The following is a 102,894-nucleotide window of genomic DNA, read 5'->3' on the forward strand; positions in this document are numbered from 1 at the left end:
AAAAATATCCTCACAACATCAGGATCAATTATTTAGAAATGCACTATACATTGACACCTCACAGGCACATGACATTTCAAACTGTCTAGGTTATATTTGTTGAAAAGATTCCCATACGATACCTGTAATTTATATTTAAGCAATTAAAAGCAATAATTTTTATCTGTGAAAACTGGTACATTAATGTTAAATTTATATACTGTAAATGAAAAAATACTTTATAAGATCTCTTTTTATTAAAATTTTTTTATAAACAAGTAAAATCCATTGCAATCCATTTGTATACAATCAATGTGCATCTATAGGATTCGGATATATAAACAAGATTTTATTATGTTCAACTATATCTAATGAAAATGATTTAAATGATTACTAATATACACATAACTTATAATTTTACGTTTGACGAGAGAAGAAACATTGTTTTTAACAATAGTTCTGACTTATGTGATAATACATTTAAAGAAATTTTATTTAATACAACAATCTGATTGACTTAAATATTAAGTTGTAGAAAAGTGTAAAGTGCATGAAGTGTTTATCAAAATTTTTATTATATATGCTGCACAAATTCTGGATTCAAAAATGAAAATCCCATAAATTCTGTTTGATCTAGATTCATCATGAAGAGCTTATCAGTAGGCGTGAGATCTGTTTTTTCTGATGTGAACTGCTTGTCAAAGTTACTAACATCTTTTCGGTGTTTCTGTAAAATAAAATGTGAAATTTAGAGTAGATTATTATTAAAATTAAAAAAAACACCTGTGCTTAAATAAATATATCAGTTTGTTAACAGAAAGGGTTAACAAAAAAGAATTAAAACTTTGTTTTTAATATATTAGTAAATTTGCATTAGAAAAGTAATAGTAAATATTTTTATTTTAATTTATGATGAACTGTTAACTAATGTTTACTAAAAAATTCAATTTTGTCCACCAATTTTTTTAATTAATTTTTATATGATGTAGTTGTTAAAATTTTCTATGAACAAGTACAGAATCATAAATAACTCAAGAAATGTACATGAACTTGATCAAAATCCTTATGCAGCACATATACAATTTCTTATACAGGAGCTGATCAGAACTGACAGTAGTTCTGCTACTGAACTTGTTCATGAAAATTTTGAAGATTTTATACAGGGATTTTCTATAGAGTTACTAGTAAAGTTTAACTCAGCTTATTAAATATATACATTTCAATTGCACTTTCACTTAAGATTATATTGTGATTGTTGTGATTGAAGAACTTGTTATGAAGAACTTATAAATTACAATAGCTGTTATATGCCAGAGTATTAATATTTTGTCAAAAATTTTTTATTGTTAAATTATTTCATATTTGAGGGAAATTTAATGTGGCGGCAATACGATTGGTCACTTCTCCTAATATTCAATTTTTTAACATAATATTAATATACCCTGGTACATGACAACGAATCATTGTACTATTTTTCAGTTCTTCATAAAATTGTAGCTCAATCTGTCAAGTATGTTGCGAGAAAACCTGCGGAAAATATTTACATATAAAATCATATAACCTCTTTATACTTACAATTTTTGGCTTAAAAGGGGGTTGAACTTCTCGATATTCAATTTTTTCCCAATCAATGCGACGGAAAAATGCATGACTGCGAACATCATCTTCACCTCGCAATCCACAGCCCAATCTCTTGTTTGGATTTTTCGTAAGAAACTGAAATTAGTGTAAGAAAATTTAGGTATTTTTTTAAGCAGACATTTAAAGATTATCATCTGAAAAGTTGTGGTCTAAGTTAAGAAGTTTTATAATTCTCGATAAATATTCCTTATTTTTCTTTTCATATTTTCTATTATTCCTTGTCCTGTTAGGGTGTGAATGTTAGTTAAAAAAGAAAAAAATTAATGAATATTTCAAATTTTGTTTCTTACTCCTTTGCAGACTTCCTTTGCTTCTTTCGTCAAATTTTTTGGATAGCTAACATTATGATCAGTAATAGCTGCAAATAGTTCTTCCTCATCTTCTCCATCAAAAGGTGGTTGACCAACAAGCATTTCATACAAAAGAACTCCATAAGCCCACCAGTCAACAGATTTTCCATAAGGTTGATATAAGATAATCTGAAAAAATTTTTTTTGAATAATTCAATTTTTTACTCTCAACTTTTAATTGTTGCTAATTAAATTCGATAGTTCTCACACGTTCTCATACAAAAAGTTCACAGAAAAATGACTCTTCTTTTATCAAATTGATTAAAACATGACTCTTTTATACTCTAAACTCTTTTATTATATAAATATCAAAAAGATTATATTATTTTTAATTATATAAAATTTTTATAGACAATTAAAACAATATATTTATTAATTTTTTACCTCTGGAGCTATGTAGTCTGGAGTACCACAAAAAGTTTTTGTAGTTTTATCACCTGTTATGCCTTCTTTGCACATTCCAAAATCAGCTATTTTAATATGTCCATCTTGATCCAAGAGCACATTATCTAATTTTAAATCACGGTAAACGATTCCTCGAGAGTGTAAATAAAATAATCCAATTGCAGTTTCGGCAGCGTAAAATCTGTACAAAAAAACAGATAATTAAATTTAATGATTAGAGTATACATATTTTTCAATTTTAGAGGAAAAATTTTTTTTTTTAATTCTGGAATTAATGGAGGAACACAGTCATTGGCACGAGAAACGAACTTGTATTTTGAATACACATGTTAATGACGAATTTTGAAAATGGAAAATGAGTTTTTAACTGTATCAATCAAAGATTGATATTTTCCAATAAACTCTAAAAGATCTTAATTCTTTACCTCACGTTACCCTTCGGACAATTAAATTGTATAGGTAGTGGATCCCCTCCTTACCTTACTATTATTCAGTGAGTTGGTTGAGATTCTATATTTAAAGAACAATTGGTTTTAGGAGTATTTGAAAGAAAAGGTGAAACAAATATTTAAATAGTTGTACATAAATATATATTGTGTAAGAAACCCAAATGATACATACAATAGTAAATTATGTGTTCAAACAACTTCAATTTGATTTAAATACAATTTTATGTGTGAAATGTAATATGTGTGTAAGAATATTGTGTTGTGAAATTTATTAGAGTTTCTTGACTCTTATGATAATTATCTCTAGAATTCCTTAGAATTGTATCTTCAAAACACTCGATTCCCTTTTTTTCTCAAACAATTATGTCAAATAATTTCAAACTCAATATAAAACATAAACCTTTTTTTCAATTACTATTTATTTTTCAATCTCAAATCGAAACTAATTGATCTTAAAAACTCAATTATATACTTTTTGTTCAAACTCAAAAATAAATTCTCTTTTATCAAATCTCAAACCCAAAAAAATCACAACTCCAATTTAAAAGCTCAAAATAAAAACTCCAAATGGAAACAACCTCGAACTAGAGGTTTGTTTCAAAGAGTCTCTCACTCAGAGACTCAAACTCTCAAAACTCCAAGCTCCCAAACTGAGCTCTCTCTCTCGACACTCCTACACTGACTCCAAACAACCCTAATCTAAGGGGTTCTTCCACCTGTCTCACTCGAAAACCATACTTGAAAGACCTCGATCTTCGTGTGTCAACTGATTTTATTAAGTTGACTTTTGGTGGGGAAAAGTATATTTTATTTAACAACTTTATTGTTGTCAATGATTTTATTGCAACCTTGCAATATTGGGGTAGTGTTCCAATTCAGTTTGAATGGTCATACCTCGGATGTAGCAGTCTATTGCATCATCCTTTGTTTCTTGTATTAAATTAAGTCACTTAGTTTCTCAATTTCATCATGAGAATTAAATAAGTCTTCTTTAAAATTTAGTTTATTAATTGAATATTAACATTTAATATATAATCATTTGGACAGCTCCAAGAAATTCTAAAGGCATTTCATATAATGTGTTATTTGTTTTCTGTATTTCATAATGTGTTCTCTTTTCTAAGTATTGTATTAAGGAGTTATTAATAATGTATTAAGAAGACGTTACGAACTTCATACGTAACACGGCAGATGAGGCAATTCATTAGGGACGAGTTGTCTCAGCACTTGGGATTTCAGATTTACGTCTGATTGTGAGATGCAGAAATTTTTTCCATAACTATACACTTAATTTTAAAATTTAATTATGGCTATTTATAATTAAACAAATGTTCCCTGTGGGGTCATCGGGTGATGTATGGTTCCCATCAGGCGCCTCCCAGATGGTGGATAGGGGTACGATTCCTAGATGTAGGATGTATCAGGTTTATTCAGGGAGCAAAACAAAACCAGTTAATCAAAATAATGATTATTACAGAAAAAATATTAGGCAACTGACTATTCTAAGAAGCCTCTAGTGGTGCGCCTCTGGCTCGGTAAAGAAGCAACACACCTTTGGTGACGCTGAATTCCTTTTTGGATGTCGCTGAATACTCAAGTTTTAGGCAACAGCCTTTGGGACAGCGACAACCGCAAATCGGGCTTTTGTATAATTTCTTATTATTATTAAATATAATAAATACTGTTAATTGAAACTTTGTTTAATGCGTGATTTGCAGTGAGGAGTTGCAGCTTAGCACCATGGTAAGCAAGTGTAAGATAATCCGGCCTGCCTCAACGTCGAAGCATCAACGTTTTGTCCTAATGAATCCCCTTTTAAGATTTCATAAATTTGTGTGTAAAAAGTGTTAATTGTCGGGTCAGATGCTAGGTTTATTTAATTATAATCGCAAGAGGTAAGACATGCGGACGTAGAGGTTACCAAGGCGATTGGAGGCATGGGTAAGGTATAGTCTACAAATCGAAAAGTCACACTTGTAATCCGGCTCCTGAAATTTTAGTGGGTCGAACAGAAAAAGAACGGTCAGTTCCACATAACTTAGAAGCACTGGCTACAAGTAACTGACTTGGATACTAAGGGTTATACAGACTTTACACTTTCCTCGTAAAAAAAATTGAAAAAATATTCAGTTTTTTAAAAATATGTGACAATATTTTTCGCAAATTAAAAAAAAATTTGTTATACTTACACTGCAACAGGTTCTTTAAATTTTCCACATTGCTGTATTTGAAACATTAAATCACCGCCATTAACATATTCCATCACAAAATAGAGTCGATCCTGCAATAAAGAATTCATAAGCTTCATAATTATTTTTTAATATCTATATTATAAAGCGTTTTTATAAAATGGTGCTTTTTACAAATTGAAAACTTTTTTGTGAAATTATATATTACAATCATTATATTCAGACCTATCAACTTGTAGTCGAGTCAATTATTAACGTGCAGGAGACCACTGAAACTCATAACGGGGAATACTACTGCCAGAAAACAATTGCTGACTAACAAGGAGACCTATCTGAATAATAATGGCTAGAAAGCATAATATTTGTTATATTTTTATATGTCCATTTTATCTAAATCTCTTATAACTATTTTTCCTTTATTTAAGTTAATGAGTATCTTTTTTATGAAACGTTGAAAAAATTAATGAAAGAACAAAAGGAGGGAAAGGAGTTGATTTTGTGTTTTCTAGTTTAAAAGTTTGTCAGAATCCTTTATTGATATTAATGGAATATAATGGAAATGAGAAAATTTTTTTATCCTGGTATTTGGAAATTGTATTAATCTTTTTCCTTTGCTGTCTTCGACGTAATAATCTTCTTTCTCTGGTGGCTGAAAAAGGTTGCAGTGGATCTAGGTGTCCTTGACAGTAGTTTGTCTTCAAAATCGTAATTATTTTTAGTAATAAATACATAAAATATGAAAAATATTTATGAAATCAACAACTTTTGACTAAATCATTTTTTGAAACTTTTAATATTTACCGAGATAAATCCATAAAACATGATTGCTAAGAATTTTTCTATATATATGTGCATATCTCTGAAACCTTTAACTTTTATGTTAACATTTAACAATGTCTACTTGTTCTTTACCAAACTTTTTCACGCTTTAAATGATTAAACTTTGTAAAGAATGAATATTGTTCATTCTAAGATACATTAATTTAAAGTTTATTAAACGGAGAACACATTTATGTATAAAAAATTAATATTTTGTTAATTTTTAAAAAAGTTATAAGCTTTTAAAAGTTGCTCCTCACCTTTAACCTTTTCGATCGTATCCTGATGTTTACCGTTTTTTTTTAATAAGACAATTGGTACACCAAAATAACTTATGACTAAGTCAACTAATTTCAATTATTTTTTAACGTAACAAGCAACCACTTGTTGGATTTTTGTTGTTACAGGTTAGAAATAATTTATATTTTTGAATGATTAATAACTTTTTGAAGATAGTACGCTTTATTTGTCCACTTGTAAAATTTTAAAGTTTGGTACTTGAAGTTTATATATAGACAAAGTATCAATACTGTACTGCGAAAAGTTTTTTTATTTTCTTTATTGAAAAGTTAAAAGTTTCAGAGATACACCCATATATTACTATATTATATTACCTAACATGAATTATTTTTGCCAGTTTTTTCCATAATCTATTTTAATTTCGTCTTTAGAACAATAAAATATGTGAAAATAATTTATATTATTTATATATAGCCCTTACCATTGTTTGAAAACATGAATGCAGCTGTACAAGAAATGGTGGTTTACTTGAAAGAGCTAATACTCGCTTTTCGACCATTGTGCATTCTACGTCATCATCTTGAATTATAATGTCCTTTTTAAGAATTTTGATTGCATATAGTTCATCTGTTCCTTTCCTCTCTGCCAGTAATACCTTGAAGATGAAAAAATGAACTCGAAAATGAGGTCCCAGCAAAAACGCTCTGTAAGTGTTACATAACGAAAAGGTCAAATTGTTATATCACACTGTTGGAATAATGTTAGGTGACCATTAACTAACAAAAAATAACGCTTTACGATAGCATTATAGTATGACATAAAAGTTTTATTGCCATACTTTTAGAAATCGGATTACAATTTCATACTAGAAATATTAAAACTATACAGTTTCAATTTCTAAAAGCATTCACACTTTACGAGATTGAAACTATATATATTTGAATTTTTTTAGTGTAAAATTGGAGTCTGATTTCTAATAGTGCAAGTAATATATTAGTTACATAACAAAAGTGCTATGATTTGTTACGTAACTATTTCGAAACAATGTGATATAACAATTGCATAACCTTGTGATGTATCAGTTACATTATAAGACATCAAGATCTCTCACGTAACAATAAAATTGTTTCATAATTGTTATGTAATCGCTCAAAAATACAGTGACAATACACAAAGCATTTTATACAGAAATTTATTCGTTTCTTTCTGATCTCAATCGTTCCGAATTTTTCTTGTAATCCTAGATAACATCCCTTAGCATAAAATTAAGTCCCTTAGCATCAATCTAACTCCCTTTTTTACAGTGTATTCTGTTGAAAAGCACTGTACAAGATGTTGAAAATTTTTCTGTGCAAGTTCAGTATCTGAACTCCTACAAATTCTGCTCAGTCCCTGTATAGGAAATTGGAAAAAATTCATGTACATTTTATTGAATTACATACATTGTGAAAAATTTAAGGAGTTAAGGCCGAATCCGAATGAATTAACGGATACAGGAATTCTGCTTTGCCCTGGTTAAAATTCCAGACTGATTTCAGATTAAATACAGTATTAGTATACAGTATTAGTTCAAAAATTGTACGAAAACAATCCGAAAATGATACGTATTAGTCAGCAATTAGTTCGGAAGAAACAGTAAGCGGATTAAGTACTGTCAAAAAATGAATCCGACATAAGTCCGTAATAATCTAAAATCTGTATGTGAAAAACCAGGTATTAGTCCAAAATAATTCTGATTTAATGTGGTAAAAAATCTTACTCTGAAATGATTCCGGAAAAAGTCGTAATTAATATGTACAAAATCAGAAGTCGCACTCTGAACAAAAATCTTAATTAGAAAGGAGTCCGAATTAGTAGGCAATGTGCGTGTAACGAATCCGGATTAAGTCAGGTCTAAAATCATAATTAAAAATCTGGTATTAGTCCACAACAATGTGCATATAAATTCTGGATTTTTACGAACTCATTTTACGTTAAGTTTTTTGATCGACCTAGAATCGAATTGTTACGGACTGATATCATATAAGTTTTGGATTACTTCGGACTTATCTCATATTTGTCTTTTGTCCGCACTCATTTCAGAATATTTCATATCATTTTCGGACTGTTTTCATACAATCTACATAGATTGAGTCCGTTAAAAAATCTGAATCCGATTGAGTCTGGTGTAATCAAAGATTTTGTATGTATTAAATCCGTGTGTGGAATTAATTCTAAACATTTCGGTTTAGAGTCGGGTTTCTATTATCTCGGATTAGTTTGAATGTCCAAAATTAGTATTGTTTGTGTGACTAGTAAATCCGATCTAATACGAAATTAATCGGGTCATACACAATTAATAAATGTAAAATTACTTTTATTGAATCCTTAATTAAACTGGCCTGCGTAATCAGTAAATCTAGAATTTTCTTTCAATAATTACGTTTGATCGGACTGACTTCGAATTAGGCCTAATTAATTCCAAATTCACTAGTTACACAAATCGGGAAAATTTTCGATTTAGCAGGATTAATTCTGGATGACAAAAACCTGACAAAAAACCTGACTGTTTCAGACTACTTCCAAATTAGTCTGGAATTTTTACCAAGGTGGCCTTTAATTTCGCCCAGTTAAGAGTAAAATTTTTGAAGATAAAAATCAATTTCAAAATTGAGTTAACATTAGATTAACTCCCTAGGCATTAATTTATCTGAACAGAACCGGTAGGAGTTCGGCTACTGAACTTGTACAGGTGTTTTTCAAAAGAATACTTAAGCCTTAGTAACTATTTCTTAATTAACTCAACTGCTTGTAAAACAAATATTAAATTATGAGAAAAGTGATAAACACTTTTGCATTTCGTAACGTCAATTTATTGTTAAAAAAGCAATACTAATTTTAATATTTCCATACCTTTCCAAAACTTCCTTTTCCAAGAACCATCAAAAAATTAAAATCACTTGCTCGTATTAAGTCACTTTTACCCATATTGTGAGGTACATCTTTGTCTTGAGTCATTGTTGATTTCTTTGTGACTGAAGTCTTCTGCTTAAAACATATACAAATTTGTTTTAATTTTCAAATTAAAAAGGCATAATTGTGTTATTGTAGTTTTAAATATTTATTTCATCCACCTAGTTTTGAAGTACTTCTTTTCAGGGTTAAAGTTTATATTTACATAAAATGTATAAGAAGTATATAGGAAGTTTTCATAAATGTATCCCTGTTAAAAATTTCTATAATGGATGACTTACGGAATCGTATATCGAGTTAGTATATAATTTCCTTCGCAGGTTTCTATGTGACCCAATTTTGAAATACGTTATAATTTTTCTTAATTTTTTTTAATAAAAACTCTTTCAGTGCAGGATGTTAAAAAAATTAATTAATTTAAGAAACCATGCAAGATTACACACAAGTTCCTTACGGATCCTTCACAAAAATATATGTAAAACCCACACAAGAACATTCCAAGGAATTTACAGAGGAATTTGATTCCACGATTGACAATCTGAAGACACTCTTCTCATAACCTACACTGATTCAAAGTTAAATTTAAGTGTTTATTCTAATAGGCTAAGTCCAAGAAAATAAAGGATTCGAGAGAATTAATAATCATTGTCCGAGTCGCTTCAGGTAAGACGTATGCTGATGTGTTGGGAGAGCTCCGCAAGGAAGTTAATCCTGACATCAAGGCTGTTGGCAGCATGGGTAAGGTGCAGACGGTGGATCGGAAGGTTACACTCGAGAGCCGCGACCTGGATTTCCTTACTCATGAAGCAGAAGTCCAGGAAGCGCTGGAAGGAGAACTCGGAAAGCCATGAAGTAGGAAGGTGACGGTCTTAGGACCCAACAAGCGAGAGATGAAGCTCGCAGTTGTTTTCACCGACAAAGAAGAGGCTGCCAGACTGGAGGAATTGGTGCCCATAAGATTGGCTTTATGTGCTGCCAAATAAGAAACAGGCTCATGGTAATCTGTAAGGAAGCAGACTGATCGGTTGCGTGCTTTAAGTGTTGGGAAGCCAATCATAAGTTTGCAGATTGCAAGAGCAGTCCCAGTTGCTTCTTGTGCAAAGCGAAGTCCGGCGACAAGGTTTCTCTCAACCACGGCGCTAGAAGAGTCTTTAGGTCAGCCCTCGAAGAAGCCATGGAGACTCTCGCAAGAACCTTTACCTACGAAGTTTAAATCTTGATAAGCAGTTCCGTAGCGTGAGGATTAGTTCAGCCAAAGGGTGTGGTTTTTAGTGGGTCGTCCAGAACAAGAACGGTCATCCCCACATAACCTCGGAGTACCGGGCTCCAGGTATCTGCCTTGGATACTATGGGTTATACAGATTTTCCACTTCGCTCTTAAAAAAATAGGCTAAGTATCATTAGACTAGTAGCTACCGGCCTGATATTTCTAAGTAAATAGACGTTCAGAGAATATATAAATTAGATTTCTTCTACTGACCAGCCACTAGCAAATTGACTAGGCTTTTAACTAATGGCCAGAATTATCTATCGGCCTACGACATATATAAATATCGGCCACATGTGCCTGGAACTTACTAATTAACTGTAACAAACAGTATTATAAAAGTTTATATTAAAAAAATTAACATCAATAATAAACACAATTATTTTATCCCGATTAGAGTATACATTTTTCAATTTATAATTTATCTTATCATTTCTGAGGCACTAAAAATATGCATAATTAACAAGACTGTTTCTTTAATATTAGAAATTATGCCAAACATAATACTTAGTATTTGAAAGTATTAATACTGTAAAATGTATTAATATTGGACTTTGCACTAACCCGCATTTTTGATTTTAGCTCCATAAGATCCACCCCTTCTTCAGGTACTGGAACATTGTAAAATTCCCCTTCTTCTTGTGTCAGTAGTTTAAACCATCCTGTAGCAGGAGCTTTTATGAGTTCTGAAATGCCGAATGACAAGCAACCCATAAAATCATTACGTGATGTTCTATCCCAATCCCATACTTCAATCAATAGTCTTCTGTCTTTATCTTCAGATCTGAGCTCACTAAAATTAAGAAATTGTATATTAATTTACTAAACCAAAACTTTAAGGAATTAGAACTGACGTATATGAGTCGTGTAATGTGGATTCTAAACCAAATATACGAATATCATGACGAAAATTTGAATTAATTTTACAACTTCGCCTATGTCAATATTGAATCAATATTGCCTACAATATTCGCATGGTAATCGATTAGTACTGCGAATGTTGCTACGAGTTCGATTTTAAGGGTGATTTATTCGTGTGGTGTTAACTCCTGGGATTCTTATAAAAAATGCTTCAGAGCTTGTCATTGACTATTCTTCTTTATGCTATTCAAGTGTGGGCCATAATTTTTTGGACCGTTTAGAAGGTGTTCAACTTTCGTTTTATAAAAGACTCTTATCCCTACCTATATGTATACCAAACTACACTGTAAGACTAGAAACAGGTTCAATACATATCTCGTTTTCAATTTTTAAGTTGGTACTTTTTTGGCTCAAACAGGATGGCGGGGATGGACCCTTCTCTCCCGGTTGAAAAAACTTGTACAGGATTGTATACACGATCTTGTGCATGATCATGTACTGATCGTGTACTGATCTTGCACATGTTCATTCACCAGGTCATGTAGAAGAGCAGCAAGTGAACATGTAAAAAGAATCGGAACAACGATCTTATAAAAGAACATGTACAAAAACATGCATATATTTATTCATAATGACTAAAGAAATCAGGCTCACTCGTGTACCTACTTGTATAAGATCGTGCGTTAAAGATTTTGATTCTAAACTGTAAGGGAAAACTTAATATCTTGTACATGAACTTACACCCCAGACAACATCGAAACTTTACTAAATATTTATTATAGGTCTAAGTGCAAACTACGGAAAATTTAGTAGCAGTATTTAGTAAAGATTGAATAAATATTAAAATGTCCGCCATGATTAAATGTTTGGATCGAAAGTTGACTAAGCATGTAAATTAAATGTTCGTTAAATGTTGGGCTTGAAAGTTGACTGAACATTTAAATATAATGTTCGTTAAATGTTCGGTAAACAAATAACTTAACACGATGCGCAGTACTAAAGTAAAGCATCTACGGCTAAGCTATGCATTTGTTAGCCTCTCAAATATGGTACTCAATGTATATTTGAATTTTAATCGTTTTCCATAAAAAATATCAAGAATCATTATTTTAATTTCACAAATATTTTCGCTAAAAACATTTAAAAAAGCATTTATTTTAAATGTTCAGTTGAACTTAGCGCTAAACATTTAATTTAAATGTTCATTCAACTTTTGCTCAGAACATTTAATCATGGCGGACATTTTAATATTCATTCAATCTTTACCAAAAATTGCAACTAAAAATTCCGTAGTTTGGACTTAAACCTTTTATAAATGTTCAGCAAAGTTTCAGTGCTGTGTGGGACACGAACTTGTTCGAGTATACGAGCACGGTCTCGTGAACTTGATTTCTTTAGTAACCATGAATAAACATATATGCATGTTCTTGTACAAGATCGTTGTTCCAATTCTTTTTACATGTTCACTTGTTGCTCTTGTACATGATCTCGTGAATGTGTAGTGGTGTTTGAGTCTCAAAATGGATTCTCTTAATCATTTTTTGAAGACTATGTAGTTTGATAGACGTGTAGTGGTGTTTAAGTCTCGAAGTGGATTCTCTTAATCATGAGTTACTTCTTGATAAATACGAGTCTTTTTTGAGGGAAAAGGATAAGTATTTTTTCTTGCGTTCCAGGAGTTTGCAAATATACCCGAGTCTTTCGCTTGTTCCTGGCCCGCAATCGTATTTGCGTGTAAAATTGCCTCTGTCTTTTAAAAAGTTAATTTCTCAAATCAGGTTGATTAATATCCACGTTTGCAGAATGAATCCTTCTCTGGGGAGTAAGTCAGTTACGAACCAGTAGACTGCAGACAAGTCGGACGACGAAACAAATTGATATCATGATGAGTAAGAATTAATGAATATGTTGAATTTAAATGAAATATAATTATTTTTTGTAGAAGTTCTATTCGTTAAGTAAATAATTAATATTTTGTAGATACTTACAAACTAAGTGTCTCATTCCATTCTGGATTTAATGACGCCTTTACAGTTTTTGTTTTCTTTTTAACACTGTCTGAATCAGGAATAAGTTTCAATTTCACGTATGGATCAGAAAGCCCGTTTGGATCCATGGGAATAAGATTTCTTCCTTGAATAACTGCAAATTAATGTTAATCACACTTAAGTACAACTCATGTTAAATTAAAATGGCGCTTGCAGCCTAAAAATAATTCTTTATTTTTTTTACATCGCATACTTAAATTCAGTATATGAATTATGAAGTTTAAAAGAAGAATCTACTAAACCGACAGTATAGCTCGGGCGGTGAAGCGCCTTGGCTTGGGTCGCCGAGGTTAAGCACATCCAAGCACGGTTGGTACTTGGATGGGTGACCGCCATAGCCCTGGTGTTTTCGCTGCAATCGAGATATACTAAGCGGGAGGTTTGACGTTAAGGATATGTGTGTGCTTTTGGATGACTATTTAAATGTACATTCATGACTCGACAGTCAATAAACCGGCTGTATTCAGTAGAGGTTTTCCGTAGTTTCCCTCTACTCTGATCAAGAAAGGGTCAGGCAAATGCGAATACTTCTAATAAAAAGTCGGCTACGGACCGCAACTTTGGGGACTTCGGAGTTTTACAGAAGTGGGGTTAAAACGTGGGGAATAGAATACGTAAAAACCTTTAAAAAAGGTGTACGCGAGAAATCTGAAAAAACAACTTTGACTAATGTCTATGTTATTTTACATAGTCTCATGATATCTTCACACGTGCGAGAACTCACTCGCATTAGTGAAATCAAAATGCTACTCACTGTGCATGCACTAGTGCAGCCATCACTTCGTGAATACGATATGCGTACGTTATGCCATCCATCGACTGACTCGCACGCCGAGTGCGTAACGTGCACCGCACGATTGTTATCTGGTTTCTTACTTGTGCACCTAAATCTTAGAATGAGAAAAAGCTTGTAAAAGAGTTTGCAACTTCTAGAGGGCAGGAAAAAAATGTGAAGAAATTGGTTGAAAAATATGGCATTTTATCATCACTACCTCTTCTAAATGAACGACTGTTACCAGATGAAAATGAAAATTTGGTAAAACCATTTTATTTCAGAGAAGATAACAGTAGAATAATGCATGGAAAAAAATATTTTGTATCAGTAAAACTAAATGACGGTAAGAGAATTCAATATAGATAAACTCTATAAGCTCTTTAAGCAAGAGTATCCAAAAATAAAAATAGGATTAGCAAAATTTTTTTGTTGAGTCCAAAGCAATGGATAGCTGCTGGTGATCCAGGTTCACATTTAGCAGAGCAGAAATGCATTGTCATCTTATGAATAATGTCTGCAAACAATTATGTGTGGCAATCCTTTAAAAATTTGCCATTTAATGACTCGAAAATCGCCTTCAAATGAACGATGTGATTCTTGCCCTAGAATTGATTCTCTTAAAGAGAATTCATAATCATAATGATGCAGTTCGTAATAGATTAATTAAAATAAAAATGTAGATATATTGTTAAATAAAGAAATATTAATGACACGCAGTAAAATAGATACAAAATCTTTCTGTGTGAAGTCTGAAGTAATTCAAACAGACTTATTTTGCAAGAAAACATAATTAATAGATTCCATTTATAATTATTTTATATTAAAAAAATTTTCTGACAAGATTGGTTCAATTTTCAGCGAAGTAATTCAATGACTGCATTTTTCAATATAAATGTAAAAAAAACTGACTGACTTTTTTTTCATTATTTTCAATAAATCTTAAAAGATATAAAAATAGTTTAGTAATTCAGATCATAATGTTGTACCTAGTATTTTATTAAATATACTTACCATTAATGAAAACTTTAACTACAAGAAAAATTTAATTTTTGGTGAACTTATAGGGGAGAGCGGGGCAAAGCCGCTATGCGGGGCAAAGGCGTTTTTTGAAATATCTTCTTTCTTTCTAATCTATTACAATTTTCGTTAACAGTTTATTATTAATACGATTAAAGCAATAGATTGGAAAAGAAACAGCTAAAAAATATTAAATATATTAGGAAATATAACATAAAAATAGTTTTTGCAAGGAAGAGATGAAAATTTCGTTGATCGAAGATTCAAATTTAAAAAATTGTTTTAAGCACTTAGGTCTTAAAAACTTTTTGCTTGAATAAATCAAACATTTATCTACACGATCTGCATGAAATTTAGGTTTTATTTTTTATTTAAATAAATTAAATTTTAAAAATAAAAAATGTATGTCATTGGGGGCAAAGCCGTTTAAAAACTGTTTCGTAAAAACAGTTGAAAATGAAAATCTGCATTACCTTCATATTTGAAGTTTTTCTAACTTCACATGAATCAAATGTCAACAAATATTAACCTGATTTTTTAACCAAAACATAAATTAAAATTAATAAATTAATATTAAATAAAATAATATTAAATAATTGTTTTTATTTATTTTCAAAAATTACATATTTCAATTTAATTATTTTTTATTACTATTGTTATTATCTTAAATTTCCTATATTATCATGTTACATTATTTCACAAAATCAAATAAAATAAAGGAAATTAGTTATTTTTATGTAAAAAATCTGTGTTTATTATATAATATATTAAAATAGTATAATTTTAAAATAATATTTCATTTAGAACATAAATTATTTTTTTCGCCATTGACATGAAAAAGTGTCTTTTTTGTGCCTGTTTTGGGCATAATATTTTTTTTGCGCCGTTATTTAAATTATTTTTGAATTTGAACAGTCGCTAAAGTAGACTTTTCAACGAAAAAGTGAAGAGTTAAATTCAAAATGTGAGGTTAAAAATACAAGTATTGATATTTTTTATAAAATAACTTAAAACTCTTTAAAAAATGTATAAAATACTTATGTTTCAAAGATATTAGGTCATTTACTGCAACTTCGTACAGTTTTAACGGCTATAATTTTCTACTTTCAAAAAATATAAGCAAAAACGTCGCTGCCCCGCCATACGGGGCAAAGCCGTTTTTTTGCATCTCTTTGAAAATAATTAAATTAATTAATCAAGCTTATAATAAATTAAATAATTACTATTGAAATTTGTTATTAATTAGTTTTAGATGAAATAGAAAAAAAAATCACGTCAATTGAAGGTGTAATAACAAAAATATTTATAAATAAATGTTACATCAGCGGCTTTGCCCCGCTCTCCCCTACCACTTTAAAACGTTTTCAAAGATGCTATAAAAGTTCAGAAAACAAAATTTTACAACGGTATCTAAATCTACTTAAACGTTGTTAAATTTATATAAATGAGAACTCGAAAAAATTTATTTGAATCAAAAACTCGATTCCTTGAGTATTCTACCGTGTTAAACAAAAACTTACGTAAGTGACATTGTTGTTTTGGTCGGTATTTCAGAAGTAAAATGCACCAAAATCAACCTAAGCGACAATGTCACGTAAGTTTTTGTTTAACACGGCAGTATTATTAGATAAACAGTTAATTCAACCAAATACTTTTTATTTTAATTAAATAAATCGTATTTGAACCAATAATTTCTGTATTTGAATCAAAGACTATTTAATTGACTCAATAATTATTTTATACAAATAAATAATTATTTGATAATAGTCAAGTCAACGATTATTTGAATCAAATAAATTTTTTTTTCAGTACAGATATAATATTGGCTTGTCTCTTGATTGTACTCTTTTTTTTAAGATCTGATCATTAAATTATATTTTCCAATTGGTGCCTTTACCCTATTATAAAGAAAAACTTCATGGACTTAAGTATCATATAACATCGAAAACCATTAAAAAATTAAATTTCCAGCTTCAAGTATAAAAATCTAAGCACAAAGAGTTATTTTATATATTATTTTTGTTACCTTCTATTGTGAGTTTGTTTCCAACACAAGTGATATGTAACTGTATTCTGCCTCGACGTTCAGTATGATCGCAGCCGCAAAGATTTGGTACACTCTCTTGGCATTTTTTGTGAACATTCATATCACATGCTATTTAAACAAATTATTAATAAGCTTTTAGAATAAGAACGATTTTTTGATTATTTTAAGTCTATTTTTTTGATATGAAAAATCGTGGCACTAAAATCACACTTGTGGTGTCACTGTGATAAAAAATAGTATGTGATGTTAAAGTGATACTACTGTCCTTGTGTTACAAATAACTGAACAAATAACTGATTTCATAGAAATAAGATGAGGTTTTTCTTTTGTAAAAATATGGTTATTGAATGATTATTTTATTACCTGAACATTTTAAACCTTGATGTGCAATGCCATGAAGCATCGATCCGCAGTGATCACAAAACGTTGGCGTAAGGTAAGTAATGACATCCCATTTGTGAGGAGCACTTACAGCCTATAAGAAATGCCATCACATGTTAAAAATGACATAATCTGCAACTAAGACGATTTGAAAATATTTATTTCTACTAAAGTTATAGTCAGAATATCAATTAAATTTATACTTTTTTTATTTTACTAAGATGTTGTCCATAAATAATTCACTAAAATCTGTTTTTGTAAATTATAAAGTATACGAAAACATGTGTATATACTTTACTTACATCAGAATCAGCACCTTTGTCAACTCCAGGACAAGTAAACGTGACATATTCGTGACAACGTTTGTGAACAACAAAGCTGCATACTGCAACAAACAATATATCAAGATTCCTCTCAAATAATCTTAATAGGAGAGAATAATAAATTAAAATATAACATATTCCATTTTAGTATCTTTAGATATTCTAATGTTGTATATTGAATACCCTGGCGACTAATTAATGTGTATAGTAATTACTTATTTTGCTTAATTCAGCGGTTTTTACAAACGTTGGCCAGGTTTTGCAGATTCTTTTAAATCCATCCTTTCGCAATACTCAAAAGCTTAAATATTTACGATCCTGTCATACTTAGAAACATATTATGATGATCTGATATAAGTTATAAACAATCGTATTAAAGCCCTTTTTCAAATAAAACAAGTCACTAAAGGAATATCAAAATCTATATAGGATGAATCTAGACGAAAGGAATAAACACTATTGTGCTCTTTGAGCATTAAATAAACCTTTTTTAAAAATTCTTGAAGTTATCCGACCTGAAAAAGAAAAAATTCCTCAATAGTTAAATCTCGACCTAATCCTCGACAATCGACAGATACAACCTAAACATTCACGTATTCAACACAGACGAGAAAACTATATTGTTATTTATGCAAGAACGAGCATTATACTCAAAATTGTGAAAAACTTTTAAATGTTATACAGTAAAAGAAAGAGCTAAGATTATTAAAAGGGCTAGTCTTGGTTTCAATTGTTTAAAATCTAATCATCAAATTAAAGATTGTACAGGACATAAATGTAAAAAATGTAATGGTAAGCATCATACCCTTTTGCATAGAGAAAAATTAACAAATGAGCAATTGATTCAATATAAGCAGTCAATAACCACTTCAGCAAATGATAACTTATGCGCGAATGTTGACAAAATGAATGGTTAAGAAATTAGTTTTGAAACTCGATAAAATTGCAATTGCAATTAGTGGTGTAAACAAAACTGAATCATGTATCAATAATTCAGTGAATGCTTTTATCAAATCTTGCATAAATGATTTTACATTAAATTTTTAATTCTTATTAGTTGATGAAATCGCTATCATTCTACGAACTAGATACATAAACAAAAACGAATTTCAAATTCCTTATATAATATTCGTCTCGTAGACCCAGATAAAACGTCAAATGATATCTAATTAAATGACATTCTTATGGTAGGTCCTACTGTACAAGAAGATCTTATTTCGATACTTATTCGGTTTCCCTCACACATATACGCGTTCATAGATGATATATCAAAAATGTATCGGTGTAAATAGCATTACATTCCTCAGATAGAAAATTTCACCAAATTTTGTTGCTTGATGACAAACAACATTAAAACTTATAATTTAAACACAGTAACGTGCGGAATATCTTCTCCTTCATATCTGTCAATTCGAATTTTAAAACAATTAGTTGAAGACGAGGCAAAATCTTACCTCGAAGCGAGTATTATATGCTGTAACGCGGCATTTTGTCGCGTACAAATAACTCAAAAATAATAAATTATAATGAATTTTGTAAATAAATTACACCAGGGTAGGAATCCAGCCATGATGGCTATATAATGTTATAAATTAAAAAATTGTTGTCTTATAATACTCACATAATTTTCTTTAAAGAATCAAATTCACGTTTTAATAAACCAACTTGCCAAAGTCGTTAGATTAATAGTCGACCTATAATAAATAAATTCGATTTTGATTTGTTCTTTCGCTCTGTTATGAATACTCTTGCGAGGCATTAAGGTCAGGTCCAAGTCGAGTCAGCTGTTCCTTTGAAGTTTCAATGGAACAGCTGACACGACTTGGACCTGGCCTTAAGGATTCTCGCCGGATCACAAAGACGTTTAGGACATCACTATCTATCATTGAAGTCATCAAGGGAAGAACTTCCTGGTGTATATATTTGGATGAGAGTCTCGAATATTTAAGAGCATCAGGAAGACGAAATTGCTGTTCTGTTGCCGATCTATCAAATTAATACTGGCAGACAATTTCCTATGGACTTCTCGCCATCAATCAATTTAACAACAAATAGTACAGGGATCTGCGTTACCAACGACCGAGTATCAATTATTGAAAGCGGATATTATATTATAAAATATTAATTAATCTGATTGACACCGAGAAGAGAGGCCGTTGTTTAACGACGCTTTCGAATTTGTCTCGTCAACCATTTTCTCTCATTCTCATTCTGGTGTTCGTACAGCATAGTTGTGTGCAATGTATAGTATTATGAGTCGCTTTTCTTCTGAATCGATCTCATTATTATTTAAAAAGTATATTAAATAAATAAATAAATTTAAATCTTGTTATTCGGCCTTCTGACATTTTCTTAATTTCTTTAAAATTTGAAGTCATTATTAAAAAATAGTGTTAATGTTATAAATTTTGTTTAATTAATGGTGTTTATCCTTATCCCCCCTCACCGTGGTCTATTGTTGCTGTAAAGTAACAATAGAATTCCTGAGTTGGTTTTAGTTTTTCCTAAGTAGAATTATAAAATTTACTTTTCGGGTTATTTAACTATTTTTCTTGGTTTAGTTATTTTCCATAATATAACTTGGCGTCTTGGCAAATTAATAATTAAAAAGTGTAGATGACGTAGATTGAATTGAAAAGATAATAATAAAATAATTAAATTAAAATTCGTTAATCTCGCCCATAAAAATGAACGTTATAAATAAAAATTAAATAAAATAAAGTCAATAATAAATTAAAATCTAACGTTATAATGCATACCATTACATATTCTATTCAAAAAGTTAAAATTCCGGATAAAATCCCAAAAAAAATGTGCTTTCTGAAATCGCATAATTATTTGATCCGCCTAGGCCCATTGGGTCCCGTAATCGTGAGAACAAAAATAATTATGCAACAATTGTATCAATTACAATTAGAATGGGATCAATATCTACCCACAACATTCGATACGACAAGAAAAAATTATCGTAACGAATTACCTTTATTAAACGTGAAAATTGATCGAAAAATTGCCATTCAAGACTATGAGAACTTGCAATTGTATTCCCAGTAAAAAAGGAATTATTGAGCAAGCCGTTTGGACAATCGAGGAAGCCAATTGTCCAAACGACATCTGGACAATTCGACTGCTTGCTCAATCCATCCAATGCATTAGGCCCAACCAACCTACACGTATTTAAAGGCTAAAAAAATGAAAAATTGACTTAACTTTATATAAAACTTAAAAAAATTAATAAAAATAAATAAATATAAATATTGTCGGTAAAGAAATATCCCTTTACCTGCAGAATCAAACGCACAGTAACCAAAAAAAATATTTCATAAAATTTGTCGTTTTTGACAATTACAGATTCTTTTACAGTTTATTTTTCAATATTTATCTATTTTTATTAATTTTTTTTAAATTTTATATAAAGGTAAGTCAATTTTTCTTTTGCGTAGCCTCTAAATATGTGTAGATTGATTGGGCCTAATGCATTTCGTGCAGAAATTTTGCCAGGGCATAGATTGGGGCCGGATCAGGCTGCCCTATTAAGGAATGAAACGCCGTGCCTGATGTGGCCCTGATTAGGAAATCCACATTTTTTGTCTAGATGTCGTTTGGACAATTGAACAAACGGCTTGCTCAATAATTTCTTTTTTACTGGGATGTTTTTGTAATGTATGTGAAAAAGCATACGGTGCGTGTATATACTTGCGATCTGTTAATAAGTATGGCCATTGTTTATCTCAGCTTATATGTTCTAATCACAAGTTGCTCCCTTAAAATTGATTTTTCTTCCTTGATTATAACTTTGTGGAGCACTTTTATTAACAAAATTATTTGAGACAACGACAATGCATTGCGTCGTCTAAAGTTCAACGAAGTGATATTTTGGTCAAATCAAGGGTCAAATTCAACGATCATATTGTATTGGATAAACACTCCGTCTCATGCATTAAAGACATTTGTCGCAAATTGTGTGTCAGCGATACAGAAAATTACATCTAATTTCGCTTGGCACTATATTCGAACCGAACAAAATCCTGTCGACTTTGTATTTCGTGGTTTGTCGCCATTCGAAATAATTGAAAACAAACTTTGAAAAAACGGGCCAAATTGGTTATGTGAAAACGAAGAAAACTGTCCATTTACAGGATTAAAAATATTCAAAATAGCAGAACGTCGTGCTTCTCTCGTTACGCTCATCGCTGCAGATAATGAAATATATTCTCTCTTGCAAAATTTCGAATCGTTTACTAAATTAAAACCCGTGTTAGCGTATTTCATTCGTTTCATAAAGATTAAAATAAACAAAAATGTTATTAAAGGTCCTCTTATAACTGACGAAATAAATTCCTGTTATAATCGTACAATACTTGTGCAAATTGATTCAAAAAAAAAATTAAAAGCATTCAATTCAAATTAAGCCTAGGTAAACTTGTTAATTTGAATCTATTTTATCGATTTTAAACGATTAAAGAATTTTTCCTGTAACGTATAAACATCAAGTGATTTTGTCAATATTAAATATCCAAAGAAACCAAATATACCCAGATTTTCCTGTATGTTTTAGTATGTCTGCAGAATTGCGTCCAAGCACTATATACTTATGGAAGTTGCGGAACACATGCAGTTTGTCTTTGCACCCACAATAAAAATTGTAATTTTATGATTGATGCCATTGCCATTAAAAGTATGACAAATGAGTAACAATATTCATCAAGTGAAATTCAGTTAATGAACAGGAACTGACTGATGGACTTTAAACACTAAATTACTTTTTTCTGAAGACTTTATTGAAAAATCATGTTAAATTCTTGCAAATTTAAAATCGCATTTATTTATTGCAGAACAGCAAGCCCTGTAATTTGAAGACCTGAAAAATAATCTTCGTGAGAATCAAGTATTTTAGTGACTTTATATTTCTCCGAAAATCACAATTATATAGTACAGGAAGCACTCAGGCTTTTTACTTCAAGAACGAACAGTGTACTGTTTTCACTGTGGTTTTTCTATCAGACAGCACTTAGTAAGACACTTCTGCAATCTACATCATTCAACGTTTTTTAATTCCAGAAATAAAGATAATCTTGGATATAAAAGATATAATTTATTATAGTGACGGTGCTTAGCTGCTATTCGAGTGCACGCCGTCCCAGCGAAAATATTTAAGTTTATTGCATCTGCCAATAAAGGACTAGGATCTTCACCTTTGGGCGTCAGTACTCTTTCTTACGTTACTTTTTTTAGATGAAGACAGCATCAGGTTCTAATTGCTTCTTAAAAAGATATTTAACTAAACAGTTTTGGCTGGGACACAAATGAACCACGTTTACAGACGAAGGGTTAAAACTTGATAAAATTTGTCAACAATTTTCGCAACAATGTAAAACATTGGTTTCACTTTTTTTCTGCTGGTAATGGGTTTCTCAAGTGCATGAAAAAATTTAATTTTTATGAACTTATTGTAATAAATAATTAAGACTCACCTTGACATTGATAACCTTGCTTTCCAAATCCCCTGAAACAATGAAGAAGATATCAAAAAACCGTTGCTAAGTTAAAGTATGAATTTTTTGTGCTTATTTTATAAACACTTTGCTTTCTCATTGAAATTTTTGTGATCAAGTTATGATAACTTATATTTAGTATTATAATAATTTAGATTTTTAAGAATCCAGAAAAAAGTCAAGCCACCTTTATGAGTTTGGACATATATGTCCACCTTAGAAAAAACAATACTAAACATAATTTGATCTGAGTGTCAATGAGTATACTAAGGTGTTTGGGGTCGCTGAATCAGAATTTGATGTCAAATTTACAAAATTCAAAATGGCGGACCCAGTATGGCGGAAAAATTTAAAATTGATTCTATTCATTCAAAATTCGGTACTCGGGGGTTTTTGGGGTCTCTGAATCCAAATTTGAGGTCAAATTTAAGAAATTCAAATTTGTCGACCTAATGTGAACATCCAACATTGCAGAAAACTTTAAAATTGATTCGATTCGTTCAAAATTCGGTACTCGGGGGTTTTCGGGGTCGCTGAATCCACATTTGAAATCAGATTTAAAAAATTAAAAATGGCAGACCCAATATGGCGCAAAATTTCTAAATTGATTCGATTTGTTCAAATTTTTGTACTCGGGGATTTTTGGGGTCACTGAATCTAAATTTGTAGTTTTAAATCTGACCTCAAGTTTGTATTCAGCGACCCCAAAAACTCTTAATGCGATGATATAATATTTTTTTGGAAACTTTTTGTTTGGACCGTTTCGGGCCCACAAATGATTTTTCTACTAATTTTAGAAAATTTTATTTTTCAAGTAATATGTAAAAAAATTATTTTTTTAATAGTATATATAACGTAAATTACTTATTACATTCATTAAGATAAAATATGCAAAATGAAATAGAACATTAGTTATCTCTTAGTTACGGCTCCTAGATTCTCATCAAGTTGCTTATCACTTCATATCCATCCTCTTTTTTAATGGCTACTCAACTGCATCATCTGTCGAATAACAGTACATATTGCTAAACATTGCAAGTGCCAATGAAACTGTTATGAGGTGTATATCATCTCTTAAAGTAACCATATAATAAGATTCTCTTCTCTTTACTTTTACGACTAATAGCTTAATTAATTTCATTTGATAAGCATAATTATCATAATTTAAAAATTTTATTTATTTATTTAATTTTATTTATTTTATCATAATTTTATCATAATTTATCATTACCAATATTAAAAAAAATAAAATTATTGCTAAAATTTATCTTCTTTTGATTTGATTTCTTTTTAATTTTTCTGCTGTTTCTAAAAAACTAAATAATATTATGGTGCTATATGTCGTTGTGAAAATATAGTGGTTTAAAAGGAACCACAGTGAATTTGGCTGCCCAATGGGCACACGTCTTTTTGAGTTATGACAAAAGACGTCTTTGAGGCGTCTTAAAGACGTCCTAAGAATATGACTGAATATGTAAATTACATTTTCGTTAAAGGTTCCCATGTGAATATCTATATGAATAACCCACAAGAATTTATGTATATTCCAGCGTAGGATCCTTTAAGGAGGGTGGCGGGTCAACATAACCTCAAAAACCTGTCAAACTTAAAAAATTGTTTTTTAACGTAAACAAAAATATAATAAATATTAATTTCTGTTAAAGATGAATTTTGAAAATTAGACAATTAGTTTTTATCAATATTAATCAAAGATTGATATTTTCAAAAACTCTAAAAGATCTTGGTACTTTAACATACGGTGCCCTTCGGACAAATTATATTGTATAGATAGTGGATCCCTTCCTTACCTCACTATTATTCAGTGAGTTGGTTGAGATTCCATATTAATAGAACAGTTGGTTTAGGAATATTAGAAAGAAAATATGTAATGAAAGTGTAAGGGTGTTGTGTGTGTAATTTGTTAAGAGTACCTTGACTCTTTCGTATATTTACCTTTGGAATTCCTCGTAACTCAATTCAAACGTTATTTCAATTCTCCAATTTATTATAGTTATTTAATATTCTCTTTATCTCAATCAATTATGGCAAACAAATCTCAAAATTCAATAGAAAACATAAACATAATTACTATTATTATTTTCAAAAATAATTACTTTAAATAATCTCAACTCAAAAATCACAACTCAGATAAAACTCAGAATAAAACTTCAAATGGAAACAACCTCAAAACTAGAGGTGTGTTTCAAAGAGTCTCTTAACTCAGAGACTCAAACTCAAACTCGAAAGTCTCAAAAACTCCAAGCTCCACACTGAGCTCTCTCTTCTCTCCCAAACAACAACTGACAATAAACAACCCTGGTCTAAGGGGTTGTTCCACCTGTCTCACTCGGAGACCACACTTGGAAGACCTCGATCTTTGTGTGTCAACTGATTTTATTAAGTTGACTTTTAGTGGGGAAAAGTATATTTTATTTAACAAATTTATTGTTGTCAATGTTATTTGTTTTCTGTGTTGCATAATGTGTCCTCTTTTTCAAGTATTGTTTTAATGAATTATTAATAATGTTAATAATTTATTAATAATACGTTACGAAATTTATACGTAACAATTTCAAACAATAATTTTAGAAGATCTAGATTTACTCCTTTCGACAAAAATTATTTTTTTCCAAAATATTTTGTCAATAATTATTTTTTTAATATTTAGTTTTTTTTCTTTTAAATCAGACAAAAATTGCAATTTTTAACCAATTTTTATAAACAATACAATTGTTACCTTTTTTATATTATAATAAGTATGTTCTTAAAAAGTTATAAACAATTAAAATTTTATTTATTAAATAACATTTTAAGAACATACGTATTACAATATAAAAAAGGTAACAATTGGAGAGAATGTTTCATTTAGTAAAATCAGCTTTTGTTTATAAAAATTGGTTAAAAATTGCAATTTTTGTCTGATTTAAAAGAAAAAAAAACTAAATGTTAAAAAAATAATTATTAACAAAATATTTTGGATAAAAATAATTTTTTTCGAAAGGAGTAAATCTAGATCTTCTAAAATTGTTTCAAATTAATATTTATTATATTTTTGTTTGCGTTAAAAACAATTTTTTAGTTTTGACAGGTTTTTGAGGTTATGTTGACCCGCCACCCTCCTTAAAGATTCTTCTATATGGTTGGCCTTCATCGATCATCCCAAATATAAGTGCGTTGTTTTTAAGAAAGCGTAAAAAAATTTTTGTTAAAAAACACGTACAATTTTATAGTTGGCGAAATATATTTTTATATTAAATTGTTTTTAGTTTTGTGAGAACCATAATTACGTGGTAAACGTGAGATTTGGAAATCTTCTATTTAAATGTTTTTATATGTGATATATCCGTGCCAATAAATGAAAGATAATAATTAAATGTTTACTTATTTAATTTTTTCTCCTTATAATTATATTATTTTATCCTTTTTTATATGTGACAACTATTATTTAAACAGTAATTAAATTTATTTAAAAAAACATTTTTGCCCAGTATAAAAACGAAACTTCAATTCATATATTTATTAAGTCAACTTTCGCATTTAACCTTTAACGAAACTGTAAATTACATATTCAGTCAACTTTCGTTTTGAACCTTTAACAAAAATGTAATTTTCATATTCAGTCAACTTTCGCGTTAAACATTTACTCACAAGCGGACATTTCAATATTTAAACAATCTTTTCTGAACCCGGCGATTCAATACTCCCAAATTAACGTTTAAACAAAAAACATGAAGATAGTGATCACTCCGAGTTAAGGTTGACTCGGATCACACCTTGATTTGGAGTGATCGCTATCTTCATGTTTTTTTATTTCATATCGACCGAGTGATAAAATCATTTTACTTATTAACTTTTAAATCTTTAATGATTCTTCGGGAAATTTTCGGTGCTGTGTGGGCAGACCTAACAGTCACATGACCTTAAGAATTCTATCAGATAACAATACGTGTAAATAAAAATTCAAACAAATAGAGATTCGATAAATAAAAAATTCGGACATTAAACATTTCGAATAACGAAAATTCTGTTGAATGAGAATCCTGATAAATTAAAAATTTGGTTAAATTATAATTCTTTTAAACAAAAGGTAAATAAAAAAAATTCGTTAAAATAAAAATTCCGTACCTAAAAATTATGTTAAATAAAATTTCTTTTACAAAGAGAGTAACTCAAATGCTAATTCGAAAAATGAAAATTCATCTGAAAATAAATTCTGTCAAATAAAATTCCTATACAAATGAAAATTCTAGGTAATGATTTTTATGGGATATTCATGCGCCCCTGTGGATTCATATTAGACCTTGGATTTCATAAGGGTTCTTACAGAGGAACTTATATGGAATTTCATTTAGTATCCCACACAGGAATTCATATGGTTTTATACATAGACCAACGTTTTAAATTTCTAATGTCTATTCCTTCTTAAAATCCTTTATGGAAGTGGGCATTTACATGGTTTTTGACATAGGGTCCCATCTAGATTCCTATATGTGCTTTCCCATGTGGGGATTTTCAATAGGGATGATGCGAACCTCTGAGTTGGCCCTCATGCAGTTGCTCACATGAATCATCTCACGTGAGCACCTGTCGTGGACCCCAATGCCGTAGAGGCTCAAGCAGAGTTTTTTTCACACGACATAATATAAATAAAATATATGTATTTCACTTTTTAAAAAAATCTCATATTTCCTGAGACTTTAGAAACGTAAAAAAATGTCACAAAAATTTATAAAATAAATACGTAGTCATTGTTAAGACATTAAAAACGAATAGAATTATTTCGAATTTACAATTTATGAATTACTTATACGGGTTCATTTGGACTAGGGTAGGTTCTCTTGTATGGTTTCGGAAAAAACGCGATTAATGTTACAAATCTAAGAATGGCTAAGCCATGGGTATATTACTTTGTAATAGTAAACATTTATTTTTAAGAGTACGATCATTATTCTATCGCAAACATACAGAAACAATTCGCCGTTCACACTTCAATGAAATCTGGAAAATATTTAGTTACTTTTCAATAACTTTCTAGACTAGGTGATTATGTTAATATCATTAACATGTTTTGCTTCTTCATACAGGATTAATTATTTTTTGATACAAAATACTTCATTTCCTTATAAATCAATGCGTTTCTAATTATTTAATATGACAAGTTAAAGCAAAGAAAAATTAAAATTTCTTAACCCTTTGAAGACAAGTGTTACTTTCAGGCAACATGAACATTTTTTTGTTATCTTAAGCATAAGTTCCTTGATTTTTAAAACTAAATGTTAGACAAATATTTTTCATTTAGTCTAGTAAATTTCCAATTCTAAACTCTGGTTTTGAGACAAAAAACTTTAATTAGTTTTGCTGAAAAACTTGTTTAAAAATCAAAAATCGTGATTTTTTAAGAAATCGCGATTACTTGTAAAAAATTTTATTAAAATATGTTCTTTATATACCGTAAGAGAGTAAATTCGCTCACCGATTTATCTACTTCAAATTAGCTTTGAATTAAAGTTGGATACTTTTATTACCAAGTACAAATGTTGAATATGTTAATAGAAGTATCAAATTTTAGTTCAAAGATAATTTGATGCAAATAAATCGTTGAACAAATTTACTTGCTCTGAGCGAAATAACGCCGACTTTCAGTACATCAAAGGTTTTCTTTTTCAAACATGAAAATTTTCGAAGTAATTATAAATTTTTTCAAAAACAAAAAATCGCGATTAAGGTTATGTGACTGTTAGGTCTGTAATGTTAATTTGTCCGTAACTTTTCTCGTAAAATACTGAATGGATTGAATTGAAATTTTATGGAGGAGTTCCAAATATGATAAGGAATTGTTGTAAAATGCGAAAATATTCATATATTGTTAAATAATTATTATAAAACACTTGAAAATTGTTAGAAAATGTGGGGTTAGGAGAATCGGATTTTCTAACAATTTTTATGCCTTTTATTATATTTATTTAACAATATATCAACATTTTCGCACTTTACAACCATTCTTCATCATATTTTAAATTCCTCCACAAAATTTCATCTCAATCCATTTAGCATTTTACGAGAAAAGTTACGGACGAATTAACATTACAGACCTAACATAGTCACATGACCTTAATATTCTACAATTTTTAATTAAATATACACGGAAAGAAATTTAGTAGCAATATTTGATAAATCTGATAGGAAATTTTAGTATTCTCTTTTTCAAACGCGGAACATTTGGGTTTGATAACGAAAATCGGTATATTTTTACCAATAGTCTTTTTAGTAAATATATTCCAGAAATTGAAATTATTATTTCGTAAATTGATAAATTTATACGAAAAACCAGAATTAAGTTAAACCGACGCGCACTTCGTTATTTACTAAATTTATATGAAAATTTGGAAAGATTATTTCGAAATTTATTAAAACTATACTAAAAATTCGAAGTGGTTCAGTCCTGACAGATGACGACAGAAACACCAATAGATTCTACGCCAAAGTTTTATCTCTTTTTCATCTCGAGGATAGACGAGGATATGAACTTTTAAATGCACACACACACACATACACCGCATTGTTTTACATCGATTGGCTTATTTTTATTCCTAACCTATACTAACGATAATACGTATAACATTCGCAGGATAACGCTTCATATACAAATTTACGCTCATGTGAAAAACTGATGTGACCATTCTTATATACTAACCAGACATATTTTTCACCGCTTATGAGAAAGGTGAAATTATATCAAAACATGTTTAAAAATATAAATAAAAATCATTATTTATTGGGAAATAATTAAATATTTTATTATTTTTTGAAGAACAATTTTTTTACTGATTTATTGTAAAATCTTCGAAATTAATTATATAAAAGAAATTCAGGTCTGTATCAAGATAATGGTAAAAAGGGGATTGTCTAAAGAGCTTCGTCAGTCTTCGTTACCACTCGGTGAGGATCGGGCAATTCCGAACGTTCAACTTCGGCAAATTTCGTCGAATCTCGTTAACTTTGATATTTCTTTTTCAATTTTCATATCAAATATATCAAAATCTGAAATAATTATATCATTTTATACAATTCTAATTACGAAATTTGAAATATTTGGTTAGAAAAATTTGATAAAGAGGTTATTAAAATTTGACATTTTTGTGTTTCAATAAAAAGATTTCAGATTTCGTAAATATTATACCAATTTTTTTTCCAACTATATTAAATATTCTTATTTTAATCTCAATCATTCTTAAAAATAGTATCGAAAATCGTTATCATGCCAAAATGTTCCGCAATTGTAACCAAATATACTAAAAAGTAACACCATAATATCAAATATTGCTACAAACTTTCTTTCCGTGTATACTTTATGTTAGTCAATCAATTCGTTTCTATTCAAGCCCTACTACAAATCTCTGTACAAGATTTTGTACAAGAAAATGTATAAGTTCATCAGTAGATGAAATTGAACAAGTTCTGATACAAGAATTTGGAATTTGTTGTACCATAACTTGTACATATTCTTGTGCAGGTTCATGTCCTTATACAAGTACATTTGTAAAAAAATTTGGAGATTTTAATAAGTTATAATCATTAAGACTCTTCACTTATGCCTGCTAAAATTATTGTGCAGCTGTAAAGGCTTAAGAAAATTACTGTGCCTCACGTGGGATCATATACATGATTGATTTGAACATAAGAAATCATATAGGATTTCATGTAGATTCTGAAATATCTATATCTAAGATTTCACATAGAATTATATAAAGGAAACAATATAGGATTTCATATAGGAATTTTCAGTTGGCAGACGGCAATTTATAAAAATTAAAAATTATTTAATTAAAAATCAAATAATATTACTGGGTCATTCTCACAAAAAGGACAAATGACACGTTCATGACATTATTTTTAATAAATAATTATAATAATTGAAAATGTTGCGGGCCTTATTATAGAAGTCAACAGAATTTAATAAGATTTTATAAAAAAAAATTGACAATTTTAAATAATTGAATATAATCATGTTTATATAGTGTAAAAACTCCCCTCCGTTACCGTTCGCGAAGTAAGTTTTATTTAAAGAAGAATTATTGCATTCATACTGCAATAGGAAAACATCTTTTGTCTAGTAACATCTACTAATTACATTATTTATAATTGATTTATAAAGTGTAAAACAGAATATTTGTAAAATATTTTTTCCTAGAATTAAATAAGTTTTGTTCGCAAAGTAAACTCCCCTCCGTGACCAATTACAAATATAATGAGTAAATGAAAAAAAAAATGATAATTGAGAAATGAAGAATTCAAAAGTGTTTACAGTGACGATGTTGTTTTGGTCAGTACACAACATCATGAAAGAAATGAAAACAATAAGTGTCAAAAAGATTTTCAGTTTCGCAATGTTCGTCGACACAAAGAAACTCCCCTCCGTGACCACTTTAAATTTAGTTTTTTGATAAATAAATAATAAATATTATTAATAATTTTTAGAATATTCTTTTAAATATCGCGAATACTATTATTACTTTTTTTTATAAAATTTATTATTTTTATATTAGAATCAATAAATTTTGGCTACGCCTAAAGGAAGAAAACTCCCCTCCGTGATCGCTAGTCACATCCATCGATTATAAAGCCTCATGCAAAAAAATGCACCTTTTTCGTACCTCGAATTTTGAAACTTTCTTTATGCCAAATGGTAACATATGATGACCCAATAATCCCTGCAAAATTTCAAGATGAGCATATGCCCCCTTTCGGAATTACAGGGGGTCAAAGGGGGCCATGTCAAAAAAAAGAACATGTAATATTATCGAATTATAATGTTAAAAAAATCAAACGAAATCGTTCCTTCAAGATTTTCGTCTGCTGATTACGAATTTGAAGTCCGTTTTCAAAAATTCAAAATGGCGGAACCTATATGGTGGACAACAATTTAAAAAATCGATCCGATTGACCTGAAAATGGTTACTCGGAGGTTTTTGGGGTCGCTGATTACGAATCTGAGGTCCGTTTTTCAAAATTCAAAATGGCGGATCCAATATGGCGGACTACAATTTCAAAAATCAATCCAATTTACTTGAAAATGGTTACTTGGGTTACCTTCAGATTTGTGTTCACCGTTATTGAAACCCCCTAATTAACGATATTGAAGCCAATTAAATAGATTTAAAAGATAATTGTCCGACATTTTGAATTTTTTAAAACTGATTCCAGATTCGTAATCAGCGACCCCAAAAACCCCTGAGTAACTATTTTCAAGTAAATTGGATGGATGTTTAAATCTGTCGTCCGCCATTTTGAATTTTTAAAAACGGACCTTAAATTCGTAATCAGCGACCCCGAAAACCCCCGAATAACCATTTTCAAGTAAATTGGACTGATTTTTGAAATTGTCGTCCGCCATATTGGATCTGTCATTTTGAATTTTGAAAAACTAACACCGGATTCGTGTTTAGCGACCCCAAAAACCCTCGAGTAACAAGATTTAAACGGATTCGATCATTGTATCGGTGACAAAATATTAAACAATTATTTTATATTAAACAATTATTTTTTAAACAATAATGTTCATAAAGATCGTAACAACGTATTTTAGAGACTTATTTAGGTCCTTCTCTTCACATAGCAATAGTCATAACAGTGGTTTTGAACTTTTTTTTTTTTTTTTTCTTAATTCAGCATTTGTCCTTTTCGAGAGATTCACCCTACTGCAATTCATCTGAAAAGAAAAGAAATTGTAATTTGCAATACACCTTCTGAGTTAGAGTCTCAGCTTTTATATAGTATTCAAGACTGATCTCAACTGCGAGAAAAAAAATTATCACCATCTGGCGGCGTAAGAGTGGAAATATGCTGATCTACATCTATATTGTAATTTCCCATATAATTTCCTACATAATTTCTCATATAATTTCCGACTTGGTATCTTAGATGGACAAATAAAACAGTGAACTCCACACATCACATCCCACATAAATTCCTATATCATTAATTCTTACATGAGATCCTATGTAGGATTTTATGTAGGATCCTATATATAGAACAATTTTTTTTCTTTTCAGATGAATTGCAGTAATATTATTTGATTTTTAATTTAATAATTTTTAATTTTTATAAATTGCCGTCTGCCAACTGAAAATTCCTATATGAAATCCTATATTGTTTCCTTTATACAGGGTGTTCCAAAAGTATGGAAACTTGCAAATATCTCGAAAAGTACGAATTTTTGTAAAAAATGTTCAAGATAAAAGTTGTTCCAAACAAAAAGATGTACATCTTTGAAATCAAAAAATTGGGTCTGGAGCCCAATGTTGGGCCCTACAATGAAAAAAGTAGTTTCCTTAAATGAGACTACTAATTTTCAGTATCGAATTCGTAATCCCCATGAAATTCTGCGTTCAGACATGTGGTATAAGTGCCCAAAATATTGGGCCCAATCCAAGATATTGAGTCCAAAATTTATCAACAGATAAATAAATTTTAAAAAATCGCATCTTGGAGGGATTTTGAGATCACAGGATTAGAATTTGGAAGCTTATTTTCAAATTGAGCATAGAGCCCAATGTAAGATTCCGCCGCCCAATGTGAGGGCCAAATATTTTTGGAATTTGTACCACAAGTCTAAGCCCAGAATTTCAGAACGATTACGAAATGGAAGGAAACTAATTTTTTTACTGTAGGCCTCACATTGGGCTGCGGAATCTTACATTGGGCTCTGTGCCCAAATTGAAAAGTAGCTTTGAATTTTTAATCCTGTGACCTCAAAAACTCCAAAAGATGCGATTTAATAAATTTATTTATTTGTCAAAAAATGTCGAGCTCAATCCCAGACATTGGGCCCAATATTTTTTGGCTTTTGTACTACAAGTTTAAACCCAGAATTTCATAACGATTCTGAAATGGATACTGAAAATTAGTGGGTTTTATTTAAACAACTAATTTTTTTTAATGTGGGCCTCACATTGGGCAGCGGAATCTTACATTGGGCTCTATGCTCAATTTGAAAATAAGCTTCCAAATTCTAATCCTGTGATCTCAAAATCCCTCCAAGATGCGATTTTTTAAAATTTATTTATCTGTTGATAAATTTTGGATCCAATATCTTAGATTGGGCTCAATATTTTGGGCACTTATATCACATGTCTGAACGCAGAATTTCATGGGGATTACGAATTTGATACTGAAAATTAGTAGTCTCATTTAAGAAAACCACTTTTTTCATTATAGGGCCCAACATTGGGCTCTGGGCCCAATTTTTTGGTTTCAAAAATGTACATCTTTTTGTTTGGAACAACTTTTATCTTGAACATTTTTTACAAAAATTCGTACTTTTCGAGATATTTGCAAGTTTCCATACTTTTGGAACACCCTGTATAATTCTATGTGAAATCTTAGATATAGATATTTTAGAATCTACATGAAATCCTATATGATTTCTTATGTTCAAATCAATCATATATATGACCCAACGTGAGGATTTTTAATATGATTTCATGGCAGATTTTTTGTAATAATTTTTTATTCAAGAATCGAAAAAAGTTTTGATGTATGATTTGATATAGGAAAATTTCTGGTTAAGGATTGAGCAATAAATTTTAGTATGTTTTTAATGAGAAAACACGAAGGAAATTGACATAAGAAATTGAAGGAAAAAATGGGACCAGAAAAAATTGTAGGATTTCACATAGGAATTTACATAATTTATTACTTAAGGTATCACATCGGTAAAACCGTTTTCTATAGATTTTCTTGAAAATTTTACCATATGTTCTTATTATCATTCTTGACAAATTTGCAAAATATGAAGAATTTTCGCCGTACGAAACCAGAGATATTAGCAATCAAAGTTGCTTATTTTGCATGGGAGACGGGACTAATGTATGGGGGAGAAGTACATTTTCATAAATATCATCAGAAGTTTTCTATAAATATAAACATAAATAAACATAAATAAATATAAACATTAGTTAGAGAGAGACAGTAGTCCACAGTAGTCAAAGCGAGACTTATAGCGACGTTGTCAAACCTCCTACTCCTTCCAATCGCTGCTAGTGTTGGGTATACGTGTACGAGTGTATTTGTAGAAGTAGGTACAGTATGGGCTGAGAGTATAGGGAGTTGAGGGCGAAAGTATAGTGCGGGAAGTAGTAATGCGAGCTACAAACTTTTGACTCCGATTAGTGCCGATGTGATACCTTAAGAATACGTTTATAAAAATTTACATCGAATCCCACTTCAAATCATGTTTCAATTTTCTATATGATTTTTCATAAGATCCTATATAGTTTATTACATGACAGTAGGAAAGAACATGAACGTATTCATGTAGAAGTACTTGTACATGAACCTGCTCAAAAACATGTACGTTTTCTTTTACAAGTATATTTTCTTCTGCAAGATCTTGTACAAGTTCTAATACAAGAACTTGTTCCAAATTCTTGAGCTAAAATTGTACATTTTCTTGACCAGAACTAATACAAGTTCACTAGTTGAGCTGTCAAACTTGTTTATTAAAATGCATTTTAAAGAGGAACAAAATTTTATGTTATTATATTAATAAATATAATAGGTAATTCTATCACATTTTTATTTATTTATTTTTTTTATATTTTATTCGAGATATCATGGTGAAAAAACGGGATATATCTACACACACATTTACAAGTATATATTTTTTAAATGGAAATAATAACCAATTTGTGGTAATTGACATTTTAATTTTACACAAAAAATGAAAAAAATATCTGCAATAAATATATAAAACTTTTAACAACGTTTATAAGCTTGTCTAATCCGCATGATATTATGTCACTATTTGTATATTGATATGTGAAGAATATATGTGACTTTGAATGACACAAGCGACCTTACTAACAAAATGCTGCTTTTAAAAAAATATATTTAAAAGAACAAAACATTTTAAAAAGTTAAAAGGTAAATGTATTTTTGCAATGTTTAAAAAAAATATATTTGCCCTACAATGCGAAAGGTAAATTTGTATATGTTTAGTATTCTAAATTGGAACTTACCGTCAACCGGGGCTATTATACTCAACCAGGGGCTAATATACTCAGCGCCAGTTTTTAATTAATAAAATATTTATATTGAAATGTTTAAACTTTTTTCTTAATGTAAATATTGTTTGATATTTTTATTACAGAGGGCGCTAAATGTTATCACTTAAGTTTTTGACAGGAAGCAGATGAAAATTAATAAAGTCATCAAAGTAGGAATTTCTTTTTTTGCAAATTCGCAAACTATATACTGGATTTTGAAGATTTTCAAGCGAATCCAAAAAAATTGAAAAAATTCGTCTTTCATACTTGATTCATTATTTTGTATTTTGAAAAATATTCGCCGTAAAGACGTTATACTTTATTTAGCACAGCAGCGAGGCTAAATATTTTTTTTCAATGTACCTGAAGAGAAAATCATTACCTAATCTTTATCTTAAAGAGAAAATCATGAATATACATACGAACATGATTGTAATATAAAAGAAAAAATTTGTTGACTTTTTTAAAAGTTATTTTGATCAATTTCACTTTACATCTTCTTCCATTATAATTTTTTTTCTCTACACATGTAATGAAAATATTTTATCGAATATTTATCTGATAGATTTTTTAGTACTGTTTTCATTGGTGAATTATGTTTTTCAATATTTTTGAAATTAGATCTTGATTCACTATGATGAAAATTCGAGGGGAATTTACTACTCTCTAAATCTGAATAAGTAAAAATGTTTACCAATTTGAATTAGTGACTCACTTTTTGCTTCTGAATTAGTTAAATTTTACTAATTGTTAGTAAAAGTTACTAATAATTAGTAAAATTTTACTAATTCTGAAGCAAAAAGTGAGTCACTAATTCAAATTAGTAAACATTTTTACTAATTCAGGTTTAGAGAGTAGTTAAAAACGTGTATGGACTACCTGAGTAAATTTCCCCTCGTGGAAATTAAATTTACTTTGTTACCAAAATCGAGAGGTACTTTTAATTTCAAAATAAATTACTGCAAATGTAAGCTAATGTTTTTATTTCTATTTGTATAGAAACTTCTAGAATAAATTTAAAAATTAAAAGTATCGATTTTGGTAATAATAGTAAACCTAATTTTAATTATAGAAAATCAAGGTTAAATTTAAAAAATATTGAAATTTTTTTTTTTTAAATTATCCCTCTCTCTATCACCGACAAATTTTCAAAAAATTCAAAAAATATTTTTTAAGCTTATTATATTACCATCATATAGAACAATAACTATCTCAAGTTTCACTTTTTATGAGAAAATGACTGTTCAAGTTTGGACATTACACATAAAATGCCTCCGATTTAGAAAAATTAGCACCAGTAAATCATTTAAAAAATCATAAAATTTTTAATTTATAGTCCATTTATTTAATTTCTAAAAACAGTTAAAAATAAGAAAGAGTAATATTAATTAAAGTACTTACAACTGTTTAACTACACTCTAAATCTGAATCAGTGACAATTTCACTGAATTCAAATCAGTGGCTCAGTTTTCTTTAATTCACCAGTGGAATTTCACTGAGAATCAGTGGTTTTTACTGATTCCCAGTGAAATTTCACTGATGAATTAAAGAAAACTGAGCCACTAATTTGAATTCAGTGAAATTTTCACTGATTCAGATTTAGAGTGTAACATATTCTTTTTCATTTTTTTACTTGGCTAAAAAAACTTGTTCAAGAAAATGTAGAAGTTCTTGTACATGTTCATGAATGAACTTGTACATTTTTTGTACATGTTCAAATAATGTTCTTGAACAAGTTCAGCATCCGGAATTGAGACATGTTCTTGTACCAGAACTTGTACAATACCCTGGATAAGAAAATGTACTTGTACAAGAAAATGGACATGTTCTTGTACATATTTTTGTGCAGGTTTCATGTACAAGTACTTTTACATGAACAGGTTTATGTTCTTGTACAAGAACAATTGAATAAAAAATGTTTTTGAAAAAAATTTAAAATAAGTTAGAATTATTAATGACTCTTCACTTATGCATACTAAAAATTATTGCGCAGCTCTAAAGGCTTAAGAAAACTACTGCGCACCCTTTAAAGTTTTTAATTTGTACAAGTTCTGATACAAGAACATGTCACAATTTTGGATGCTGAACTTGTTCAAGAACATTACTTGAACATGTACAAGAAAATGTACAAGTTCATTATGAACATGTATAAGAACTTGGACAGTTTCTCGTACAAGTTTTTTCAGCCGGGTACATCATTAATGTAAAGAAAAAAATCAAAATGTTTCTCGTTATTATTAATTAATTATATTATATTAAATTTCGAAAAACTGAAAACAAAGTTGTTATCAGCGACAATAAGAAAATCTTGAGTAACTAGTTTTAAGCGCATCCCAATTATTCAAAAAAAAAAAATCGTTCGCCATATTAAATCCGCCATTTTGAGTTTTGAAAAACTATCATCGAATTTGTGATTAGTGCCAATAAAAACCTCCGAATAACAAATTTTATAAAAATCTATCAGTCATTGTCAACATCAATCTTTGTTAACATGGACTAAACGTGATCGTAGAAATACAAAAAAGGGAGATCGAAATTGAAGAAATAATTTCTATTTCATGTACCTTGACGGAAATTTTGAATTAAATTTCAATCAGTTTTAATAAGTCTTATTAAGAGACATTCTGCAATTTGTTTCCGAGCCAATCAGTTGCTATCTGAATCTAAATTTTAATGTAACTTAACAAAATATTCTTTCCGAATCAATCTCTTTCATTCCTAAACTGAGTTTCAATTCTTTTAAATTCTGATTTTCCTTTCCAAAAAAACACGTACTGATTGGCTCGAAATAAATTTTGAAATGCCTCAGAATAATACCTATTAAAAATAATTGAACAACAATCCGAAACATTTATCTGGGTATATTAATTTAATTTTTTATGATAGTTACTTTTTTATTATATTATATAAAAAAATTTAAATTATTAGTTTTATATAAATAAAGTCCAAATGTAACTTTTTATTCCATTCTACTCTACTAATTCTATTCTAAATTTTAAATTAAAATTTTTATTCATTTTTGTTAAGGTTATTCGTGTGCACTTAATATTTACAACCGTGTTTTATTATTACTTTTTTATCATAAATTTACTTGGTATATTTATTTAAAAAGTATAAAAAGTATGTGTGCACATTGTAATTCATATTTAATTATGATAACAATGTAGAATAATATTTTTTGTCACCTACATATCATTCTTTACTATATCTTGTATGATTAGAAGATATTTCCACTAACTAATTTACGTCAAATGAATTATAAATTCATTTTACTTTATCCACATTCTTAATTAATATTTATAACATTTACTTATATATATATACGTCAATTAAAATACTGACATGATACTTACCATATAAAATCTTTACAGTGACTGCAAAATGTTGGCTGCTTGAAAAATCGGGGCATAAAACTGTGATTTTTGACGACGTAAACATTCTTTTTCTTCAGAGCACCTTTCCGTCCCCTTAATTTTTTTGCAAAAGCAGTACTTGTATCTGTGGGTCCCAAAGAATCTTCGCACGTGTTGCTGCTTTCTTCGTCCGCCATTATTGTTGCTACAAAGGATAATTTTTTAGAGAAAAAAAATCTTTCTTTTCTCTAATTATAAGAGCTCAATACTTCTTCTACATCAGTGTGTTTCTTCTTCACAAGGTTTCACTTATTTAATACTTCATTTTTCACATATTAATACTATATATTTGTCATTGTGATTGAAAGTTTGTAATGGAAAGACATCACTTCGCCACATGATTTACGTAACAAGATTTTCATTTACTGTCTGTAATTTTTTCATGCTTTTACCCACTATTTTTCCCGTGTCACTGACTACTGCATAACCCCTACACCAAATTAGCTGTCACTTTACCACTCCATGCTGTCTCACAGAACGCGACCGATAAAATTAGATTCAAAGCGCAGTAGCTCAGTAGCGCCATTGCTCATCTCTTACCGCGCACTCGGGTATCGACATTTAAAAGGAACGTTCATTCCTTCACAGTATAAAAACTTTTCTACATGATGAAATTTTCTTTTCAAAATTATTATAAATAATCAAATGAGATAAAAGTATATATTTGAAATAATTATTTTTTAACTATTATTGCGAGTAATATTCTTCTGGTATTTTTTAAAAGAAAAATCTTTCTTTTTAGAATTTCCGCGGGGTAGTTTTTAAGTATATACTATTAACTGAATAGCTGCCAAATAATTTTACATAAATTTGGCAAACTATATTTTATTTCATTCATTTTAGGTTGTCTGAAAATTAACCTCTCATGCAATAAATCGTTTATTAAATGTCTAATTAATTTCGTAACGCTTTATACTAAAATAAGTAAGTAGGATATCTTTTGCGTTAAATCATTTTATTACAAAATCACGTTTAATGTTTTTATGATATAAATTATATGCAGTCTTCTCAAAAATCGAAAATTCTGAAAGTTCTTACTAAAATATATATTTGCCCTATAAATAATGAAAAATACATCGGTCGCTATAAAATTTTTCCCGCCATTTTAAAATAATATCACGTGTCACTTTAGTAGTTTTATGTTATGAAAACAGTTTTACTATACAAAAACTAGTTCCTTTACATTTCTTATAACTTAAAGTATTTTATGTAATAGTCTCAAGGCTTTAAACTACGTTTAAAATTTGTTTATGTTAATATAATCAAGCATAAAATTTTTCTCTTGACTAAACTTTTTCAATAAATTACTGCACAATACGTTATATATTGCGTCAACTTTCTGTCAATATTTCAGTAGTTTGTTGCAATATTGCCATTAAATTTCATTTTAAACTTAAAGGAATATTGCATTAAATTGTCATAAAATAATAAAAACCTTTTCATACCAATTTTTCTGCAATACCTACTAAAATAAAATATTAATTTAAAAAATTAAGTTAATTAATTCAATATATAATTAATAGAAAACCGTTACCATTAATTAATTTATTATTCAATTTGAAACAATAATTATATTAAAAAAACCAAAAAATAAGTATACTTTTACTTTATTTTTTAATTTGTTCTAATTTCAAGCTCTATTTAAACACATATTAAATATATTTTATTTCAAATATTTATTTAATTAACTACATATTTTGTATACAGAGAAAGATGACGGGGCGGAGCGACATACATTTTGTTATTTTAAAATATTTTCTGATCGTATTCTGATACAATAGGTCAAGGTATATCGTAACTTTTGATAATGTATACATTTATGATATACGTTTTAATCACAGAAAAGTTATGGACAATTTTCTGAGCATTAAAATCTTGAAACGAAGCGACGCACTCACCTATTTACTGTATTTCAAGTCAATATTATCTCAAAATATGTATTAGAAATAAAGATAAAAATGTTGTTTTAACTTTGTTTTTATTTTATATATAAAAAAAATTTAATAAAAATTGAAAATTTACGTTACACGAGAGACATCGCGAACAAACACGAGTTAAAAATAAAATTGAATTGTCTATTAGGGAAAGAAGTTGATAACTTTTCTATAGATATTGCTTCCTCATGGAGGAAGCATTGTAGAAAGAGATCGGGCTTACTTGGCGCACTTTTCACTCTTTGTTGTTTAATTCTCATTTATTTTTGATTTTTTTTTAAAGTTATTGTACAGAAAACTTGTTGTAACATCTCAGCTTTAATTTAATCCCTAACTGGTACAATTCCGCGTTGGAATGTAAATGGCGGTATTAAATATTTTTGCATAAAAATTTAACCTGAGATACTTTATGATGTGTTTTTTAAAATATAATTAGTTTTACTAATATATATTAAAATATAAAAATATTCAAAAGCTATACCTACCCAAGTAACACGTAATATTAAAATATCTACCTCCTAGTAATATTACCGCTTAATATTACAGTAATATTAACCGGCAATATTACAAAAAATTTCAAAAAACACTTAAAAATATTTGATTGATTAATTCTTATCTTTTTATGTATTTCAAATAAACGTGTAATATTACTGTAATATTACGTGCTACTTGGGTAAATACAATTAATTTGAGCTCAAAAAAATACTCGGGTCTACTGGACCCATGGTGCCAGTTAAGGGTTAAGGCACTCTCACACCTTTTTTGCTGCCTGCCTGCCTGCAGGTTACCATAGCAACGCACGAGTGTGAGTGAGACAGAAAATTTGAATATTCAAAATTTTAAATCTTCTGTCGCACTCACTCTCATGCAATGCCATGGTAACCTGCAGGCAGCCAAAAAGGTGTGAGAGTGCCTTTAAACTTGGCAGCGGTTTTTTATTATTAAATATTCTAAATTATACGAAATTCAAAAATTATCTGTATCAGTCAATACGAAAAGACAATTTTAATACCGGAATTTATAAGAAATTAATCCATTCAGTAGATTTAATACGGTCTAAAATCTTAACCCGAAAATTATCCGGAATAGTCCGAAATATTTATGTGAAAAATCCGATATTAGTCTAATTAATATTCAGTTTTGTCAAAAATCCTAATCTGAAATGAGTCTGAGAAAATTCGATATTTGTATGTAAAATAAAATAATTCCCTATTGAAAATTCCTGTACAAGAAAATGTACATGTTCAGCAGCTCAACTTGTACTTGTTCTGGTGAGAACATGTACAAGAAAATGTTCAATTTCGGCACCAGAATTTGGAACTAGTTCTTGTATCAGAACTTGTCAAGATCTTACAAAAGATCTTGTACAAGAAAATATATATTTAATATTTGTATACATAGCCTAGTAGTTTTACGTGCGAGTAGAAATTAAAAACTTTAAAGTCTGCGCAGTAGTTTTTATAGGACTTTACAGCTGTGCCATAATTTTCTACATTAAAGGCTAATTATCTCCAAAATTAATTAATACTAGCAACTTTGTCGTCCGCAAGCGGCCGACTACGTTGCAGGACAGGGGGCCAGGCAGCATGGAACGCCACCCAGGTGCGAATTTTCCGTCGGCCCATGGTTGGGCCAACTTTGAAAAAGTTGGGACAACTTCACCTGCCAAAGGGTGGGCCAACTAGCGAAATGATAACGGTTTACCACCCATTGGCATCGATGGTCGGCCCAACAACTCGTCCCAAGGTTGGTCCAACTCTAAAAGTGTATGTTGTACCAACTATAATTCTCATTGGTTGACCCGACAATTTGTCCCAAAGTTGGTCCGACAACTTGTCCCAGAGTCGAACCAACTTTAAATGAGTATGTACCAAAAATATAAATAATTAAAAACATGAATTAATTATACAATTAGCACACTGGTAAGTTCTGAAGAATTTTACATATGTCCTTACTTATTAATATTAAACGCAATCTCCTAATACATTTATGAAAATATCTAACGCTCGCTAGGATCGAACCCCTAACCTAACGCATCGCAGTCTTATACGCTAACCATTACGCTACGCTTACATGGGATTTTTTTTCAGAAATGTATTTGAAAGCTGACTGAAGAAAATAATAGCTTAGGCAGCATTAGAAGAATAAAGAAACAATAATGATGCGGCACGACATACATATTTTAATAAAAAATATATTTAACAAAATTGATAAACGTTATTAAAAAATGAAATATTTTAAAACTAATGAAATGAGGATTATTCTGAATTTATTAATTAAAAGCTTATCAAATTCTGCATTTAACATGCCTATTATATGAAGTACTTTGAATTAACGAATTGTTAACAAATAATTAATAAAAACAATTTGGCCAACCATAGCGTTTAAGTCTTTTAAACTACGTTTGCCGAAGTTTTGACGACGGTCGGGCCAACCTTCACCCAGAGTTTGGCCAACCGAAGCATTTAAGTCTTTTAAACCATGTTTACCGAAGTTTTGCCGACGGTTGGCCCAACTCTGGTTTAAGTTGGGCTTAAATTAAACGGTTGGCTTTAATCAGCATGCCATAGTTGGCATGCAAAGTTGGCCCGACCTTGGTTACTTGTAAATACCCAGGTTGGACCAACTTTGGTTACCAAACTTCGCTTGCCAAAGTTAGGCCAACCTAGGCCCAACCATCCAACTCTGGCAGCCAGCCTGAATTCGCACCTGGGCAATTGGAACGCCCTGCAGTGAAGTGGTCAATAAATATGTCGATTACCGACTTTCTTCATCAGGACGGCAGCACAGGTCTACGAGGTTTTCTTTTGAGATGTTATAGTGGTTTCCAATGTATTTTTGTATGCTGAACACGATCTTGGCTTCTAAAGTGTGGGTAAAATATCCAAAAACCGTCTTTTTGAGGGTTTTCAGTATTTATTTTCTCCTTAACATGACGTGCTAGATACTTCCATATATATGACCGGGTCTGAGAAAACGGTGCTATCAACCAAAATCAAATTTTCGAAAAAACGCGTTTCAAGTTTTACTACCAATTAAAATAGATTTTTTGAAAAATTTTATATTTCAAAGGAACTGTACAAGTGTTCATTATGTATTTTTTATGCTGAACACGATTTTTATGGTTAAATAATTTTTTAAAAATCAGTGTTATTTTTATAAACAATTTGTTTTTAAAAGTTAAAATATTAAATTTAAAATTTTAATTTAATCAACTTACTGATGTCCTATAGATATGAAATTTTTTATGCATTCAGAACTAACAACCGCACTTGGACAACCAGGTCGACGATAACGGATATACCATATGGATCTTAAAGTGTACGATTTAAGCCTATACAGAAGTCTCTAACATGTCAGGTTAAGGAGAAAAGAATACTAAAAACCCTTAAACGCACGTTTTTCGGGGTCTTTACTCCAATTTTTTTGCAAGGCAAAACATTTAAAATTTCATCCCTACTGGAAAATTCTACATAGATCCCTAAAAGGAATCCTACAAGGATTTCATGTAAATTCTTGTCGGATTCTTTATAGGAACCTATGAAAATTCCCACAAGGAAAAATCCTATAGGAGTTTTTCTATAGGATTCACTATGTCGTCCTCTGGCCTCCTATAGGAATTTATATAGTTTCTTACGTAGGATCCTACAAAGGATGTGACAAAAAATGAAAATTAAAAAAAAATTTATTTTTTGTCATTGTTGTCTTGCTAGCGTGTCGAATTCGGGTTCAATCCCCACTCCCTCAAAATTTATATTTAAATATTTCTCCAAAATGCTAGAAATTGAAAAATAAGGAAGGCAAAAATGACAAAAATAAATAAAATTAAATTTTTTTTTTTAATTTTCATTTTTTGAGACGCATGAATTTTCTCCAAATTTCAAATGGTCTAAAACTTAATTGACCAAAATTCAATTGGCCTAACAGTCGTATGAACTAATTGTTACTTGGCCTAATCTGTATATGACTTAATTATTATTTATCCTAATCTTTATTCAATCTAATCCTCATTTGTACTAATCGTCATTTGGCATAATCTTAATTTAACCTAATTCTTACTTAACATTTATCTGACCCAAATCTCACTTGGCCTAAATTTTCTGTAACCAAATACGTTTTTAGCTTCATTTTTATTTGATATAATTACTTGGCCTAAACACCATTTTTTATAATTATTATTTGAAATAATTATCATTTAGACTAAACGTCGCTTAAATTAATCTTCATTTGATCTAATCTTTATAAAACCTAATTCTCATTTGGCCTAATCATTCTATAACCTAATTGTTATTTGTTCTAATATTTATCTGACCTAATTCTCAATGGGCCTAATTTTACATTATCCTAATTGTTACTTGTTCTAATATTAATCTAACATAATTCTTAATTGACCTAATCTTAATGTAACCTAATTCTCTTTTGGCCTAATCCACATTTGATCTAATTCTCACTAGGCCTTAACTTCATTGTCACTCGCTTATGAGTCACGTTTATAAGCGGGTGACAAATTAATTTTAGGCCAAGTGAGAATTAGATCAAATGAGGATTAGGCCAAAAGACTCGCTTATGAGTCACGTTCATAAGCGGGTGACAAATGCAGTTTAGGCTAAGTGAGAATTAGATCAAATGAAGATTAGGCCAAAAGAGAAGTAGGTTACATTACCCTACCGAAAATGGTCATGTAGGATCTTATATAGGATCTCATATTTCCCATAATAAAAAAACCTATCAAAATTCATTGCTCAATCCTTAACCAGAAATCGTTTACTAGAATTTACATCGAATACCACTTCAAATCATGTCTCAATTTCCTATATGATTTTTCATAAGATCCTATATAGTTTCTTACATGACACATAAGAATGTATGTAGATTTTAATATATGAATTTATGTGAGATCCTATATAAGATCCTACATAAGATTTTTCAGTAGGGTTTAGATTGGGCCAATTAAGAATTATGTTAGATTAATATTAGAACGAGTACCCAATGGGAAACTGCCACGAGTAACCATTGGCGTATTAATTGGCCCAATGATGGGAGCCAGTGAAAAAACCATTGGCACCCAATAATGGACCATTATTGGTAAAGTCATGGGCTGTCCACGCCGATGCCAATGATTGGCAACCATCATTGGCAAATTATTGGCAACCAATAATTAGCCAATATTAAAAATTTTAATAATAATTTAAAAAATCAATAATTTAAAAATAAAATTTTTATTTTTATTATTTTTTAATAGTTATTATTATTATTATTTTATTTTTAATAATTAAATTAAAATAAAAAAATGGTCATAAAAGTATTAGTGAAACCATTTCTTCCAAAAAAGAGTTTGTCTCAAATCCAATTCATAGGAGAGACATCGGGCAGAAAAAAATTTCGACAAGAAAAAAATTTTCGATCACTGCTTATATACCAATCTAATGGCACCTCAACTGCGAGAAACAGTTATGATGTTCGCCCTCCCTGTGGCGTTGAGCGAACTAAAGTCTTGAGCTGAGCCATCAGCGCAGCGCGGGAACATTTAAAAAATTTGATTTTATTAGATATTTTATTTTATAATAATTTACGAATTATTAAGTATGACATTATGTTATTAATAATTATTAATGACATTAATTATTTATTAAGTTAATTATTTGTCATATTTAAAATAAAATAAAATATCTAATAAAATCAAATTTTTCAAATGTTCCCGCGCTGGGCTGATGGCTCAGCTCTGGACTTTAGTTTGCTCAACGCCACAGGGAGGGCGAACATCATAAATGTTTCTCGCAGTTGAGGTGCCATTAGATTGGTATATAAGCAGTGATCGAAAATTTTTTTCTTGTCGAAATTTTTTTCTGCCCGATGTCTCTCCTATGAATTGGATTTGAGACAAACTCTTTTTTGGAAGAAATGGTTTCACTAATACTTTGATGACCATTTTTTTATTTTAATTTAATTATTAAAAATAAAATAATAATAACTATTAAAAAATAATAAAAATAAAAATTTTATTTTTAAATTATTGATTTTTTAAATTATTATTAAAATTTTTAATATTGGCTAATTATTGGTTGCCAATAATTTGCCAATGATGGTTGCCAATCATTGGCATCGGCGTGGACAGCCCATGACTTTACCAATAATGGTCCATTATTGGGTGCCATTATTGAAATTATATTGGCATCTCTGGCTCCCATTATTGGGCCATTAATACGCCAATGGTATTTTTCCCATTGGGTAACAATTAGAATAATGTAAAATCAGACCCAATGAGAATTAGGTCCCACATAGCACGACTACTTGCTGTGAGGTTACTGTAAGGATATCTGTAGGGTTTGTAAGGTTACTGTGTAAGCCTGCAGTAAACTTGAGGTCATCTTAAAACTTCCGCCTTACAGTAAGATTACACAGTAAAGCTAAGGTAAGCTTACACAGTAAGGTCATGGTAAGTTTACATGGTAAGGTTGTGGTAAGCTTACACAGTAAAGTTGCTGTAAGCTTAGTTTAAGATTACTGTAAGGTTACTGTTAGGTTGATGTAAGGTTACTGTAAACATAGAATGTTGTTAATAAATAAAATTTATTAATATTTATGCGCAGTAGTTTTCTATGGCACATACGGCAGCGCAGTAACTTTTATTTGACAAACCCTATAGGGGTTCATAAAGTACTTTACCAAATATATAATTTTTTATACAAAAAAATTTATAATATAATATATATTATAATATAATTATTATTCATATATTTTCATATTACTTTATATTAACAGTAACCTTACATCAACCTTACAGTAACCTTAAAGGAAGCTTACAACTACCTTACCGTGTAAGCTTACCACAACCTTACCATGTAAACTTACCATGACCTTACTGTGTAAGCTTACCTTAGCTTTACTGTGTAAGCTTACTGTAAGGCGGAAGTTTCAAGATGACCTCAAATTTACTGCAGGCTTACACAGTAACCTTACAAACCCTACAGATATCCTTATAGTAACCTCACAGCAAGAAGTCGTGCTATGTGGGGTCAGATAAATATTAGAACAAATAACAATTAGGTTATAGAATGATTAGGCCAAATGAGAATTAGGTTTTATAAAGATTAGAACAAATGAAGATTAGTTTAAAGGGCGCTTAGTCCAAATGAAAATTATTTCAAATGATAATTATGGAGGGTGTCAGGTCAACATAACCTCAAAAACCTGTCAATACTAAAAAATTGTTTTCAACGCAAACAAAAATATAATAAATATTAATTTGAAACACTTTTAGAAGATCCAGATTTACTCCTTTCGAAAAAAATTATTTTTTTCCATAATATTTTGTCAATAATTATTTTTTTAACATTTAGTTTTTTTTCTTTTAAATCAGACAAAAATTGCAATTTTTAACCAATTTTTATAAACAATACAATTGTTACCTTTTTTATATTATAATAAGTATGTTCTTAAAAAGTTATAAACAATTAAAATTTTATTTATTAAATAACTTTTTAAGAACATACTTATTACAATATAAAAAAGGTAACAATTGTAGAGAATGTTTCATTTAGTAAAATGAGCTTTTGTTTATAAAAATTGGTTAAAAATTGCAATTTTTGTCTGATTTAAAAGAAAAAAAAATAAATGTTAAAAAAATAATTATTGACAAAATATTTTGGATAAAAATAATTTATTTCGAAAGGAGTAAATCTAGATCTTCTAAAATTGTTTCAAATTAATATTTATTATATTTTTGTTAGCGTTAAAAACAATTTTTTAGTTTTGACAGGTTTTTGAGGTTATGTTGACCCGACAACCTCCTAAAAAGGATTTTTTGAGATAGCAGTTTGGACATTTGAGCAAGCCGTTTGCTCAATTGTCTAAAATGCATTCGGACAATTAGAGTGTTTGTTCAATTGTCCAATGCATTATGCCCAATCATCCGCAATATTTCTCGTGTCTAAAAAGCTGCTAAAATAATATGAAAAACTATTCAAACATTGAAAAAACGGTAGAAAATGCATATAATTCTTGATATATACAGAAAAAGAAAGTATAAAAATACCTCGATCGAGGAAAAGGAAAGAGTTTTCCGAAAAATCACTTTTTAACTGACAGTATACTGCTGTACTTGACATTTTATGGGTAAAGAAGAAAAGATTATGATAATGAGTGACACTTCATTATCGACTCTCAATATTTGTCGAATGGTAAAATATAATGATATTTCTATTCATTCTTAAATTATATATAATTATATATATTTTATTTCTAACAATTTTTAAAATTTTATCTATTTGATGTATAATTATAATATATATTATAGTACATAATTAATAATAATATATAATTATAATTATACTTATGTACTAAATAATTTCAAATAATTAAATTAATTTTAAATAATTAAACTAATTTTTAATTTAATTAATTAAATTAAAATTTAAATAAAAATATTTAAAGTAGTAGGGCGTTGTCCGCAGTGGCGAGACAGCCTGTGTGGCGAGACATTAGGATATTTCAGACAGCTGAACTGACTGTGCTGGCACTTCTGGCCTGAAAGGGGATACGCATGAAAGTGAAAGTCCCCGCGTACAGCGATTCTGCGGCTGCGCGAGGGGCTAACGAAAACACTGCGCATCCCCTTATTGTATGTGAACCCTCAATTTTTACTGTCATCAGTCTACGTCAATAAGACCCTATCCTAAAGCGCCGCAACGTAAAATTAAAGGCAGTAAAGCTCAAAAATCACCTGTTTTGACAAGCGATGAGTTTCTTAACAATGTTATCAAGAGATTGCCCAGTATACAAGTACGAATTTGAGATAATGAAGGAGAGATATATTTACAACTTATCGAGAGAGACAGTGCGTGGAAAGTTGAATGAGCTGGGTTGGTTTAATCGGAGAAACTTTGCTGATAGAGCTTCGTCCAATTCCAACAACCCATCATATGAACAGCGAAGGTCTCCTGAAGAACAAGAGACAACAGCCTTTAAGGGCACAGATCAATCTGGTCACCAATTTGAAAGTCTAACGGACATAATGTCAGGTTTGGACAATGCAATGGGTATGGACATTGTATGGACATAACAAGGGGAACTCTCCTACTATGTTATTGGGTAGTGAAGGAAGAGATGGCAGAATATAGGGCAATTGACAAATTAATTTGTCCTATTGGTAGTGCCTTAAAAATTAAAAAAGGTAGGGGAAAAGGAGAAGAAAAGAAAAACATTTATTTAAAAAAATTTTTTTTTTATTTTTTAGTTCACATTAAATACTCTCGTTCTTATGAGTATAGCTAATTATTTATAAATAAATTTATTTAAAAAAAATAAATTTATGAAATTTACATCTATAACTCATATACATAGATTAAGATTTGTTTTAGGTTGAGTTCAGTTTAATTTTGTTTTACGAACTCTAGCCCACTTAAACCTAATTAGGGCCTATACTAAGCTGAACTAGATCTAAATAAATAAATTGTTATATAGTGAAGTGTACTGATAAACCCAATTTTGCTGGTTTAACAGTTCTGTTGACAATGAATGGTGATATAAATTTTAGATGTGTCACTTGGAATGAACGCAGTGTAGCAAACAAAATAACAGAGGTCGAAACTCTGGACTATCAATTTAATCTGGACATCATCTCAATTACAGAGTCATAGTTTAATAATAACAAAATGGATTGGCACCTTAGAGGCTATAGGACATTTAGATACGATAGACAAGGACTTGGAACTGGAGGCGGAGTGCTGGCATTAGTAAAGAAAGCCTATATTATTGAGAGAATACAGCTCAAAGAGTCGTGGATCGGTTTCATGGATGCGGTAGGAACCAAGGTCAAAACGGAGGACGGATCAATCTATATTGTCACCATTTTTTTATGGTTAAATGGCCTCTTGCAAAGCAGGCAGCCAAACACTATGTCACTGATATTCACTATGTATAGTTTATTTCTCTTGTAACTTCCTTGACATCCAATAGGATGATAGTATAAGAACATCGGATAGGGTATTTTATGATAGAGAGGAGGGACGCACAGTGCCCTAATAGGAACCATCTAACTTTCGCCCAACAATATGAGACTATACACGATTAAAAACAGAAATAACATGCGTATTAATTATATATATATATTTTTCGGAAATTTAAATATCTTGGATTTATTTTTAATAGCGAATGCAACTATAAGGACCACATTTGGTTAAGGGGGTTATATCATATAGATGTGAAATTTGGGGTTGGGAAGAAAAGAAAGAATAGGAAAAGATACTTATCGACTACATCAGATGGATTTTAAGGTTGGACATTAATACTCCAAGATATATAATATATAAAGAAACAAATATGAGAAAAATGAATATTGATTGGGCTCTAAGAGCAATAAAATATGAGGAACATGTGGCGAATCAGGATGATGAACGACTTATTAAATTATGCTGGTTAGAAAAAAGGAAATTGGAAAATAGGGAAAAATATTCAGAAGAAAGGGAAAAATTTTATAATAGTTTGGGGTATAGCACGATGGAAATTGAAAGATATATAGGATTAAAAGGAGAAAAATAGATGAGATAATCAAAAAAAGAGGTATAGATATAGAAAATCAGGTTAGAATAGGAAATATAAGTGAATCTAAATATAACCCTAGGTACAAGGAAATATTGACTGAAGGATTACCATATTATTTGAAAAAACTAAGGATAGGTTGGGAACAGGAAACTATAGCGAGAATTAGATGTGGAAATATAGAAAGAACCAATAAATATTGGGCAAATGAAAGTTTATGGATTTGTAGAATATGTGAAAAAGGCTGGTGTTCTTTTAATCATTTGTTCAAAGAATGTTTAGGTAATAATAATTTAACTACGGATGTAAATATTGACAAGGTTAATTTATATATGATTAGATATAATGATAAATGTGATAAAAAAATAGTAAAAGCTATATATAATATAGATAAAATACTTAAAAGTAAAGAGGTTTGGCGTTAAGTTTATTGTAAATTTATGTAAAGATATGAATATGTTTAAGGATGGATGTGAATAGAGATGCACAGTGATTATATGTAAACCAAGTCCATTTCTGGGCCATTAGGCTGAAAATAAATAATAAAATATTTATATATATTTTTTTTTCTTTATTCTTTACTCTCTTTCATCTCCCTTCATTCTTCATCATTTTACATGAATCCTAAAAAAAGGAAGAAAGAGTCTATTTGTTTAAAACTTAAATGAACAAGAATGAAAGGATTTGCAGTATGTCAAATTCAAATAATTATATCTCCGCCATGGAAAAATTTACCAATTTCAATTACTAATTCAGTGCCTGGATTAAAGGCACACTCAGTTATATAAAAAGTTTCCGGATTGAATTTTTTTATCTTTGTTGAGAGCAAACTGGAAAGGAGATAACAATTCAATGTCATAAAAAGGTGCCTTAAAGTTTTTAGAGAATTTCTACATTTACATTCAGAATCAATCCCTATTGAAAATTCTCATATAGGATCTCACATAAATTCATATATTAAAATACACATAAAATCCTATGTATCATGTAAGAAACTATATAGGATCCTATGAAAAATCATATAGGAAATTGAGACATGATTTGAAGTAGGATTTGATATAAATTCTTACAAACGTATTCTTAGGTAATAAGTTATGAAAATTCCTATATGAAATCCCACAATTTTTTCTGGTCACATTTTTTCCTTCAATTTCTTATGTCAATTTCTTCCGTGTTTTCTCACTAAAAAACATACCAAAATTCATTGCTCAATCCTTAACCAGAAATTTTCCTATATCAAATCATACATCAAATCTTTTTTCGATTCTTGAATAAAAAATTATTACAAATAATCTGACATGAAATCATATTGAAAATCCTCACGTGAGATCATATATATGATTGATTTGAACATAAGAAATCATAAAGGATTTCATGTAGATTCTGAAATATTTATATTTAAGATTTTACATAGAATTATATAAAGGAAACAATATAGGATTTTATATAGGAATTTTCAGTTGGCAGACGGCAGTTTATAAAAATTAAAAATTATTTAATTAAAAATCAAATAATATTACTGTAATTCATCTGAAAAGAAAAGAAATTGTGCTTTGCAATACACCTTCTGAGTTAGAGTCTCAGCTTTTATAGTATTCAAGACTGATCTCAACTGTGAGAAAAAAATTAGCACCATCTGGCGGCGTAAGAGTGAAACTATGGTGATATACATCTATATTTGAATTTCCCATATAATTTCCGACATAATTTGTCATATAATTTCGGACTTGGTATCTTAGCAATTCTGTCTGCTTCTTCATTTTGTTTAATGCCACAGTGACTCGGAACCCAAAGGAATGCCACATGGCAATTGCCACTTTCCATGGAGAGTACCATTTGTTTTATTTTCATTATAAGAGGGTGAATTGTTTTTTTTTGCATAAGAGTATATTGAATTTGTTGTAAAGCGGAGCGACAGTCAGAAATGATAATAGTTTTTTTAGTTTGAGAAAAATTTAATGTTTTTAAGTGCATTCACTATTGGGATCGGCTAAACTGCAATACGCCATCTGGTGGGGACCCATTCTCTCCCTCCATTTTCTTTCTTTGTCTCTCTTCAATTAATAGGTTAGAAAGAGTAGAAGAAACAAAATGGAGGGAGAGATGGGTCAAAGTTACTAGATTGTTACTAGACCACCGTTCCCAATGGCCGTAAGTTCACCAGAAAGAGGAGTAGTTAAACCATTTAGTCTCACCCCAGATCTCAAGTTTAGCTCAGGTACATAGTAAGCAGCACTGGAGGATTGATTGTTTAAATTATGGGCACTATCTGTAAAATATTGTATATAATTTATATAATTTTCATTTAAAAATTTATTTAATTCAAAATCAGGTGAGGAATGTTCTTTTAACAAAAAGCCTGTGTGTAAATCTACATTAATTTTTATAGAAAATTTGTTCCATGTATAATCAAAATATGATACTCTTTTAGTTCTATTACCATTTCCTACAATGTTTTTAATTCTACAATATGATTCAAATAGAAGAATTCTATTAAAGTTGACTTTTTTATGTTTTTTTATTTCGACTTCTCATAAAGCAATTGCAGTCTCGGGATGACTGGGTTGTTCTTCCATTAGTAGCAGCCTAGTAAAAATCTATCCGATAGCATCCTTCTACGCAAATCTAATGTAGGTTTATCGCATTCAGCTAAGAGTATACTTCTGGGTGTTGAAAACATACAACCCAGAACCACCCATAGTGCTTCATTTTGAATTCGATCTAGAATTTTTAAGTTAGAGTTATTTGCTGTCAAAAAAAATTGGGAGCCCCATTTAAGATGAGCTCTTATTAGACCAGTATAGGCCATTAAGAGAGTGGAAGGGTGGGTACCACCTGTAACTCTAGTCATTGATTTAAGTGCATTTATTGCATACATTGCAGATTTTACCTCGACCGGTAATAGGCGAAATAAGAATCTTAGATATATATTAAACAGTAGAGGAGAGAGAACCCCACCTTGGGGTACTCAAACCCCACAAACTTCTGGTTTGTCAAATAATGGATGAAATAACAGATTTCTTTTAGAAATAAAAAAATTTACAGAGTTAAGAATTTTATGTGGAACCTTTAAGTTTCTTAATTCTTTTATCATTAAATCGGGTAGCACATTATTGAAGGCACCCTCTATATCAATTTCCAAAGCCAAGGTTCCTTGTTTTTGTAAGAAGCCCTGCAAGATATCAGTAATAAAGGCTGCGACACAATCTAGGACAGAACTTCCTTTTCTAAATCCATATTTAGAAGGGGGAATCCAATCCTCAGATTCTGCCAAGAACTCTAATCTTTTATGTATTAATTTTTTAAACAATTTACATAATGCAGAATTGACAGAAATAGGGCGGAAGCCCTTGCCTCGTGGTTTGGGTATAAAAATAACTTTAGTGATGCTCCAGCTTTTCGGAAAACTTTAGCGAAGAAATATAACATTAAAAAGTTTTAAGATGAATTTTAAGATAAAGTGTGGAAGTTTACGAATTAGTTCGTAGGTAATTCCATCTAATTCCGGAGCCGTACCACATTTTGAATCCAAGAGAGCAGAATTGAATTCAATTTCAGAAAATGGAGAGTTAAATTGGCAAAATGATTCATTTTCAGAAACAAATTCAAAAGGGGTCTCCACAACAGGCACTTAAGAATTTACTAGTTTTTCGCGGAAAGTGTGAAATATATGTGAGTCCGAGTCATTGCAAACATTAGTTCTAGTTGATGAGTTTTTATTAAGGAAAGATCTAATAGTTTTCCATGCGGAGCTTATTCCCAATGATGGGTTGATATTATAACAGAATTATAGAAAAGAATCCTTCTTTTTCTTTCTAAGGAACCATTTAACCTCATTATCAACCTTTTCAAATTCACTTCTAAATTTCTCAGTTTGATTCTCAATCCAATTTTTCCTAGCTATTCTTCTACGGAAAATGGCTTTTGGCAGTCTTCATTTCACCATAAAGGCTCTAATTTTCTTGTACAGGATGATTGATTGGACGAAAGGCACCTCGTGATTCGATAATAGATGAAAGTTTGAGAATAAATTTATCGTAAATTAATTTGGGTCCCACATTGACGTCCATTAATTTTTCCAGGGATTCAGTTAGGGACAGAAGATCTATTTCAGCTTCTTGCCAATTAACATTTTTAAAATTTAACCTATTTGAGTTAGAAGTAATATATTTTGAGCTAGTGTCAAAAGTGGCGAGAACCAATATATGGTCAGAACCATATGTATCTTCAGTTACTTCTATAGATGCTTGTGGTATTAAATTCTCAGATACAACTATGAGATCGAGGTTATTGTTAGTACGTCCATGTTGATCTTGTCTAGTTGGGAGGTGATCATTAAGAGAAATAAGACCATAATATTCGAATATTTTTGATAATGCTATACCTCTTGCAGAATTAAAAGATGAGCCCCATGTCTTTGATTGCGCATTAAAGTCTCCACACAAAACGACAGGATATTGTTGATGAGACTCTCGAAGAATCTAAGCCATATACTTGAAAAGGGATGTTACCAGATGGAGAAACATAAAACAAAACAATTAACCATTTTGTGTTACGAACACTAACCATAACAGCAGTTGCCTCAAAAAATTGAGAAACGTCAATCTGAAGGGTAATCGGTTCAACAATAATGTTGTCTCTAATTAGGAGCAAAGTTCCACCTCCATGTGTATCGGTTTTTCTGTCTTTACGGAATGTGTTAAATCTGTAAATTTGCCAAACTGGATAAGATTCATTAAGCCATGTCTCAGAAATCGATAATATACCCTGTTGAAAATTCCTATGTGAGAACACATATGGGATCTCATCCAGGATCTCTTGTGAGTTCTTATGTGGGTTCCCATACAGGTTCACACATAAGATCCTGTATGAAAAGGTTCCTGGGATGAACTTGCGTGAGATCAAGCGCACGATCTTATGTCTCTGTAAAAGCAATAACACAGGATCCCATGAGGTTTCCTGTGTAGGTTCCTATATGAACAACACGATAAATAGGAACACACATGGGATCTTATCCGAGATCTTGTATGAGTTCTTACATAGGTTCTCACATATAAGAAGATTAATAGCAGCTTAATAAGATTTTATAGAATGCTTTTATATATATGCTATTAATCTTCTTATATGTGAGAACCTATGTAAGAACTCATACAAGATCTCGGATAAGATCCCATGTGTGTTCCTATTTATCGTGTTGTTCATATAGGAACCTACACAGGAAACCTCATGGGATCCTGTGTTATTGCTTTTACAGAGACATAAGATCGTGCGCTTGATCTCACGCAAGTTCATCCCAGGAACCTTTTCATACAGGATCTTATGTGTGAACCTGTATGGGAACCCACATAAGAACTCACAAGAGATCCTGGATGGGATCCCATATGTGTTCTCACATAGGAATTTTCAACAGGGTATCTACCTCACTCAACTTTATGAGTGCCTCAATTTCAGTTCTCTTATATATAATGCTACGGGCATTCCAAGTTCCAATACGGAGAGGACAAGAAATGAAAGAAAAAAAAACTATTATATCTAGGGTTTATTTCCAACAGGAGATTAACAGTAAGTAAAAGCAAGTAGACCTATATCTAAATTTTATTTCCAACAGGAAATTAAGAATAACATAAACAAAAAATAAAGAAAATTAATTAGTAAAGTAATCAGACTTGGTTCTGTTACGCTGGAATTGAAAAATAAGAATCTTTTACTATATAGTTGTCAGGGGACTAGAACTTACTTAACTAAAGTAATTAATATTAATAATTATAAATTATATTCCCTTCTCCTCCATTTTCATTCCCCTTTATTATTGAGGTTCCGATACAGCATTGTTTAAATTATTGAGATTTTCAGGTGGATCGAGAGAAAAAAAATTCTGCTCCTGGTTCTTAGCATTACGAGGTAAATTTTCATCAGTAACAGATTTTAGATAACGTTGTGCTCTTGTTTCATTTAAGGAGAAGGACTCTTTTGTAAAATCCTAAAGGCATTCATTCTATTATAATTATTTATATATTTGCATCTATTCACCTCAAAATCATACGTAGGAGAGTTAATGTCAACTGTTTCGTGAGGACCGTTACAATTGGAACATAAAGGTTCCTGGTTTCAAATTAAGGCAGACATTAAACCTATGATTATTAGAAAAATGCGAGCAGACTGGGTGAGTAGATCTACATTGATCCGCCACATGGGTGAAGCGTTGACACCTATAACATCTAGCTGCCCTAGGGATGACAGGTGTTATGGTTAGGGCATAACCATTTAGGAACAAATGTCTGGGGATGTTCAAAAAACAAATTACACTCTATTGGAGAGTGAGCCATCCCTTTCAAAGCATCTCTTGACAATGACCAAATGATTTTTCAATTCTTCATACAAATTCTCTACAATTTGCGAAACTGGGTAAGAGGTTGGAATGTTTTTGCAAAACCCTTTTCTGTATACAAAATTGTCGAGAATATATGCTCTGTATCCTGAAATTCTAAATACCGAACAATTCACCATTTTGTTAGCGTCTTCCCATACATCACAATGAACTTTCACCTGGTTTATACCGCTTCTAAAAATTCTCTTATGTCCGGATACAACGGAACCAACAAGGTCTGCCACAGCAAATGGATCCAATTTCCCCAGTTCTTTACCTGGGATAGTGGATTCAAGAAGTACAGATGATGATATATCAGAGTATCTCAAAAATTTGGAATAATCTCCAATAGAAGACCAGAAGAGACAAGGGTTTTTTTTACAAAATTATCGATTATTTCTTTGTCAATGACAGTATTCTGTTGAATATTATTATTAGTTTAATTTTGTATTAGTGGAAGTTGATCAGATAGTGGGGGACCAATTTATATAGGTATATCATTGTGTGTTTCAGTATTGATTAACAAATCATTAAAAGAATCTGATAGATTAGGATTTAATTCGTGATCAGTTGTTATAAAATAAGGAAGACCTGGCATGACTCTGGCCATTCACAGACAGTTCTGTAATTTTTGCAGCTCCAAACATTAAGGAGCCATTCATTAATTACGTAAGGGTCCTTAGGGGGAGGGGGGGTTTATAAAATCTCTACATGGTCTTACGTGGGGGGGTGGGGGGTAGAAGCTAATCTTACGTAAGATTTTGCCAAGTATTTTCCATTTGTATTGATGTAATTAATTTTTTAATTACATTAATATTGTTAAAAACTTACGTAAGAAGGGGGAGGGGGGTCCGAAAAATCTTATGTATCCTTACATGGGGAAGGGGGGGTCAAAATTAGCCAAAATCGTCCTTACGTAATTAATGAATGGCCCCTAATTCGTTCGGAAGCAAAAAAAATATATATATTCTCTACGAATTTACTCACGTATAACCGGTTTCGTAGTCACCTTCGTTCGAGTATTGTTTTCACTCACACTGCACACACATATATATATTTTCAATACGCTCGCTTGTATATATAATCCTAACCTAAACTAACACAGTATTAATACGCACGCACTATTACAACCGCGATACAAAGTATATTTCGAACTGCTCTTATATACTAACTTCAGAAATTCTTTTGCGCTTGTGAGAAACTTTATAAATAATCAAAACTTTATTTATTTAACAAAAATTAACCTTTCACTGTTATTATCTTTCTTATGATTACCAAGGTCAATTTTCATATAGCAAGAAAGTAGTATTTTACTTATATTTTTAAAATAAACTAACCCTGCTAAAAATAAAATCACAAAACGTCAAAAAATTAGTCAGGATCTCTGACGTTTTGAGACTGTTTTTGTTACGATTGCAGTCACAGAACACCACAATAAGTGAGGTTTAGTCAAAGAATCGTCAATAGTAGTCAGATTTTTTATGAGGGTCGGAGACCCTTTTTTTTGCCATACCATAAATCATTAAACCCTGTGACTATTTGTGATGTTAAATGACATTTCTTTCTATAAAATAGTTTTGAAGATTCCTGACTTACTTCTCATGAATTCTGACTACAAATATTTAAAAATTAAAAAAAATCAATATTTTATCATTAAAAAAATAAATTATCGTACAACATTTTTTTATCTTTACGTTACACATTCTTAATTATTATTTTTACAATTTATTATATTTATTTACTCCTATCGAAGAAAATCTCGCAAACGCAGGGAATCGAACTCACAACCTAACGAACGCAAACCGAATACCTAACCCCTGAGCTAAACTAACCTAACAGAGATCTTAAAAATAGAATACGGTTTTATGAAAATAGAAGATCTTATTACTTTTTTTCAATTTTATCAACATATTTTGTTGATAATTATTATTATTATTTTAAAAAAATTTTATAATTTTTAAAAATTAACAAGTAAAGTTAAAATAGGTATATTGTTATATTGATCAAAAAACGTTTGTAGTCCAATTATCATATATTAATGTATTCAATTAATAAAATTTGCTTCAGCAAATATTTAATTAAACAAAAAATTCGTATCTAAATATTATTTGAATTCGAACTTAAGGGGGGAACACCAGTTGTAACTCAAAAAATAATGCTTTTTTCAAGAATATTTTCCAAAAGAACAATGAATCTTTTTAAAGAATACTATTTATTAGTTAAAAGTACATGTAAAAAGCTGTAATTTAAAAAAAAAAAAAAAATTTTTTTAACAAAAACTTTTGGAGATATGAGCCATTGAAGTGGCGTCTTAAGAAAAAAGGCGAATTGCGGTGACCAGCATTCTGCAAGTATACTTCGTCTGAAATACAAAAATGAAATTGATTTACATTTATTATAAGATTATCTAGTTCGTGATCGAAGGATTTAAAAAAAAAAAAAAATTTGACAAAATGGCGACCTGTCAAAGTCAAAAGTATGATTTTCGTTAAAAAAATACGGTCGATTTTCAGCTATATAAAAAAAAGTTTTGATTAAAAAAAAAAATCCTTCGATCACGAACTAGACTTATATGTGTAAATGAAGCACACTAAATTTTAAATAAATCGGTTTAATGGTATTCGACTAATCATGGTCACCGACTTGGAAAATGTCATTTTGAGAAAAACGCATTAAAAGTTTCAACTTACTTTTTTTTGTTCAGAAGAAATTTTGTTTCTAAGTTACAAAGAGTCATCGATTCCTGGACCATATAATAACTCTTCCGCAGTGGTTGCCGTTTCTAAATCATAGGAAAAGGCCATCTGTCGTTAGGGTCAGGTATGGCTGGCCACCTTGTATGAAGCCACGGGACGCGCCGCTGCAGTGTTCTGTATATCTCATTTATTTTTCACCGGATCAACTTTGAAATTTACAGACACATTTCTAAATATGTATACTTTAAGAAAATGCACCAAAAAAAAAATCGATTTTTCGAAAGTTACAACTGGTGTTCCCCCCTTAAAAGAATATAATATACAAATAAAATAGTCTAGAATAATAAGATACTGTCGGATTGTCTCAAGTAAACTCTGAGCGAATTTTATCAGGTTTTTCGCTCACGTTTTAGCACATTCATTACTATTATAATTAATTATAATGATAAGAATTAATTAATATGCATATACTAATTACTATATTATTAAAATTCAATTTAACATAATTCTTCCACAAATCAACTAAATAATTACTAATTTTAATTTCTCTTTTTAGCATACTGCACTATAATTAGATGTAATATTTCCCTGCTAAAAATAAAATCAGAAATCAGTCTCAAAACGTCAGAAATCCTGACGTTTTGAGACTATTTTGATGTTCTGTGATGCTGCTGACTAATTCTGACTTAAATAGTTTTTATGGGCCTGACGTTTTCTAAAAAGTGACGATTTCTCACTACGTTTTATTTTTTTTGTAAAAAGGGTTCCAAGAGAGGTACCAAGGCCACTCAAACCCACCATATAACTCTATTATATTATATATTCCCTTTTTCCAACAGAAGGGTCCTTTCGAGGGTCCATCAGGTTTTATGACTTTTTAATGCAAAATAAAAAATTATTTAAATTTAAATAAATATTTTTTTAAATGTTATATTTGTAATTTATAGATTTTAACGATTCCAATGATATAAAACATTATGTAAAAACTCTAAAATTACATAATGATTATACAATAAATACTCCATTAATTAAAATTAATTCTCAATAATTTAAAAATATTTGCAAAAAATTTTATATCGTTGTAATTGTATTAACATGTACATTACGAATATAATATTTAAAAATCATTTTTTTCAAATGCAACAATTTTTAATTTTGCAATGAAAAGCCATAAAACCATAAAAGATCCTTCTGGCCTATACTTTTCTTTTTGTCCTTTTCTAACGTACATATAATATATATGGAATCACGTTTGTAAGACAAGGACAGAAAAGGGAAGGCGTCAATGACTACGACTATACTTTTAAAGTCCCTACTTCAAATTTGTATTTATTATTTTACAGTAAGCTACTATCGGCCCAAAAAGTATAGACCCCTGTCTTTGAAAGCTTATAACTTGGGTAAAAAAAATCGTAGAATATTAAGACAACATGAAATCAGTAGCTACACTATTCCTACGTTCCTATACAGAATTGCAAATAACCAAAAAATTTTTTGTATTTGTTACAGATTTTTAAAGATTAAAAATACATGGTTTTTTGCATGGTTTTGACAAAGGGCAACTTTGAAAGCTTGTAGCTCATTCAATTTATATGATATCTTTAAGCCAATTTTTTTTAATAATATTTGATTCCTTCTTAAACATATTGTATAAATAAAAAGTCATTATTTTATTAACTTTTCTCTGTTAATTAAAACAAAGATAAAAAGCTATCTCTATCAAAAATAAACGCACAGGTTTGAGACAAAATTTAAATTATGTAAAATATGAAATTGTTTAAAAAACAATTAAAGAAATATTAAAAAAAAAATTTTTCAAAGAATTATTTATAAAAATATTTTCAATTTTTTGCTTTATTACCTCCATTAACGCAAGGTGCGGGTCATCTTGAACCCTTTTGTCATCGGCAGACACCACGGTAACATTATTGTACTACCGTACCTTTTTTTTGACATTTTTCTATTCTTACCAGCTATTTACAACTTTAAAGAGTTTTTTCGAATGCTTCTTCAAGGGTGTAGGTATAAAGATTTCAAAACTTGAAATATTTTGAATTTACTAAAAATATTGTAAAACCTCCATTGTAAGTTATAGGAAGTATGCTTTACGTATAAGTCTGTCTCCCTCTTACTCATGGATGAAAACTAACATGGAGGTTTTTCTGTGGTATACCTGCGTAGGTTATAAAAAAATGGGTTGCTCAAAATTTTAAACTTCTACGCCTGTGAGAAATAGATTTATGACGGCCTGCACCTTGCTTTAATGAGGTAATAAAGCAAAAAACTGAAAATATTTTTATAAATAATTCTTTGAAAAAATTTTTTTTAAATATTTTTTTTATTGTTTTTAAACCAATTTCATATTTTACATAATTTAAATTTTGTCTCAAACCTGTGCGTTTATTTTTGATAGAGATAGCTTTTTATCTTTGTTTTAATTAACAGCGAAAAGTTAATAAAATAATGACTTTTTATTTATACAATATGTTTAAGAAGGAATCAAATATTATTAAAAAAAAATTGGCTTAAAGATATTATATAAATTGAATGAGTTACAAGCTTTCAAAGTTGCCCTTTGTCAAAGCCATGCAAAAAACCATGTATTTTTAATCTTTAAAAATCTGTAACAAATACATAACATTTTTTGGTTATTTGCAATTCTGTATAGAAACGTAGGAATAGTGTAGCTACTGATTCCATGTTGTCTTAATAACGTACGATTTTTTTTATTCAAGTTATGAGCTTTCAAAGACAGGGGTCTTTACATTTTGAACCGATAGTAGTTTCCTTACATTTAGTTATAAGAAAGCAACATATGTTGAAAACCTATTCTTACCATTGTGTTAACTCTATATATATATATATATATATATATGAGGCAAAATTCCTGAAATGTCCGAACAAAAAATTAAAAGTTCTCGAATTTAATCCATACTTTTCTAAAATGTTGTTATTGTTGGTGAAAGTCTAAAAATCAATTATTATTGAATTTAATAAAATAGTTTTTGAATTACAACGTTCTTAATTTTTGACTTTTGAAAAAAAAATTTTTTTTCAATGTACAATATTTATAAGTAGAATGCATAAAAGTTAACATATATATAATGATTTTTAAAGCTTTTTTGACGAGCTACACGCTGTTAATAAAAATTTTTTTTTTTAAATAACATTTGACCTTGAAATTCAAGGTCAAAATGTTAATTTACGTTTATCTCAAAATCGGATTTTTTAAAATTATTTTTAACTATCTCAATGGAAAGCTTGACTAATTTCCTACAAAACATGTAATTTTCAGAGTGGGATCTTTTAAAGTTTTTGAGATATTAATTAATTAATTAATTAATGTTTATAACAAATGAAATATTTTACAAACGAATAAAGTTACCGTAATTCTGAAGTTAGTAATTGAAAGTTAAAGTAATTCCGCATCCAACGAGCCCTATATGAAGTATTTTGGATAAGTAGATTGTTAATAAACAATTAGTTAACATTGCAATTGTTTATAACCAATCTACTTATCCAAAATACTTCATATAGGGCTCGTTGGATGCGGAATTAGCTTAACTTTCAATTGGTTAGTTTAGATTTATGATAACTTTATTTGTTTGTAAGATATTTCATTTTTTATTGTTATTTAACTAAAATTGAACAAAAATACTTCATATAGGGCTTTTGGATGCTTGTTGTTAGTAAAAAATAAAATATTTTACAAACAAATAAAGTTATGGTAATTCTGAACTTACCAATTGAAAGTTAAGGTAATTCCACATCCAACGAGCCCTATATGAAGTATTTTGTATAAGTAGATTGTTAATAAACAATTGCAATGTTAACTAATTGTTTATTAACAATCTACTTATCCAAAATACTTCATATAGGGCTCGTTGGATGCGGAATTACGTTAACTTTCAAATACTAACTTAAGAATTACGGTAACTTTATTCGTTTGTAAAATATTTCATTTGTTATAAACATTAATTAATTAATTAATTAATATCTCAAAAACTTTAAAAGATCCCACTCTGAAAATTACATGTTTTGTAGGAAATTAGTCAAGCTTTCCATTGAGATAGTTAAAAATAATTTTAAAAAATCCGATTTTGAGATAAACGTAAATTAACATTTTGACCTTGAATTTCAAGGTCAAATGTTATTTAAAAAAAAAAATTTTTATTAACAGCCTGTAGCTCGTCAAAAAAGCTTTAAAAATCATTATATATATGTTAACTTTTATGCATTCTACTTATAAATATTGTACATTGAAAAAAATTTTTTTTTTCAAAAGTCAAAAATTAAAAACGTTGTAATTCAAAAACTATTTTATTAAATTCAATAATAATTGATTTTTAGACTTTTACCAACAATAACAACATTTTAGAAAAGTATGGATTAAATTCGAGAACTTTTAATTTTTTGTTCGGACATTTCAGGAATTTTGCCTCATATATATATTTGAAAAAAATTAGAAATCGCTGGCTATTTCACATAAAAGTTTATTTTTTTACAACTAGATGAGCAAAAACATTCTGGTCTCTTGTAAAATAGAATATATGAATTGATCGCTCAATCAATCTCTGAGCGAATTTGATCCAGTTTTCACTAAATATAAATTTGATTTGAACCAAATATTCCATCTAATTATAGTGCAGTATGCTAAAAAGAGAAATTAAAATTAGTAATTATTTAGTTGATTTGTGGAAGAATTATGTTAAATTGAATTTTAATAATATAGTAATTAATATATGCATATTAATTAATTCTTATCATTATAATTAATTATAATAGTAATGAATGTGCTAAAACGTGAGCGAAAAACCTGATAAAATTCGCTCAGAGTTTACTTGAGACAATCCAACAGTATCTTATTATTCTAGACTATTTTATTTGTATATTACACATATTCTTTTAAGTTCGAATTCAAATAATATTTACATACGAATTTTTTGTTTAATTAAATATTTGCTGAAGCAAATTTTATTAATTGAATACATTAATATATGATAATTGGACTAAAAATGTTTTTTGATCAATATAACAATATACCTATTTTAACTTTACTTGTTAATTTTTAAAAATTATAAAATTTTTTTAAAATAATAATAATAATTATCAACAAAATATGTTGATAAAATTGAAAAAAGTAATAAGATCTTCTATTTTCATAAAACCGTATTCTATTTTTAAGATCTCAGTTAGGTTAGTTTAGCTCAGGGGTTAGGTATTCGGTTTGCGTTCGTTAGGTTGTGAGTTCGATTCCCTGCGTTTGCGAGATTTTCTTCGATAGGAGTAAATAAATATAATAAATTGTAAAAATAATAATTAAGAATGTGTAACGTAAAGATAAAAAAATGTTGTACGATAATTTATTTTTTTAATGATAAAATATTGATTTTTTTTAATTTTTAAATATTTGTAGTCAGAATTCATGAGAAGTAAGTCAGGAATCTTCAAAACTATTTTATAGAAAGAAATGTCATTTAACATCACAAATAGTCACAGGGTTTAATGATTTATGGTATGGCAAAAAAAAAGGTCTCCGACCCTCATAAAAAATCTGACTACTATTGACGATTCTTTGACTAAACCTCACTTATTGTGGTGTTCTGTGACTGCAATCGTAACAAAAACAGTCTCAAAACGTCAGAGATCCTGACTAATTTTTTGACGTTTTGTGATTTTATTTTTAGCAGGGTTGGTTCAAATCAAATTTATATTTAATGAAAACTGGATCAAATTCGCTCAGAGATTGATTGAGCGATCAATTCATATATTCTATTTTACAAGAGACCAGAATGTTTTTGCTCATCTAGTTGTAAAAAAATAAACTTTTATGTGAAATAGCCAGCGATTTCTAATTTTTTTCAAATATATATATATAGAGTTAACACAGTGGTAAGAATAGGTTTTCAACATATGTTGCTTTCTTATAACTAAATGTAAGGAAACTAGCTTACTGTAAAATAATAAATAAAAATTTGAAGTAGGGACTTTAAAAGTATAGTCGTAGTCATTGACGCCTTCCCTTTTCTGTCCTTGTCTTACAAACGTGATTCCATATATATTATATGTACGTTAGAAAAGGACAAAAAGAAAAGTATAGGCCAGAAGGATCTTTTATGGTTTTATGGCTTTTCATTGCAAAATTAAAAATTGTTGCATTTGAAAAAAATAATTTTTAAATATTATATTCGTAATGTACATGTTAATACAATTACAACGATATAAAATTTTTTGCAAATATTTTTAAATTATTGAGAATTAATTTTAATTAATGGAGTATTTATTGTATAATCATTATGTAATTTTAGAGTTTTTACATAATGTTTTATATCATTGGAATCGTTAAAATCTATAAATTACAAATATAACATTTAAAAAAATATTTATTTAAATTTAAATAATTTTTTATTTTGCATTAAAAAGTCATAAAACCTGATGGACCCTCGAAAGGACCCTTCTGTTGGAAAAAGGGAATATATAATATAATAGAGTTATATGGTGGGTTTGAGTGGCCTTGGTACCTCTCTTGGAACCCTTTTTACAAAAAAAATAAAACGTAGTTTTATCACAGAACATCAAAATAGTCTCAAAACGTCTGGATTTCTGACGTTTTGAGACTGATTTCTGATTTTATTTTTAGCAGGGAATTCATTTTATTACAAATTTTAATTAAAGCAAATGTTTTTTATATTTATATTTTCTAATAAATAATATTATAATATATTTAAATATATTATTTATATATAAGAATACTATATGTGTTTATAAATTAATTAATTAAAATTATATTTTTCATTAAATAAAAATATTAAATATATATTAAAATTTACTTAATAGTTTAGGATATTTTAACAGGGATATGAATGAATAACAGTCTATAAATTTGTTGTCAAAAATTTTATTAGGCGCGATCAGCTCGTGACGTCACGACAAGTCACTGCTCATAGCGCTACAAGCCAGTTCTGTAATCGTTTCAAGTCTAAACAACACAGGTTGCAAAACGAAAAATCGGATCTCGATTACAGGAGCGCTTATGACAATTTACAGATACGTTCTGTAATTTAAGCAGGTCTATTTTTAAAAATATTAGAACTGCTTTGTAACCATCACAAAAGTGGTCACTTCGTCCGAGCAGTACGGTGCAGTTCTGTAATCGTTACAGAATAAATTTTCTCCGTGTACGCTTTTAGAAATCTGACGCAGTCGATTGCAAGAAATAGAAATATTTAATTGATATTACAAAATTCCCATTCCTCTGAATACGGTCCTAAAAACTTGACTCAGGCGATTGCGAGGCATAGAAATACTGAATTTATACCCTAAATTTCCCATTCCTCTGAATATGCTCTTAAAAACCTGACGCAGTCAATTGCAAGGCATAAAGATACCTCATTTAATCTAGAAATTTTCTATTCCTCTAAATACGCTCCTGATGTCATGGCACAGTCAATTAAAAGGAATAGACATATCCACTTCACTCTCCAAATTTCTTATTCCTTTCAATGCGCTTCAGAAATTTTGATACTGTCGATTTAAAGGAATAGATATTTAAAATTTGCTCTCCAAACATTTAATTTTTCTCTATTCGCTACCAAAAATTTGAAAATATGAAACTTTGCGCATTAAGAAGAATAAGAAGTCTGAATTCTTTTCTATTGACTTACCTCTACTGGGAATAGAGAAGAATTCATTTTTCTGATATTTTGATGTTCAGTGAGGAATTGGGTAAAAACGTAAAATCGCCTATTCGGAAAAATTAAAAATTCTTAACTTCTGCTCTATGTCTGCAAACTTTCAATTTTTCTCTATTCCTCGTTTCTTACCGGGTTGGTATTTTGGCCGATTTTGTAGAAAGTGTCCATGTTTCGAGAAAAAAGTATTTTAAAGTAAAATCTTTTTCACGTTCAGTGCTGTTTTTATAAGGCGATAATTAAAGGTATCTCCTTGGCAAAGATTTTCAGAGACCATTCAACATCTTTAAAAAATTATTACTTGATACTGAAATAATTAAAATCAAAGTTTAAAAACTGAGCAACATTGCTCATATAATAAATTTTTTTAATTAGATTCTTCAAAAAACGAATTTTTCTTATTTAATTTATAAAATATGTTTTAATATAACAAGGTTCTAAATTATTTCATGGATTACAAATTTATATTATGTGAACTTATCTTATAAACATAATGTTACAACTTAAGACATAAAAGTCGGCGTCAAAATAATACTAATAGTTCGCATAATTCTTTTAAATGTCACTAAGAAATTACAGTCGCAGCAAAAAAAAAACCATATACACTGGAAGTTCGATCAAAGTGCATTTGTTTACAAATTGGTTTTTATAGGCGAAAGGTGTCTAAAGAAAAAATAGATTATGTAATATAAATAAATAGTATTAGAAAAAAATGACAAAAATTTTATTTAAAAGAAAGATTACCGAGCATAAAAGTTTTGTCCCCTCGATCGAGCTTTCAGTGTATTAAAAAAAAAAGATGCTTTAGACTTTAACGTCGAAATGTTACATTTTCTGTAGACAAATAAACATAAATTAAACTATTTCTCGGACATTCAAAAGATTTTTTTAAAAAAATATATATCAATGTCCATTTATAAAATTGCACTTTAAAAGTCAGCTGTTAGAGTGAAATTACTCTTTTCTTGCATAACACCCCATTTTTGATATTCGCCAACTTTCTTCTCAAAGAAATTCGTTTTTCCTTCAAGAGAAATATGCTCCATGAAATCAAATGGATTTTCAGAACCGTAAACCTAGAAATGGAAATAAAAATTTAAAAAAGAAGTGCAACAATTTTTCCTCATTTAAATAAAGTGTAAAGCTAAAAAATTCTTCAAGGAAAATTTTATAACTTTAGAAAATTGTATATTTAAATTTAGATAATTACTTTAGGACATCCCAATTCGAGAAGCAGTCTATCGGCAACAAATTCTATGTACTGGCACATTAATTTGCAATTCATGCCGATCATTTCCACTGGTAAAGCATCAGTCAAAAATTCTTGTTCTATAGACACTGCGTCTTTTATTATTGAAATCACTCGTTCTTTACTGGGTTTTTGAATAATATGTTTAAACATTAAACATGCAAAATCACAATGTAATCCCTGTAATAAATATATAAAACAAAAAAAAATATATTGAAATTATCATTTAATTAATTAAATTTATGAATTTTTATTATACTAACCTCATCCCTAGAAATAAGTTCGTTACTAAATGTAAGCCCAGGCATTAATCCTCTCTTTTTTAACCAGAAAATTGATGCAAAACTACCGCTGAAAAATATTCCTTCTACTGCCGCAAATGCAATTACGCGTTCAGCAAATGTAGCAGATTCATGACTTATCCAATTTAAAGCCCATTGTGCTTTTTTTGCAACGCATGGTAAAGTTTCAATAGCATTGAAAAGAAAATCTCTGAAGGAAAAAAACAATTAATATTTTCATTAGATTAACATTTTACCAAGCACGAACCTTCTATTAATGTCTTTTTAAATAATAAAAATCATTTTTTTGACTGATTTCAAACGTAATACTTAAAAATAAAAATACCTTTGTTTAATGTCACTAATATATGTGTCTATTAGTAGAGAATACATTTCCGAGTGAACATTTTCCATGGCTACTTGGAATCCATAAAAACAACGGGCCTCTGTTACTTGAACTTCTTGGCTAAAACGTTCCACAAGATTTTCATTAACTATACCGTCAGAAGCAGCAAAGAAAGCTAAAATATGGGAAATAAATTTCCGTTCGTCATCCGTTAATTTTTTCCAATCTGCCAAATCCTGAAATATATTTTAATATAGTTTTGAAAATTAACATCATATTTTATAAGATACTTTATGTAGAAAAACAATCAAAGGCAGAAAAGGGTAATCGAAAAGTTAAAAAATAAGCTATTTACTTGAAATTGTTTCTTTTAATTAAAGGTTTGATGGAATTGAATCATTTCTTATGAATTGTTGGTTTCTTACCTTGGATAAATCAACTTCTTCAACAGTCCAAAAAGAAGCCTCAGCTTTTTTATACATCTGCCAAATATCTGGCCATTGAATAGGAAATACAACAAATCTACGAGGATTTTCTTTCAATAGTGGTTCCAATTCAATATTAAAAGAACTGTCTTTTAGATTAAGATTCTTTACAGCCTTTGTTGCGTCAATCTAAAAATAATATGTATATGGTTATAATTATTTAAGACTAGCTTAAGGTATAAACTTAAGGTGTGAACTAATTAATTTTATAGTACTGAAATTTTTATTATAAAATTAATTTTGAAAAAAAATTGTAAGCATGAATAAATATACAAATATCAACGAAAATTAAATATATATTTTATGGAAATAATTGTTTTTCAAGTTTATATATTTCTTTTATTGTATTATATTATTCTTTTATTGTACATGTGTCATTTCAGAAGTTTTTTTTTATCAAAATTCGAAGTAAGCTCGCGAATTTAAATGAAACTTGGTAGTATGATATTTTATTAAAATACAGCTCAAAAAAAACACTTTTTTCTAGACAAGCCGTGAGAAAATCTTGCAGCAGTCACGAAAATCGATATTTTTTAAAAATTAAAAATGTTACTATTACTTCAAAAGTTACATAATACGATGCAACAAATTCCGTTTTAATAAGTTAACAACTTTCTTTGAAAAAAATTCTCATAAAATTGCTTTTTTTCTTTTGACTAGGTAATAAGCATTTAAGGGATTTTTCTTGCTAATTACAGGCATTCATAAAAAAAATTATATTTTCCATTCAAGAATTAGAATTTTTTTTAATTATATTTTTTGGAAGAAAATATGTCATTTTTTAAGAAAAAAATTGTTTATTTACACACATTTTTAGATAATTAAAATTTTTTCTCATATCGCTATTCCATTTTTGTTTTAATGATACAATTTTTGTTTACTATGGCTTATTTTCTGCATAAACATATTAACTACAACTTCACAGAAGAGAATTTCCAAAAAATGCACCGTTTCAAAAATATGATTATTTGTTTAACAAAAGATGCGCTTTTTTTTAACGAAAATTGCACTTCTTTTGTTAAACAAATAATCATATTTTTAAAACGGTGCATTTTTTGGAAATTCTCTTCTGTGAAGTTATAATTTTTTTTTAAATTGACATGTTTTCTTCCAAAAAATATAATTAAAAAAAAATTTCTAATTCTTGAAAGGGACCTAAAATTCAAAATATTCCTTATTTTTCCAGCTTTCATATCCATAAAGAAAAGCAATTACGATGTGAACGTAAAAAAACCGTCACGGATTCTCTAGTTCACTGAATTGACATGTAACAAAATTTATATAATTAGCTAAATTTACATAAAAATATATCTATTTATAAATATACCAGAGTCTATAAATAATTTAAACACATCAATATGCATATTGTTTTTGTGTATAAAACTCCTACAATAAAATAAAAAATTCCATCGCCGAGGTTATATCTCTTCGATTTAAACAAACTGAATAATCCAAAATTGTTTCTTATTTTTGAATAAGGGGCATTCTATTTTAAAATTCTACCCCTAGTAAACAATTGACAATATAAGAGAATTTTTAAATAATTATTTCTCCTATTCCATTAAATCAAATTACTTTTGCAATAAGTAGTTTCGAAAGAAAAATTTCTAAACTTTATTATTGTAAAAAAATTTTTTAAAAAACATTTAATTAGTATAAAAAATTTAGTTTGAATGTTATAAACTTCTAAATATCTCAAAACACATTGTCTCCGATGCAATTTTGAAACAAAAATTTATTTGTTCAAACTGTGGTATTTTAATGTTTTTGAGGTCGCTGAATCCAAATATGATGTTAAAATTTAAAAATTCAAAATGGCGGACCCAAAATGGCGAACGAAAATTTTTCAAAGTGCTTCCCTGGCGGATTCGATTTGCGTAATGTCTACTTAACTAAGCGGACTTTAGGTAGACATTAGGTAGACATGTAAAAAAACGTATAAAAAAGCTATTAATCGACTTATTATGATAAAAAAAAGTTGATAAAAGGGTAAATGAATGTTTATAGAGTAAATTCGTACAAAATTTGTAATTAATAAAGCATTAAATAATTAATAATGAATGGAAATGTGCGCGAGGTACCTGATCAGTTCAGCTGTACAATTATTTTCGTGCTATTTTCATGAAAAGAATATAAATTGACTGCAAAAACAATTGATATTTATAAAAAAGTGTAAAATTGATTTAATTTTATTGTTTGCAATACGAATTATTAAATAATAATTAAGTTTTTATCAAATGTGAATAGTGTTGTGAAAACCTGTGAAAACTAATGAGTTACTACATTACCGATCGCATATGATAATAAAAAGTTCTCGATGAGTGTAACAAAATAGCTGCAATCATGTCCGTAATTTTGGACGAGAAACAATTATGAAATCAATAATTATTTGTATAACTTTATTCTGCATTTTAAAATTCACTTTTTATTTTCTTTCAAAGCAAAAGCTTGGAAGAAAACATGCTCGCACTGTATTGTAAAAACTGGTGGCGCCATCTCTCATATGCGATCGGTAATGTAGTAACTCATTAGTTTTCACAGGTTTTCACAACACTATTCACATTTGATAAAAACTTAATTATTATTTAATAATTCGTATTGCAAACAATAAAATTAAATCAATTTTACACTTTTTTATAAATATCAATTGTTTTTGCAGTTAATTTATATTCTTTTCATGAAAATAGCACGAAAATAATTGTACAGCTGAACTGATCAGGTACCTCGCGCACATTTCCATTCATTATTAATTATTTATTGCTTTATTAATTACAAATTTTGTACGAATTTACTCTATAAACATTCATTTACCCTTTTATCAACTTTTTTTTATCATAATAACTCGATTAATAGCTTTTTTACAAGTTTTTTTTACATGTCTACCTAATGTCTACCTAAAGTCCGCTTAGTTAAGTAGACATTACGCAAATCGAATCCGCCAGGGTTAGATTTCAAGGAGACTTGGTACTTTAACGTTTTCGAGGTCGCTGAACTCAAATATGATAACAAAATTTAAAAATGCAAAATGGCGGATCCAATATGCTAGAACATTTTTTTAAGAATGCTTGAATTTTAACATAATTTTGTATTTTTTTTTTGTATTTTGCATTTTTAAATTTTACCATCATATTTGAATTCAGCGACCTCGAAAACGTTAAAGTACCAAGTCTCCTTGAAATCTAAGCACTTTGAAAAATTTTCGTCCGCCATTTTGAGTCCACCATTTTGAATTTTTAAATTTTAACATCATATTTGGATTCAGCGACCTCAAAAACATTAAAATACCACAGTTTGAAAAAAAAATTTTTGTTTCAAAATTGCATTGTTTTAGTCCGTCATTTTGAATTCGCCATTTTGAATTTTCAAAAATGAACTTTAGTTTTGTATTCAGTGATCCTAAATGCTTACAAAAAAGTTGTTTTATTACGTTTTACCATGATATACCGGTTTGTATACTTCAATTTACCATTTTTCCTAAAAAATGCTAACTTCACTCGACTCCCAGGAGCTCAAAAAAATAAATCAAGGGTTCCCTATAATTTTCCTCTATTCTACATTTATTTAGCTTTATTTTGGTCCAAGGTTCATTCAATTTGGTCAATTTGTTCAAGAGACATTAGGTTTTGAACATGAAATTGCAAAAATAACACACTGTGCGTCAACTACCGTTTGAACAAAGCGGCATTTGTTTTTACGATCTCTAATGTCAAAGAAATAATGTAAGGTTAATGAAAATATAATTTAAAAAACCAATTCCACTCTGGTTAGGTAGTATTACACTTTTCAAGCAGTAAAAAACGGGTTTAGAAAAAAAATTTTTTCTCGCTTCTTAATTTATTTAAAGGAACAAATTTTTTTTTTATAACATTATATGGCATTAAAACTTTTATAATAAATAAAATAAAATTTTTTTATTATCTCTCTTTGGTCACTAGAGGGCCTTAATCGAGTTTTTCTCGAAACGTTGTTTTTGAAACTGGCGGACAGCATAACTCGAGTTCTAATGAACCAATTTTTTTGAAAAAAATATCATTTTTTTCGTAATTAAATTCTTTAAGCATCCCCCCTAAATCCAATTATCTATTTCTTTTTGGATTTTAGCTACAATCCAAAAACTAACCAAAAAAGACCTAATTTTTGACATTTTTTTTTTAAATCGCTGCCATTTCGTTAATTTTCAATATTTTTTATCGGGGTTAGGAGGGATGCTTAATGACATGTCTCAGCTTCAAAACGGTTTTTTGTTTTTTCAGATCCGATGTCCCTGAGAGGCTGTAGCCTGTCCGCCGATTGCCCAAATTTTTTTTTTGCCTTGATTTTAAGGCCCTCTAGTGACCAAAGAGAGATAATAAAAAAATTTTATTTTATTTATTATAAAAGTTTTAATGCCATATAATGTTTTAAAAAAAAATTTGTTCCTTTAAATAAATTAAGAAGCGAGAAAAAAAATTTTTTCTAAACCCGTTTTTTACTGCTTGAAAAGTGTAATACTACCTTAAATAAGTGGTTTTCAATTCATACAAATTTCAATACGTTCTTACCTCTGAAATGTTTAAAAATTTTAAATAATTACTCAAAATCCTCTAAAATGTCCATTATAAACTTTAGGGAAATAAAAAATAGAATATTTAAGCTTTCTTTCGAAATAGGCTTTGTCAAAATCGGAGTAAACGTGTTTTGAGATATTTAGAAATTTATAACATTCAAATTAAATTTTTTATACTAATTAAATATTTTAAAAAAATTTTTTTACAATAATAAAGTTTAGAAATTTTTCTTTCAAAACTACTCATTGCAAAAGTAATTTGATTTAATTAAATAGAAGAAATAATTATTTAAAAATTGTTTTATATTGTCAATTGTTTACTAGGGGTAGAATTTTAAAATAGAATGCACCATAAATATAGACACATAATTTATCAATTTAAACAGTGTTCTACAGTTAAATAAAGTATCAATTTCGTTGTAAAATATCTTTCTAATGCGATTTTTTATACTAATAATTATGAACAGGTTTAAGTTTAGTTAGAAAGATTTCAAGTGAAGTGATTAATTTTGAAAAAAAATGTTTTTTCAAACCTTTTTTTTTCTTAAATAGGGAAATAATACAATTTTGTCAATATCAGTATCGATAGTTTTTTTTGACGACCTTTTAATTAGGAAAATATATTTTTGAAAAAATCTTGATCACAAGAAAAAAAAATTAAAAGTAAATTAATTTTTTTTTTTTTTTTGTTGAAAGGCAGGACTTTTTTTTAACGAAAGCTGAGATCTTTTCCTACAGGGACATACACTGCAGTTCTGATGTAGTAAATGGATATCTGACATTTTTATAGAAAATAAGTATTTTATATCATTTAATTCGTAATGAAACAAAGAATTTAACTGTTATATTTTTAATTAAAAAAATTAATTAATTTTGAATATAATTACACCTTAATTACCTTATTTACAGTCATTTTAATGAAATCTTGATTCACAAAGTGTATATTTACAGAGAATTGAGCAGTATCTACAGAAATAGACTGAATTGATGACTAATGAAAAGAGCATTGCAAAATCGAAGGTAGAACTGATAACTATTATTTTTAAAAAATTTACATATATTAGTGCGACTCAATAAAAATATGTTTTCTCAAATCTCCAAATCACTGTAACTATAGATATCCACTTACTACATCAGAACGGCAGTATAGATGAAAAAGTAGAATGTTTCATCCTTGAAAATTAATTCGCTTCAGTGAATAAAAATGGTTAATTTTCAAGAATTAAACGTTTAAGCCCACTTTTTTTTATCTATATGTCCATATGGAAAAAAAACCTCAGCTTCCGTTAAAAAAATAGCGTCTTTCACTAAAAAAAAAGTCATTTTTTCCACCTTCATCGGACTTTACGTGATATCCCCTATTTAAATATAATAAAACAAATGGGAAATTTTCTTTTAGAAAAAAGTCTCTTACTTAAAACGAAGATACTATTTTTTATTTGATAAATATGCTTTTTTCATTTGTTATAAACAAAATTTAGTTTATTCAAAAAAAAAAAAAAAAAAAATTTTAGTTTATTTCAATTTTGTTGAATGAAGAAAAAATTTAATTGATTATTTTAAACATTTGAATGAATAATCCAAATATGTGGTTTCGTCGACTAAATATTTGATTTATTTATTGAAAAAAATAGTGAAATAGGAGAGAAAAATCGTGATTTAAAAATCGAATTTTTTTAGATTTAGGTGATTTTTCTGAAAAAAGGATAAAACCGGGAATTAGGTAAAAAACGGAGAAAAACTGTAATAATAGGTTTTATTTAATAGTCTTAAATTAAATTGGAAATAATCTAAAAACGATAACCTTGCAAAATTGAGATTTGAGTTTTACCGGTCTCATCAAAACATTAAGAAAAAATTGGAAAAATTGCATAAAGTGATAGACGATTTTTATAAATTTCAAATATGTTAAAGAAAAAAAAAAGATCATTTTTGCTGATTCTATAATAATTATAGAAACAAATTTAACATCAGATTATTAATATTTTAATTTAATTCCATTTTTAATAAATTAACAACTTTCTTTGAAAAAAAATTCTCATAAAATTGCTTTTTTTTGCCTTTTGACTAGGTATAAAACCCTTTAACGCATTTCTCTTGCTAATTACAGGTATTCATAAAAAAAAATTATATTTCCCTTTCAAGAATTAGAAATTTTTTTTTAATTATATTTTTTGGAAGAAAATATGTCATTTTTACAAAAAAAAATTGTTTATTTACACACATTTTTAGATAATCAAATGATGCAATTTTTGTTTTCTATGGCTCATGTCTCCCCCATTTTTCTAATTATAGATCATAATTTTTTAAAACAAATTTTATCCTTCTTACCAAGACAATTTTCGATTTATGCCATTAGACTCAAATCAAAATTTTCATTTAACTTCTTAATGAAATGAATAACTAAAAAAATTAAGTTTCACTTACATCTGATTTTTTTCCATTCTCTTGGGTAATCCTCGGAGAAACGCAACGTTTCTTCGGAGATAACTGTAAAATAAAAAATATTTTTTTATGTCATCAATATTAAACTAAATTAAGTTGGTTTTAAAGCATTTTTATAAAATAATTTTTTAAATATTTTTGATAATATTGATAATATTCTCAACAAAAAAATTTTAACACATTTTTTCGAAAAAAAAACATTAATTTTACCCCAATAGGGATTTTTATGTTTTTTTTAAATATTCTATGTTAAAAAGTAAGTTTTTTTCAATAGAATAATGTGTAAAAATAAAACAGTAAATTTATTTTCAAAATATCAGAATTACCCATGTTTTTAACATACTATTAATTTCTTGTATAATTTACATCAAAAATATATTTACAAATTTTAATTAAGAAAAACCTTTTTTTGTAACTCTTATTGTTAAACATTTTTTTTAACAATGTATACCTATAATTGTAATAATTCATAATAAATTGTAATCAAGCATTATCATATACTGTAAACTTAATTAGAAAATCAAACAAATAAACATTCATATAAATAAAAATACAATATATGTAATATTTGACTTATATCCACAGAAATCTTGAACACATATATACATTTATGGAAAATTCATTAAAATAAATACTTGGGATATAAAACTTACATTTTCTTTGGTTGACATTAATAGAGCCATTTTATAAATTAACAGATAATTCCAAAATCCAATAAAATATATCAGCTGCGATTAACAATTGCACATAACTTTGCACTCTTTAATATAAAGGAAATAATAAGGAAAAGGCGGTAAAACGTAAGTCAACCAACAAGAGAGTGGAAGAATAAACAAATGATGATCTAAAAAAATGAGAGGTAAATACTACCTCATCAAAATTCTCATTGGCAAATAAATATTGCATGAGTGGAGGGAAAAATTAGAACCAATCAGCTCATACATTTCTGCCGCTAAAATTTCCCACGTGTATGTCACATTTTTTTACAACTATATTAAAGGAAAATTGGATAAAAAGACCCCAAGAAAAATGTGTAATAAATTATAAAAAAAAAATTGCGGAATAAATATTCACATTTTAATTACTCTACTAACATACAAAAAATTGGTAAATAAATTATAACCTGACATTTTTTCCCGCTTATTGATCAGGGATAGGAAAATAATTATTTAGATCATTGTCATAAGCAGAGTGGAGAAACATTCAAAATTATAGTGGATGCGTTTACTGTGAAACGTCCAAAATGTTGCGTATTTGACTAAAGATGCTTAAGGTGCTTTTATACCTCCAGTATTTTGGTAAAGCAATCGTCTGGATTGAATTTTCACGGTTGTATCACTGAATTTGATTGGCTCTGACTAATATTCCATTTCCACCGTGAAAATTGAATATTTTTAGAGCCAATCAAATTCAGTGATTCTCCGTGAAAATTCAATCCAGCCGATTGCTTTACCAAAATACTGGAGGTATAAAAGGACCTTTACACACCTTCTTAGTTTTCGGCGAGCGATGTATTTTCACGGTCGAATCACTGAATTTAATTGACTCTGACAAGTGTTCTATTTCCACCGTGAAAATTGAATATTGTTAAGGCCAAATCACAAAAGATTCTTGAACGGTAACGCAATTGTGAACGGAAACGTAAAAGCGCTTGTATACCTCACCGATCCCGAGTATACTTGCGTCGTGTACCATTGGAGTAAAAGATATGGAAATATCTTTTGTCTCTTTTACCCCAATGGTACACGACAGAAGTATACTCGGAATCGGTGAGGTATACAAGCGCCTTAAGAATGAGTGAGAAAAGAATAAAGATATTTGCTATCCTTCACTTACCCATTCTTAAGTTTCCGTTTACGATTGCGTTCCCGTTCAAGAATCTATTCTTGATTAGGCCATTAGACGCAATCAAATTTAGTAATTCTCCGTGAAAATGAATAGGCCGTTTCCGAATTGTGATTTTCAGCGCATTTTTGATAAAGTGTATACTCGGGAAGTATTCAGTGTCTTTGTTTTACCGTGCAAAGAAAAGGACACTGCATACTTCCCGAGTATACACTTTATCAAAAGTGCGCTAAAAATTCCAATTCGGAAACGGCCATAGCTCCTCGAAAACCAAGAAGGTATAAGGGCCTGTCCAGAATAGGAGACGCATGAAAATCCCCTAAACTTCATATAGCAGAAATGCCATTTGACAGAAATTTATATAACAGAAATTTTATTGGACAGAATATTTACATGGCAGACAATTCATATAACAGACTTTTCATTGGACAGAATTTTTATCGAACAGAAATGTCACTTAACAGAAATTTTATCTGACAGAATTTCCATTCAACAGAACATAAGTATAGCAGAACTCTAATTGGTCATAATTTAACTTTTGCATCATACATTCTCATTCCTGCTATATTTTTAACTTGTCGGTAAAGTAGACGTAGAGGTCAGTAGTTGCTATTTCTTTCTCGCCCCAAAGTTTGAATATTAAATAATAAAACTAATATTTTATTTCATTATTATTGATAATGAATACCTAATAATTATAAGTAAATAAAATATTAGTTTTATTATTTAATATTCAAACTTTGGGGCGAGAAAGAAATAGCAACTACTGACCTCTACGTCTACTTTACCGACAAGTTAAAAATATAGCAGGGATGAGAATGTATGATGCAAAAGTTAAATTATGACCAATTAGAGTTCTGCTATACTTATGTTCTGTTGAATGGAAATTCTGTCAGATAAAATTTCTGTTAAGTAACATTTCTGTTCGATAAAAATTCTGTCCAATCAAACGTCTGCCCAATGAAAAGTCTGTTATATGAATCGTCTGCCGTGTAAATATTCTATCCAATGAGAGTTCTGCTATACTTATGTTCTGTTGAATGGAAATTCTGTCAGATAAAATTTCTGTTAAGTGACATTTCTGTCCAATCAAACGTCTGTCCAATGAAAAGTCTGTTATATGAATTGTCTGCCATGTAAATATTCTGTCCAATAAAATTTCTGTTATATAAATTTCTGTCAAATGGCATTTCTGCTATAAGGCCAAAGCAGAATAGATTCTTGAACGGGAACGCAACCGTGAACGGAAACGTAAGAATGAGTGAGAAAAGAATAAAGATATTTGTTATCCTTCTCTTACTCATTCTTATGTTTCCGTTTACGATTGCGTTCCCGTTCAAGAATCTATTCTGCTTAGGCCTATATGAAGTTTAGGGGATTTTCATGCGTCTCCAGAATAGACCAAAAATATAATAGACCACTCGTGCGTGCCTCATAGGATGCTTCGATGCGTGCCTCGTAGTGTGCTTCGTATCCGTATCTTACGGAAGCTTTGACGATGCTTATTTGTTTTTATTGCAAACCCAGTATAATTATTTTATTGTTATTACCTTGTTTTAATAAATGAAATGACATCAAATGTAACAAAACAATTTAATAAAAATTAGTTTATAAGCATAAATAGATTTTTATAGGTACTGGTTAACATTATCGATAGAATATTATTTATATTGATTGAATAATAATAAGTGCAAAAATGTTTACGTTTATCCATTTGTTTAAGTCTTAAAATTTAAATTCGTTTCTACATAAATTACAAGTTAAAAATCAGATAATAATTTCGTTTGTCAACTTTATCTTTAAAGCTTTTTATCAGTAACATTATATTTAATATTTTTTAATATTTTCTTTGTAAATAATTTATATCAGCAGATATATGTATATAATATAAGAGAATAAATATAAAATTTTCAGAAATAATTTTTTTATTTTGTTTTTGACAAAACAATCATACATTAACCTTAAGCTAATAAAACGAAAGCACATTTAAAATCCAATTGTTTAATAAAATCTATTTATCTATTTAAAAATAAACATCGTCAAAACTTCCGTGAGGTACGGGTACGGAGCACGCAATGAAGCACGCATCATGTTTACGATTGCGTTCCTCTTTAAGAATTTATTCTGGAAAGCTATTCTTGATGCTGATTCTACACTCACCGAAAACTGAGCGAGCGGTCCACTTTTCCGTCACGCTTCCCATATTCAACTATATCTATATATATAAAAAACGTAACGCAAATGCGGACCGCTCGCGCAGTTTTAAGGCGGTTCCAGAATAGGTGCAAAAGCCAAGTACAAGTGCAAGTTCAAATGCAAATCCCATGAATGCAAAAGAGACAGATAGACTACCTATCTCTTTCGCACTCATAAGATTGTCACTTGGACTTGCACTTGTACTTGGCTTTTGCACCTATTGTAGAACCTCCAGGTGAGTGTAGAATAAGCATGAAGCATTTTTCGTATACGAATGCATGTATTTTTTCTGTGCGAATAAGCACCTTATGTGATTTCACTCTAATGGAGCGCTCACACCTCGGCTGCAGGAGCAGTTGCCCATGGCAACCGTGTAAGAGTAAGAGAGATAGAAGATTTTCCATCTCTCTTACTCTTACACGGTTGCCATTGGCAACTGCTCCTGCAGGCGAGGTGTGACCGCTCCATTACACCACCACCCTGAGAAGTGGATTTGACGTCATACATATCTCGAATTGACAATAACGTCACAAATGACACAATTGTAGAAAGTCCTTAACAGTCCAACCTTGTTAGTATACATATGTGGAAATTATTTTGGTTTGTGTTGATCAATTCTTGGTGTTAATTGTATACTGAATTTTGAGAATTATTTTAGTTTTCAATCAGTAAACAAACTTTTTTATTAATTGAGCCTGATCGAAAAATCAAGATAGATTGAAATGAACTGAAAGTATATAAACTGACTTACAATAAGGTACATTGTTTCAATGTTGAGGACACTAACGTTATTAAGGTTAGGAAAAACAATTGCATGTGTATTTTGTTTATAAATATGTATAAAATATAATTTGCTGTTTTTTGTGTACATACATTTTTTTAAAATAATAATTACAATTTTCTTTAACATATATTTTAAATCATGAAAAGAAAAATAAACTTGCATTAGTAAATATATTTTAACAAGTAAACTGAATAAATGCATTCAATGTAAAAAGATCATAAATAAGTTTTTTTTTATATTTCTCTTCTCAATTGGTTGAATAAGTTACTTTAATCACGTTCTCTAATCATTTGTATTTCAAAGCGAGCAGAATAAAGAAAAAAGTATCATATACACATTGTTAAATAATAAATTATGATTCAAACCTTTTTGAAGCTATCAAAACATACATTGTTTTGTAACAGTAACTATAACTTGTTTATGGGCATATCTCTGGAACCTTTAACTTTTCAATAAGAAATTTTTTTTTTTTAGCACAGTGTTGAATCTGTGTCTACATAAACTTCAAGAACCAAGATTTACAATTATACAAGGGGACAGATAAAATGAATGACGCTGAAGTTACCAACGTTGATTCGACGAATCAACAAACGAATTTTTCGTTTTCAGATTAGTTTAAAGGCCAAGAACCAATTTTTTAAAATTGAAACTTCTTTATTTTGGTCCCAAATACAACCTTAAACACTAAAAATCCGCAATTAAGGCGGGGAAATATTCAATCTTATAGGAAAAAAAAATTCTTTTTGTCGATTCAACGTTGGTAACTTCAGCGTCATTAAAATGAGTCGTCTTCAAAAAGTTATAAAATATTTAAAATTGCGAATTATTTTTAACCTGTAACAAAAAAATATTCAACAGGTGTTTGCTTTTTATGATAAAAAACAGTTAAAAGGAATTAACTGAGGGGTTATAATTTTAAAAAGCAATAAAATTCGTTTAATATTTTCAATATTTATAAAAATAATAAAATACTGATAATAATGGACTGGGTATAAAAACATGTGTCAAAAATTAACTAGAATTAATTAATTTTTTATGGATCCATTTTTCTGTCTCGAAATAAACATTAAAATTCAACCTTAAGGTTTTAATAATTAATGATGGTTTCTATAAAAAAAAATTAGAATCACCAACTTCGTACTTATCAATTTCTTTCTAAAAAATTTCGGTCGATTACGGTCGACCGTAATTGACAAATTTCGTTTATTTAAATTGTAATAGTTTTTTGAAGACATGAAGCACATTAATTTATTATGTTTCAAAATAATTATAATAACTTGATCTTTGATTTCCCCTAAGCGTGCCGCGCTTGTCTTATTAAAGAAAAATCATAATTACGATAATTACACATGGAGAAAATCTGAAAGCAATGAGTATTTTTCCTCATAGCACTGGCTACTGTGTAAACCAAAAAATTAAATTTCAAAACTCTGAATGTTCTTCACACAGCACTGAATGCTCTGCAGAAAATAATCACAACTTTTTTTGACAGTAAACAGAGTTTCGTTTCATATTAATTGACAACTGATTATTCAGAACTACAAATGTAGCAATAAATTCTTTGCTCGAAGTCGTGACTGCTGTTCTCACAGCTCTGAGTACTGTGTAGAATTATTTTTTAGAATTTAGAAAACAAAGGAACATTTAACGTAAATTAAAAAGAAGATAGCCATGGTTATTTTTCCTTTTCAGATTTTCTTTTTAATTGACATGTTTATAAACAGTTAATGAATAGCAAATAAAGAAATAAAGACTTCAAAAAGTCTTTTTAAAAACTATCGCTTTTTTTTTAATTTTTCAGTTATATAGCAAATAAAGTTATTATACAATAATGAAATAATAAATAATTATTTTTAAAATGAATTATTATAGGTAAATTTTAAATATTTATTTGTATTTCACAAGTTTTTAGATTTTAAGATTTCTTAGCTAATATGAAATTAAAACCAAATCAAAATTTATAGATAATTATGATTAAAAAATATTAAGTTTCAACATTATTATTTTAAATATTTATCTCGTGAAGTAAAAAAAATGATTATTTCTTACGTTTATTAATAAAAACTAATTTGTTTAATATTATTAAAGTTTATTACTTCTTATTTAATTAAATATAAATAATTTTAGTCAAATAATCGGTTTTTCATAAAAATATAAGAAAGCTTATCTAAAATTGATTAAAATTGTCTTGAACGCTTGTTTAAAATTGTTATTTATTTTTTATTAAAAGTTAAATGTTCTTTTATTTTTTTAATCCTAAAAAAAAATTCTACACAGTACTCAGAGCTGTGAGGAAAGCAGTCACGACTTCGAGCGAAGAATTTATTGCTATATTCCTAGCTTTGAAAACACTGTTGTCCATTAATATAAACCGAAATTCTAATAACTGTCAAAAAAATAGTGATTATTTTCTGCAGAGCATTGAGTGCTGTGCAGAAAACATTCAGAGTTTTAGAATTTAATTTTTTGGTTTCCACAGTAGCCAGCGATGTGAGAAAAAATACTCAGTGCTTTCAGATTTTCTCCGTGCAGTCGAAAAAGTTAAAAGTGAGAGACAACTTTCAAAAGATTATAAGGGGCAAAATTCCTCAACTGTTCCCACCCCAAAAAATTAATTTCAGTCGATTCCTCTAAATTTCAACTTAACATAATTTCTATAAAACTTGTTCAATTACTTTTTTTTCTCTACTTTAAGAATATGAAATCCAAATTTTTAAATTTTTCCTTTTAAAGCGTTTTGTCTTATTTAACGAAAAAATTCAATTTTCGATGCTTAAGACCGTTTAAAAAAAAAATTTTTTGTCCCAAAAAATAGCATTTTTTTTTGTATTTTAAAATCACACTTTGACAGAAATGTAATCTGCTTATTTTCAAGGTCAAATTTGACTTTTTTTACATAAAAAACTACAATTTTTCAAATTTAATCTTCAAAATCAGCTATTCCCATATTTTCTTCTCCAAGGCGTTAAAGTACACAAAAAATGCTATTTTTGAGACAAAAAAAAATTTCTTTAAACGGCCTGAAGCATCGAAAATTGAATTTTTTCCTTAAATTTTAAGACAAAACGCTTTAAAAGGAAAAATTTAAAAATTTGTATTTCATATTAGAAAAAATCCTTTTGAAAACCCTATAATAAAAGTGTAATTGAACAAGTTTTATAAAAATTATGTTAAGTTGAAATTTAGAGGAATCGACTGAAATTAATTTTTGGGGTGGGAACAGTTGAGGAATTTTGCCCCATAAATTTTTTCACAATTAATAAGATATTATTAAATGTGTTCGCCGATTAATTAACATTAAAAAGACATATTTTAGAACTAGTAATTTTTATTAAATACAAAATTTTATTGTTTCAAGCATAAGAAAGTATTGTTAGGAACAAGTTGTTTTGTTGTTGTTAAAAATCGCGTATTCGGATTGAAATAATTATTTATGTATTTAATAAATTAAAGTGAAATTTGATGAAAATGATTACTCGTATCAAGCATTAATATTTCCAACAAAAACCAACTAATAATTTATTAAAATTACCGAAATATATGCGAGAGATAAAAAGAATAAAAATTCCCGAAATTTATAACTTTAAAGCTAAATTTACTGCCGTGTTTCCGAAATTAATATTCGATATTTTTGTAAACAAAAAAACCTACCATCAAGGAAATTTAACGTTAAGCACATACTCGTAGAACGTTTTATATAATGTCATAATTTAAACCACATTTTATAATTACTTAATATTAACCACTTTAATTTTAAAAAAAATAAAATAAAAAAAATTTTCTACACCAGCGTTATGCATTACCTAAGACGGGCGCATGATTATCCTATAAAAATCATTAGAGTTTTCATTTTAAATAATTTTATTAGATACAGGTTTTGTTAGACAAATTTTTATGTTTCGAATTAGCATTTAACAGAACTTCTTTTTAAATGAATTTTTCCTTAAAAAAATTATTATTTCACAGAAGTTCTCTTTATCAAACTTAGTATTTAAAAGAATTTTAATTTAACAGAATTTTAATTTAGCATAATTCTCATTCAACAAAATTTTAAGTAATTCAAATTTTTAAATGACAGAAATGCCAATTCACCGAATTTTTATTTGCACAAATTGTTATTTGATAGAATTCTTAAAACGCTTAATTTTCATTTATCGGAAATTGCAAATGACCAAATAAAAAATCGACAGAAAGATTTCGATGCGATTTTTAAAATTGACCAATCAAAAATTATCAAGAAAATCATGGTTTTGTCAATTTTTTTATTCGGTCATTTGCAATTTCGGACAAATAGAAATTAGGCGTTTTAAGAATTCTATCAAATAACAATTCAGAAAATTGAAAATGCCGGCATTTAAAAATTTGAATCAATTAAAATTCTGTTGAATGAGTATTATGCTAAATTAAAATTCGGTTAAATCAAAATTCTTTTAGGTAAATAAAAAGTTGTATAAAAAGAAATTCTGTAAAATAAGAATTATGACACAAATTTATAAAGTCAGTCCATTATATTTCGATTAAAGTCGTTGCTGACTAATTTTAAAAAATTGTGATACTTTGCAGGAATGATCTCAAAGGTATCAAGATCACGAAATGAAAAGAGTTTTAATAAAATATTTATTATTTACTTTAAAATATGAATTGAAAATGTACGAGGTGTTGAAAACTGTCAGTTTTCAGCCAGTAGAAAATATTTGAGAAAACATATAATTTACCATAAATGTGTAAAAAATATTACAGGTATACCCCGCTACCTGTATAACTCGCAACTTGCATATTCCCGCTACTTGACCAGTTTAAAACCTCGCAACCTGACTAATAAAAATGTCACTTTTCGTACGCGAACAGTGCTGTCTATATATTTCGTAGACCGATAGAAAAATTAGGCCGTTAGCTACTAGTCTGGTTCATTTTCTAATGGCCGGCCAGTAGACGATAGCAAATTTAAAGATACAAAATTCTATTCTTCAAAAATGTTCAATTTGTCAAATAGACATTGACAATGATTACAGGAAACCATTGACAAATAATGAGCAAGATTTAATTTGCTCATTATGTGTAAGAGAAAAACGCCTAAAAGAGATGCAGAATGTCTGTTTTAAATGCCAAAAATTAGCAGCCGAAAAGATGATAACATTTTCTGAAGCTACATTTCCAGCCTTGAACATTGTCGATTCAATCTCTTTAGCTGTACCAACTGTTGATTGCGATCTTTAGACTTTAATAATATTTTTGGTGTAATAATTGATTTCAAAAATAACGTCTACCAAATTCGTACAAAACACAGTTTTATAAAAAGATGGTTTCCCAGGACTGATATAAAAAGTGTAGAAATTACGGTTTTATTAATAAATGACGTGCCTACGGATGAATATTTAAATTTACGAAAAGTTGCATCTCTTCAGTCCCTAAGTGGAGGTCAGGGGTAAAAAAAATGCAATTACAAAATTAGCGAACAGCTTGCCAGGTCGAAAATTGGTAGAAAAAGTTAGGCTCTCTTGGGGATAAAATTCAAGAGGAACTTTGCTGTCGATCTCCTAAAACTAAACAAGATCCAAATTAGAAATGTTTTTCGTTTGCTAGATTCACATTCTATGTTACTGTCCAGCGTTTGCTGGTTGCTGGTCTCTGAGTAGGTTATTTTGCATCGAGGTTGCTAGGTACAATGGGTTTCGACTAAGGTGCTGACTCTCGTAACAGGGAACATTATTAGATTAAGCTCGTCTTAGATTAGATTAAGGTGAAAGCTGAGATTTATTATCCGAAGTCAATTTCTTCCTTACTGAAAATTCCTTTAAGGATTCCTTACAGGTGACATATTTGGATCCTTTTTAGAATACTACATATAGGATCTTTTAAAAAACCTGTAGATGCCAACTAGGAACCTGGTAGGTAACCTGAAAAGTCGACCTTTAAGGCCAGGTCCAAGTGAGGCAGCGCCATCTACATTGATACTAAAATTTTGGAAAATTTTCAACAGCCTTTTCTTGAAAACAAGATGGTAAAATGCTTTTTCCTTTATGGATAATTGATTATTGGCAAGATATATACCAGCTAAAACTTTTTTTGAGTTAAAATAATGAAAAAAATTTCATGTCGATTAATTAAATATGAGCACTTTTCACAAAAACTGTAACAGTACTTTCTCAGAAATTACAATCAAAAATGCAATTTCCATTTGGAAAATTAATAAACGCTAAAAAATACACGACCTAAGATTTACCAATCACGAAAATAACAAAAAAAATTTTATTAAATATTTAACATATTGATACTACTTTACTGATTGTGACAGCCCTTTGGTAGATTATGTATTTCAGGTGGTTAGCATCAGCGCCAATCTCCTCCTTTCGGCAAAACTGCGAAACGTCTGGTGACATATATAACCTGCCAAACGGCTGTCATAATGAGTAAAATATGTTATGTTAAAAAACTTTTTTTTGTTATTTTCGTGATTGGTAAATCTTAGGTGGTGTATTTTTTAGCGTTTATTAATTTTCCAAATGGAAATTGCATTTTTGATTGTAATTTCTGAGAAAGTACTGTTACAGTTTTTGTGAAAAAAGTGCTCATATTTAATTTATTGACATGAAATTTTTTTTATTATTTTAATTCAAAAAAAGTTTTAGCTGGTGTATATCTTGCCAATAATTAATTATTATTATCCATAAAGGAAAAAGCATTTTACCTTCTTGTTTTCAAGAAAAGGCTGTTGAAAATTTTCCAAAATTTTAGTTTCAATGTAGATGGCGCTGCCTCACTTGGACCTGGCCTTAAGGAATCTTTAAATTAATTTTCAGTAGGGTTAAATCCAGTGGATTCAAGCTCGCAACTTTAATATAAGTGCGACTTTCGCATCGATTTCGTTCAACCATGTTGAAATAAGTAAAATTCCAGTGTAATAATTTTAACAGAGTCAGGAAAAAAATGAGCCAAAAGTTTTGAACGTTCATATGAACGAAATTTTTTTTACAATTTCTTTAACTACGAATTTTATTACAAAATATTGTTTAAAATATCTAAAAAGATATTATTAATTTAATAATTGTTTAATTTACTGTTTTATTTTACATGGTCATCATAATTTTTAATAATTTATAGATTGAAAAAAATATTTCGTTCATATGAACGTTCAAAACTTTCAGCTCATGGAAAAAATTCGTTTGCTTATGAGATAGTCAGGAAATTTTGAAACAAAGATGTATTGGGCACATAAAAAGTAGAATTTCACTAAGAATCAGTAACATCTATTTTAATAACAGTTAATGAATTTAATCATTTTGTTATTTTTTTTTGCAGGGTCGCATGGATGCCAAATTTTGTAGCTTTTTATTTTAAAATCGTTAAGTGAACGTAAGGAAAGCAGAGAACATAAAGGAAGCATATGAAGGTTAAAAATTTGTCCTTTCTTCAAAATTAATAGTTGTATTAAAAACCACTTATACACAGAAAAAAACTAAATTTTTTTGAAATACGTATAGCCTACGCCACTTATTTTGAACTGTAACAAAAATGAGTCCAGGTTTTTTTTGTGTATAAGTAAAAGTATTAATTGTGTGTGTGTTTTTTGGTAAAATATAGTTTTCTTATATAGATTATTTTTCTGTTGCTTGCAAAAATTTAGCACTAGTGGAACATAAATGGTTTCTAATGGCATTAATTAACGCTTTTTTTAAAATAGAAAAATATTCCACTCTAATTCTATTTTAAAGCGAACAAAATTCGTAATTTTCTTTATTTGGACACATTTATTTCTGTTCACTACTTCTTTAAGTTGCAATTTTATTATGAAATATTTATTTTTGTATCAAAATATGAATAATTTAATAAATGTTTAATGTATTTCTTTATTTTTCATTGCAGTAGTAATTTTAAAAAAATGTATACACCAAAAAAATGATTTCTTTTATTTGAATGTTCAGAACTTGAGGCAAATGTTAAAGTATCTTTTATGACTCTCACTGATTTCTAAAATTCAGAAACTTAAATATATAGAAAAAAATCACAATGGAAATTTTACTATACTTCTTCTATAGAAAACCAAAAGAAAAAGTAAAAATTAGCGTCACAGCATGTTATAATATTGCTTTAGTAATTTTATCAATTTAAATTGTTTAAAAAATTGATCTTATAAGAAGATATTTTATTGCAGTTGTAAGTTTAAAATCAACCATGGCTCTAATGAGTGGTCCACAGAAAAGAAAGGAAATTTACAAATATGAAGCACCATGGCCTTTATACAGTATGAATTGGTCGGTGCGTCCTGACAAAAGATTTCGTTTGGCTCTTGGTAGTTTCGTCGAAGAATACAATAATAAAGTTCAAATTGTTTCTCTCGATGAAGAAACAGCTGAATTTAGTGCAAAAAGCACTTTTGACCATCCTTATCCCACTACAAAAATTATGTGGATTCCAGACAGTAAAGGTAAACTAATATTTAAACATTTTTATAAGTTCCAAACTATACAAGATAATTATAACTGGTTTTCACAAATAATTAAAATAATTAAATTAGATGTCCTAAAAAATTAATCCGAAGAAGAAACTTATTTTACGTTAAGTAACATTGTTAAAAAAAAAATTAATCTAATAAATAAACACATAGAAAAATCTAAAATTTATTTGAAAAAATACTTCTTCGGAAAAATTATCCATGCGAAAAAGAAAAAAATACCTTTTTGGAGAAAATTTCCATTCGGGATAATGACCGTGAATTGAAAATGAGAACGCAACATTCCAAAATTTCTAGTTCAAAAAACTTGCAATAAGTGCTTATATCAGTCTGAAACTAGTGCGTGGTCATAAATCTAAATCCTTCAATTGATTTTTCAAAAGTACTTTTTACATAATATTCAAAGAAAGTTGAATTAAAAAAAAATCTGTTTGTTTTTGCTTAGGATCATATCCTGATCTTCTAGCAACTTCAGGCGACTACTTAAGGATATGGCTTGCCGGTGAACCTGAAACTAGATTAGAATGTGTCTTAAATAATAATAAAAATTCTGATTTTTGTGCTCCGCTTACATCGTTCGATTGGAACGAAATAGATCCTAATATTATTGGGACATCAAGTATAGACACGACCTGTACTATTTGGTCTATTGAAACAGCACAAGTTTTAGGACGTGTGACTGGATGTGTTAAAACACAATTAATTGCACACGACAAAGAGGTTTATGACATTGCTTTTAGTCTTGCTGCCGGTGGACGTGATATGTTTGCTTCTGTCGGAGCCGATGGTTCTGTTAGAGTTTTTGATCTACGTCATTTAGAACATTCCACTATTATTTATGAAGATCAACATCGTACTCCTTTATTGAGGCTTGCTTGGAATAAGCAAGACAGTAATTTTATTGCCACAGTTGCTATGGATGCTTGTGAAGTTATAATATTGGATATTCGAGTTCCTTGTACACCAGTTGCAAGGTTAAATAATCACAGGTAACTTATTATATTTCTTATTATTCTTATATTCTTATTAAAATAGGGGTAAAAACCTCAAAAACCGTGTTTTTGAGGTATAAGTGTTTTCAGTATTTTTTTTCTCCTTAACCTGACGTGCTAGCCACTTCTATATAGGCTTCAATTAAAGTTTAAAACGTACAATTTAAGACCCATATGCAAAAGATAAATAAAATTTGAAATTTTGAAAAAAATTGGGGTAATGACCCCAATAAACTTTTTGGGTGTCTTGAACCTAATTTTTTTCAAAATTTCAAATTTTTTTTTATCTTGCGCTTATGAGTTTTAAAGTGTACGATCTAAGCTTTAATTTAAGCCTATATAGAAGTTTATCACCTGAGGTTAAGGAGAAAAAACATACTGAAAACCCTTAGAAACAAGGTATTTCGAAACTTTATCCAAAATCTTAACGTGACACGCAATTGTGGAACCCGGGATCGTGTTCAGGACGCAAAAATACATTGGAAACCACTCTGATATCTCAAAAAAAGAACCTTATAAACCTGTGTAATTATACATGAATTGATTCAAATCTTATGTTAATTTTTTAGATGTTCTTGTAATTAAAGATAAACAATAAACTTATTACTGACTGGTATAGAAAACCTACCTTTTCTGAACGAACGATTAATTATGATTCACAACAACCAATTGCTCAAAAAATTGCTATTATCTACAACTTAACTGACAAGGCGATAAAACTCTCAAATGAAAAATTTCCAGGACATGACTTTGATTGGGACAATTTCTCTATACTTGACAAAGAATCTAATGAAAGCAAATGTCTAATATCTGATATGATTCATATTAATCTGCAAAATAATGCAAGAAATAAGAAAATTGACACTCAAAACCTTAGTAATTGGTATCTTCAGAAAATATTCGTAACGTCTATCTTTAATCGCACCTTGACGTTTCTCCTTATAACTATTTACACTTATTGAAATAAGTTCAATGACCCTATTTTCACGCGTGTCATTTTCTATAATAATTTCAAAACTGATCAGTGTCTATTTACAATAGTATTGACATAGACGTTTAATTATTGACGAGTTTTAAATGTCTTAACTTTTAAATTTACGTATTTATTATTATTATTATTTTTTTTTTTTAATGTTAATTATTGTTTAAGGTAATTATAATTCCCTCCACCTTAAGCATCTTTCTTCCTTTGTTTTAAATTTTTTTCCACACAAAATTAAGAAATAGTTTTCTGTTTTCCGCAAACAACTCACAATCCCTAATGTAATGTTTTATTGAGCTTATTTTATAAACCACATTTGCATTCTTGTGTGATATTGCTAAGTGTATTGATCACTCTCAGTGAATCTGTACAAATCAGCGCCTTTTTCCATTTGGGTTGCTGGTACATATTTTAAAGCTCTATAGCAGCCCAGCAATCTTGATCCCTGTTTGAAGTTTCTATTGGGAACAAAAAAACTTGCGCTCGCCCTATCCCTAGCCTCAGAGTATGAACCGTCCGTAAATATTATTTCGTATCCTGGATAATTATTATTTAAATGTTCTTGAAATTTTTTTTCTACTCCCTGTACTGTTCTAATTTCAAATCCTACCTCTGTGTCGCTTATCAGATCTAAATCGAATGTTATCACAATCCAGTCCTTGTCAAATTATGCTGGTCACCGCAAACTCTCCATTTCCTGTTAGATAATCCCTATCGGGCCAAGATCACTCTGAGTCATTTGAAGTTTGACATTTACTCATTTTGTTCCTAAACACAAAATTATGCGCAGGAAAAATAAACCTGGATTTTTAATATGTTATTTTTAAAAATTTTATTAATACTAAATAAATAAAATGATTTTATCACTCGGTCGATATTAAATAAAAAACATGAAGATAACGATCACTCCGAGTCAAGTCATTGGTTGATTTTAAAAATCGCGCCGAAATCTTTCTGTCGATTGTTTGTTCGGCCATTTGCAATTTCGGACAAATGAAAATTCTATCAATTAGAAATTCTGTTAAATGATTTTTCGGTTAAGTAAAAATTCTGTAGTATGAAAAATTGGTTATATGGAAATTATATCAAATAACAATTCGAACAAATGAAAATTCTTCTGATTGAAAATTCTATGCAATGAAATTCTACCCAATAAAAATTCTTTAAAATGCCTATTATGTTAAATGAAAATTCTAACTAATGTTATTTAGAACATAATCATGCGTCCCATATTTTGAAAGTCGATGAAAAACTGAAACTTTTTTGTATCTTGGTCATAATTTCTAAACTCAGTACTTTTAGAGTTAGATGTCATTGAAATTAGGTCTATTTTTAAAAAACTCGAGTGAACCAAATATTTAAAAATTCATAACTCGAAAATTTTAGCACTTATAAGAAAATAAAAAAATACGTAAACCTTTTTTTTTTGCAAAATCAGAACTCTATAATTATATGCATTAGCATTTTTATAAAAAGGAGAATTTTATTTCTATTTAAAGGGCAAGTGTGAATGGTATTGCTTGGGCACCACATTCTTCATGTCACATTTGCACAGCAGGTGATGATCATCAGGCATTAATATGGGATATTCAACAAATGCCAAGAGCAATTGAAGATCCAATTTTGGCTTATACTGCGGCAGAGGGTGAAGTAAATCAAATTCAATGGGGTGCAACACAACCAGATTGGATTGCTATTTGTTATAATAAAGCAGCTGAAATTTTACGAGTATAATTTTTCAGTATTCTTTGTTATATATACATATATAGTGCATTTTTTCACAATGCAAAATTGTATACAAGTATTACTTTTTGTTGATGAAGCTAAATTTATATAAACGTGTGAACAAATTTTATTTGATTAATAATTCATATACATATTATATATATAACTGATCATAACAACACAATGCATTCTCTATTCTTAAAAAGAGTTGTCAACATTAATTCAATGTACTGTCTGTGTAGTGCAATCCTACGTGTACGTATTAGTCATTTTTGAAAAAAAAACAAGAATGTTTTGAACTATTTTGATAAAAAATATTAAATTTTTCCATTTACAAATTCATAGAGTAAAAATTGAAATTTTGATTTTTAAAAATGTGCTTTTTTTCATTAAAAATAAAAAGAATAATAATCAATAAGAATTGATAATAAGAAATTTACAGCAATTAAATTACTTATTTAATATCTAAGTTTTATAGTCAAATATTGTTTTTTTTAAACATGTAAACATGTTTTATTAATTTGTAAAAATTTATTTAATTAAATGGCATTTTCTACGTTTTTTGACTGAAAAATAAAGGCTTTAAAGTCATGTGATGAAATTAAAAATTTGTATATTCCTTATAACCGTGAGAATTAAGTGAAAATAGAATTTGGAAGTATAAGTGCTTTAGATTTTGTTTTTGAATCTTTACTGGAAATTTTTAAATAAAACTAACATTTAAAAATGTTATAAACAAATTTCCAATGACTAACATTTATAAGTGAAAAAAATCACATTCTTTGACAGATTAGAAATACACTTTAATGACAAAGTTCTTGAAATTTTTTAATATTTGTGCAGTGCAAAAAAATATGCAGTAAAAATAAAGACATTAAACGAAAATATAATTACCAAAAGACAATAAAGATTTTTTTTTTATCAAAAGCAAGGTAAATAAAAAATGTCATTATTAAATACAAAAAAGGAATAAAAAAGTTGAAAAAAAATAAAAAGTTATGATAGCAAAATGCGATTTACTTATAATTTTTTTTTTTAATCTTATTTCTTTTCTTTATGCACAACTCAAGGGAAAAAAAACTATTAAATAAAATTTTATTTGACTCTAAAAATATTTCTGAAATGTATCCCAAAATGCCAGAAGGCAAAAATGTTTTGACTTTGGAGTAAAAATTTGTGAACTGTGCCAATATTTTTTAAAAAGTCGAAATTTTTTCATGAAATGTACGTTTTTGTATATATTCAAAACAGTTAATAAAAAAATAAAAGTTGGACAGTTTTTTAAAATTTAAATATTTATACAAGTTATATTATTATAAAAATTTTTGTGCGTGATTTTACAAATTTTTGTTTTTCTATTAATCTACAAAATCAATTTGACTGGCCCTTGGCATTATTATTTAAAATTAACATCGCTTTCGATTAATATTTCTCATTTTTAACAAATTCCATATAATTTAAGAAAAAAAGAAAATATTAATTAAAATTAGTGTGAATTTAAAATAATAATACACAGTGCAAGACAATTTGATTTTGTAAATTAATGGAAAAACAAAAATTTGTAAAATCGCACACAAAAAATGTTTATAACAATAACTTGCATAAATGTTCAAATTTTAAAAAACTGTTTAATTTATATTTTTTATTTACTGTTTTGAATAGAAAACGTGAATTTCATGAAAAAATTTTGACTAGTCAAAAAATATTGGTAAATATTTTTTTTGTGCAAAAATTGTTTATTTCACATGAATCCAAATTACAGGTAATCTAAAAAGATACATATATTCAAATTAATATTTTTATTTTAATATTTCTTTCCTTTATGTTTTCAACAATTTTACATCATATTTTACATTTTTTTTATTTTGAATCATATTTTTTTTACTTTTCAACAATTTTACATCATATTTTACATTTTTTTATTTTGAATCATATTTTTTTTACTTTTCAACAATTTTACATCATGTTTTACATTTTTTTTATTTTGCATCATATTTTTATTATCATATCTATTTTTTTTACTTTTCAACAATTTTAAATCATATTTTACATTTACAAAAACTTTTATATAGTTATTCAAAAAAATTAAGCTAGATTTCCCACATGCCGTTAATGGAAATATTAACGGATATTTAGTTGATATAATTAACAGGCCCTTTAAATTGTATCATCTTAATTACGTTAATCTTACAGCAGGATGATTTTTTTTAAATTAAATGTCCTTTAATATTATCATAGTGTGAAAACAGAGTATATACTGATGATGTACTGATTTATTTCGTTAATATATTTTATATCATGCGTTTCATTTTCCCGCCGCCAGAGTCATTTTTAAGATATTCAAAAAAAAAAAAAATGTTAATAATAATTATTAAGATATTGAAAAAAAATATAAGTATTGACAATTAGTAATGCGATAGATTTACTTAATGTTGTTTTGGCTTTTTAGGCTTTTAAATTTTGTTATGGAATATCTCTTTATTTTTTTGAATTTCTTCTTCATTTTTTCTCAGTGAATCTAAAAAAATTAAATTGTCATGTTTTTAATAATAATAATAATAATAATAATAATTTTTTATCCCGTAGGCACAATGGTTGCCTTTAGCCCCTTGTTGTTTATATTATTTATTTTTTATAACAAAGAATAAAAATAAAAAATAAAATAAAAAGTTTTTACAAAAATGTAGAAAATGAAATTCACTAATAAAGTATAAAAATTTTATATTAGTTAGATTTTAAGAGAAGGCACCACCCCCAATTTTGACCCCTTAAGTCTTTAAAAGATTTATCAAGCAAAGACATTAAAAAATTTCGAACAATAATTAAGAAATTGTTGGTATATACATATTTAATAAATTTTAATATTTTTATTAATTTACTTACAGCAAATAAGGACACGTAAAGTAAAAACTACATGAACGTGCATCCAAAGAAAAAATGGAACTATTTTGAAAGTTATTCTGATACTTAAATTTTTCAGTATCTATTTTTATCAAAAAAACAAATTTTATTCACTTTTTTTTATGTTTAGTTGTTAAATGATAACTTTTTGCTTTTATGTCGAAACATTAGAGATTATTTCAAGGATTTGGTTTTGCAAAAAAATTTAAAAAATTTTGAATACAAGCGCATCATCATTGGTTTTTATAAATTTTGAATGATGGTCCAAAAAGATGTCCAAAAAACGTCTAAAAGACATTCAAAAGGACGTCCAAAAGACATCCTTTCAAATTTTCTAAGTTGAAATACCAGTAATACTGCAGAAAATTTATTTTTATTTCAATTTTATATTTTTCAAATTATACAGAATTAATGAAAAAATGTTTATAAATCTGGGATCGAACTCGGATACCTTTGGCTTGAATCATTGCGCCTTAAGCACCTCAGCCGTTACCCAAATAGCACGCAAGTCTGCTGCCAACTTGCAGCCAACTTAGCTTTGGGTGGGACATTGCAAGCTTGCAAAGCAAACTTTCAAAACTTGCAATGCAATTTGGCAGCAGACTTGCGTGCTATAGGTGAAGACAGATATGAGCCTCTTCAAAGTTTACACTAAAAAAAAAAAAATTTATTTGGATCAAATAAAAAGTATTTGATCCAAATACATCATTTACTTGTCTATTATCCAATAAATATGTATATTTGAACCAAATACACATTTACTAAACCTAAGTATTTTATTTATCGTATCAAATAAATGGAATATTCAAAGCTAATAAATAATTATTTGAATCAATTATGAAAATTATTTCATTCAATACTGCAAGTTTTTTGATTCAAATAAATATTTATTTGCATTATTAAAATATTTTTCTTGAAACAACTAAAAATTTTCTTAAATCAAATTCGATTATTTATCATAAGTAATTGTTTTAATTGAAACTAAAACCTCTTTAATTGCGGCAATTATTATTTTATTTGATCCAAATACATAATTTATTTGCATAAAATTTAAAAATTTTTTGATTCAAATAAATCAAAATTTGAATTGAATAAATAACATATTTATTTACTAATTCTTCCATTTCTAAATTAAATTCTTACTCAAATAAATAAATTAAAAAATATGTAATTTCTACATACTATGATGGCATATTTTCATTTTTCAACTAATTCATACATAGTATTAATGATTAAACGCAAACCTTAGAAATTAATAAATCTAACGCATAGGGGAAAAATCGAACCTACGATCTACGGATTATGAGTCTAACGCTTTACCAACTTAACTTCTTTATATCATTTAAACTTGCAAAATACCTAACTCAGAAAAGTGCTTAACATCATTTAGTTAAAGTTAAGATATTAAATTATATTTTCCAATTAAATGCAATTTATAAAATATAATTAATTATATGCTTTATGATTATCATGAATCATCCCAGGTGAATTTTCAAAAAAAGTGTAAATATTTTTTTTATTAAAAAAGCGTTTTTCGTTGTTCTAAATTATTGTAAAAATTAATTTTTTGTAGATCAAAAAATATTTGACTTTTTATTATTCTCATTACACTTAAATATTTAATTGATCAAAATATTTTATTTTCCTTTAATAAAATAGTGTATTAACATTAAATAACGCATTATTTATATTAAATAACTTAGTTAATTAAAATCAATAAAATAAATTTATTGTATAAAATACTTTTTATTTTTTTTAATAAAACGTAATATTTGGGTGAAATAAATAAATTAATTGTTTCAAGTAAATCATTATTATCGTTTCAAATAAATATTTAATTGATTGAAATATTTTTTTATTTATCTGGATAAAATATATAGTGTATTAGCATTAAATAACGAGTTATTTGTATTAAATAATTTAGTATATTTGAATCAATTACATAAATTTATTGTGTCAAATACTTTTTATTTGTATCAAATAAACGAAATATTTGTGTGAAATAAATGAATGAATAGTTCCAAGTAACTCATTATTTTTATTAAATAAATTCATTTATTCAATTCAATTAATTATTTAATTGAACCAAATACGATTTATTTGGTTCAAATAAATGGGATTCAAATAATTCAAGTTATTTGAATCAAATACATATTTTTTTGATCAAAATAAAAAGTATTTGAACCAATTAAATATTTTTCAAATAATTTGAAGTATTTGAATCAAATAAATTTTTTTTTCAGTGTACAATCTAACTTCTCAATGAAATGAATTAAATTTAGAAAAATTCCAATAACTTTTATCTTCAGCAGTTTTTAAGTCCAAGTTAAACTTAGAAAATAACATTATCTATTTATGAAAATTTATCTATTTTCAAAATTTGAAACAAAAGATATTTTTAAGACATCTTAACTCTTTTAGGAGTGGTGGTACGTATACGTACCACCTATTTGCTTTTATTTTTTTTCTGTATTTTGTACATATTTTTCAGCACTCCTGTACGTGTGATTACTTTTTGGAAAAATGTGCACTTCAAAGGGTTAAGGAGAGGGACCGGTGAAATTTCAACTCATCGCGAAATTAATGTTGTTAAGGGGTGTCAATTTTTTTCTGGCATTATTTGGGATTTAAAATTATTGTGAATTATCAAAATTTAAAGAAAATTTTTTTTCACCATTTTAGAAATTTTATTTTTTGAAAATATTAAAATTTTTAAAAATTTATACGATTGATAGTTCAGAATCATGCAAAAAGCCTACAACAAAATTACCGATAAAAAATAATATAACAATTGTTTTAGAAGTTGAATTTTTAAGGAATAATTTATGAAATTTAAGGACGTTTATCCACGGAAATGCAGACCTTTTGAAAAAAATAATTAATTAACATTTTTATAATTAAAATAATATTATTAATTGTATTTTCTAAAGGATGAGATATTAATTTTCAAGAAAAATATTTAAAACCTGTAAAATTTATTTCTTTATACAATTTGCATAGGATAATTTTTTTTTATATTGCTTCTACAGAATTTTTTTAAAAATGATTCAATTTCAATGAAATATGGCTTATTTTCTTCAGGAAATTATTCTCTACAACTTAACCGTGAGGATTTTTAAACAAGCAAGCCGTTTGGAAAATACATAGCTAATTGTTTAAAAGAAAAATTTGAATTTTTTAAAACAAATATCTGTATTTGCCAAACGGCTTGCTTGTTTAAAAATCCCGACGTTGAAGTTGTTGAGAATCATTTTCTGAAGAAAATAATATCCATATTACATTGAAATCAAGTCATTTTTATTTTTCAGAAATTAAATTTTTTCAAAATCTATACGATTGATTGTTCAGAACCATAAAAAAGTGTATAAAAAATCAGTAATGAAAAATAATAAAAATTGTGCGACAGAAGTTTAAATTTTTAGTTTTTGAAGATTTTGAGTTTTATTCAAAAAATTATTAATGAATTAATTGTTTTGCAATTTTCCATAGTATATTACAGTTTTAAATACTCAATATTGGCAGAAAAAAAATTGACAACTTTATAAACAGCCTTAATTTCGAAAGGTTGAAATTTCAGCGGTCCCTCTCTTTAAAATAATCTAATGGCTAAGACAGAACATTCTTAGGACGTCTTTTCTTACAAATTCAAAATGACATCCTTAGGACGACTTTTGAACAAGTGTGATTAAATTTCTTTATTTTTTTTATTAGCGATATTAAGATAGAAAAAAAAAATTTATTAAAGATTTGTGAAATATAGAGATGAATAAATAATAATAATAATAAATATATTCAGTCAGATTTAGAATTGATAAAATTATAATACATTTTTGTAATGGATACAAATGAATAGGAAAAAATCTAACCATCTTTTCACTTTCATAATTTTGCTTAAATATATTGTACCGCAATATTAAGGGCAGGTCAAAAGTAGTGTCAATTCTCATATATCCCCTGGCGGATTCGATTTGCGTAATGTCTACTTAACTAAGCGGACTTTAGGTAGACATTAGGTAGACATGTAAAAAAACGTATAAAAAAGCTATTAATCGACTTATTATGATAAAAAAAAGTTGATAAAAGGGTAAATGAATGTTTATAGAGTAAATTCGTACAAAATTTGTAATTAATAAAGCATTAAATAATTAATAATGAATGGAAATGTGCGCGAGGTACCTGATCAGTTCAGCTGTACAATTATTTTCGTGCTATTTTCATGAAAAGAATATAAATTGACTGCAAAAACAATTGATATTTATAAAAAAGTGTAAAATTGATTTAATTTTATTGTTTGCAATACGAATTATTAAATAATAATTAAGTTTTTATCAAATGTGAATAGTGTTGTGAAAACCTGTGAAAACTAATGAGTTACTACATTACCGATCGCATATGATAATAAAAAGTTCTCGATGAGTGTAACAAAATAGCTGCAATCATGTCCGTAATTTTGGACGAGAAACAATTATGAAATCAATAATTATTTGTATAACTTTATTCTGCATTTTAAAATTCACTTTTTATTTTCTTTCAAAGCAAAAGCTTGGAAGAAAACATGCTCGCACTGTATTGTAAAAACTGGTGGCGCCATCTCTCATATGCGATCGGTAATGTAGTAACTCATTAGTTTTCACAGGTTTTCACAACACTATTCACATTTGATAAAAACTTAATTATTATTTAATAATTCGTATTGCAAACAATAAAATTAAATCAATTTTACACTTTTTTATAAATATCA

General features: G+C 28.6%; 3 protein-coding genes and 1 long non-coding RNA gene across 7 annotated transcripts; 1 reads left to right on the forward strand and 3 right to left on the reverse strand.

The window, feature by feature from the left end:
- Positions 1–214: 214 nt before the first annotated feature.
- On the reverse strand, positions 215–40,201 carry LOC127279401 (protein kinase C, brain isozyme). 2 transcript variants are annotated; one of them, XM_051301734.1, is made up of 14 exons: positions 39,638–40,201; positions 23,218–23,249; positions 17,723–17,805; positions 17,403–17,514; positions 17,019–17,147; positions 13,141–13,294; positions 10,856–11,084; positions 8,965–9,096; positions 6,554–6,727; positions 5,014–5,105; positions 2,355–2,556; positions 1,911–2,099; positions 1,555–1,695; positions 215–706 (listed from the first exon to the last, which is right to left on the reverse strand). In XM_051301734.1, the coding sequence occupies exons 1-14, from the start codon at positions 39,832–39,834 to the stop codon at positions 554–556; spliced, it is 2,019 nt and encodes a 672-aa protein (XP_051157691.1). In that variant the 5' UTR covers positions 39,835–40,201; the 3' UTR covers positions 215–553. The 2 variants fall into 2 exon arrangements, with proteins under 2 accessions (XP_051157691.1, XP_051157690.1); XM_051301733.1 differs by having other exon boundaries at positions 8,965–9,099.
- A 20,529-nt stretch (positions 40,202–60,730) lies between these two features.
- Positions 60,731–61,535, reverse strand: LOC127279430 (uncharacterized). Its single transcript, XR_007842636.1, has 2 exons — positions 61,228–61,535; positions 60,731–60,899 (listed from the first exon to the last, which is right to left on the reverse strand). It is a non-coding gene; the product is annotated as an uncharacterized LOC127279430 (long non-coding RNA).
- A 7,781-nt stretch (positions 61,536–69,316) lies between these two features.
- On the reverse strand, positions 69,317–79,151 carry LOC127279413 (ribonucleoside-diphosphate reductase subunit M2 B). Its single transcript, XM_051301759.1, has 7 exons — positions 78,930–79,151; positions 78,259–78,321; positions 71,226–71,414; positions 70,801–71,036; positions 70,437–70,665; positions 70,135–70,353; positions 69,317–70,000 (listed from the first exon to the last, which is right to left on the reverse strand). Exons 1-7 carry the CDS (start codon positions 78,957–78,959, stop codon positions 69,854–69,856), a joined length of 1,113 nt encoding a protein of 370 aa, XP_051157716.1. The 5' UTR covers positions 78,960–79,151; the 3' UTR covers positions 69,317–69,853.
- A 3,733-nt stretch (positions 79,152–82,884) lies between these two features.
- LOC127279414 (DDB1- and CUL4-associated factor 7) lies at positions 82,885–95,378 on the forward strand. Of its 3 annotated transcripts, none has more exons than XM_051301760.1 (5): positions 82,887–83,113; positions 90,401–90,491; positions 91,254–91,526; positions 91,999–92,542; positions 95,027–95,378. In XM_051301760.1, the coding sequence occupies exons 3-5, from the start codon at positions 91,274–91,276 to the stop codon at positions 95,259–95,261; spliced, it is 1,032 nt and encodes a 343-aa protein (XP_051157717.1). In that variant the 5' UTR covers positions 82,887–83,113; positions 90,401–90,491; positions 91,254–91,273; the 3' UTR covers positions 95,262–95,378. The 3 variants fall into 3 exon arrangements, with proteins under 3 accessions (XP_051157719.1, XP_051157717.1, XP_051157718.1); XM_051301761.1 differs by having other exon boundaries at positions 82,887–83,074; XM_051301762.1 differs by lacking the exon at positions 90,401–90,491 and having other exon boundaries at positions 82,885–83,113.
- Positions 95,379–102,894: the final 7,516 nt, after the last annotated feature.

The sequence above is a fragment of the Leptopilina boulardi genome, unplaced genomic scaffold (assembly GCF_019393585.1).
Source record: "Leptopilina boulardi isolate dan_hultmark-lab unplaced genomic scaffold, ZJU_Lbou_2.1 LbouV2_216, whole genome shotgun sequence".
In the NCBI taxonomy this organism is placed as follows: domain Eukaryota; kingdom Metazoa; phylum Arthropoda; class Insecta; order Hymenoptera; family Figitidae; genus Leptopilina; species Leptopilina boulardi.

Coding starts and splice junctions, on each gene's coding strand:
- LOC127279414 (XM_051301762.1), top strand. CDS start 91,274: ATGGCTCTAATGAGTGGTCCACAGAAAAGAAAGGAAATTTACAAATAT. Junction 91,527..91,998: donor GTGGATTCCAGACAGTAAAG/GTAAACTAATAT, acceptor GTTTTTGCTTAG/GATCATATCCTGATCTTCTA. Junction 92,543..95,026: donor GCAAGGTTAAATAATCACAG/GTAACTTATTAT, acceptor TTCTATTTAAAG/GGCAAGTGTGAATGGTATTG.
- LOC127279401 (XM_051301733.1), bottom strand. CDS start 39,834: ATGGCGGACGAAGAAAGCAGCAACACGTGCGAAGATTCTTTGGGACCC. Junction 9,100..10,855: donor AGCTAAAATCAAAAATGCGG/GTTAGTGCAAAG, acceptor ATATGTTTTAAG/CAGAAGACTTCAGTCACAAA. Junction 2,100..2,354: donor CAGACTACATAGCTCCAGAG/GTAAAAAATTAA, acceptor AAATTTTTTCAG/ATTATCTTATATCAACCTTA.
- LOC127279413 (XM_051301759.1), bottom strand. CDS start 78,959: ATGGCTCTATTAATGTCAACCAAAGAAAAT. Junction 71,037..71,225: donor AAGAAGTTGATTTATCCAAG/GTAAGAAACCAA, acceptor AATATATTTCAG/GATTTGGCAGATTGGAAAAA. Junction 70,354..70,436: donor AACTTATTTCTAGGGATGAG/GTTAGTATAATA, acceptor TATTTATTACAG/GGATTACATTGTGATTTTGC.